The sequence below is a fragment of the Atractosteus spatula genome, chromosome 6 (assembly GCF_055471065.1).
Source record: "Atractosteus spatula isolate fAtrSpa1 chromosome 6, fAtrSpa1.hap1, whole genome shotgun sequence".
In the NCBI taxonomy this organism is placed as follows: domain Eukaryota; kingdom Metazoa; phylum Chordata; class Actinopteri; order Semionotiformes; family Lepisosteidae; genus Atractosteus; species Atractosteus spatula.
In genome coordinates, this window is record NC_142711.1 from 51,996,281 (window position 1) to 52,140,459 (window position 144,179).

A 144,179-nucleotide genomic window follows, 5' to 3' on the forward strand; every position below is an offset into this window, starting at 1 on the left:
AAAATGAAGTGGTTTCTGAAGTGGTTTGAAGGTTGTTGACAATTAGGTCTACACAAAGCCTGGTAATACCTTAGAATGACAATTTGTTAGCTATCCCACTGAGATGCAGGTGAGTAGCTGTCAACAAAGGGTCAAAAATAAAGGTGCAGGTTGAAAGAAAAAGACTGCTTCTTACAATATAAATCAAACAATTCAATCACACTTCAGGTAGAAGAGACTGAGAAGTGATTGAGGAGCGTGATTAATTTTAAAAACTTGTTAAGATGTGAACAATGACAACAAACTTTAAAATAGGGAGAAAGAATTTAAATAGCTGTAGCTACAGGTGCTGATTTCAAACTTTTCTGCCTGCTCTTATTTATTGCGTGATTCCATGATGAAAATAGAACATGTTTGAACATGTGTTTGAAATATTATAATTTTCTGAGAATTAAACTCTCACAAATTATAACATGAATAAAGAAATTTTATACTCAAAGATCTGTTGGCCAAACATACTTGATGAGTTCGTACTTAGAATATGGAGTTGGGCTGAGTTGGTCTGAGGTCTGAGGCTGGGCAGCTGTGAAAGAAAGTAGCATTAAACTGACTTCTCTCTTTAAATGTAGTCAGTGCAAAGTTGTTTTCCAGATTATCAAAAATATTTAGTGAATCTTAATTCTAAATGTAATAATAGCCTTACTGCTACACTCTGTTTCCGTAATTTGTTTGGCTCCACACCATACTCTATTCAAGGTAACCAAATAACAAGCATTTTGTCTTTAAGAAAAGTAATAGTCTATTGATATTAAATTCCAGATTTATGAGAGGTACAATAAGAAGCATAGAGAGGCAAAGTGAAAACCATTGAGCACCATGCAAAAATTATACAAATATCATAGCCATTTATCACACAGGTACTGTAGCTAGATATCACAACAACGTGCAAATTTCTCTTTCGGGCAATCCAATATATTTAACAATGTACAATATATTTAACAAAAGAGGGCTTACAGGTAAACATTCTGAAAGAAGACATAGACACTAGTTTGAACTTAGGGGTCATTTGAATGTCTTTTTTTAAACTACAGAGTGAGAACCTCATCACACGGAATTCTCGTTCTTTTCAGAAATCTCTGAAAATGTGGCAAAAATTATAGCAACAGCTGCCAGATACAGTATATACTATATGTAAATTGAGCTGTAGAATCTGTTTTGAAAACATTACTTAAAGGAGACATGTGTGACTCTCAACTAGCCTTGATTACTGATGGAAAGTGCCAGATAAATCTTTCAGTAGTTCAATTCTAAAAGCAAAAAAGTAGCTTATTTACAGTATATAAGTACATTAAATGTCTTTAAGTTATTTGAAATCTCAAAACACAGATTTCTTACATTTATTATTTTTCTAACATCCCACATATCTTTTCAAAGGGCCAGATGTGTCCCTCAAAGTCACAAATTGCCCATCACTGACCTCGGAGGATCTAAACAAACTCCAGAAGTTCAAGGCTAAACACTTTTAGTTTGTGTTCCATGTCCTGCATTTTAGCTGGACAAAATGTTTCATTTAATCCTAAACTGAGATGACAAAGAGTTGGCTGCAGATAGCTAGTGGGCACATATAGCTCTTGGAGACAATCCAAATAAAAGTTTAAGATTGTTTTACAATAATAAAACACTCAGTATAAATTGAAATGGACTAGAGTGGCAATGTCAACATTCTATCTAGATCTGTAGGTGCTGGGTGATGTAACTATGAAAATTTGTATGATGTCCATAGACTGATGTCTATTTCAAAGCAGGTCTTATATGTACTGTATCTAAAAACTGGGTCTTTGTTTTCTAACCGTAATGACACTGCTATGTTGTACCATGACAGACTGATGATAGAATAGAGGTGTTTGACTCTTTATTATTCTTCCCATTAACATATGTCCTCCTCTCTGTGCATCCACATAGCTAAAAGGCTTTTGGACTACAAAATACAGTTCTACCAGGATTTCTAGTAAGCTCATAATAAAATTGTTAAACGTTTGGTAGAATATCACAATAGGATGGTGTTTCTCTATAATGAAGGAAAAACAGCAAGCATACAGTGTGTAGAAATCTGACTCTGGCCTGGGGTCATGACTCCTGACCTAGATTAAATGAATTTTAAACAGTCACCTTCTTTTGTATTTGACATGTCTGGAATTGCTGAAAGGCAGTGATAACATTATCAGGAATAGCCACTGGGTTAAAAGCAGAATAGTCACTCATGAAACCCCCTTCATGCTAATGCCGTAGGGTGATCATGGCTGGGCTCTGACTATAAACTTGCTGGAACACTTCTTTAATTCAGACCACAGTGGGGGGAAGCACCTTGTGTGTGTCTTTGCCCAGTGTCCTTTGGAAGTGGCTGTTTTCACCACAAATTAAACTCACCTCAAACCTTCTCTGAACTGTGCTGCGACTCCTTTCATCCCTACAAGTGTACTGTATGTATACAAACAAAGTAAATACATTATAGAGAGAATAAACATTTCTCTTTAATAATGCTTTGTTAATAAGGCCCTTGAAAATGTTTCAAGACTGTCAGGGTGGTTTCAAAGCTTTCACCTCCAGAGTAAAAGTTGCTTAGTGTTTTCTGAGAGGTAAAAACTTTAAAAAATAACTTTAACTTTCAGATACAATAAGTTATGCAAAACCATATACAGGTAACTTGTATTTAAAAAATAACAATGATTTGGAAAATTAACTGGAAGCAATCAGAGGTTGGGGAAAATGCAACAAAACATTAGAAATGTTCATTTAAAAAGCCATAGAGCAAGAAAGTAAATTACAGTAAATGTGCATTCCTGTTTCCCTCAGCTTTAAACATGAGGCAAGGCTTGGACTCACATTGAGGAAAAATTAATGACTGTGGACAGACAGCAGAACAAAGGAGAGGTAGATACCCTGGGGGACAGGATAACAAGTCTCTATCTGGCAGAAAGAAAGCTGTTTCAGTCTCAATGAAGAATGTGCAGTCAAACATACTGTACACAGATGTAAGAACTGAAGTGCTTCTGTACATACTGCTCCTGTGGTGAAAGTATACAATAAGTGGAGTTCAGGACTGCACCATCTCTCATTACCTTGTTGTGTGCTTTCAGGACATTGCTGTCTAGAAAATGCTTGCATTCTCTACATGAATGTTATACAGCTACTATTCTTTCTGATATCATTAGGGATAGAGTTCCAGAGCCCTGGGACATAACAGGAGAAGTCCCTGCCACCTATAGAGTGTAGATGGGCTTGGAGGACAGATAAGAGACCAGAATTAGAAGAGTGAAGGTTGTGAGGTGGGGAGTGCGAGTAGCTCAGACAGCTAGTGAGGTGCCAAACCATGTACAGCCTTATAGGTGAGCATGAAAATTTTGAAGTCAACACAAAACCTGACAGGAAGCCAGTCTAAGGACTCCAGGGTAGGAGTAATGTGATCACGCACTAGACCTGGTCAGGATTCTGGCTGCCAAATTTAGGACATACTGAGTTTGTTCAATGTGGATTTAGAAACCCCAGTGAGTAGGGTGTTACAGTAGTCAATTCAGGAGAAGACAAATGTGTTGATCAGCTTTTCGGCAACAGTTAGCAATAAAATAGGATGTAGTTAAAAAATTAATTTTATTGTTGTAATAGTAAAATATTATAAAGCATAAAATTATTGTAAAATAATTACAATTATAAAGTATAAAAATTAAATAATATAAGCCAATGGTATGCCCCCTTGCTGATATGAAAAGGCAATCTTTTAAGTGTCCTAGATCAATACTTTTTATATATATAATGTGTGTGGTAATGCTAGATTTAAAAGCATTTTGTATATTTTGTATAGAGGTAGGCCAGTGCTTCCAAAGCATGCAGGTGTAGAACAGGACTTAATGCATTTTTATACAAAAAGTCGTATTCTATATTCAGGTCGCTTGCAGATTAGAATGGCATATGTTTAGCAATAATATTATTTATGGTACTTGAAAGTTTCAGGTTGTTGCACAAAGCGTGCGTATGCGTATACGTAATCTGACAACTGGAATCAATTTCCTGTCGTTAAACTCTGTTTATTTTTAAGTTTGATACCTGGGCATCAGAGATAACTGTAAATGAAAACCATCAGTACAATTAAAGTGCAATTCTCATATAATTAAAATGTGTTTGGCCAGGAAAAAGGTTACACACCTTGGATATTATTCATTCATTTTTTCCTCCTGCTGAGTTGATTTTTTAAAAAATTGCAAGCAACAGAGCAAAAGACAAACTGTAAACCTGTATAGGTGTCACGACCGCCAGCCAGCTGAGATCAACACACAAAAGTGCTAACCACTCCCGGCAGCGGGTTATTAATAGCAAGCACCGCCGCACGTGTTAATCCATCAGCATACGCTCTACCGTTTCTCGCTGCTCGGTATTGTTTCCTCTCATAGGGAGCTCCTACCTCGCCTTCTTTGAAACCCTCTAGCGATACTACTTTCGGCTTCTGAACTTCCCTTTGCCTTTCGACCACTGACTTGCCTTACGTTTTGGATTGGACGCCTGTTTCAGTATCTCTCGGCTTTCCAACTACCTTTCGCCTTTTGACTACGAACCCGCCTAACTTTTCGGATTGGACACCTGCTTCAGTATCTACATTCTTCTTCGTCTGCATAGGATCCACATACTGTACATCAACACCTGGATTCCTTACAATAGGCTAATAATGAGTGTAGTCTGAAGCTCTCAGCTTCAAAGTTTTAAACTCATTAGCAGAGTAGTCAGGCACCACTAGGTACAGTAGCTACTGTAGGTAACTTGCCAACTCCTTTCAACATTTATTTCATGGTCTACTGTAACTCCTCCCCAGGCTGTTTTATCTAGATTTAGCCATTTCATTTACCTTGAACACAGATTATGAGAAACATCCTTCAACATTTCCATTAATTATTCCATGTTAAACAAAGTAGTAATAATCTCTTGGTGTTGATACATACTGTATGACTTCTAAACTGCATTTGTTTTGTGATAGAAATAACATTCAGTATGAATTGCAAAAATTGTGGTTTTGTTATATGTAACAGCAACCCATTTCACAGTATATACAGGAAAACTGCTCTGTTTAGTAAATTGTAGAGTATAATGAATTGCTAGCTTTATAATTTGTATATTATGTGCAAGGAGTCCTAGTTTTCTTCAGCAGCTCATTAGCAATCTGTAAGAAAACCAGGAAGACTTTTTTATTACTTGATTAAAGGGCAAAGGACGTTACTATCCATCAGCACACTGTCTTTGAGGAAAAAAAAACTTGTTTGCCTTTCAAAAAACCTCATAAGAATCAAGCTAACAATGTTTGGCATGACTCTTTTTGGTGTTTTTATCCCTTCAAATTTTAAACACTTAGTGGTCAGTTTACATATGAATTCATCTAAATTTGGGTTTAATCAAATAATTACTTTTACCGATCATTTAATTGTAATATTCTTCAGGGCTGATAAATAAAATTCTTTACAAAATCTAATGTAACTTGTTGAGTGAATATTTTTTATTCATTTAGATGTGCAAATGGTAAATTGACAATACGATTGCAATCTGACACTTCAGTTTTTAATATAAATGAATATTGTAGAATGTAATATTAATCATCATGCTCATATTTCCACCTGGCAATTCTATAGTTCAGTCTCTTAATAAAAAAAAGATTCTTTCTATTTCTATTCTTACTTCATGTAAAGAAGGTGAGAAAACATCTACAGTACCTCGATGACAGAAGGTATTTGCCTACAACGCATATCAAGAAAACTATCTTTGCTATACAGTAAAGTGCCAGCAAACTCAGTACATTTTATAGAATTTGATAATTTAAATCACATAACGGGTTCATACATGTTTACCTGGGGAGCAAGCTGTTCTAGTTTGTACTGTTTGAAGACATTCTCCTCGTCTTTCTCTTACCCATTGCTTAAATGCTTTAAAGAAAGGAAATAAAATAATGAGGTACAGTATGGCTGGTACAAAAAATGAAATGTACTTTAAAGCAGGGGACAATGAATGGCTTAATGAGAACGTACCATTCTCCAAATATGAAGGCGCTTTGTATGAACAGCTCGGTTGGCACTACACCCAATCTGATCCATTGCCATTAAGTGCACAGCTGGCCCTGTGCCTTTTCCCACATTTATTCTGTAATCCACTCAATGTGAATCTTGCGTTCTAAAAATGTAGTAAGCTTCCACGTGTTATGATCACATACTCTGTAGAAGAATACGTCAGATCAGTCTGGCTCTTAATATGTCTAAAATTCCCCTTTAGTATCAAATGTGTTCTTCTGTTATGTAGAGACTACACAAACAAAATGTCTTCACAGTCCCTTGGGTAAACTCACTCCTAAGTGCTGTTCATAAACATATGCCTTCTCTTTTTTCTTAACAGAACAGCTTCATTGCAGAAGCGAGACCACTGCGTTCTGCAAAGGTTAAAGGCTTATTACTGTAACACATTGCAAAATAAATGCTATAATGTTTTTATTTTCCTTTTGGGTAATAAGTGTAAAAGTAACATGGAGACCAATCAAAAACATACTGTAGCAGTTTACAAGCCAAGTAGTACATTTCACTACGCACAACATCAAAAATTTCAGAAATTATATATTTTTGTTTACTGCTAGACCTCATCTTTTGCCTTTACATACAATATTAAAAAATGTATTGTATTAGCAAAAAATAATTACAGTTTTGGTCATAGTGCTTTTGACTGTATTCACATTACATTTAAAATCAAACTTTTTAGTTATGACTTCACAACTTAAAGAAGATAAAACTTGTTTAAAAGCAGTGGTGCAGTAGTAACTTAAAAGTCACCCAAATTAATATTTTTATTCTCTAAGCATGATGTTGTTTTCAACACGTTATATACCACATATGAATTGTAATATATTATATGACACATATGTCTCTGTTTTTATATATTCTTGCTTTAGTGTACAGCTGGCTCAGCTATTTTCTAAATTCAGATAAACTCTTTTTTAAGGTTTGCCTTTTCTGTAGCTACATTGTCTCTTGCTTGGCTTACGTAATTAATCTTTTAGTATAACATTTAGAGACTAGGGAAAAAGCTTTGAAAATCACCCTTTTGCAGTTCTTCAGGGGCAGGCAAATTAATTGATCTTTAGAACATCATAGAAAAACTACCAATCCTATGTAAAGTGAGATTATTGAACTTTAGATACTGTGCAAAGTAACTTTGTGGAAGACACTACAAATCACCCAGGTAAAGACAAGTTTGCCTTTAGTTCCAAGCCAAACTTTCTTGAAATATTGCCTGATGGTGCAGGCTGGCTTTTAGTGGTGAAGTTGAGATAATTCAAAATGTTGGCAAAAACAAGGACTGCAGGTGGAAATTTCTATCAATCATGTCCTTACATCAAAACCCTGGTGTTGAGTGCAAACCTTTTTTTTCTGATGAAATATGGAGGTTACTGTAGCTTGATTAAAGCCACAGAAGTTAGACACTCTGTACCAGCTGCTTATTCTCATATCACTACTAAATTTTAATTCTCTGGGAGACACTTTATGTAAGGTTTATAAATCTTTTGTGTATAAAATCGTGCTGTGTTCAATTTTACTGTGAAGTGACAAGCTACAAACCTTCAAAAAAAGTTTTATGAAGTTTGATCATACATTATACAGATGTTAAATAGAAATAACTAAATATACAGTATAATGCAATAGTTCGAATTTAGTATAAACTGAGATGCCTTTCACTCAGTCTTATTTATAAATAACAATACAAAGGTATGAATACTGTAAGTTAGAATACCATGGGTTTTATAAAAAAATAGTCAGAAACAATGTTGTAAAAGGTGTAGCCTGATAATTCCCTGTACTGATATAATTTATGTTTTAGTTGCACAGCTTTTGTTTTACTAAAACTGAATTTCTCTTTGAATGTGCTTTTGACCTTTATTCTAAACTTGTTGCATATCGAGTCCTAGTGTATCATAGTAAGGAAAGTGGTCAGGAAAATCCATCTACGTTTCAATTTCAGGTGTGGTAAGTCTGTGATAATTTAACCATTTTAATTTACCCAGTAATTAATTGAATGGTATTGTATTAAAGATAAAAGCTCCCTGCCCTCCAAGACGAACATAAATGCCATTAACAGGTGTTAGAGCCAATTTAAAAAGAGTAATGGGTGTGGTACTGTAAGTGTTTCATAGTGGTAATTTCTCTGTAAAAGTAAATGCTAAAAAGCAGCAAGACAAGATGAATCCATGTTAGACATAACCATAACCATATGCTGAAACTCATGGAAATTCTATCATGCTTTGTATTGTTTGTGAAAGGATCTCTTTTATGATTTTGTGAATAGATTATTGTAATTGAAAGTAGTCTAAAGTATGTGATTTGGTCATTTTGAAAGCAAAAGTATTTCTAATTTCAAATTTGAGCGAAGTGACGGGCAGTCAAGACATGTACTGTACCTCCAATTACCAGGTCTAATACTCTACAGCAGTGGTTCGCTACTCTAGTCCTAGAGAGCCACAGGGTATTCTGGTTTTCATTCAGCCTAAGCTCTACAGTCTTTTGTTGAAGTAATCTTGTTCTTTATTGACTTGTTTCCCGGGATCAAACCTACAACACACGTGGCAGCGGAACATTACAAATTGAGGACTTGGCTGTGACTTTTTGTTTTCCAGAGGTTGCTTTCTCCCACTGAATGAAACTCTAACCTAAGACTGGGTTTATATTTGCAGCTGGTCAGTGGATTAAATTTTCAATTTATTTGGGTGATTGTTTTACATAAAATGTTATGACTACTGTTTAATGTGGCTGGCATAGGGGTGCAGTGGTTTGCATAGTTGCCTTGGGCCCTGGGTTCGATTCCTGTACACTTAGCTCTACCTGTGTTCTCTTGGGTTTCCTCCCCAAGTTGAAACACATACTAGTAGATTAATCGCCTTTTTGGAAAATCGACCCCGGTGTGAGTGTGTGCATGCTTGTGCCTGTATTTGCCCCCAATGTACTGGCTATCCATCCAGGGTGAGCCTTGCCTTGCGCCTGTTGCTTGTCAGTATGTCAGTAAAAGCTCACCTAACTAAGGGCAAAGAGCATTGCCAACCCAGTACCCTCAATTTATCTTTTTAACAATGTGATTTATTCTTGAGGAGAGGGTGACTGACACTGAATAAAAATGCGCGTAGTACGAAACAAAGCTTATACATAGAAAATCTGAGTTTACGAGCTAAAACTCGGGAAAATGGGGGCCAATTAAACAGATTTTAAGGTTAGACAAAGCTTCTGAATAGGGTTTTTTAGGTATAAACCACATATGAATAGGTTTTTTGCACTATCACAACCAAGTGCAATCTAAGAATATTTTAGTCTCCACCGAAGCTCATAAGTTTTTTTGGGGGGACTGCTGTTACGCTTACCAGACGCTTAAGTGACGTTGCGACTGAGGATTAATAGGAATTTTTGAGTTGTCATTGAGAAAGAGCAGTCAGGGTCTCACAGTCACAGTCACCCCATTCGCTTCCAAAAGAACATTACTCACATGTCACCCGAGAGAACATCTGAACTTGATTTCTTATAATGGTGTTTAACTTTGTTATTCAAAGGCATGTAATTTACAGAGGTGATTTTTAAAACACTTTTTTTGCTTCTGTAAAACACTTTTCCTGGCTTTATTTCCTGGATTATTTCCTGGCTGTCTTCTTTCAATGAAGTTGATTTTCATTTAATCGTTACATTTGTTATCATACTTTGCTCTGTCCTTATTATTATAATGGAAAAAGCAGGATCTCCAGCTACAGGCATCAGCCATTCCTTCATGGCAAGTCCCGCTTGTGGTTTGGTTGCATCTGTGTAAAAAATTGCACTGCTTTGTGCTTAACAATACACCCTCTTATGTCTGGGAACACCAGGCATTACACAACATGTGCGTTTTTGGCTTCTTAGGTACAGCTTGGTAATACAGTAATAATCATGGGCAAAGTTAATAAGACACATATTGATTACAGTAAGTTGTACAAACAAGTATAGTGCTTCACAACTAATAAGAGGTTATTATTTTATTTCTTAAATTAATAATAAAGAAATTATTACTATTACTATAAAACAGCAGGTCACTTTCCTAAGAGTATGGTACTCTTCCTCAGTGCTCAGGTTACCTGAATAGATTCTGGTTTCTTAGCGTAAAGGCCAATCAATCAGTCTCCTCTTGTGTTCTCTCTTCTCAGAGAAGATTCATGTATTCCCTGTGTATTGGATTTCCTATTTATCTTGACTTGAGGTCTACTTTGTCCTACAGTATGTCCTGAATTCAAATTCAAATTCAAAGAGCTTTATTGGCAAGACTGATGAAGTTCAGTGTTGCCAAAGCAATAACAGCTAGCATAAACATTCACAGACATTTACAAAAAAAAAAGATTCTTTGGGGGGCCCACTCTCTGTTTTCCATAGGCTGTGAGATTACGTGCTAGTTTGCCAGTTCTATTGAGTTCTGTTGAGTTTCCTTGCCCTTCCCCTAATAGGAATGGAAAGTGGAACAGTAGTGGGAATTCTGGTGCTACTGCTATTCACTATTTTAGGGAAAAATATTTGCCTGATAATAGAGTATTTCTTGTAGTGCTGCAGAAAATGTATTTCTGTCTTTGCGTCTCCCTGCTGACAGTGGAAGTGCAACCTGTCCTGTATGGACAGCCAGGTCTGCCAGTCCTGCCCAGTTTCTGAAGCAGTCACTGAATCAGGATGTTTACTGTTTACTTTATTACAGTTTTTGACGTTCATCACTCACCGTTCATAAAATAAATTTAAGTTCTCTTTTGCAGGTACACGTTCTCAATATTGAGGATATCCAGTATCCAGAGTGGGAAAGTGCTTCATTACAGGCCCTTACTAAAACGTTACATGTGGAAACACCAACAAAAGCAGCACACATACTGTAATCATCTGCAAAACCCTTAGACATACAGTAAAAAGAAAGCTGCTAACCACATAAAATTAGTCTAAGCTATCTAGAATTATCTTAGATGTTCTATAAGTTCTCTACGACACCTCTACGGCTGTCCTTCTGCAGCCACAAGAACTCTTTGTCTCAACATTATAGTTATGAATTCTGCCAGCGCCACTCAAATTTTCCCTGCTTCTCGCTGGCAGCCTGCCAAGTGAAGGACTGCTCCAAAAAAGTCCAAGGGCAATAGTGACACACAAACCCTGCAAAACAATAAAATATATACAGTATGTCAAAAGGAAGGAAAAGGAAATCACAGACAGGTGAGGAAAGAAGAATATACTGCACCTACTTTGCAGACATATTCCAAAAGTATAAAATATAAGCTAAAATATACATTTAAGTTTCTTTTGAGAATTCATCAAGGGAAAATAATATACATTTATTATTCACTTCTTTAACAAAGACACCACTGTAATAAATAAATACTTCCTTCAAAGGGGCAATGTCCATGTCAATGAAGTATTGTGTTTATTCTGATATGTTTTTTTTATAATTAAACATTTAATGCATTTTAGTGATTTTTACTGCAACTGGTATATAGTCTACAAAGTGTTATTTGTGCACATAAATATTGTAACGCCCTCGCCTGGTGGTGAGGAGGAAGCGCCCCTAGGCGCTCGTAGTACCGCCGGGCATGCTGGGAGTGGTAGCCGGGGAGAGTATGAGGGTCAGCACGATGACCAGCGGCTGACCCTACCTGTGTAAATAATGTCCTAGTAATTCTAGTGCCCTGTGTAGTCCTGTAAAAGTGTAGTGTGTTGTTAGGTAATTACCACCCTAAATATGTGTACGTGTTCCGTCAGTCTCCTCATGTGTGTGTAGACCCTGTGTTTGGTTTTGGTGTGGTTGTCAAATAAAGTCAGTGTTTTGGCTGGTGAATCGCGTCTCCACTGTTCTTTAGTTCTGAAAAGAACCTGCAACGCTACATTGGTGTCAGAAGTGGGATGCGGATGGGCCGAGCGTCGCCGGTGTTGATCTCGTGTTGGACCAGGGCAGTGCGGGTGCAGTCCTCATCTCTCGCCGCAAAGAGGTCTTCGTTCTGGGCGAGTAGCTCCTGGAGCCGCTGCCGCTGGTCCTGATCGAGGCCCTCGCAGCTCCGCTGGAAGAGGTCCTCCACGGCGCGCCTCGCTTCCACGCAACGCTCGGCCCCCGCCGCCGCCGCCTTGTCTGGCCCCTCGGCTGACTCGGGAGCAGGATCCGGCACGCTCGCTCCCCGGCTCACAAGCCTGGTCTGCCCCGGCGACTGACGCCGCCGCCGCCGCCGCTGCCTCTTGTTCCCCCGGCTCCGGCAAGCCCGCGTCCCTCGGCCTTCGCCGGGCCTGCCCTCCACCAGGTGCAGTCTCCCCCCCTGCCACACCAACTCCTGCCGGTCCAAGTCCAAACTGGCCCCCACTCGCTGCAGCAGGTCCAGCCCCAGAATGCAGTCCTCCTGGATGGGTGCGAGGTAGCAGGGGTGGCGCACCGTCGCTGCACCCAGACGGAAGGCAAGCACCTGTTTCCCCCGGACTGCAGCGAGCTGTCCCGTCACGGTCCTTAGCCGCAGGCTGGAGGCCTCCCATCCTGGGGGGTTGGTGCCCTCGGTGTCGGGGAGTATGCCCGGCCGGAGTAGGGTCACCGAAGAACCGGTGTCGAGTAGGGCCAGGCAGGGTTGGTCCTCGATTCGGCATTGGAGGTACAGGCCTCGGCTACAGCCGACTCGCCCCACGGTGGCGTGAGGGGCGCCGGTTTTTGCAGCGCTCTCCGGAGCGGGGGTTGAGGTGTTCAAGGGCGGCCTTCCCCGCGCTGAGCCGCCCCGTTCCCGTTTCCCGACGCCGATCGGGGAGGGCGAGGCTCGGGTGCCCGGCAGAACCGGGCTCGGTGTCCTCTCTTCCCGCAGCGGTTGCAAATCAGCGTGCGGGGCTATTCCGCGGGGGTCGCTGCCCGGGCTGGCTCCTCTTCCCCCTCGCTGGATTCCTCCGTCGCCGTCTCGGTCAGCCGGCAGGGCGCACTGCGTCTGGCGGCGCTTCCAGCCACCCCGAACACCGCCTCAGCCCGTGTAGCAAGGGTCAAGGCCTGCTCCAGCGATGTTGGCGCGGCCAGCTGCACGTGGCACCGCAGCTCCTCGGGCGAGAGGGCCTTGAGAAAGGCCTGGAGAGCCATCTCCCGCTGCGCCTCCTGGGGGAAAGTTGGGTATCCTCGGCGGGCGAGGAACATGACATCTGCGGCGACCGGGCCCAGTCGCTCTCCTGGTCGGCGCCGCCGCAGGGCCAGCCTCTCCCGCATCAAGTCCGGCGCCTCCTCTACACCGAAGCGCAGCTGGAGGGCTGCCGCCAATGCCGCGTAGTCGCCTCTGTCTTCCTCCGGGACGTCCAGGAGCACCTGGCAGGCCGCTCCTTCCAGCGCCGCCGCCAGGTGGCCGGCCATCTCCGCCCGGCTCCAGCCATTCGTCCGGGCCGCGAGCTGGAACTGCGCCTCAAAGGTTTCCCACGGCGCTTCCCCATCGTAGCGACCTGGTCGCACCCGCGCCGATGGGTGTGGGAATCGCTGATCGGCTCCGGCAGGGAGGGCATCTTCTCTCCGGGGCAGCCGCCCCAGTTCTACTGGCGGGGCCACTACTGGGTAGCCCTGGTAAGGGCTGTGGCCACCTGTCGCACCCAGGAGTTGCTCAGGCTCCCTATGCGTGCCGCCGATGGGTTCTGCGTCTGTCAGCGTCAGCCGGCGCTTAACAGAGTCGGGTAATGTCTGCCACGAGTTGCTCATTCTGCCCGCTTCTGACACCAATGTAACGCAACGGGGGCTCCGGCGGGCGCCCTTGCCGCATCTGGTTGGCCCCATCCTGACTGAGGCTCGAACCCGGGACTTCAGAGATCTCTCTTTAGCTCACGGGGCTAGGTCGCTGCAGAGAGACGCGGAAGTCCCGGGTTCGAGCCTCAGTCGGGATGGGGCCAACCAGATGCGGCAAGGGCGCCCGCCGGAGCCCCCGTTGCGTTACAATATGGTTTCTGAGTTTTAAGTTTCAGTGGATCTGTAGAACTATTGGAGCTCATGTTTTCTGTGATGCATTGCTTCAGATGAACCAGTTGAACCCTTAGCTTTGTATCCAGGTTTGAGACAGGTCATTAAGGGTTTTTACATTTTTTTTTATTTTTAAATGATTCACGTGTGCAAAGCACTTGTTTTGTGCCTGATTGTGTTTGTTTTTTACTACTGACCAGCCCTCAATGGCAGGCATTCTACTATAGTATAGATATATTCATTTACTACACATGTACAGTACCTTTTTTGACAAACAGCCTTTAAATTAGTCATGTTATGAGCTGAAATATACAATATGCTGAATTCAAGGAGCTTTAACAGTTAATTTAAGGATATTTTGGGAGAATCGAGAAAGATCAAATATTAAATGCAGTTTTCATGTATTATCTTTATTGTTCATATTTAAACTATCATAAAGCTATATTTATGATGAGACGCAAAGAAGTTAAAGTATTAAAAGTAGCCAAGTATTTCCAGCTGCTGTTGCTAAATGCATCATATCTTCTCTGGAAAACCCACAATTATTTAAAACCACGTTAAGAATTTTATAGGAAAAGATGGTTGTAAACGTAAAGCCAAATGGATTAACAACTGGTGATTACAAACTGAGGACCAGAAAATAAATAATCATTGATTCCCTTTATACAAAACCAAATACAAATGTGACATTTGGCCGAAAGACAAACGTAATCTGTTAAAGACAAACTGTTGAACTGAATATCTGAAAATAGAGCTTTTTGTCTCTTCCTGCAACTCAGGTGTCAGTTGACAATCTTTTTTCAAACTTGTGACACAGTTTTTTCAATTTGAGTTGCCCAGAAAAGTAACTTGAGCATCTCCAGCTTAAATGCTTCATGTCCTCTTGAACATTAACATGAGTTTGTTGTTCTTCAAAAGAAAACAGCATAACTGCTCTACTTCTCTCAGCTGCTGCTGCTGGAGGGATGCCAGAAACATCAAAACAGAAGCAAACGTGTCTCTCAAGCACTGGAGAAGCACAAGGGGATTTGAGGATTTGAGTATTTGTGTCTAAGTTATAAATGCAAAGATGGAAATTAAAATCTTAAAAATAACAAAGTCTTTAACTGTAAACATTGTATTTCAAAGTACATTTTTAGATCCAGAAATCCATAAATAGATTTAACATGTAAACACATCGGGCAGACTTTCACACTGTGTCAGTCAGTAATACTCAGTAAGGACTGCAGCGGGAACAGAATGTTACTATAGGTTTATATCACGATTTAACTTTACAAGCTTCTTTACCAATTTTGACAGATACTGCAGAGATATAAGGGAGATATATATACTGTATACTGTATATAGTGCACAATGGTAATGCACCACTTGATATTAGAAATGGAAAAGGACGAAAATAAGAAATAGTGCCAATTTTAAAGTAAACAATGTGTTAGTGCCATGTACCGTAGTAGTAAAAGATTGAGATTAAATTCACCGTACAGTACCTTGTGATAAAAAAATCCTTAATTTATGTTTATTGCAAGTTCCATTTTCTTGTTTCTTATCAACAAAGACATTTTATACATCTAACTTATGACTGATTCTCGTCCTGGTCAGTTTGTTCAATTGACCAGGGAGGAGCCTTGGGGGTGAGTAAGTGGACAACTGCGTTTCTGCATTTCAAGATCATACACATTATTACTATGGGGGATAATAATAATAATAATAATAATAATAATAATAATAATAATAATAAGAGTCATTTTCAGCTCTCATCCTAGAGGAACCTATTGTCTTCTGTTTTTTCTTAATCAGGCTCTTCAATTTCTTCATTCACATCCTCAAATAGAAACACTTCTGATGTGATCATCAAATTTAACACACTTATTAGAAGCATCATGGAATAAAAATGTGACAATGGACAAATAGAACTCCAGGACTGTGAATTTCCATGAGCAGCCATTTGTAAACCGCTATTCAGTAAATCTGTGACGCTAAATCTGATACTAACACTATAGACATGGGCACACTGAAGTATTTTTAAAGAGTAAGGGGTTGTTGTCACACTGTGTCTTTAATTCAGATCCAGAATCTTCCTGCACTGCACCTTCTCACACCTGATGCATCACACTTGAATGTGTGGTAAGTAATTGACATGCATCTCAGCAATAAAGTGTGATTTGGTCCATTTGAAAGTTGCCAACAACCTTGCAGACATTAGTACATAAGGCTTCTTTTTTTGTGATATTCTGTGAATATTCTGTGATATTCTTTTTACTGTTAGATCCTGTGCGTTCATTCTTTTACTGTCATTGATACCAAAGATTGAAGTGTTCTGTGTACTGGGAACCAACAAAATAAGAGGACCTGCTTCTCTATAATACTAATTGCCATTTTTAAATTGTTTTATATAATAATAATGATATCATGGGTAATTATAGTACACATTTTCTGTGTTGAACTTTGATACCTTTTTTATTTGCAACTACAATATTGTTTTTATCCTTATACTGAGTTCCCGACGTTGTGCCCTGACTACTGTAAACGATCAAACAACACAAACATGACACTGATCGGAAGGCAATATTTAATACATACATATTTAAAGCCCAACAACAAGATTTATCGTGACACAAAATCTTTTGCTCCTTCTTTCGTTGATTTCTGTGAAATAAATCATATGACTTTGAGATTCTTTGTTTTGGCAAACATAAAGTATTGAATAATGGCTTTTCACGAAAATTTCTAAAAGATCACATCTGTGGGGTTTTGGGAGAGGGTAGCCAAAGAACACACAGCCTTGAAATATCCCGTGACTTCCTTTTATTTTGACAGGTTATGCAATACAGGCTGCAATAATGTGATGCACATTCTATTTTAAAAAATGGTTTTGTTGGGTGTGGATTCAAACCAATTGACAGGATCAAGAATAACACTCCATCTCCTAACACAACCTCTAGCTAGTATTTTTGTGTTTATTGATCAGGGTTTTGAATTCTATAGATGTGTGGAGAACATATTCTTGTACTTATATTCAAAATTCTTCATGCTTCAAGTTTGAGTAGATAAAATTGTGAAACTGCCTAAATGTAGCTAAACATCTTTATAAAAAGACAAACAGACTGTTCCTGTTTAACGCGTCTAATAGTTAAACATCCTTAAATACCCCTTGATTCATAGCAATATTACACCACAAAACAAAACAGAGTTTGCAGTTAAGTTTGTAAGGTACTTGAAATTGTACTTTCAGGAATAATAAATGTATTAGTAATCATCCAGACATTATTTACAATGGATGAAATAAAAATTATTGTTTTATAACATTTGTATACAGACAAATACTTGGATTCCATCTACTTTTTAGACAGTAACAGCTGTTAAGTGAGTTACTTGAGTGTTTAGAAGAAAGATCCTGTGTTTGCACCCTCAAGGACTGAGAACAGAAAAAGTAGAAACAGCTGTTTGTAAAATTGTACCTAGCCTAAAAGTAACTGTAAAATTAAATGGTGATGAGACCTTTAAAACTATTTTCTAGAGTGCAAGCAAATGAGAGGAGAAATTAAACAATGATATACAGTATTTAAGTACAGTTTTCATATATTTGAGTTTATGTTTTAATCTTACACCCACTATCAACATTTCTTTTACTTTCTTTGTGTACTTATTAAAAATATCCACAAGAAGGAAAATGCCTCTTTGACATAGACAATTTGACAGCATGGTGCACTTTTTATTTTTCCAATCTTATTTCAGGCTTAAACATTGAAAACAAAGGGTAAAAGAACAGCAAGAGATAAATTGTGGAAAATTGTACTTCTCTGTCAAAGTGATCCTAAAACCATTAGTTGCTATAGCTACCTCAAAATAGCAGAGTTAACATCTCTCTTAAGCGTAAAAATAAATGTTTCCTGTTTTGACATATATGGATAGGTAAGACAGGAGAACGAAAGTTCCCATAGAAGGTCAACCCAGGTCTTTTTGCTGTTCAGTAAGTAACATTAAAATCTTTAACACCACCTATTATTCACAGATACAATAAAAATCTTTCTAATGTGCTGCTGCTGTCTAGAGCCTTTTAACTTTCCATTACTCAAAAGTCCCGCAGACTGTAACTAACCAAGCTATATACAGTACTGTTCTTTAAATTACAGAAAATACAGTATAGCAGTAAACGATAGTACAAAAAAACTGAGAATCTGAAATCAGGTATGGATACAAGGAACTATATTACCTAGACTGAAAACATTGCTGAAAACATTCACTTTGTAATCTTTTCAATGTTTCAGATGTTAGAGATTATAACTAATGATTAATGAAAGTAATACAAGTGTATACTGTACTTGACTTGTTCTTCTGCAAAAAAAATGTAATCTTAGTTTCTTATTTCTTTATAAAATACAAGCATTTTCAAAAGGGTTACTTCAAACTGACAGAAAGCAAACAAAATAAAAAATCATTAAGAATTTTTTCTTCTAACATTACAAATTACACTGTGAAATTGTTCACATGCCAGCTGAATGTTGTGCACAAACCTGCAATACAATTTTGAATAAAAAAGTGATGGGAATTTTGGGTGGATGAGGTTTAAAAATTGGATTATTCAAGGACAGGTATTTGGTTCATAGTATCTTTGTGTGAAATTGCCCATTAATTCTAAAACACTGTAGAAATCTAAGGTAATACATACATATACAATGTAAACATATTCAAAATATTTTGTGCCAGTTGATGTTAGGAATTCTTTTTGTTTTTGTTTCAGCTGTCTGAACCATCGGAATTTACTCATCTTAATAGAATTAATTGTTGATCTTATTAGGACCTAGAAACAAATCTTGATAGTTGTATAGCTTTGTCAGCGGAAGATGTCATTGATCGAACTGGAAGATTGATTGTCTGCAAAAACAGTATTTAATTGCAATAAATCAGCTGATGTAAAATAATCTTCACAAACGTGACATTCCAATAGATCTTTTAAAACAAATCATGTTTTCTGTCTGAGGTAGTCACTTCCTAAAAATATATAGTGAATATTCTTAAAACCAATATGTAATTATTGAATAAAGAAGAAAAAAAGTTCGAATTTATCTTAAAGTAGTACTTTAAATGAATACATTCATAAAACAACTTGTCTCTGAAATGCCTGTTACTTTTTCAAAAACAATATTAGGTTGACCTTGTTAAATACTTTTGAATCTTTATGACTGGGTGGCTTAGTGGCACAGTGTTCAGTATTCCTGTCTAGCACAATTGGGGCCCTGGGTTCATTCCTGGGGTGCTATTAATTTAAAGTTGTTTGTTCTCCCCATGTTCATGTGAGTTTCCTCCTGGTGTCGTGGTTTCCTCCCACAATCCAGAGTCATACTCTAGGTTAATTGGCTTATGGAAAATTGGCCCTAGTGTAAGTCTGTGCTTGTATCTGTGTGGACAATGGACTGGCATCACATCATTGTCTTGGGCTTCCCCGCCAACCTGAGCTGGATACTGGATACTGGATACAGTTTTAGAAAAAGCATGGATGATTGTTTAAGAATTACGTACAATTTTGAAGTTCCCAAGAGAAACAACTTATTCTGTAAGTTTAGAACATTGAGGGTTGTCTTGAATGCTTATGCAGCTATGTGCAGTGTCCTTGAGGCGTAATTTTTCTTAACTGAGGCTAAATTAATTGTCAGTTAAATCATTACATTAGGTCTCTAATGTACATAAATATGGAACATAAATATTTAACAGTGATTGGTCATGAGCTAGTTTTCACGTGGATGGGTCATAGGACATAGTAGTAGGTCTCAAGGATGGATAAATACACAAAGTAAGCACAAAAGACTGAGGAGAAGTGGAGAGAAAAATCACCATCATAATCAGATGAAGAGGAGAAGATTATCCTCTTTCAACCAGACTCTGAAACCAAACCAAAATCAGGTAATCTGAAGACAGGTTAAGCCCCCTGAAAAGAATTATACTCTTCCTAAATATATTTATCATTTTACTTATTTGGGGACATATTGATTTCCTATGTCGTAGAATCTGCAGGCTAAAATACATTTCTCTTTATTGAAGCATTGTTTGAAATACAGAAATGTATTCCCATTTATTTGAGCAAAATCCTTTTGTTTACTAGGATGCAGGTTTCTTATTGGACCTTTATAGTGTTTTGTGTCTAGATGTGACTCTATATTTTCTAGGTATGTTGAAGGGAGCTGGTGGTCATAGAATTGTAAATACTGTATCTGTGAAATAGACATGAAACATTAAGCTTTCACCTGGTCAAAGAAATCATGTTCTTCAATGCGACTGGTTATTTCCTGTCCTCATTTTCATAACATGATTGAATTTGTCACAGTTCTTTAGTTTGACAACAATTTTTGTTTTTGTTGTCATCTGTATATATGCAAAAGTTATATATATATATTATTATATATATTAAAGGTACACAAACTAAAATAATTAAATTACGGAAATGAGCTATTTCGGATTTTAATTTAATGCATCTCAGAACAGATACTGTACTTCAAAAAGAACACAAAGCGTATGAACTCTTTTTTTGGTATTATACAGTATATCATAAAATCTATGTACTTTCAAGAACATCTGAAAATCTACTTAAAAAAAATACTTTAGGATTTAGGCATCATTAATAAGAACAGAAAGCATGCTTCATTTTAACAGCGAGGATATATATCTGCCATGAATTAATCCTTAGTCTTTGTTTCTTAGCTCATCTCTTTCCAGATGGTTTACATATGACAGAGGAATTTCCTTGGTTTTTCTTAACCTGTTTGCCTACCTTCTTGTTTTATGCTACCGTTTTCTATTCCGTTTTACTGGTCTTGCTACTGCTAACATATCTGAGGTATTGCCATGATAGAAATGCTGTTTATCAGAAAAAATATATAATAACATTATTAATACTGGTAGTAGCCAGTTCCTTGCATTTTCATCCATCAATCCTTTTTCTCTCTGCTTCATTCAATATCAGGGTGGCAGTGAAGCCAAGAAATATGTTTAAATGAGAACTTAAAATTCACTTTACATACTACCGTAGTGTGTATTGGACAGTAATCGAATGTGTTTAATTCTAACAGAACGTATTTTTTTGCATTGATTTCCACAATGATCCTTTAAAAACTACAGTCACCGGAAAGCTTTCTTGTGACCACAGAACCATTTTAAAATAACATGCAGCACAAACAGTGATATAGTATCCAGAGCTTGAACTTGAATCGATATAATACTGAAAATGAACAACAATGAATAAGTGCCAGTGAACGTCTTTCCTCAGTTTCAGGAGATAACCGTAATGTACACAGGGCTGAACTTCCAGAGAGTGGCACTACTCCCAGGGATACATTCTGTTACTGCACAAGCTGATATGATGTATTGTTTATTTTTACAAGTTACAAATGTAAAAGGTAAAAAAAATAAAACAAAATTTAAAATCAATTTAGATTATGACCTGCTTCTATATTTACAAAAAAATGTAAAGTACAATACTTTCAGACTGTAATTAATAATAACAAATTGCATAAGAAGTAGATGAAAATGTTTAATAAGCTTTATCAATTAACTTAAAGCATTTCTGTTATTTTTCAACATATGTTTTTTCTTTTATATACTGTACGATGAATGTATAAGGACCATAAAAATAAAAATTAAAATAGAAATTAAATGACTCATCCTTTGATGATATATCATTACGAGTTGAGCATGGCACTATATCCTATGAAAATCATGATGCTCTTTTTGTTGTTTAAGCAGGACTGATCCTGATTAATACTCACATTGGAGACCAACGTGAAATTGCTATAAGAGTAGTAAGAGTTAGTTTTTGCAGTTGAGATTTTAAGTACTTTAAAATAGCTCCCAGCAGCATGTTCAGTGATCAGTGATTTTTTTTTATTTATGGTCTACATTATTAAAATTGTTAAGGTGTACTATTTAAAAATGCATATTTTATTTAGCAACAAAACAGAAAATGCTTTCTCATTGTATTGTTTGTATTTTATTTAAAAATTAATGCTGTTTATGTGGAGACTGCAGATGGAGTGGGATTTGAATTCTTCTCAAAATCCTAATTTCAGGATTATCCCTTATTTTAATCAAAGACCTTAATATTGCAGTTAGAATAGCTTTATCCTGAACCTAGAATGCACATGCTAACCTTGTGCTCTGAATATACTGAGCTTTCATCATTATAAGAAATATGAAATTGTGACCTTTTGGCCCATTTGATACTTTAATCAGCTTGATATACTACCTTTTCATGTTCCAATTTTCTACAACAGCAACAAAAACAAGATATTGTATTTGGTGACTATGTGTGTGTGCAGTGAAAAACAATCATAAAATCAAAGCACTGCACACACATGAATGAACAACAAGTGCAAGTGTGGGTGGAAAAAGCATAGACAATTACTGGTAATTTGAAACTGAAGTTTCTGAAAACTGGAAACTTGGAATAAAATTAAATATTACAATATGCATGCTGCATCTATAAATTATTTTTGAAAATATTGACAGTTTCAGAGTGTCCAATCATGGTATTGTACCTACTGTGTACAGCCACCGTGTACAGCCTGGTCTTCAGTGGTCTTCAGAGTAAGAGTAAGAGTAAGAAGGCTTGAATCTGGAAATAGAGACTAAAATCATGCAATTTATCCTGAACATCTGGACCTAAACCATTTAGAGTCAGATACATGAACATAAGAACCCTAAAGTCCATTCTAAATTTCATTGGCAGCTGGGGCAATTTACAGAATATTAGAGTGAGGCTATGTGCTGATTCAGATTAGTCACACAAACTGCAGAATGCATGTTAGACTGAAGCTTGTTTAGTACTTAAGAAGATATTCCAGTAAGTCAGTTCTTAAGTAAATAAACAGACTGTTTCTCTAAATGCTCCACATAGCTTATTATAGCTGCCCTTCTTTGGAATGCTCTGGAAGTTCGGTTGGGCAAGTGATCTAGTAATTTGACTCTTCCCTTAGATTGTGTTGTAAATTAGTTAAATATTTATCTTAATACCCCCTATGTCTTGTGTCTTCTGACACACTAGAGCCTGGGACTTGATTGGAGAGATTTTGTAGGGGACAGGGGCACTTATCAATATAAATATTCTCTTAAAACCTCCTGACTCACAATCATATTACACATTCATATTATTAGCTGGTTAATGCATATTATTAATTATGGAGATGAGTACTGGGAAATTGTTGTGAACATATAAGAATGCAATATAAGTAAGATCTAACTGCATTAAAGACATCTCTATAGGCCTAGTGATATTGTTCATAAGGTAGTAGTTGGTGTCTTCCTCCACAACTGAAGAGATAATATCGGATGGTAAGAATGACCTGTTTATTAGCAGGACACGCTTTCAACAGCTCCGTGCCACGTCTTCCTCAAAGGTAGCTCATAGCTAACATATAGCACTGTATGCTCTACACCTGGATCAATTCTGTCCCTATCTGATACATCAACAGTGTTTGCAGGAGGAAGGTCAGGAAAAACATAAGGGCAGTGATTAAGAGTCCTCTGCACACACACTCCTTAATTTGTAGAGAAGTGACCTGACACTGCTCGTCTGTAAGATTGGTTTCAGCACAGCCTTTTGGGTGAGATCTGCCAAGGGATGCTCAAGACCGTGAAAGTTAGGAATCAAGTGACGAGAGCAACCCGCAAGGCCCAAAGCATCTTAAGAAAGCTGTAACAAGGCGATCCACAATTATTTCAATTTTGAGACACAGGCCATCCATCAAACTAGTTAATTTACTTTTCATTAATCTACACAAAACTGTGTGGTCCCATTCGTTGTGCGATTCTCGTATCAACCCCTATTCCAACATTTTTAATACTCAATGTGTCCAAATTATGATTCCTAGGGCTTTCTGTACACGATGGATAATAAGGTTCATACATCCTGCAGCAAACAAACCACATCTTCAACTTTAGCTTGTAATTGCTGAACTGCCTTTGGCTATTTAGGAACATATTGCTGGGATTGGTGATGACTGAAACAAAAGGAGGACCCCTTGTCCATTTTGTAAGTTAGAGATATGGATCTAAGTTTGTGGGGTTGGAGATGAAGTATGTCACTGACCATATTAAAGAAAACTGTTTACAACAGTGACTAGAAGAGTTAATTGAATTCCACAGATTTTCCCTTATACCAAGAGCGCGTACTTGCAGGGATATGCAAGAGTCAGGCCTCACTTCTGGCTTAATTTGGGAGCTTGCAACCAGTGCAAGAATAGTTTTATATCTTATGATTTGCTTTTATATTTCGGATAATTTTAAAATAGGATGATTAAAACTAGGCAGGCCAGAGTCTTAACTACTCTTGCAAAACCCCCTTAGGTCTAGAATAAACCAAAACTTTGCAAACCCGGTATATAATGGTAGATTAATAATTTTACAATTAATACACAGAAAATCTTTATGCTTTAATATCTATGAGTTTTTTATTATTCTTTTGCATTCAACAATGCCTTTTTGTCAATAAGAACATTTCAAGATGCTCACAAATGGGACAAAGCTAGAAGATGAAAGGCTTTAGTATAAAAAATTAGCAAGTCGTTTTCTAAGATGCAGTTTACAGTCCGTTAAAACTTTCATTACATATTTTGAAGACATTTTCAATTGAATATTTTCAGATGGGAGGTTTATTGATCTAGAGCTTCCTCTTTAAAATTCTGCTTTGCAACTGTGAAATGCATTGCAAAGTCTAACATTATGAGGCAAGTCCAACATTTTTCTTCCAGGAATGTGTTCAGTTTTTCCAATACTATATTATTTTTTATTCTTCTTTTAGCTTTGATAAGTTAATTCTTTGACACATTCTATCCTTTGGAATCTTGTACAGCAAGATGTATTGAAAATAAAAAAAAAGTCACAGTAACAAAATTATTCAAAATTGAAAGAAAATGGAGCAAATTACTGTATATAATAATTGAACAGGAAGAAATATGTTTTTTAGTACTGTTCCAAATCTTCATTGTAGAGCAATTGCAGGGTCAGTCCTCCTGAAGTCCTACTTTTACTTGTGGGTAAGATTTAGTTCAGAACATCCCTGAAAGCCATTTATAAGGCAGAAAATAGCCTTATAAATAAAGACATCAAACCTGTTCTGTTCTTTGGTTTTAAAGATTATAGACCAGTTCAAATATTTAAACTTTTTTATCTTATCTTAAAGGTCTTCCTGAATCGATAACGTATTTTTTCTTTTGAACTTGGTTCATGAATTCAGAAGTCTTGGAGCAATTTTCTTTTTCCTTCTAAATTTTGGTGTGGCTAATTCCTTTTTTCGTATATTCCTCTTATTCCTATCTGACCTCCCTTCTGTGTCTGCTTAACCCTCATGAGATCCAGTGCCCTGTAAAAGAATTCACCTCCTTCCATGATATCCCATTACGTTGAATTCCAAATGATACAGTACTGTATATACAGTATAGTCCTTTTTTAAATTGAATATTTTTATCATAACTTGAAGGCTGAAACTGACACTTACAACGTGCATACAAGACATTAAATGTAAGCAAAAACTGTAAATAAAAAAAACTAAAAAAGTATATTTATTACAAAGTTATTTACCCTCTTTTCTATGGTAAACAAATTAATTTAGAGTAGGTGCACATAATTAACTTAATGTTTAATTATCCTTAATTAACCACCCAGTTAGTTGAGTGACTTATGTCTCTGTGCAATAATAGTGGTTCACGTGATTTTAGAATTAATACAACTGTTCCTGTATGTACCCTCAGTCATGTTATGCATTTCAAACAAATATTCAATCGTGAAGACCAAATATAAAAAAAAAACATAACTTGTATAAAAAATTGTACCACTCAGACACTGGAACAAGTAAAAGTTTAATCCTTGCTGAAATGAGAAGAAAAAAACCACTATGTTTTGGCTGTGGAGCCTTCTTCGGGTGTGTGATGTCCCCAATGCCAAATTAAGACCTCCAGGTGTGCAAAATCATTTATCCAGAAAGAATTGTAGATGTAGTTGCAGCTTAAAATTTTAAAGATTCTTCCAAACAGCATTGAGTTAGGATTAATCAACATACTGTATTTTATTTTTTTATTTTTTTCTGAATATCGTTTTCTATCATTTAACTTCTTTCACCTACAGTATGTCCAGTATGGGCATTCAGGTTTTAAGAATATTCACTTAAAAATGTGAAAGTATCATTTAATAATTAAATAATAGAAGATTGCAATTTTATGGGACATCATTTGAAGGGAAAGTACTTTGTCATAACGTCCTGATCCATTGCAGCAGAAAAGAAATGGGAGATGTTTTTAACAATGTTAAAAGAGGAAGGTCACCAAAATAAAAAAAAGCTTCAATTTATTTAGTTACACAGGCAGAATCCTTTTCTGTATTTAGATATTCAAAAATTAACTATAAGTACACTGTAACGGGAGCCGGTCCGGGCTCTCGCGAAGCTTAGTTCTGGACCCTATGCAGACGGTATAATCCATAAGTAAGTGGAGAAGGACAACAGGGAGGAGACGACGAGGATCGGGACGGGTTGACAGACAGGGGGGCGTGACGGCGGTGATCTGGTGCTCGGGGGGCTGTGGCCAAGGCAAAAGAGTACAAAGAGACCAGGGGGGAAATCTGGGGCACAGTCCAAAGTCCAAAACCAGGTGATCCATCTAAGACGAATCAAAACATGGTTAAAATCCGGAATTGGATCCAGAACAGGGACAGGAAACAGGTTAATGAGGCCGGGTGCTCCGAGCCCCGGACTTAGATGGTCAAGACTCCGTGATGAAGCCTATGTCGTCGGGTCTCTCTTGGACCTGCCGGTACGCGGGCTTACGGGTGTCCATCTCCCAGTGCTGAGCCCAGAGTAGCGAGAGCGCCAGGCTTAAATAATAGGACACAAAACAGGTGGCAGGTGCACATAATTAACTAAAATACGAAAGGGCCAGAGCGCCCTTAAGAGGAGGGATTCTGATCTCGACATACACACATACAGTATGCCGTATCAAGAGTATATTCCAGAGCAGAACCTGGAGCAAAACAGACTGAAAGCTGTCTCTGCTTTTGAAGAAAAAAAAACGTCAATTTAATTTACTTTTGCAAATCGTTCTTGATTGAATTTACTTGTAGTTGTGTGTGCTTATGCATTGAAAAGTTGACATCCTACATGTATTCAATCAGTTTTATTCTGTTCCCCTGTCAGAATGCTATCCAAGTACACTCTTCACTGTTAAATTAATGATATAGCTCCTGTTTTGCTGGACTAGCCCCAAGACAGAAAGAAGCAGATGGTAAATTGGACCAGCTGGTGTGACAACACATCTTTTTATGTATATGCAGCAGATACAGGGTAAATGAAATGCGCTTTTACATGACTCTACCAAGGACAACTCCTTTTACCTTCCTCTGTTGTTTAAAATACAAATAAAAAAATAGTATGATTTAGGAAAGACCTAAAATCCTAAAAGACCTAAAAATTTAATTATATTGAATTTAGCTATCCCTTACAGGTGATGGTACAATATTTATAAATTCTGTAATATGGTAACACAATGCTGAAATTCTGACATTCAGACCTAATACGATTTATTCCAAGATACCATCCTTGAAAGGTCTATATACCCTGCAGAACCTTAAAGATAGACATTATCTTAGATTGAAATAAAGATTTGTACAGTCTGTGCCTGTGAAGGAAACTTTGAAAAAATCAGACCTGGGGTAGGAGTTCATATTGTCTAGCTAGCTCAGAGATTGCAGAGCTGTGTTGCATGATATAATGGGTAATTAAATTAAGTGTGACCATTTTTTTAGTCAGCTCTGTCAAGTTTTAAGAAAATATTATATCAACATGCTTTTGAAATTGTTAATCCTTTGGGTATACAAGAAAAAAAATTTAATGTGATGGTTGGTCGACATCTTCCTAGCTAATTTTACAAATTAGAATGTTTTGCTTTGTAGTAAGATTTGACCAAGAAAATGAAATGTATTGTCTACCTTGCTGATCTGAAAGAGGAGTGAGGAGAATGAAAATAATTTTTGAAACAGCTAAAATAAAGAATCTCTATGCTGAATTGCAGGTGATGACAGCTGGAGATGAAAGCTATGTGTGCGTGTTCTTTTACATGTACTGTCCATGTCTGAAACAAGTCACAAGCTACCCTGCCATTCTGTCAAAGTCAACAGCCTGGCTATATTCAAGAAAAAGCCAGATAAGATCCTTGACTCAATTAAGTCCTACCAACCAAACAAGCAAGATGAGTCAAATGGTCTCCTCATATTTCTAACTTTTTTTTAAATCTATAAAAAATGATCTGTGTTTGATTGTCCTTCTGCTATCCCAGAAAAACCTTTTAAAGTCTGTCCTTCTATATATTACTTTATTTATTCTTCTTGATTGCCGTGAGAATATTTGCCCTGTCTTAACACTCTAATGTGGTTTTAAAGTCCATCTTCTTAAACGTTCTAGGACTTTGTCCTAGGTGGTCTCCCTACATTAGCACCCTGCCCTCTCCAACTCATCCTAGTGTCACAAATCACATGCAAGCACTAACCATCACCACATACCCACGCGCACTCCACACCGCACATACTCGTGCACTAATTGATACCATGCTCCTTCCTATTTAAACCCTCTCTCCTCAATCCGCCCTCGCTCACCACTGAGACTTTTTCCTCAGCTAGAGCTATTCAACCCTTCGATCCTGATATTCTTTCGACCTTTTGATAACGACCTTTTGCTTTACGTCTCCTTTGTCTAATGATTTGGATCCCGTCGCTTCATTTTCGGATTTTCGGCCAACTACCTCTCCTGCTACGCACATGGTCCAGCTATCAACCTAAGTTTGGGCATTACTGACACCTACAGTGAGGAACATTGACTCTGCACTTCTTTCCCATGCAACTGCACTTCTACAATTCCCACCCTCTTGTCCATTACAAGTCTAGAACTGTTGCTAATCACAGTCTGTGATTTTTTTTCCTTCTGAAAATGTGTTCCTTAAAATGTTAAGCACACTGTATTTTCAAGGAAGAAGTCAAGATGCTTGCAGAAGCAAGCTGTTTAAAAGAAGTTGACAAAAACATGTGGAAGGATTGTAGAGATGCTAGTGAATAGAAAAAGAATAATGATAATGATTTATATGGACATGTACAGTACATTTGATATGTACAGAATTTACCTATAAAGTACATACAGTATGTTATTGTATATCGCAAGTGGGTATGAATAAACATGTTTTTAATATGTTTTTTTTTTCCATGGACAAGCAGTTCCATATTCACATGCATAATTTAAATATGGATGACATTGTTAATGGAAGTAATCAAAATCACAACCACAGCAACATAAATCTTTTACTTTTATTATTATTTGTATTTATCAATTATTTATACCATATCTTAAAACATGCGAACAAGACCTGTTCCATTTCATTGCGGTGCTATACTCAGTAAAACATTATTATTTTTTGAGATTCATTTAAATGTAAAGATGAAATGCCCAAGAGGATACAATGTTCCTTTAACCTCATGCATTGCAATATTCTGCACATCCAAACCATACATATTAATATCAGATGCCAGATCACTAGCAATTTGGAGTTCTGTTTTAGCTATAGACCAATGGAACACGTTTGGTGTATGTTGATACATACCCTTTGGCAGTAGCAGAAACCCTTCTCAGATCAGGTCAGTTCATTTCATTCCGACTCTCCATAGTGTGTTACTTATTAAAAATAGAGAGCAAGACTAAAACAAAGTATGCAAAGAGGGACTACAAAACCATTAGCACAACTCATATTTAAAGCTTTTACTATGATACAACCATGAACAGATGTTTACTCCATCTAATGATAAAAAAACACAGAAGCCTAGATAACCAGATTATTTCTTATTGATTGACTAAATCCTTAAATCCAAAAAAGCAGTCTTTCACTGTATTCAGGATTTCTGTTTCTAGTTATGCTACAAAATTAATAAGTCTCTAACACCTGGATCTTTTTAAGCTACTGTCTGACCTGTTGTACTCTGATTGACTTGAAACTTGGCAATTTTTTCTACAGTAAAGTATTTGAATTAAACATGTTGCAGTGTCACATTTTTTACTCATAACGGGTCATCACTAGTTATAGCTTGTTGAAACATACGTCATACAGCTTATAGTTGATTCAGTGCATTCAATGAACACCTTCATAGTATAAACACTCAGGAAAGCACATCAACTACAGTACATCACACCAACCATTAGCACTGCTTGCAGCTTTCTACTGTACTTCTAGACATTGTAATTTTGTTGTTATTTTGTAACTTTTGTGATTTGCAAAAAAAACGTGTTTTTATTGAAATCTTAGTTCCGTGTTTTGAGCTGAATTTCAAAGTAAGTAAATTTAAAAAGTAAGCAAAAATGGTAAAGAATCTGTGTCTGTGAGGGAGAGGAACAGAGCAAGGTTGTGGTGATGAAGATAAAAAGTCCCGATCTAAGATACAGTATATTATTACTATTAACAAAACGACTGTTGTGGTTACAGGTCGGCCTGTCTTTTAAGTGATCCATCCTAAAGTGACAATTACTGTACACATGCAAGTCTTGTCTTTTGATGAATGACAATCTGTCAAGTAATATTCGACATGAATTGAACAGAGATATCCCTTTTACATAATTGCAACAAAAAATTGAAACCCCTTCATTGATAATATTATTTATGACATTCATAGATTTCTGTATATTCTAACTAGTTCTAACATTAATTATACCTAGGAAAGTACTGTACAGCAAATAATGGAGAACGTTCCTGATATATAGGAATTCCAGCCTTGGCAGCTAACTGTATTTCCTGGAAACACACCATAGATTTCTGTCTGAAAACAATATCATATTCCAGTTAGTTCTGAGGAATATCTAGTTGTAGATAAGGACATTGGAAGCTGCTCTGCACTGTGCCTAATTGCCTAGACAAATTTTGTGAACTACTGGATTTCCTGTACCTTGGAAAGTTTTTTGCCTTGCTCACTAAAAGTGTTTTCTTTTCTCTACACAAACATTGTATATTATTGTGTGAACAGAGGGCAGTGCTCAGAGAGGAAATCCCATTCTGGTCACAAGAAAAACTGGGAAGGATATCAGGTCGTGATGAAATTCCACTTGTGAATTGTTGTCTGCAACTTCATTTTGAGTTAATTTTGTAGATGGTAGCAGCTATTGTAAAACTGGGGTCTTTTTCCACCCTGATGCTCCATGCCATTCTGAATTTGCCTTTTGTGTTCAATTTGTACATGCTTACCTACTGACACTACCTCCCATATTAGGCATCTAATTGTGATTCTGAAAGAGTTATAATCAGATGAGTTTTGCTAAAAAAGTGATTGCTCCCTGACTGTGATTTCCCTGCAGAGTTCTTGCTAGGAAACACTAACCTGGTCTTGGAAATATGCATGCTGTACTAATTTGCAATGAAGGGATGTGTATTTCTCTTTTGGATCCCCCAAAATCTGTATTTAAAGGTACTGTAATATATTTTACTATATTGCTTATTGCTCTTTCTACGGCACTGTAACTAGTACCTTTACCTCAGTACTACCTCTACTAAAAATCTTCTGACTCTCATACACAGCGTAGAGGAGAGAGAGGATCTTGTCTGCTTGGGTGTTCAAGTGGTGTCAGCAATATCTTTAGAATGATTTCTTTTGCACCCAAAAAAAGTAAGGATTCAAATTTAACCAGAGCCCATGAATTGGCACAGGATGATAAGAGTAGTAAGTAAATGGAGTGTTAAGAGTTAGAATTTATTTTAAAATACTCAGAAGACTTTTAGTATGTCTGTTTAAGGTCTGGGTTCTCTCTCCTGTTTTTAATTTTGATTTCTGAAGAGCAGACACCCATCTTGTAAAACAAGGTGGGATTTGAAACCTGTGAAATTAGGTGGGACTTGAAGTAAGAAACAGAAGTGAATATGGGTCAACACTTTATATTTAAAATGTATTTTTATATCTTAAGTGCTTTTTTCTGTTTTCACTTCTAAGCTTCTCCTAAACTCAGACTTTAATACTGCTTTCAGTTGTATTGTAGTGCACTTTGAGATTCACTTATGATAAGTGCACTATTATTATTATTATTATTATTATGGAAGCAGATATCTCTACTAAAAAGACAGTATTAGTGCACATTTTGCACCTTTTAGACAATATTTCTTATACCTTTTAAGTGCATATTCAGGCAGTTCAGACCTGCTTTATGTTCCTCTCTGCTGAATTCTTTTTTATGATAATTATATTGAAAGCTTTTGAGTAATCCTTTACACACATCCTTTACAATCCATTGAAACTCCAGCATTTAAGGATTATTCTCCTCATGGTTTGTGGACTCTCCTCATGTATTGAAGTGATATGTATTCATGGGCATGTACTACTTTGCATTTCCATTAACTTCAGAGGGAGAACTGACCTTTTCGTGTAGCATAAACAGTTGACACCTCCCATCTCTCTGTGCTATAATGGCTTATTCAAAAATGTTAAGTAAATTCATTTGAAGTTTTTGTAGGTTGCCTCTTAGAATATTGCTGCCACCTTTTATAATGTTTAATTCCATAATAGTTACAGCATGATATGTTATAGAGATCAGGCTTAAGTCCAAACTATTCTGGCTTGTAATGGAAGTTAATAAGTTTAACATTAAGTACTCAAAGATGCTAAGATATTTTATTGAAAATGTGGTTGTCATAGACATAATAAATAAGCAGGTCCAGCCTTTTTTCATAAGCTATATTCGTTTTCTGTCTACAAAGAAACAAACATTTAGAAAGACTATAGGTGTGCAGTCAGTGTAAATGCACAAAAGCTACACGTATCGTTCTTGGTATTTCAATTTTTTGAGAGTTAACAATCTACGAAAAATAATTTCCGTTAGTGAAGAAGACAACATCTAAAGCTATTGACTTTCTTAGCTCTCAGTCAGTAAAGTTTAACTTAGTAAAAGGTCATTAGAAAGCATCTTTGCCTAACATTAGACCACTCATTATATCTATTTCAAATTGTGTGTTAGGCTTTTTTACAACCAAATATTATTTTTTATTTTTTAAAATGTTATTTTAAAAGAAATGTGAATTTTATTTTAATGTTTTAAAATGTCTGTTCAATTGCTTTTGTGTTGTTTTACAACATAAAGTATTACCTGCTATTTCTAGTCTATATGTTACTGTTCTAAAAGAAGAAAAAAATATTGAGGACTAACTACATGCAAAAATAACCCAAATTTGATAGCAGGAATGAATCAATGTAAAGGTCTGCCTGTTTGGACTACACATGCTGTATCTCCCAGTACAAACAGTAAACCAACACATAAGTATTGTTCATAGGCTCAACAGAGAAACTATGGCACCCGTTACATTCACAGTCAACTACTGCTTAACTGGTTAGTAAGTTGAAAATGATCCTGTCACTTCACTGATTTTATAACCCTGTAATTAATCACTTACACTTCATTAATGTTCCATTAATCTATCATATTATATGTTACAAAGAATTAAAAAAATGGATTAAGAAAGTTTCTAAATTGTATTTTGCAGCTCCTTCAGATAATAACATTATATTAATAAAGTACTAAAACAATAGTATTAATGTGATATATCTTTGGGTACCAGTATGTAGCATGTTTATAACTGTTTATAACACCATCAATATTATGTTAATAGATTATTAATGGTCAGTAAAATAAAGGCTTACACTATAGTGTCATTGTTTTTTCACATGCATACCTCTCTAAAAAAACGTACTTCAAATTCAAATTCTTCAAGTCTTCAAATTATTTCCACTTAAATCCTCTGGTGTGGGTATCTGTGGTTTACATTGAGGATTTTGAAGACCTCAGTTAAATATACCCAAAGCCTTCTTTGCTCCTGGCTAAAGTGAATGGTTTCCTCTGATGTACAGTATGCTTAAAAGTCAAATCCTCTGGTGCAAAGACTGGTCTTCTCCAGCAGGCAGACATGATAATATGCAGAACCCCATCAGCATGTTCAATTCATTCTGTCAGTTGTGACATTTCTCCAGGTTTTAGAAGTTTGTCACATGAGCATTGGCCATGAAATGGTTGATCTAATGAATTTGGGGCCTTTAGGATCTCGGTACTATTTACGCAGCCTGGTATAGAATTATTATCCATTGGTTATATTTGTTGTGCTCTACCTGTCCAACTTGCACTTGATTTTTACAGTGATAGTCTGATTTTTCATAAATAAAGTTTCTGAAATATTCTACTTGGTTAAATTGTGTGACAGTATTTAAAACTGTCTTATACCATGATTATAACTAATTTTTCATTAGCTTGTGTTTTACCAGTCTTTTTACTGGTTGGGACAGACACTATTTAGTTTTAATCTGAGTTTTACCTAAAGTGGTCTCTGATATACTCCAGAACCAATCAAAACAAATGACAGTACTTAAAATACATGTATTAAATATCTAAATGTGTAAATTATGTGTAATTTATGTAATGTTATTAATGCATTATTTTGTAATTAAATGTTAGGAAACGACTGAAAAAATGCCCATGTTTATTTTTAAGTAAGGATTTTTTCAGGAAGCTGGTAACACACAACAGGAAAGGTAGACTTCGTACAGAATCCTAACAATAGTAATTTAAATTATATTCCTCTGTCAATCTTTACAGTGCTCTTTTTCCACCAGGTTCTGTCTTCAACAGCTTGCTGCAATTTATTCATCTGTTTGATGTTTTTGTTTGATTGCAATCACAGCTGGACATGTTTTCAACTCAACTGTACTTTCTCAAATGACATGTGCTGGGCCTCTTCTTTTTCTTACGCAACCCAATTTTTTCCACTTCTTTTATTCTATCTTAAATCTAAGTTAAGATTACTGCTGTGATCAGTATTTTGCAGCACTGTACTGCAAAATTGTCTTTTGTTTTGCATATTGCTTTAATTGTATTTATATGTTTGAATGTATTCCGGCCTCTCGTTTTGTTCATCACTAAGTTTGCAATGGCTTGTCTTGACCTCCGGTTCTATTCATCATTGTTTAGCTTGTGATCTGACTTATTTAAATTAATGAAGGCACTGATGGTGACAAGTGATGACAGATGAGCTGATAAGCCAGAAGACCCCTGATTCCATTGCTGTAAAAAGTGAAGTTCAAGAAACTAACTCCAGAAAAATAAACTGAACAGAGAACACCATTGCTGATCACTGTTGCTGATCCCTGTTGTCTGCTTATAAGGTGTTGTTTGATTTTAGAATAGTTGATTGCCATTTTACAAATGTGTCTTATGAGTGATTGCACAATTGCAGTGGGTGACAATGTAGTTAAACACAGTGAAAAAGAGTACTGTAAGTTACTGTAGTAAGTTGCGGATTGAAAAAAAGCTTGGTTATGATTTCTAATAAATCGTTTAGATGCATTTTTTCAGGTCTTTTATATGCTTCTGCTCCCCCTATTTCTGTGCCTTATTTAAACAAACCTATCCCTGGGGGCAATAAATGTCTTTTAACAATTTCTGAAAGTAAACATACCAGTAGTATAGTAAGGTTTTATATACTGTATGTAGCTGTCATAGTGTTTCAGTACCAAGGGCTCACTGTAATAAAAAAACATTCATTTAGTTACAGTAAGACAAATGTCATTTAAATTAATAAAGCAATTGCACAGCTTGCTTAGAATGACACATAAAACTACATTTAGCCAAAGAAATGTGGAGCTTTTTTTTTCTTTTTATAGAATTTGTTTTTTGCTTGGAATAGCTTGATTGATTTCGCTGGCTCATTGCTATGTTCCACATTGTGCGTGTTTATGTCCCCCTGTGTGAATGCATTAGTCTCAGTTGTGAGCTGCCCTTTCTGCTCCTCAAAATTTCAGTCTAATCTGAGCACCACACATGCCAATAGATGTCTTATACCAGATGGTGTTCTGAACATAATTCAAGTAATAAAGTGGTATGTTCTTTATTTACACAAAACAAAGTAAAACTTTTTTTTAATGTCTGCATTTTTAAATGAATGTGAGCTGAATGAAATGCCCAGAATAACATCCACATCTATTGTTAAAAAAATGAACTGATCTGAACTTAAAATTAAGAAATCCTTTAGTATTGTTGGTTTCTTGTATTTAAAAGTTTAAAATACTTCCACTAATGAGTGGAAAACCGGCATTTTGATTTGTTTAAGCATATGCAATGTCTTGCACATTAATCATTTTTACTGTCTTAATAGTTTCTGTTTTTTAACATTTATGCAGGAATTATTTCTCATTCTTGAATCCATCCCCTTTATTTATCAATAACTCTGAATCAAGTCTAAGATCTATAGTCTTAAAATGTAAATCTTATGTAGTAAATGATGCATCCCAAAATATTTATAATATCCTGTTTAGGGTGTATCCTGCTTTGCGGTTGTACTGTAGCTTGCTAGGATAGGCTCCGGCATCCTGTGCGATTCTGTATTGGATAATGTGGTCAGAAAATGGAAGGAGAGATAAGTACATAGTTTAAAAAAATGCAAAAAGAATTAAAAATGAAATATGCTGTGACACCAAGTGGTTGTAGGGCTTTACTGCATGACATAATGTTGAATGAGGGAAATTATCTTGACTGGTGCTACAGGACTGACAAGAACTGTTTGAGTTCGGTGTTCATGTTTTCCCCTCTTACCCCAGTCATGTTTAACCATTCTGTACATTACCTGCACTCCTGTTGCAATTTGCTATCCTGCCGTTAGTGTTTTTGAATCCTGCTATAAACCCCCCCTAGACTGGGCACTATGGCTTACAAATGGGACTGGTGGTGAGCAACTGTGTGAGTTTGCATTGTCACTGGAGTTACTTATAAACAGTTCTTTCCTTTGTGATCATTCTACTTGACGATGCTTTTATTCAAAACTACAATTTCTCCTTGACCGTCCTACTTATAATACTATATTGGTATGATGTCAGAAACAGGAGGACACAATGGAAGATATTTACAGGGCCACCATATCCATACAGCAGTAACACAGAGAAGGAGCGTGAGTCAGCATGCATCTCTTCAGGGATCCTTAGTACCTATTACTCTGTATCAGGGCTGAGGCTAGAAGTACACTGTCACAGGCATCAGGCTAAACCAGAGGAGATCAACCATCTCACTCTAGGGCTGTAATACCTACCAAGCTAAACTGACATCCCAATCAACACAGGATGGCCACGGTCTCAGAGAGAACACCACCCTATTTGAGTGGTGAACACTCCCAATCTTTTTGACCCCCCGTGCACAGATGCATACTACTGTACAGTACATATGATGCTAAAAGGCAGTATTTAAGAAAGACCAAATATTAAGTATAGTATTAGCAGTATTAGTATATTAGTATTACTATAGTATTAAATACCAAAATGGGAGACAAATCAATTAATAAATTATACAAGTGGAGAGAATAATCATTTAAATAAAATGTTACAATTAAACCCTTCAGTTTAGTAAAAAAACAGTACTGTATCTGTTTTTGTGTATTCCTTTCTCCTCGTGAAGCAGCTCGACTTACTTGACTGGGATTTCTATTGGCACAGTTTAAGTAGTGCTGTCATCCCCCACCACTTATAATCATTTTTCAGTGACTGCCAGACATTTTGTGTGCCTGATGAGCAGCTTCTTTGGCAGGAAACGCTTTGACAAATAGCATTCTTGGCCTCCATTTTAATTTGCGCCACAGTTTTGTTCAATGGAAACACCGATTTTGGTGACCACATGGATGGCGCGCTCACATGATGAACATCCAAATCAAGATTAGATTTTCTTTAAAGGCTGTATTCTGCTCCCTCAATTGGAAGGCAGCTGTAACCCTGGGAATTCTGTATGAAAATACAGACCTGAAGTGCGGGGGTGTATATCTTGAAACACTTTTAGAATAATTTGAGCAGGGACTTACAGTATGTCAATGTGTGAGCTGCAAAGGAATGAGTAGAGTTCACCTCACCTCATACCTGAAAAGGGCTCCACAGATGAAATGCTGTGCATTTCTCAAATAATGAAGAATAATAATCAAGAATAATACATTTATTTTTGTATAAAAAAGGTATGTCATTACCCTCCCATGAGTAATACCAGGCATCTGTTGTAAGGTAGGCAAAATATTTGTTCTAACTTTTAGTGATGGCACAGGCTTCCTGCGTATTGCAAACCCAATGTTGTATGTAATGGAGATCATGGTCATATTCATAAAACATGGACAAAAACCTTGCTCGTAGTCAACCCCGATCTTCAGACTACCTTATTATTATTTTATTTTTTTAAATCTTTCTTATTGTTAATAAGTATACATTATTATACAATATATGGGGCACCAAAGGCACAGAAAGTGTGTAAAGCTTAACATATGAGAGTTTTTTTCTTTATTTCACAATCTTAATTTCTAGACAATTTACGGTGATACAGATATGCGTTTATTAAGCTTGCGTGTTTTTAATAATTAGAAGCAACATTAATTAATATCCAACATTATGCATGCTATTTCGGGGACGCCAATGCCCTCTTTCACACTGATTTACACACATTGCCCTAAAGCATTTGCCATTTTACAGTATGTGACCTTCATACTCCGCAGACCCATTCAGTTACTTTCACAATTTACTACGAGTCCTGTTTATCTCCTGGCGCACCAACAGGCAAGTGCAGGTTTCGACAACGTAGTGTGTTGTGGATTTTATTTCCATTTATCCTCTTTTGGGTTCCGTACATGTTTTCCCATATATTTAGATAAAGTGCTTTTTAAACGTGGTTTGAAAATATCTTAACTGGAGGGAAGGGGTTAACTTAAAAATATCCGTGCCAAAATAAATCTAACACTGGTTTGTACAGTATATAGTTAATATATTCATTTTAAAGAAAATAAAAATCATTATATTATCTTGAAAGCACATTGTCAGACTGTCTGTTCGTTTTGAATTCTTTCGGACTGGTTTTTATCATTTTTTCGTTAATTAAAAACCATTTGACATTCCCCTTGCTGAGTTTATGCGCTTCCTATACTAAACTTATCGAGTAATACGCTTTCCTCTGCGGGGGGTGTTAGTTGTGTGAGGGTAACCTCTGACAGTGAAGGGACGGTTAAAGTGCTAAGGGGAAGTTGTGATTTGCTGCTTATAAAAGTCATAGCTCAGTGCTTTTCCCTTTTCTGACTAAAGTAACATACTTGATCACTGTCAGGGCTGTGGATAGCCTGTCTTCTCCAGAAGGGACAGAAGAAGTGACGAGCGAATCAAAGCAGGGAATCGCGTACTGTTTGATCGTCTTTTTTTTTTGACAGCTTCAGACTACGCTGCTGAAATAACACATGTTTTGCAACTGGGACAGTGAGCGGAGTTTGGTTGCTTTCTCTCATTGGGAGTTATAAAAAAATATGTGTATATTTTTATATATATAAATCGATGTGCTTGACCACTGAAGAGGAAACAGCTACTCATTGTAACACTTCCCGATTCAATGAAAGCGAACCCGATGAGTTCTGAACGGAGTACTCGCATTTTGGAAAGCTGACAGAGCAATTAAGATGAGAAATACCCTTATTATAATTTTCTTAACATTTAGGTGCCTGTCTTTTGTAAGTAATCTTTATTTTTGTTGTTCTTTTATATGTTATGCATGAACTTTATTTTTTATTGACATGCAACGATAAACGTTATCATTATTACTATGCACGAAAGTACTGTACAGTATATACCTACAGTAAAATAGCAATTCGCTGACAGAATTGTGATTTTTAAGTAGAAGTAGAAAACTGAAGTCTGTCTAATTCTTCATCTTTCAGTTTCTTGGAAAGCCATAGTGGTTTGTAGAAGGATGTATTATATATTATGTGGGCATATTACAGAGGGCTTAATAAATATTAAAGAAAACTTTTTAGAAGTGTAAGTATAGATTTATACTGTTAAGTAGACATACTGTAATTCTGTGGTGATACTCTACCGAAATATTAGCTATTTCGGATTAAGTTAAGCGGGAAGTGCTGTTAAATATTTACTTCTACGACGAAAAGTAGCAGTCTTTTAGGTTTATGGATGCGTAGAGAGAAACATTATGATAATGACAAGGAAGACCTGACAATGAGTCCATTCGATTTCAATGGAAACGTAATGGATGAACTTCTACAGCATTTCATATTGGCTTCTCATGGTTACCCTTGAAGATTACCATCAATATGAATTAGAGATGTCTAAATAACAAACTTGGTTTCTTTTCATCCAGACTAATCTTATTATCAATAACAGTCAATAATTGCTATAGTAGTAACAAACACTAGCTTAGCCTTTGAGTAAATCTGAATGCCTATAAAGTAACTTTCAATCTCAATCTTTCAGTAATACTTTCAATCTCCTGATTTTGTTCAAGATGTCTAAGGCTTCTGTGCAATACTGTAGCGTACTGTATACTGTGCAGAATATATTCACTTATTTGGTTTGGACAGAAAAAGTGCCTTCTACACAATGGAAAATTTACGACACATACTGTGTGCATGCATGTATTGTGATATGTAACCACTTGATTTATCTTGCTACTGAAGCATTTGAAAGTTTGATACTGTAGATCTGCCTCTTTTCGTAGATTTCCCAGTCTTTCATTTGGTTTAGTTTTGTTTCAAAGTGTTGTAGCTACATGTACAAGGGTTTGTATCACTGCTTGTTACTAAAAAGGAAAATGTACTAGGTGACTATCCATAGACACTACATAATAAGATCATGTCTAAATTGCAATTAAAAAATAAGTACTTGTATAACAATAAAGACATGTTTTGCTGTTAATGGCTGCTTATCATCAATGAGATATGCTAAGTATGGTTGCAAAATGTCAATGGTTCAGACAAAAACAATACAGTTCAGATCTAATGTTTGGAATTTTTAGTCCTTTTTATTTTCTTAAATACTCCATGAACCTTTTCAGGAAACTTTTTCTGTGGCGGTATTAGTCACAGAAGCTGTGAGCATATGCAGGCACGATATCATCTACTGTACTGTAGATACAGACAAGACTTGTAAGCAAAATACAGAACTGTATATGTAACAGATATATGATACAGTTGTTTGCATATTCGTTATTGAGCTACATAAATACAAATTGTACATCACTAATGCCATAAAACATTACCTAAATCCGTAACAAATGGAACTTTGTTTGTCTTTAAATGCAATAATAAAGAAATGGATATGTTTGGAGGCACTGCAAGAGTGTAGGGATTAACCCATAAAAGGCAACAATATTTTGCACATCTGTAGCAACATTACTTTGCATATTTTTAGTTGTATCCAATAATACTTTGAAAGCTGCAGTGTTCATTGGTGTTTACATATGCTGATAAAGGTTCTTCAGGTTTGAAAATAGTTGAATCAACTGAGATGTACCAATAATAATCTTGTTTCCAGTAACTGTCACTACGATCACAAACAACTGTAAGTTCATGCCTTCAGGCCTCCTACCCTGTCACACTGAGAAATAAATACAGGGTATTTTTAAATGAACTCAAAGTAACTGTTAGTTTCTTTACTAAGAATGTTTTTTTCTAGTATTTTTTCTTATTATCTCTTGACCCAGGAATTGGTCACATTCTGGTTAATTTGGCTGGATTTCTGGTCAAGGAGCATACAAACCCAATAACACCAAGGACAGTTATACACTACTTGCCTGGGCTGATTCTTGACAGGCTGAAATACTGTATATATTATGTCCAGTCTTTTCAGTAATCCTAATGGGTTTTCTAAGATTAATTTCCCCAATGAGTAGAATGAAGAGTGTGAGGAAATCTTTGAACTGAGTTTTATTTCGAGCATGTAGCCTTTTGTTCCCATTGTTTTTTAGAAAATCTAGTAAAAGCTGTGTGGGCTGAGGTTTAGACTAGCAGCCTGCTGCAGTCTCTCCTGAATAAGGATTTTTTAAACATACCTTCCTTACTTCTAGAAGCAGGACTTATTATGCAAATATCTGAGCTGATTGGGACATATGATAATCTCTACCAGATTTATCAGCATTGTGCTCAGATCAGAGCAATCTTCCTCTGCTAAAAATAAACATAGAAGAATTAGTCAAATATAAACATAGCAAGATGACAGTTGTATTTACAGGAGTGGTATTCTTCACATTGCATTGTATTCCTCATTGGTTTTACAAACAACAAGTATTACAAATACACACATCTTTTCTTATGTATGAAAATATTGAGAGATCTTAGTTCAGTTTAGCTTCCTCGAGTTACTTTAAATACAACTGCACTGCTAATAAATTGGGATTTTTAAGTAACTTGCATGAATGGACATTCTGTTAAACTCTTTTACTTGTAATCAAAATAAGTACATGATTACTTTTACAAATGATTACTTTTCAAAGAAATCAAAATGCTGTATGGAAAAAAAATAATGCGGTTTAATTTCTTTATTCTTTATTCATCTTTCCCTTGTTGATTCATAATTTAACTGGATGGTACCATTTTTTCCCTGATTATAAAGAGCTGAATTTGATAACCACGCTTAATTAATTCTAAAACAGTTTGTTGCTTATAGGCTCACAAGGTTTAGATAATGGATTGCCTCTAAGCTTTGCTGAAAATGGAGTATGCAGTAACCAAAATGAATTTCTTTATCCCTTGCTCAGGAGTAGGATGCATGATACACATCCAATAACAAAGAAAACAAGCCATAGTTGCAAACGCTTTTTTATTTCTTAAAATTTGAGAAACTGAATTGATAACGAAGTGCAAACTCTCTCTTTAAGTACTTTTCAAAGGACTGTCTCAAACTTTCCATCCCATACCTTATTAATGTGCTTAGGAGAGAGTTTGTCGTAATGCAATTAAATTTGTTAAATTTGTTTTTTCCATCTTTTGCCAAGAGCTGGCATTCGTTTTATATATTAAGATAAATGATTTGGGTGGTGCTTGAAGATGGGAGGTGGCACATACTGTAAAACAAGTACCCAGCCAAAAATATTGGAGTTTCAAGTTAATCACCAGAGGACCTAGCAGGTCACCACTTGAATGTCCAGAAGACTGTGCCTCTGTACCCCTGACCTAATACAGAAATAAGCCACAATTATTGGTAATGTACTTTGGAGACCCATGTGGACCACTGGATCATTGTGATTAATCCAGACCCAATACCATTTGTTTAGATGATCCATCCTGGGCATATGAGGACACAGGTAGAGGCAGTTACTGTACATCAAGTCAAGTTTACCTAGGCTACCTGGTGAATGGACTTAAAAAAACTCCTGTATGTGGCCAAGTGACAAAAAGAACCATGAAGCAGACACTTTACACAGTATGTAGTGCTTTTTTTGACCATAGTTACCTGCCTTTGTAAGGTGTAATTACTGTACCAAACAACAAATTTTTTTAACAAGTCCATACAGCTCTTATGATTATATAAATTGCGTGTTATGTGAAAATGCCTATATTTAAACTTTGTGAGCAATAATAATGCAGATATCACAATGTGTCATCCAGCTGGGTGGTGCACTTCAGTGATGAATGAAGTGGGTCCCCTCCTACCACAGCACAGTTTAAATCATTTGGGAATTAAAGCACTATATAACCGTAATTAATAATTATATATTGTTATATAACATACTAATTATTATATGGTATATGGATAAGCATTTTGTTTAAAACTTAACCAACTTCAATTACATCAAAGGGGTGGGGTAATTGGGGTGTTGGTTTTGTCAAGCATTAGGAAGAAAGAGAAGTCCAAGGAAATTAATCATTCTTATTTAAAGTCAAGTGCTGTGGTAGGAATAAACACTGAATATCAGTTTCTATCAAAATAGGAAATGGAATGATATGCATTTAATGTAAAAATCAAATAAGTCTGCTAAATTACCCAAGCATTTTATTTTTTAAGTCATTAATCAATATGAATTCTCTAGAGAATTACAGTGCATTTTTCTGACATACCGCAAGCCCCAGAACATTGCACTATTCAAAGGTGAAAGCTCCATTTGCTAGATAGAAACAGTGAATCTAAATGGTTTGCAGTCTCTTTGCTTGTTGTTAAAATGCACTTAGCAGGAGATCACTGTATATAGGGTAAAATCTATTCATGTCTAAAACCACATTATGGAATTGAGGTTTGACTGTTTTTTTATTGAGCTCCATCCATAAAAAGTGGAAAAAATAGAAACTAGGCTCAGTGAAAAGTGATGGGCTGGTACCACTGGCTACAGTCTATACAGAGATCTGAAACAGTTTGTAGAGACCACCCAAACTGAACAAACATGCACAAATAAATTGGACAATATGTCTGTAAATGGTCTTACTTCGCTGATTGCCTGATGCATTATGAGATACATTGATTTCTTGGGTTGAGTCCCTGCCAAGCTGAGTTGATGATTTTGGATAAGGACCACTAAGAAGCTGCTTTTCTTCTTGTTATAATGAATTGGCTTCGGTGAGATGATCTGAACTGAGCACTATTCACACGGATTTCTCAGTTTGCAAGTGTCCCTTGATGGGATTAACAGTATAAAAAGAGTATCTGCCTCAGCACTAAGTTTGAAATAGAGTTCTGTGAGGCTGTAAAAGTGACTCGAGGGACATATTGTAACTGTAGCATTTAAGCTGAAGTACTACTATTCAGCATGTTTAAAAAGGAACAGCAAACAAATACTATAAAATGGAAATGTTTTGCTTACTATAATTTTAACATACATTTGTATTTATGGGTAACTTTAGGATTGTAATTGAGTACACAAAAAACAAAATAATTAGATAAATCTAATTATAATTCAAGGAAAACTGACTTTTTAAATTTGTAACACTGACATTCCGCTGTACTGACATACTGACATACCATTGTACAAGCACAAATATAGTAATACTTTATATTCTGAGAGGTATTAAAATGCAACAATTGCGATTAGTTCCATTACTCGTTTGTTGCATTATTAATGCATTTCAATTTATAAACATGCTAGTTATGAATATTTCATAAATATTAATCAGATTGTTAGGAAAACACAATAACATATTAATAAAGCATGTGAGATAGGTGTCTTAAATGAAGTAATAATACTTTCCAGCAATTCTCAATTAGGTGCATAAAAAGCTCCCTTTCTAACACATACATAGATACATACAGTACAAACAAGCACACATTCTTTCTTTTGTTCCGAAGAAGCTATTAATTTTGCTTGTGACAAATACATAAGCCACAGCCACTCATGTGACCTGTTCATTTGTTTTGAATGCTTTGGAATAAAAGCATCAAACACTTTGCAAAGCCTACTTGACCTCTTATAATAGTAGCAATGCTTTGATGGTTGTTATCTACATTGCGCTGTGTCCTTGGAGGCGTGTGGGTTCTGCTGTGAATCCCAGTGGAATGAAAATGGATGTTTCTAGCAATGATACCATAAGGCTATAGGTGTGTCAACATCAAGAGGCCTTATCAACTACAACTTGGTTTGGCCAGTTGCTTCATTCACAGGCCAGTGTCTCCTATATGCATGGGAATCCCCCATATGCTTTCTGTTTACTTATTATTACTTATTATATCACATGTACAGTACTGTATGCTTACCAGTGCCAGCATGTTAAATTGCAGCATAAGCCACATTACAAGGGATTCCCAATTACCACCCACTCTCTGAAAAGGAAATAACAAATTTCACCTCAAGTAAAAAGGAGGGTTTAGAAAACATTAATTGTTTTCCCAGCAGTTTCAGTATTTTTCCAAAGTGGCATAGTTTCTGTACTTGTCTTTCGTAATTGGGAATTGTGTTTTCGTCTCAGCGTATTTTATACTTAAATTTCTTTGTGGATTATTTACATGTGTGCATGTAACCAACAGTACATATGTAATATGAGCCCCTATTACTGTATATAAAATCCTCTACAGTATATAATAAATATGGAGATTAAATTGATTCAGAATAACTCATGTTCACAAATGTGTTGGGTAGTAAATCACGTTTTCTATATGCTGATAAGACTAATATGTAGTCTGGGAGCCCATGTTTGCATTTAAAGTGACAACGTCTATTTCTTTGGGAGCAAAGGTGGACTATTTGCCTTCCATCTTTCTGTTTCAGTGTAGGGAATGGCATTGGGATATGCTGGAGGAAAGCATTGAACAATCATCAGTATAAGTGAGATTCTCCATTTGAAGTGAAGCTTCCTTGAAATAATTAACAGTTCAAGCAGGATGACCTTCTACCGTGAAGTAAAGGGAAATGCCTCTTGTTACAAGGGGAAAATGTTTTCCCTCTACTGGAGCACTGCCCCAAATCTACTTGGCATTGTTAGATAAAGGTTTCTTTTCTCCCTACCAATATGGTATTATCATACCATGATATTATCACTTAATGTTTTTGAATTATGGATTGTAGTGTTAGGCTATATTGCCCTTTCTTTGACAGTAGTTGACAAGGATAACTTAAAAAAAACATGCATGAATTTAGTTTAACTCTTGTCACCTGTCCGATTACATGGGGAAAAATGTATGCAGTTTTAGAACAGGTCCTGAATCTTTCTAAAAAAATAACTGGAATAAAAAAAATGGAAAAGATGCACAGTACAAGATTTTTTTTAAGATCACTTTGTTGGCCATATACAATTTCTTGTATTAGGAATTTGTCTTTTCAAATACCTCAACTTGCTCTCCATGAAACACACAGACAGGGAGAGAAGCTTAGGGTCAGAGCACAGGGTCAGCCAATTATACGGCCCCCCTGGAGCAGTTGGGGTTAAGGGCCTTGCTCAGGAGCCCAATAGAGTAGGATTCCTCTCCCAGCCACAGGATACGAACCGGCAACCTTCCAGCCACAGGCGCAGATCCTTAGCCACAGAGCCACTGCACCAATCCGTTAGGTGGTACCTTGTAAACTCAGAATACGGTACCAAAGATTTCTCTGATAGCATGAAAACAATGCGTCAAATGTGTAGCACCAACTTTTCTAGAGACTCTTTTCTGATTCTTTTTGGTTCAAAAGTAATAAGATCTGATTATACATAAAAAGTTGATGTTTTAGGAGCAACTGTGTAGAGCAGCTGAGTAGGTCGCCTCTGTACTAGTTTTGAACATGGTGGCTATACTTTTGTATGCGAATAAAGTAGGTACAGTAAACTAATAATGGTGGCCAAGGATAGAGAAGTGGCAGTAAAGGTCTCCCTTTAACCAGACAATTCACATTGTCAGGTCAGGGCAGGGGAAGTGGATCACCAAATTGGGAATAAGATGAGGTGAATTTCTTTACAACTCATCATGATAGATTGCCCTCAGGTAATCTGGTCAGCCAGAACTGCCAGGATGATGCACTGGACATGGTGTTACTGCCCTTGCTTTCTTCATTAATATATTCCCTAACCAACATCACTTCCTCTTTTGCTTTTAGCCAGGCTTAGATCAGATGTAATTTTTCCATCTTGGAAGAACAGTTCTCTGTTATTCCTGTAACTGTGTGCATGCCCTCTACGCTTCATTCATTCCTACTAGAACAAGGGCAAGCCGAGCAAGCCAAGTCAAGCACGCAAGGGCAAGTTCTGCAGAGACAGAATCTAGTCATCTCAGCAGGGGGTGCCCAGTGACACCTGGACCTCAACCAGTTTAAACTATAGGTTTGGCCCCTGAACGGGTGTGTCAATTGGCAAGAGGTCTATCACAGTCTGTCACCTCCTCTATGGAGAGCAGTAGGGATTCTTTGACAAGGTCTCCAAGTGGAAAGTGTTTCAAAAGTTGATTCTGGCCAGCAAACATGACCCTGCCTTATACCCCACACTGGTTATTCTGCAACTGTTTTTCGTGATCTCCCAGAGCAAGGCAAGTGTTCGTCCATGATAAAAGTACATACTGCAACTTGAGCACAACAGTTGCCTGCCAGTGCTTTACTTTGCCCTTTCTTTGCTTCCCAAATGTCTATGACGTATGGCAGCATCCATCAGTATATAAGGATTTCACCCTCCATTGCCAGGGTTCTTGAAGTCTCTCTGACATCTGACAAGGTGGCCCTTGTCTTAAAAGTAGTGCTGTCTTATGCTTCAAGTTATTCTCTCATGGCTCAGTGGTTGTCTTTTACCCGAGAGAAACAAGGTTTTGCATGCATAACCTTGGACTTTTGAAGGAGAAGACAATTGATTAAATGCTTGATTGCAGTAGGTCCCTCACTAAGAGATCATGATTTTGATTCAATAGTTATCATCAGTCAGAAAGGAAAGAAAGATATGTCTTGCCAATACAAATCTGAAGTGTTTTGCAATCCAGCATTTCAGTTTTACTGTATGTCTCATTCATTTATAGTGTAATGTCTGATAAAAAAATAAAATTTGAATCATAATGATGTTGATCAGTCAACCAGCAACTGACAGATTATTCTGGTTTACTTTTTGTAAGGTCAATGGAATCCACCCAGAATGTCGCTTTTTTGTGGAAATACAGAGAGAAGAGGTAGAATGCTATGACATTCTGAAGAAACTAGGAGGGTCAGACTCCAAAGGTAAGAGGGATCTAATTTATATATGGATTTGATTTCTCTGTGCAGAAGTTCAGAAAGTCAATTTACGACTTGTGGTGGTCCAGTACCCACATATTGGTCCCATTATGATACTCCTGTCATAATCCTTTACACTCACCACACCTGATAGTGACAGTTAGTAACCTAATGATAACAACAGATGAACTAAAGGTCTAAAACTAATAGAACAGTTAATCTTCTGCATTATAGTTCATAGTTTCTTTTTCTGTTTTTTCTTCTTTTCCTCCTTTTCCTGCAACTTCAGCTTGGATTTTTATACTTTAATATTGATTCTCCCAGCACTGAAAATCAGTACTGCACAAGTTCCCGTAAGAGCATAGAAGTCTTACTGGATTGTGAGCATGTTAGTTTTCCAGGGAATCACATAAAACAGCATGACTGCACAGTTCATTCCACACACATAAGACACTTTGCCTTATGTGGTGGGTGCATAGCTGCCCAGTTGTAGTCACAGTCACCTGAGGATATAAAACCACATTCAGTACTGTCATTCACTAAACAGTGAATCCACTCTGCAAAAGTAGTCTCAGTTACTGGGGGATTATGTCACTGTAACAGGTTCAAAATAAAGTACATCCACTTATTTTACAGGTCCTTCTATTTAAACTAATCTTAAAGTAGTCATTGGGGCTGTGTCAGTAAATTTGTAGAGTATGAATTTCTGAATCTTGTCATATTCTTATTATTTATATTCTCCTCAAATAAAAATAAAATGGGTCAGTTAATCTAACTGACGAAGCTTTCTCAACCAAATTCCTCCAATCTATAATTTTCTTCATCTTTTGAACATACCAAAACTGAACATTGAATTCTACTCTTTTATTAGAAGATTGTACTGTGTAATTTGAAAAGTACTTAACATGCTTTATATTATGTAAATATCATGAAACATCATGTCCTTTCCTTGCTTAGATGAATCAACGCATTCAGCTACAGTAAATCCCTTTTGTATCTTAAAAGAGGTGTTTATGTAAAAAAGAAATGTACACAATAATATCTGGTTAACAGATTGTGCTAAAAATCCTGAAAATTGTATTTTAAAACCGTCCAGTACCTTTGCATAGAATGGCATAGTAAGGTCATGCTTTATATGTAACATGTATGATAAGAAGAATATTATCTTAATTTGCTTTTATTCTGACAGAAAATGCATGAGTTGATGTTTTTAATTTCTTTTAATTACTTAAATATCCTTTAGCATTTACAGTTACTGCAGTGTCTTTAAGAAAGGATTGATCATTTACTTCACGTAGTATCGTTATGGAAGAACTTCTGGTTGCTGAACAAATATGGCACAAGTTCTCAAAATAGAGGATGCATCTATCAATATATTCACAATGCAAAAACACCTGCTGCTTAATTTGATATTTGAAAGGTTCACTGATATTACCAGTAAAAAATAAAAATTATATATAAAATAAAATGGTGTCTCTTCTTAAGTCCAGCCATGAGTTACTATTTTATGCGTAAAAATATCAGTGTTCAGAGATATATGGTATATTCTAAAACATTTAAAATAAAAAATATGTAGTTTAGAAATGTAAATATTCTAGCTTCCACTTTTTGTATTTAACAATTTCACAATATTTTTTTGTATTTCTGTTCAATATGGGCTTTTAAAGCTGTAGTAATCTCTACCTTTTCTCTTCATGTTCCGGCTCATACTGATTCAGTTAACGTAAAGAAGCTCCAAAAAGGAGGATTAGGGGAGATTTAGGTACAATGAACTCTTAAGGAGCTTTGGGGCATTAGGCATCTGCTTAAATGTAAAGTTCATTTATTTTGAAACCTTACTCTGAAATACATCTCTTCAACAGATAGCTTCAAATATCAATGTACTGCTCTTAAGGGACAAGGCAATAGAATTAAAACAATTGAAGAGTGAAATTTTACTTTACTGCTGGCTCACCAAGGATTGTAATATTAAGCAACTCCTAGAAATAAATAATGTATTTCATCTGACTGCCTGTCCACATATTGTATGAAACACTATGCCTTTCTAGAGTTTAAGATGCACAATGAAAATGCAGCGGGTTGGATTTAGTGGTTCAAATGGAGATGCACAGACGTTCGTCCCAAACTCTGCATTATATTGTAGTAGAAGGTGCATATACAGTAGCACTAAGGAAATATTTCATAGTTTTCACTCCCTGGAGAAGAAGGGAAGTAATGATAATATATTGTTTTAGCAGCAATGATAGATGTTTGTGACCATGAGTGAATGTGACAGTGGCTGAATCAAGCTGTCATAGAATGAGTAGCCCTGCTGTAGCAATCTGTGTAAGATACAAAGGGACGGGCAGCATTGTGGTGCAGTGGTTAGCATTGCACTGGGTTTTAGGATTCAATTCCAGATACTGATACATTACTGTTTTCTTCCTCACAAATTTTTTCTTGCTCATAAAAATAATAATTAAATATGCAATAATATACTAAACAGCTGCATAACCTTTGTTCATATGCAGCTATTTTCTATTATTTATGCTAAAAGAAATTAAATGGTATTTGTGTAATAGGCATCTGAAGATGGCCTATGGAAGATGGCCATCGTTTTTTTGGCCGATGGACTAAATATTTTTTTGGACATTGGTCGAGAAACCATGAATGTATTTGGCTCAAGTAATGAAGTTAAAGGAGTGAGTTAGCGAATACATTTTGTCAAAAAACAGAATTTCTATGTTAAAAAGCCAAACAAGCACAACACTATTTTGAAGTACACAAGTGTAAAACCCAATTGTTAAATGGAAAGAAGATTTACTTTCTGAAATAGTTACCGCAATGGTTGAAGAAGAGATTCCTGCTATTTTAAAGAGGTTTCCTAATGTTTTTAACAGCATCATTATACTCCTTCCATGTGCACCGATCACTTGAACTTGGTTCGCTAGAAAATTTGTATTTCTAACTGAAGGCAAATTCACAAAAGAAAATCATTCAGACTAGAAGACCCTGAGGGCTTCTCCAAAGTGAAGAGTGTTCAAAAAAGGACAGTATACACAAGTCACAAAATGGCCAATCTTGAGTAAACTGAAACCCCGTAATCTGTTCTATCGCATTTTACTGTAGTATGGCTTCATGGCAGCTCAAAGCGACTAACAAAGAATGATCAAAAGTGAAGCAGATGAATACATTTGGAAGCCAAGGTTGTGTATACACAAGGGCCAGGTACTACACAAGAGGTATTTTTGGCCACTCTTACTCACAGCTTACTTTCATTAGTAACATTCAGTAGTTTTAATTTAAATGAGATATAGTTAGTGGGTAGCATTGTAACTATCTAGTATCACATGTAGCAGTACACTGCTGTCTGTTGTATTTAGAACAGTTGAAAGATTTAGAGAGATATACAGTAGGGCTTTTATTGACTTATTCATTGACATGCTCATAAAACAGAGCTGAATGAGTGTGCCTGTACAGTACCTGAGATTTCTGAGACTGCAGCTGAAAATGAGAGCTTAGTTTTGTTAAGTATGTTATTGTTCTTTAGATGATTCTTCTATTCCTTCTTTTCCAGTCACTGCATTGTCTGCAACGGGGCATTAATCATTTGACCTCTTTAGTTTCTGGTGCAGTGGTAGCAAGCACAGTGTAAAAAATACAAGCAGACAGATGGAAAATAACACATTAGCAGCATTTTACTTACTGTCTAGTATTTCACAAAGGTCCATTTCAGCCCTGCTTTTTTAAAAAAGTCAATAAATCTGAAGACAACTGGTTGCTTTTCTACAACGTTAAAAATAATGACCTATTTATGTAATACTCTCTTAAAATAAACAATAAGTTAAAATAAACAAAAATAAGTTATTTATATATATATATTAAGTTAATTTTAGATATCAGAAATAAGTTTCATTTGTCAAATCTTTTTCTTATTTTTATGTAGTTTTGGAATATTGATGGATACATTTTATTTCATTATGCTGTCAGATGTACACTATTGCATTACATTTTGTGGAGTCACACAAAGATTTATAAATACATGTGTCTGAAAAATGTATTTATTTAGTTGGGGTGCTATTGATAATGTTGAATATTTCCGTATTTGCTTATAATGCAGATGAACAGACTAAACAAATAATCTTCACGTGGTCTGCACACTCCAACACTGTTATATCATGTGATTAAACGGATTTTCTGGGACAAGTAATTTCAGTACAGAAGCATAAAGATCATTGTCTCTCTGCCTGAACTTATTAGTCTGTCCAATATCAGTATCAACTGGATCACATGCCACATTTACTATTTTATTTTTTTTCATCTGTTAAATTCAGCAAATAAATTGTAATTTTGTATTAAAATGTGTAGAAATATATCATGCTTAAATTTGTATCCTGCAGAGGTTGTGTTAACTTATTTTTACTTAGAGATTCTGTGAAACATGCAATTTGATCAGGGGTGCCCAAACTGCATACAACTGTAATCTTAAATTTTTGCCATGCTTTTACTTTGAAGGTTTTCCCAGGATTTGGGAGCTCAGAGTTTTAAATGCCTTCATCAGGGTAGAATATTTAATTTGATTTGATTAAATTAATATACTGCCTTAATATGTGTTATGTGTGTTTTCGTGTAGATACAGTTATGGGGAAAGTAATGATAGTGAATAAGTCAAATATGTTCCAAAGTGTGGTTTCCCCTACTGTATGTGGAGTAAATGAAATCTGACATGTTTCATTTCAGTCAATGCAGAAGTTCTCAGGGCAGAGGTAGTCTGAGTTTTGAGAACAATGGAGGTCCTGTGGTTATCTTAGTATGAATGACGGTATGAATGACACTATCAGATGATAGTGGTGTGGTTGCAAAAATAATATGCATCAAGGTTGGAAACAACAAAAAATAGAAATAGTGATCAGGCGGCCATGGCCAAACAGTATCAGCCATGAAAATTAGTGATTGTAAAAGTTATTCAGTAATTTTTGAAGAGAAGGCTGAGAACAGGTTGTTAAGGGTCAAGCCGAGAAAAATGCTCTAGTGTCATATTGTGTAAAAGTGAAGTGAGGAGTGAGACTTTGATGACATGGTGTTAATTGAGTTGAATTAATCAGTACTTGCTGATTAAGTAAAAAGTGAAGAGTATGGGAATAAATGTGAATGCTCTAGTACATGGTGCTCATTGAAGAGTTAAACTGAAGAGTATAAGAAACTGGGTGTAAGTGGGTGCATACGAAATGTGTGCAACACATAAGGATATATCTAAAATGTAATTTTTTTGTAAAAACAAAAGTGACCTCCTGACAGTGTCAGAGCTCTGGTGCCAAGTATGCCAATGTCATCACAAGGGGCAAATTTGATCAACTTTTTGTTGATGAAATCTGAACAATTTTAATTCAACCAGTGCTGCAGGTCATAAGAATTCTATTGGCTCTGACCATCATCTTTGTTAACACAGGAACCCAATTATTTTACCCAAATGCAAGTTTTTCTGTCTAGAATAACGTTTCTAGGCTGTGTTTGAACATGAGCAACACTTTCAATATTGGATGGAAAAAAAACTTTATGAATCCTATAGGCTTCTGGTATTGTAAGCAGTTATTTAATTATTGCCTACAAATACATGTACGTATATCATTTTGCCTTACTACAATAATGTCTTAAACAACCCAGATATTAAAGTCTTTGAAATGTTTTTTTGTTAATTAAAATTTGGAATGCTTTAGTGCAGCCTATGGTAGATTTGAACCCTTTGGACCAGAATAATGCTACAGTAGAATGGTCCTTTAGTAAAGGCTGTAGATTCATAGGACCTTAATCCAAGAATGGTAATTACACTTATGTTTTACTCAGATAAACAAAACCCAAAAACCAATTAAACTAGAATCAACTCCCAATAACAAATGGAATGTACAGGATGTTTGAAAATGTCATGGCAGTTTGTATCAGAAGAATCCAGGTGCAATAACATAGCAAGTTAATTTTTAAAAATGAGTTTTAGTAAAACCTTATTTGCAGGGTTGTACAGGGTTCTGTTTTTAAGAACACAATGAACAGAACTGACCCTTAACATTAGTTGAAATAAATATTTGTATTGCCATATTTTTACAGTTTCAGATCAAGACATTTATAAAAAAAACTTTCCTCGCTTCTTCAACAATAATATATTCTGTGTTCTAGCAGACCATAAATGTTGTGATAATCTGTAAACAAAATATATTTGTCTTTTGTAACATTAAGCCAATACATTTTAGTTCATGTAATTATATATATGCAAATATATACCCAGTTGTCACTATAAAATCTGTCAACTGACATTTAGTGAGAGCTTGACATTTTCTGAAAACAGTTCCCCTCTCTTACTCTCATTCTAAACATTTGCAAAATAGGTCAATTATAATGCGGTTAATTCATTGATTTTGCTTTACTGAATTGAATGGAGTTCTGGAACATCAAAGTGATTAAGTAAGTTAATGGATGAAAGAATGACCAGTCATTAAGTGAAACATGTCGACCAGTTAAAGTCAATATATTTAAACATATACAGTACATATTCATTTTTAAGCAAGACTTAGAAAGGAAATGGCTAAAAACTTTGGATCTCATTCCTTCTCCCCTGCTCTCAAAAGATACATAAAATAACTCATACACAAAATATATTTTGTCTGGCAATTATGTTATTTTAAAACACCTCAAGATAGAACTTTGATTTTGCCTCCTTCTTCTCAGCCTCTACTTACTTTTTAAGCTTTGTCTGTCAAGGAGAGTAGCAAAATACTGACTCTCTGCTGAGGGTTTGCTACTGGTCAGACAAGTGAATCCTCAGTGATTATCTAAAGGACTGGGAATACCTTTAAAGGTGAAACCAAAGTCAATAATCCAATTTGGGCTTCTTTTCTAGAAATAACATATCATATGAGTTCTTGTCTGATTTATAACTATGAGTTTTTGGGCAAACTACTGTAGTAACAAATGTAATATCCATCCATGTTTTGTTTTTTTAAACTTTAAACAATTCAGGGTCACAGGGGAGCAGGAGCCTATCCTGGCAAGCAGTGGGCACAGGGCAGGATACACACTGGATGGAATGCCACTCCATTACAGGGCAGACAAATACATACACTCACACAAATGCCAGTTTTCCCAGAAGCCAATTAACCTGCCAAAATGTCTTTGGACTTTGGGAGGAAACTGGAGCACCTGGAGGAAACCCACACAAACATAGTGGAAAGCATACTCACCTCATTCAGATAGCACCCCAGAAACCAGGCAGATAGCACCCCAGAAACAAGGAAACAAAAACAATTGTCCAATTGCATCAGAATTATTTTTCAAGAGATCCGTAAATCCACAGGCAACCACAACAGTTATGGCTTCAGCATTAATAAAGTACCAATGAAGGCAAATTTTTCATTTTTTCCCCAAAACCGTGTGACTGATTTCAGAAGAAATGCCAGTCATATATGGCTGACAAAAACAACAAGATCAAAACAACAACTTACATGCAATAGTATAATTTCAGAAACGTAGAATGCTGAAAAAGTGAAATGTTCACTAGGTCATGCATATCTTACATACCTTGTAGCAAATTACTGTTTCCTGTACATAACCCCGGTCTTTTCGGAGCTGCTGCAAGATACAGAGAACTGAAAACAGTAGTCAGTGATATAATCTGGATAATGCTGAAAGCAGAAACACCCCCAGAAGATGATCATATTCATATTTTTAATTCACCTGAATCTGATGTTGTGAGAAATTATACAAGAATATAAGATGTAATTCTTATCAATGGAAGTAGCAGGTATTTGTAATGATATTCAGTCCCTTGCAAGGTCTTTGCAAGACCATTAGCATTATATCTCAAGCATATATCTGATGAAGGACGTTCATGTAAGCCGTGAGACTTTTAATATTCAGTGGGGTGAAAATGACAGATCAGTACTTCTGTAGTCATGCACCCTCCGGCTTATATTGTAGATGTAGAAGAAGTTTAATTTACATCACTATAAAATCATAGAAAATTGAGGAGGATCAATAATGGGGTGTGCTTATGTAAAAATAATAAAAAACTACATATTTGCATTTATATGTAGAAACAGGCATTTCAGATCTGAGCTGCTATTTAAACCAATTTTCAGACCAAATGTGTTCTTTAACTATGGTTTACATTGTTTACCTTTATTTCTTTAGATATGTGTGTTATATACGGTATCTATATCTTATTTGTCCTTTTGTTCAAGATAAAATCCATTTTACAAGAAGTCATGGACAGCATTGAAAGCATAAAGAAAGTTGAAGGACAAAAGTAACTGATGAAATTGTTGCTTTTTATGATTGCATTATAATAATCCACTGCAACTAGGTCACCCACAAAGGAGAAAAGTCATAATTTATAGCAAAAAAATAAAGGCAGGGGGATTTGCTGGTATATGATAATGGATCTGGATGTGAGGTTTTGTGTGGTACTGTACATCGATGGAGTCCTAGTAATGTGCCTGATTCATATAATCTGCATGATATAAAAACCAGCCTTTAACTTGTGTAAAAAGAAAATCCCTTTGTACTGCAATACTCATCACTACTCACCATATTTAGTAAAGAATGACTTACAAAATGCGAGTAATGTACCATAATGAATTTAGTATTCTCAGTATTTTTGTTACAAATAATGCTAGGGATAAGTATCTTAAATACCTCTAGACATTAAGTAATTGTTAATTGTTGCTTGAAGCAAAACTGGCTTTCATTATTCTGGCTTTGAGAATCTTAAAAAAAAATTAAAAACATTTTTGCACCACTAATAAGTCCATCAATAGAAAAGGTCAAGAATGATGTGTCCCCGATATTAAATTTGCTCCCTATCTAATGTGGAACTGGCCTTTTTATGTTTCAAATAACTTGTTAGTCTATTTAATTCACTGCAGCATCTTCTGAACAGTGAAGATGGACACACACACACATACAGCTCCTCTAAAATGTGGGACTGACACTTTCAATAAGGTTGTGTTTTTGTTTTTCCATTCCAAATGCCTGTGACAAACAATAGCAAAGCTAAGATATCAGACAAAGACACAACCCTTGCTGTTAACATTATATACTCATGGATGCTCACACAGATAGCGAATGCACGGCGAACTGAGGAAACCAAAAAAACTTCATACCCGTCAATAGTACTCATCTAGTTGCGAACTGTGAGAGTTCTATGCACAGCTGGCTAATGGCCCACCTTAAAATCAAACACCAAATCCCTAATCTACAGTCCTATCGTGTACTAAGCCTTTATCAGCTGAGATATGTATGAGATCTGACTAAATCTTTCCTATTACATATCAGAAATGAACTGCAACTCCCCAATACGATTTTTGAATGGATAATTACATTACATACTTAAGTATACAGTATGTATGGCTACGGTACTGTACTGTATGTCTTTATTTTTTTTCTTCAATCCAGTTCACTTCCAAGTCACTTCATAGTGATTGCATAAAACATCCCCTGAGCAAACAATATGAATAATTTCAGTTCTGATATTTAATTATTATTTAAATATATATTTTAAACAATTTGAGTAGTGTATCTAGTGTAGCAAAGAGCTTGATTCTTTAGAGAATCTCTCTTTCGTCTACTCAAGCATAATTAGTTTAAATGCAGGTCTTGCACAAGCTTCAGAATTATATAAAAACTGGCATATTCAGGCTGACTATGTGCATATTTGACTCATATTTGACCTCTCTTATATATTAATGTAGGATACAAATTCACCCTGACATTTAAGGAGACAAATTTTTGCTTTCTAGTTTTTAATGGCATTTCGCTCCATTCTCAGGATTTGTGTTTTTGAGAATGCAAAGGTTTTTTTGTTTTCTGTTAATAAGGTTGGCCTGATTGATTGGAAGGATTCAACTGCTAACATATTTAACTGTAGCAGTTTTACCATATGATTTTCACACTTTTCCTAGTGGGTAGGACATCCATGGCATATCTGTCGTGTTCTCATTTCACCATGAAGCAATTAATACACAAGCAGCATGAGGATAGCATCATTCTGTCGTTGGTGTCACGAATGTCCGAAAGGACGAACCGTGGAATGGCAGGAGAGCGATAAAGACCCTATGAGTAGCGGCGAGACGGGGGTTAGCCCTGGCTCAGCTGTTCAGGAAAAGCTGTATAGAAACCTATGCCCTCAGGCCAAGAACAGGAGTGACCTGGTGCTAGGCGGGTCTCAGGGCAACTGAACAACAATGCTGAGCGAGTGGCAGAGCAGAAGCAGGAAATAAATAGGCTATACAACAAGACACACCAGAAAGACATGAATAATCACAGGGAACTAGGAACTGAAGGAAAGTAGAGCACCCTCTAGGTGTAATGAGCATGACAGTACCCCCCCCCCCCCCCTTCAAGGGCGGCTCCTGACGCCCAAAAAAGAGCTGGACAGCACTGGGGGGAGGAAAAACCTCATTTAACTGAAAGGAAACCTCCGGGAGTCCACGGCTGAGAGCTACCCCCTCCTCCGGGGTAAAAACCTTTATTGAGTAGAGGAAGAGGGGGTCGAACTGGGCTCCAGAGGAGCAAAACAAAAAAAACCAGACCGAACAAACAAACAAAAATCACGAACAACAAAAATAAACCCTGACGGAACAGGGGAACAATAAACACATAAGGGCATGGAAGCCCAGACCAGAGGGCATGGGAGCCCAGAGCCAGGGAGACCAGAAGGCATGGGAGCCCGGAGCCAGGGAGACCAGAAGGCATGGGAGCCTGGAGCCAAGGAGACCAGAGGGCATGGGAGCCTGGAACACGGAAGCAGCAGGGGGCGTGGGAGCCCGGGACAGTGACAGTAGGAGAGGGTGTGGGAGCCCGGGACAAAGGCAAAATACGCAACGAGTATAAACCCTGATGGAACAGGGAAACAAACAACACGTAAAAGAAATAACCCACAACAGATAGAGAAGAGCAGGGAGCATGGAAGCCTAGAACCAGGTGTAAAGAAAAAAAATATTCCAAAAGCCAGGAAACAAAAAGAAAAAAAAAAACGCTCACGGGGTCTAAAGTAGGCTCAGCATTCTGTCACGAATGTCCGAAAGGACGAACCGTGGAATGGCAGGAGAGCGATAAAGACCCTATGTGTAGCGACGAGACGGGGGATTAGCCCGGGCTCAGCTGTTCAGGAAAAGCCGTATAGAAACCTATGCCCTCAGGCCAAGGACAGGAGTGACCTGGTGCTAGGGGGGGTCTCAGGGCAACTGAACAACAATGCTGAGCGAGTGGCAGAGCAGAAGCAGGAAATAAATAGGCTACACAACAAGACACACCAGAAAGACATGAATAATCACAGGGAACTAGGAACAGAAGGAACATAGAGCGCCCTCTAGGTGTAATGAGCGTGACAGTTGGGATATGCTTGCAGGAAGTAAGGACTTCATCAGCTTTGTACTGTGTAATCAGGTTGCCATCAAACACTACAAGTTCTGTAGTACAAAGTCACACCTGGCCAGGCCATAACACTTAGAAGAGGACATGTTGATTGTGGAGAAGTGTTCTGACTCAGGATCTCCCAGATTGTGGTTTATCCTTGACAGACTATTCGGTTATAAATTCTTATGGCGTTAGGGATTGCTGGCGAGTGACAGTGCACTGAATTAATCCAGCCTCCAACATACCGATGACATACAGGCATTGATCTCTTGACAAGCAGGGAATGTTGGTTTTGAATTGCCACAACCATAACCAGAACAAGTGACTTATAGCTAACAGGATGCACCAGCAACAGCTGGATAAAGTGGACCTGAACTTGCAGTAAAACAAATCGTTTAGTATTAAGTTAGAGGATGCAAATAATACTTTACAAATGCTTAACAATCTATTAACATTTAACTAAACATCAATGGAGTTTTACAGTATATGTAAGAAGAATCTGATATTTGTTAGCAAAAACAACAAGATACCATTATTCACTGACACAACTGATGTTTTTATATTTTTACAGATCACAAATAATTTTGAAATAGAATTTGCAGACCACAATATAAAGTATTACAGAACATTTGGAGGGGCTCATAATTAAAGTAAATGTGTTTTTAGCATTGTTGTTAATATACTATGCATGTCTACTTTAATAAAAACAGATAGTTGTATTTATTCTTTTCCTGAGATACAACCAGCTTCTCAGATATCCTTACATTAAAGCTACAGTACTATACAGTATATGCAAAAAAGACTGTACATCAATAGCAGCATCAGAATAGTTTTAAATGCCCAGTAATATTTTTTTAAATTGGATTTCCATGACTACAATGCATTCATAAAGTAAGCAGATTTAAATGTTCTCTAGCTCGATCTTTGTAATCAGGATGTCAATCTTTGAACATACTGTATAAATACCAAATTAAAAATGTTTGTCTTTCATTCATTCCAACCAATAATATTGGTGACAGAAAACACCTGAAATCTCATTTGTTTAACAACGCTAACACATGTAAAAGAAACAAAGCACCCTCTATTATTCATGGTAATAGAATGAGTTACTTGGTTAATGTTCACCAGTTTGTTTTTTTTATTGTCCTGTTTTTGTTATGGATGGATGATCAATTAGAATTCATTTTGGAAATAGACTATTAACTATTACCGAAACAGTGAATTGAAGTGTGCATTTATTCATATTTTCTATATTTTAAACATGTACTTTATTCAGCCTAGCTTACTTCAATATTCTGTTTTTTTAAATGATTAGCATTGGTAATACGTGTTTGAGCAAATGTCCAAAATCTCTGTAAAAACACTGCACTTATTAATTTTTTTTTTCTGGTAGTGAGAAATGTTGTAGAAGGGAAAAGTGAAAAATGTTGTTTTTTTACTCTACTGTTTTTTTTTTCCATTTGTATATTGGTTGGTGTATTATGTGTTGTTAGGAAAGTGCATTATGCCAACAATATTTGTTTTCAACTGTTTCCTGTGAGTGATGAGAGATAATCCATGACAACTGAGTGGGACGGCAGGATATTTGAAAAAAGTCTTGGCACACACTTTCCTCAGCAAGACATTATATGGAGAACTTTGGTTAAACAAACACAAACATTCTAGGTTTGATTGAATATGTTTCTTATTGTGTTATTATTATGTTGACAGGATGCAGGGGAATGTGGGATAACATCACCTGCTGGAATCCTGCTGACATTGGGGAGACAGTCACTGTTCCTTGTCCAAAATCGATCAGCTCCTTATACAATACAAACGGTATTTCTGTTTTTATTATTTCTTTTTTCTTGTGGTCAGATGTGCAGTGGTTTACAAGCAGCACTACAAACATGAAATGTGGTTTGAACTTGTAATGCTTCGGCTTTGTTACTACAGTATATTTATTTAAATGTTTATTTCAAGTACCAAATAATGGAAGGTTTACACATTCTTCTCGACACAATTTTGAAGTCACTTCACTTAGTCCTGGATTATATTTTAAAAGGGGAATCACAACAGTATTTAATTCACAATAAACAGCAATACAGTATATGTACTCGTGAAATGGGATATATTTTGCTGGCAGACTTCAAGATCCCTTCCCTTATTTGCTAATAAGTATATCTGTTCACCTCAGACTTGTAATTTTCAAAAGTATCACTGTCTATTCCTTCTTATTTAGTCCTAATTACCTCACAGAACATTTTTAGTTTTCTTTTCTTAATAGGACTCCACAATTATTTACAGGTAACTTTCACAGAAATGTTATTATCATAGATGTTAAACTGTATTTAATCACATTAATGTGATCATTTATGCTCTGTTGGTTACACTGCTTCATTTAGTTTTTATCCTGTAGTGCAATGCAATGTCATCCCAGGATGTTTAACAACCTGAAACATCGGATATGCCCAGATATTAAAATCATTTTGTGTTCAGTGTTGTCATATCTATAATATCTGTGTACCAAAACTGCTTATTAGGATGTGACGTGGACTTGCTCTTGGCTGGTTTTTGCCTTTGATTGTGTGTCTCTTTTAACTATCCTACAATCTTTGTTTTGATGGGTTTTTTTTTAATCCAAGGTTTAAGTGCTAAAATCCAGAAAGAATTTTATTTGAAAAAAAAGTGTTCACATTAAAAATTTCAATAATGCGACATTATTTTTTTTTTCAAAAATCGAAGTATTTTATTGGACATTAAGGCTATAAGGAGCTACAGTGAATATGCAGTCTAACACTATTACCAAGGTATAACTTTTACTAGTCTTTGGCATACTGTACATGTTGAATAGTTGATAGGGCTCTGTTGTTGTATCCTCAAGAACGCTCCTTCACTTAGATTGCTTTAGTAAAATGCCCAGCTGTATAGATGGGTGAAAATGTAAGTAACTTTGAATAAAAGTGTCAGCCAAATACATTAATGGCAAAGACTTCAACAATAATGATGTGTCTGACTTTGAGAAATTTATTTTTTTAAATTTGTCATTTTCAATACTGCCTCAGAGGACTCTGTGTGAAAAATGATAGTGTCCATAGTTTAATTGTCCATTTACACAGTTCACAGGAATCCATGTAATGTTCCTCTAAAAAGGCATTAATTATTGTTAGACAGTAAATAATGGTGAATTTTCACATACATTAAATAAAGCTATTTAATGACACACTGTGATGCACCTTTGTTTAGATTTGTCTATGGAATATCTTTGGTTTATGACAGGTTAGATGCGTGTGTAAGTACCATACAAATAGGAGGCATATTTACTTTTATTTTCACAAATTATCACTGTCAGCATTTCTTCAGAAGATGCCAAGAAATCAGAGGACCAGGTGAAGTCCCACATGAACTTTGCGAAAAGGTGCAAAAAACGTGACGTGAAATGCCAGTCACCTTATAAAATCAAAAGCTTTTTCATAAATTGCTAAATAAATATCACATCTCATGAGTTACTAAATTGTTATATCTCTGAGTGAAATAAAAATGCCAAGCAGGTTTCTCCATACATTAGATTTCTATGTTTTATGTTTCCTATTGTTTTCCTAATTTTTAGATTCCAAGAAAATGTTTTCTCTTTCTTTCTTACCTGGAGTTGACAAAACAGCAAATATGTAATATACACAGCCTCTCAGCCTTGAAATATGGATGGTATTTTACTTTCCTGCTGTGCAGATGGTATATTAAAATATTGCTGCTTTGCTCTGAGAAGGATTTCTTTTTTAACATAAAGTTAAGTCTTGTAGTATCTTGCAGAGACAAAAAGCTATTTTTAAGTTGCTGCTACAGTATGTAAAATCTGTACTTTTTTTAATTCCACAGACAGTTGACTACTAAGCTTATTAATATGTATTTTGAAATAAGCCGGATTTAAAAACAGCCCACATGGCAATAGAATCTGCATCATAGTATTGCAGTAATGTCTGTATAATGCTCAATATTGTGTCTTTGTACTTGGTTTTCCTACTCAGCTATACAGTTGCTGTAGGCATATTGAATGACAAAATAATTCCAGGTTGGTCTCATTCGTCAAAGTATTATATTTTCTTAATATTATATTTCTTAATCCTGTTTAACACCATTTGAAAGGAGTTTGGTTTAGATTTTGAAGGCTCTGCTAGTACTCGTTTCCTAAAAAAATCCTGTATTTTCTACAGGTTTTTCTTGTTTTAAGTTAAAAATGCTTTTGTATCTGACAGTATCATGGTGCAATGAACACATGGGTGTAGCAACCCAGCAAAACAAGTTTTTTTTTCCCCCCAGTTTTGTCTTTAAACACCTTAAATGAAGGATCGGTCTCCATATGAATAAATGGGTATTAAATTATGTGTGTTAAGAAATTGAAATAATTAAGGAAGAAATTGCAGTCATTTTACGAAACCTTACAAAAAAAGACAAAAATATCTATTGAGACATTGTTACGAGGGCAGAGAAATGGGGGGTGGACTGTTGTGTCAGCTGTAGGGTAATTGCTGCAGAAAGGGCCGTAGTATGATGAGATGTGGAAAGACATTAAGAGAGTATTGACCAATTTCAGTGGAAAGAATCATTTCTTTCACGTTTTGGTTTTAAAAAGCATATTTAATACCCTTCTTTTATGTTTGGTTGTCAATTGTATTAATGACAAACAACTGCTACAGAATTAAACATTAATCTACACTACATACTGTATGAGTTTTAAATCGTATTTTAACTAAAGATACTACTACTGTATGCGTATTTCATTGTCTAACCTCAGCTGGTTACCTCATTACAACATAATGCCAGGAGAGCTAATGAAGCAATGATTATGAAGAACCAATGATCCGGTTGACATACGGACCTTCAGTGACCTCTTCGATATACATTGCTGTGTATGCTACTGTATGATCTTACTTAAATTAGTTAAGGTAGCAAACAGGTTTCAGTATGTCCAGAATCCTGCAGTTTTCGTGCTGTCTAAGACCACTGTACATCAGAATGTAGCATGCAGTGCATTCTCAGTAAATTATGTTGGCTTCCAGTGAGATTTAGGTTCTCCCATTCACCTACAGTATAAAGTATTGGACGGCCCAGCTCCAGGTTATTTTAAGGGTTTACTGCATGAGTATAGACTAACTGATTCAGCTTTTATTATTCTATTGAAGACCAGAGTTCATAAAATGGAGCTTTTCATTTGCAGCATCAACTGGAACTGTGGAACTGTATTGCTGACTTATTTTTTCTTTAATCCTTAAACTGTCCAAATCCAGAACTAGTTCACGTAGGTACTGTAGCTGTGTCAGCGTGCATAGGCTGCAAAAAAAACAAGTAATCCCGGGGCTGGCAGAGGAATCCTACTCTGTTGGGCCCCTGAGCAAGGCCCCTAACTCCAACTGCTCCAGGGGTGCTGTATAAATGGCTGACCCTGCGCTCTGACCCCAAGCTTCTCTCTCCCCGTCTGTGTGCCTGTGTGTCTCATGGAGAGCAAGCTGAGTTATGCAAAAAGACAAATTCCTAATGCAAGAAATTGTATATGGCCAATAAAGTAATCTTCTGTTCTCTAATAGGTTTATTCCATGCTAAAAAGAGAAGAAAAGGAAACTCCACATTTCTGCTGTGGAGCCTTCTTCGGGTGTGAGAAAGATAGAGAAGTCAGCAGCTGATATACAGTAGCATAGGAGAACAAAAGCCAGGAGTGTAGAGGAGGCGGGAGCAGGGGGGGAGGCAGAGTGGGCGCTCAGGTGGTGCGAAGTCAAGAGTGGTGAAGAGAGGTGTGAAGTCGAAACCTGCAAATGAATAGTGAGGATTAGAAGGAAATTCCTTTGCAGGTTTCCACTTCACACCTCTTTCCCGGCTTTTGTTCTCCTATGCTATATCATTTCTGCTGACTTCCCTGTCCTTCTCACACCCGAAGAAGGCTCCACAGCCGAAACGTTGCTTTTCCTTTCTTCTCTTTTCAGCATGGAATGAACCTTTACTTGTTCTTCAAATACAAAATTGTTGATTTTAGAATGTGACAATTGCCTAAAGATCTTTTTACAATAAGGGAGGTTTTAATGTAAATGTAAAGTAATTAAGCTTAACTCTTGTTTTTACTGGATCAGTGTACAGTACTGTGTTTGTTTCCCCTCTCTTTTAATTCTTTTATTTGTATTATTCATAAGCTATTGTACAGCATGTGTACATTTTTTTCAAAAAGCACTTTGAAACAAATTATTATTATAACATCCAGAATTGTACCTTTCCTTGTGCTACCTGTTTTCTTAGTGTGCCGGAGTGAGAGAAATATGGGTATTTAAAAAAATGTTTTTTTTCTTTCTCGTGTGAGCTGAACCAGATCATATTGATCCCAGTTTTTTTTCTTTAATCCTTAAACTATGTAAATCAAATTGAGATCAAATTATCATTTGCAAAGATGACCTGCAAAGCACGGAAGGCATGGTGGTGCAGTGGTTAGCATTGCTGTCTCACAACACTGGGGCCCTGGGTTCAATTCCTTGGGTGCTATCTGCATGGAGTTTATATCTTCTCCTTGTGCTTGTGTGGGTTTTTTCTGGGTGTTTCAGTTTCCTCCCACGGTCCAAAGACATACCAGTACAGTAGGTTAATGAGTTTCTGGGAAAATTGGTCCTAGATGGTGAGTGTGTGAGTGTGTGTTTTTGTATCTGTGTCCCTTGGGATGCCCTGGTGTCCCATCCAGGGTGTACCCTGCCTTGTGTCTGTTGCTTGCTGGGATAGGCTCTGACTTCCTGTGACCCTTAATTGACAAAAGTGGTTAGAAAATGGATGGATGGATCTGTGGAGTACTACTTTATTCATCAGGGTGTTTATTTGAGTAATATGAGTGAACAAGGGTACAACAACAGTGCCTTATTTAGGATTTGAACTCATGACTTTCCTCAGCACTTCCACATAGTCCAGAACTCTAACTTTAATGCTCACTGCCCGATATTAAAATGGTTCTAATGGAGGAAAAAAGCTGCTGAGTTGAATTATATGGTAAATATATATTTGTTTCTGTTTTCCAGGGTATATAAGTAAAAACTGTACAGCTAATGGATGGTCAGGTATCTTCCCAAACATAACCATTGCGTGTGGACTCCACACCCTTGCAGGGTCTGAACAAAAACAGGTAGGCAAGTTCAAAAACATATTTAGCTGTAACATAGCTAGAAGATAGACTGTTACATGTGCACCTAAATATCATGTAATACTACCGGGACTACCCAAAAACTGCTAGCTCATCAGGTACAAGCACTCATTCAGAATGGACGATTAGCTTTATTCACTGGTAAAAAATAAGAGGGGGATGCTCTTTATTGTGCCCAGTTGGCCTTGATTATGTTTTGGGTGACCAGAAAAACACACTACAATTATAGTTCTGATATAAAAATCCCACTATCTAGTATATTACTGTAGTCTAAATGCACTCTTGCATATATAGTAAGGCCATTTTAGTAATACCATTGTAGTTTAGTCCAAAATGAGGGGGTCATCAGTTCCCAGAATTCAGTCAAGAAGAGAGTCTGACTTAGATGTCTGAATCAAATACACAAAGAATAATATTATGAGAAATTAAACTAATGCCATTTTTTGATTACCTTACCTAAGAAATTCTTCTAAATACATAGAGTAAGTAATTCAGCAGGATGCAAAATAGAAGATACAATTTCCTACAAGCTACAAAGTTTGATTTCCACTTTTATTATTTTAAATGTATTTTTATTATTCTTTTTAAAAGCAATGCCTCTTTGGGGAAATATGCCTTAATTTGGTTATGATCCTTTTAGAAATCTTAAATAAACAAGCAATCTCTCCTTACTATAAAGGCTGAGTCAGTTTGATGATGTTTCATCAGCCAAAAATGGCAGACAAAGTCAGTATCTGTGCTTAAAAATTAGACCTGTTTACTATCAGAAACATCTATCCAAGTTAGGTTTATTTTGCAACTTTATGTTTTAGCTTCAACTTAATGTTCTGTGAGGCAATACTTAGATATCTGCGTATCTACAATTAAATCATTCCCATAAGAGATTTAAATAGAAACCTTTTTAAATAAGCACAAATGTCTACTGGTTCTCCATTTTGGGATGAAGTATACTTTTACTGTTTCATCCAATATTTTAGTTTAGAAAGGAAAGTGAAAAAACATAATGTCTCAGCCTAGTTTTATTGCGGCTGCCAATGTGGGCACTTCATACAAAAAGCCATACTGTACATGTATGCCTCATCAGATTAATTATCAGCCTTCCATTGCTTTTTTTTATAGAACTTGGGTTTATTTTCTTAATTTCCTGTAATGCAAGGTTTCTGTTCTGAATTCTCATAAACCAAATATGAGGTATTTGCGTGGACTTTCAATATCTGCTGTTTTTTGTATTCTGCTTAGCTTTAGAAGCTGTCTGGCTTGATGGTGCAACGCATAGATATTTGAATTAATTTCAAGCCCTTTGAAGGGGATTTTCTTTGGGTGCTTGAAGTCTATCACACATTTGGACAACATGGCCAACCCAACAGAGTTAATAGCATCTTATCACAGCATCAGTGCTTGTAGTGCTAGCTTTGGAGCGAACACAGATGTTGGTGCATCTGTCCTTTGTAAAAAAACATATTATCAAAAACATATTGCTGAAGCTGACAACAGGAGAGTGTTGATATTTTCTGTTTGTGGTTTTAGTTTTGCATGGCAGGAAGGAAACTGAGGAATATTTCTGATCAGGAAATCACATTCATACTTTATTTATAGTTTAGTTTTTCACTATCATCTCTGACTTTCATCCACCCATGCCCCAGTTATTTGAAGACCCTGTGAAGACTGCCTTTAGATGACATTTTGATGGAAAGACTTGAGAAAGCCCTTTTAAAATACTTTTTATTACATTCACGATATTGCCGAGCGTGGACTTTGTACTCCCTCATGACTGAGGCAATTTCAATGGGACCAAGTGAACTGTAGCTATAATGTGCTTTAAAGGGAGGCCAAATGGACTTTGACAATGAAGGCTTTTTGTTCAAAAAGTGCTTTCAATCAAGCTGTGAAGATCCCTTGTGTAGATGCAGGGCTTTAAAATAGAGATTTACAAAATAGAAGAAGACTGGGCTTTTTCTTCACACAAACATGTCTAATGTGAAATAAATATTAGCCATATTATGTATTGCTACTGTATAAACGTCATAGAAAATGTTATTTCAGAGTCTTTGGAGGATCAGGTTCTTTCCAACCATCTCTTCCCTGGTATCCTTTTAAAACGCCTCTTTCCATTAGTTTGTATTTGCATCCCTTAAGACATCAAACATCTGAGAAACAGATCTCTGTTGTGTTGGCTTCTTGTTTTCTCCCTTCAGCCAATCTCCAAATAGCAGAATGAAATTTTGCCACATAAAAATAGCACATTCAGCTGGTTCCCTTCAGCTGCATGATACATAAATAGTCAAGGAGTTCCTTCCCACTCCTTAAATCAGCTTTCAGAGACTGTTAGTGTGTCATGCAATTACCACTTTCACTCCACAGACTGGTATCCAGAACCACTCTATTATGAATCATTCATAGAACCTGATGCAGAAGCAACTTTAGTGGCAACTTTGGGGTTTAAACTTAACCTCCTGGGTGCTAGTCAGTTTATTGAGGTCAAGATCACTGTAAAGCTCTATGGAACCATTTGTGTTGAGTTAATAAAACACCAGTAGACCGGCCTTCTCAATTTAGATGGTTAATTTGAGGTCAAATGTGTTGTAAACTGGGCATCAGATTTCTACTGATTACAACTTCCTATTCTTTTAAAATTAATCTGAAGTTTTGTCTTAAAGAATTTGCTTTGTGGTTTACTTTTGTATCAGTTATTCTGGTATCAGTTATTCTCTGTAAAATGTCTTAGTGGTGTTGGTAGATGTCTGCTGCAATTCTAAATGTTTTAAGAGATTGTGTAACTCTTATCCTCTCAGGCTTTCCATATTTGAAGACTAGGGCTTTATGTTACACATACATTTTCATAATTATTGATTTTATCAGTTTTCGGGTTTTATTACCTTTTGTTTTGTGTTGTTTAAATGGTTATTTATTTACTATTTTACATTGTCAACATGTAATCATCTCAGAATTAGGATTCTCACAAAATGTCCGAAAGCTCTAAGAAAAGTAGTTTAAATGGAACGTGTTGTGTGACTAACTGTTAGAGCATAGACTTTGTAAATTACAGGATTACAAGTCACTCTGTGCCATTGCATTGTTACTCTACATTGTATTTAGCCATTTGAGTTGACCCAAATTTCAAAATAATTCATTAATGTTTAGTATGCTTGACCAACTTCAAGCTCTGGATAGGGAGAATAGTGCTGTAGTGTGCATTTCCCCTATTTGGCAATGAGGCCAAAATGCATGTGGAGGTTGGGGAGTTCATTTTAAGTACTTAACAAGATAGTTTAAGGGAGCTTTAGAAATATATTGTTTGCCATTCCCTGGATATTAAGTACTAAATGGACTGCTAGATGCCAAAATTAATTACTTATGCTGTAGAAATCGGAACGTAAATGTCTAATGTGCTTTGGATTAATTCTAAATTTTATTTAATGGTTTTCAAGTTTTTTTCTTATTTGAACAATTGCTTTTTTCACGTGCTGTATGTAGTTTGAAAGCATGCGCATGGGTCTCTCCCTTAACAGTGTGATGTTCTGCTGCTGGGTTTTGCATGTGTGTGCAAATTTAATTCTTGTGCATTTCTTCTCAATAATCTTTGCAGAGCCATTTCAAAAGCCATTTACTCTGGAAAATCAGTTGCCATGCCACAAATCATGCCACAATAATTTTTAAGGGTGAAAACAATAGAAACTCTTACTGAATACACATAAAATTCAGAAGCATAAGAAGCATAAATTAAGAAATCAATTATACAAACTACTTCTTTAATTTACAATACTCATACAAACACAAAGAAAAACACAACACTATGGTGATAACTGACCACTTAGCCAATCAGTGCATCTTCACAATCTCTGAGTGATTATATGGAGCATGGCTTTGCGAAATCCCCCAATCTCAGTCTCATCAATGTGAAGCAGATATTTCACAAGTACTGTATTAAGTTCTATCCTTCTACTCTCTTATTGAATCTGAAATAATAACTAGCTTCAGTCTTTATTTATCCCTTATTGTTTTGACTTTTTAACAGCCTCATTCAAATCAACTCTCTGACTTTTACTGAAACTGGAAATATTATGTTCTTTCATTCTAGCTCCAGAACATACAAAATTAAGGTGTAAAATTAGTCTCCTTTGAGCCTCCTCTAATATTTCCTTTGTCATGTAGAGACTTAACTGGAGGGTACTATTTCATATATGGTTTGATGAAGGATGTGTGCAGTTTCTGTTTCTCCATATCCTCAGCTAATTTACAGTATTCTATTCTATGTACAGTATCCAAGCACTGCATTTACCTTTCCTGTTGCTCGTCATGTTGTTTAGGTAGAGGGAATATGAATTTTGTGTACTACCTAGCTTTTCTCCAGCACATGCTTCATAACCTTTTACAATCTACGATACATGCAGATGCTTACGTTTTAAAATTTGTATCTACTATGTTTCCATTTCCAAAAGGTTTCTAGAAATTCTTGTGTTGCCACCATCTGAATCCCTAATTTTGTCTAACTTCATATTATCAGCAGATTTGACTAATTTGCCATTCTGTAGTTCAGTCAAACCCTAATTAAAACACAGTATAGACTAATTTGAATTAGATTAATATAACTTCCCCAAATGAGAGAGTGAAAACCTGAGTGCAAGATGAGGCTGTCAGAGCAACCCACTCCCTCTTTTTATAAAGGGTGTGTCAGCAGACATTGTAAGTGCAATATTGTGGGTGTGCTACAATCTTGATATACAAAAGTGTGCAAAACGGACAAGGATACATTTTGACCTCCTCCTGAAGTTCAAAACTCTGTTGGTTACATTACCTAAGCCAGTTGCTGCTTCTTGCTGTTCTGCTTTGTGTCCTGTGCTGACTCTAGCTTTGACACCTTTGCTTATAAGAACCTTTAAGTTTAACGTTTAGTTAAACATTTTCCAAAATTTGAATTATTCAACATCGTTAGTTCCAGATGTATCAAAAATCTAGGGTACAAATGCACTCATACCCTGGTACCCGAACCTAATTCATTGCTGAAAATGTGTTCGGATTTGAAAATAAAAATTCCATTATTTCTTACGGGGGAAATTCCACCCTGTTCCAAACTGAAGACAAGTTCACTCAAAAACCACCCAAAACAGATAATACCATACAGACCATTATAGCAACCTTAGTGAATGATGCAGTTCTGCTCAAATAAGGGAACTATAGCTGTAAAATAATTAATTATATCATATTTAAGTTTTTAATTCTTTTGTAATAGATCACTATCCAAGCGATTGGCTAGAACAATGTGCATACTGTACTGTTGTTGACTATTATGCTAAAGAATCCTTTTCTCTTCCTTAAGAACCCATAATAAACAGCAACTACAAAAAAACACAAAAAAACACTTTGAAAACGAGAGCACATGCTTTCGCTGTAATGGTAAAGAAAGCACTGTTGCCTCATGGCATCCTTAACCACAATACCTTACGCATGTGCAGAAACAAACAGCTGTTCGGTGGCGCTGAATTCAAACATTTGCAGAAGGTTCTCGGCCAAAATCGGTCACTTTTGAACTTCAAAGTTCGGATTAGTGAAATTTCATTCTTATAACGAATTACAAGGTACAAATTCTTCATGTTTGGATTAGCGAAAATTCGTATACCGTGCGTTCTTTTACCAGGGTATGAGTGTATTTCAACTACAATATATTTCACATGCATAATCTTCCAGCACAGCATTCATTCTATCTCCAGTGTGCCCTAAGTGTAACTACCATGGATATCATTTTATCTGGACAGTGACCTATCCACTCCAGCGGGATTAATCCATCCCACTGGAGCTTGTCAAAAAGATGAGCATCCAGCTCTTGATGATTGTGACCATGCACAATCGGTCTTCTGTCAGGCTACCTTTCCTTTTGTCTCACATCCCATGTCCTCTCAAAGGGGTCAATGTACGAATCCCTCTTTCCTCCCTCCATTAGGGCCTGGTCACTCCTTTCCTTTCAGGTAGTGCTTCCCTCATAAGCTCGTCAAGGCCCCAACCACCCTCTCTTTTCCAGTAGCCCCTTCCTCTGTTAGCATTATTTCAGCTCTGATAGCATTGCATATGCTCTGAGTCCCTTCCCATGCTGAAGCTTGGAGCAGACTCTCTTCTTTTCTGATTGCTCCTCATTAGTGGCTCTGCACCTTTAGCTAATTCTATGTTGTTTAATTAATGAACTTCATATGAAATGCCATAATGCAGCCTGAGCAACCTTGGGAGGGTGTTGTGACCCCTTTTTGTTCCTTCCTGAAACTTCATGGAGACATTCGGACACGATATATACAGTATCACTCAGCTGGCAACTATCTCATTATTGTTCCATGCTGTTGTTCTTTTTTTTATGGTCAAACTTTTGGCTCTTTTAAATTGGTGAGGCTGGAGCTGATGAGAGGTTAGCTGATGACACAACTAGAGGAATGACGTGGGCACTTGTCTGTGGAAGATGTTTTTCAGCGTGATGATGTCTGTGAAAGGAACAAATGATGTCTTTTGAGTGGAGATGTAGAATTTAGAGTTGTTTTAGTGGCTAAGGTAACACGTAGTGGTCTGTCTTGTGCTTAAACGTCTAGGGATGTTGTGTTTGTACTTTTATGACTACGTTGCTATGGTTAGTGTTTAAATTGTGTCCCATTCACAATTCATATTATAACAGATCTTAGCTTTGTTGCATCATAAAGTGGCTGATATTGTGCAGAAGAGCTTTGACAAGAACAAACCACACAGAGCCACTTTAAAATATTTAATTAGATGATTAATAGCAAGTATAAAACATAAAGGAACAATAGATATCACATCCATCTTCTTATTGCGTAATTTAATATTTCTTGCATATGCTACAATATGCACCATGGGCAAAACTTTTCTACATTTTTGTCATAATAAGACCTACATCATTAAATTAATGCAGTACAATTATAAAAATAATCATTACTAAAGTCTAAAGGAATGTTTGTAAAATACTTTCTGGAAAATATCAAATGTTTTGTAATGCAGAATCTTAGCCAAGCATAGAGACAGGCTAGTAAACTAGGCACATTCAGTGAAGTTATTCTGTCTTTAAATTTAAGTTGAGAGTAATCAATTTTGTAAATACTAAGCTGGATGTTGCTCTATGAAATCAAGCAGAAAAATACAAAGATATAGGGGTTCATGTTTTGTGGGAGCAATAAGGAAGCACAACTGAGGGCGTGCTATATCAGCCAAAAGGTTAATGCTACTTTCGAGCAAGAAAGACACAGTAAATGGTCCATTTTATTTCCCCCAAGTGAGGAAAAACTTCATCAGCATTTACTTACAATTATGAACATTTCCATAACGCCCTCACTGTTGATAGCACACTGCTTATCATTGATGTCCACTGCACAGTATGAGCACCTACAGTAAAATGTCAAGACAATTCCCATTGTTTTGAAATTTTATTTCCTATGTATATTGGGTTATAAATCTAGATCTAGCAGACGTGATGAAATAAAATCTATAATCTCAGGATCTTTATTATTAAACTCAAGGATAACTTGTGTGTGATTGTGTGTAAGGGCAGCAGTGGTACTGTGGTTAGCATTGCTGCCTCATTGCGCTGGAGTCCTGGACTCGATAACTGGGGTGTTAATTGGATACTGTAAAACATGACTGTCTGTGTGTGCCCTGCGATGGACTGGCATACCGTCCAGGCCGTATCCTGCCATTGCTTGCCGAGATCGGCTCAGGTTCCTCTGCGACACCTGTTTTAGATAAAGGGGTTGGGAAATGAATGGTTGGATGGATGGACTGTGTGTCATAAACATGTCTTCTCACTACAACACTCCTCTCCAAACACCTTGATGTCTCAGAGTGGGAAAAGAAACCCTGCAGCTGCATTGTAGTAAATGATAAATGAGATGAATGTGTTTTTTGCAAAGGAATAAATAAAGGTTTTGCTGAAAACAGAAAGAAGAAACACAGTATTTTGGCTATTGAGCCTTCTTCAGGTATTTTGTGTACAGTATGTACAAATATTACAGCAGACATATAAATGGTAAGGTCAAGATTTTACAGACTTTAATATTCCTATGGCTTTGATTTTGTTGATTTTTGTTAATATTTTTTTGGGGTGAGTAAAATATTTATTTTAGTTCTTCTGGGAGGTTTTATTACCAAGAATAACATCAGTGAAGGAGCCGTAGTCATGAAAGGATTGCGTACAGTGCAAACTATAAAGGTGATATATTTCATTTTTTAAAATATTTTTTCTCTCATGGAAAAGGCTTTTCATGAAAGTGCCATGGTTGTAAAAGTCAGTATTGATTTGGAAACAAATAGAACACTATGTTTTCCTGGCCACATACTGTTTACTGCTCTATAACTTGTGTGTCCAAATGCCACTTGACATTGTCATTCTGGTGTTGCTCATGCTGTTCACCTTTTTGCAAAATGAAAGGGAACTCATTTTTTTTTTAAAAGTAGCTTGTTTTTTTCTCTGTGAATTCCAGAGGGCTACTTTAAATAGACATTTCTTTTGATGCCGTTTCAGAATGTTTCATTCCTGTGATGTGCCAGCTTTAATTTTTCAAAGTGCAATCATGCAGAATCCCACCAGAGTGAAAAGTGACTTCCAATCATAAGAGACAAGTGTGTCAGCTTGTCTGTTGTAATCGTGCATGTCTTTGTAAATGGGGCTGATTTACAATCAAGCAAATCGGTAGTAGCTGAATCTTGGGTTTGTAGGTGTTCTCCTTCTTTACTACAGATGAAAGCTATTCATCACATTTTACATGAAAGCACTTCAGGCAGAAAATTGCTGCCTGAACATAATCTACCTTTTACTCTGTTGTAAAGTGAGTTCTTGTTTTATTGTGTAAGATATCTAAAAGCAGTGCTGTTCATTTTCTTTATTCAGTCCAGTGGAACTAGGCAGGCTTATAGGAAATTCCGAGGAACCAACATGCTCCTTGTCACATTTTTAGTTTTTCTCTGGCTTCCACTCAAGTTTTTGATGACTTTGAAGTGCTGACGAGAGCAACTGTAAAAATAAAAGGATGTACACCTGACCTCCTACAAAGCACGAATGCTCTGATAATAAGTGGCAGGGTCATGAGGGAGCTTGTGTGACATTTATTTTGCAGGGGATTTTCTTTGACCTGTTATTTATCATACTTCAGCCGTGGGGGGAGGAGGAATTTTGCCAATGCACTCATCATCTGCAAAGGGGAAATAAACTCTAAACCTCTTTCATCACGGGATGGAAAATTGATCTGCTCTTTTTAAGATATCTCACAGCATTGTCTTCTTTTAGTGACTTTCTCAAAACAGAGGTCTCTTTTGTACAAGAATATTTTTTTTATTATTTTAATTGTTCAGATTTTTTGTGATTCATTGCAGGGTAGAGACCATCATCTGCTGACTAAGTTGTAAAAATGGGTCATTAGGCCATCAGTGTTCATTTAATAACAATTGGTGGCACTTTTGTGTCAAATATTGGTCCATTAGTTTTTACTGTAGCTCTCTGCAGGAGGGATTAATTGCCATTAGCAGGCAGCTGAAAACACTAATACTGGTATTAGAAATTAGAAGTATTATGTATTTTCCTGTCTAGGTTTTGTTAAATGTCAGCACATTAAAATCTACTCTTTGTCACATATCCATTAATTAGAAATAGATGAAATTCTGAATACCAATTTTGGTTCAGTTAACCATATAACAAGTTCAATTCTTGACTGATATATAGGACATTCCCTCAGCAGTTTAATATGACTTTATTATGGAATGCCTCAAAAATTCATATGTCTTCAACATTTTTCTTTGCTCTGCACACAATGTTGAATACTGTGTTGTCCATTTGTGTTATGACATTTTAGTTCTTTTGTTTCTCAGTGGCCTAATTCTGATACACGTTGACATGTGACGTGATGGGAGCTGATTCCATTTAACTGTGAGACCCATTTAAATAAATTATTTTAAAGAAAATCTAAACAGTTTGCTTTTTTGGGCAGGAGATTGAAACAATTGAATAGATTTTTCTAATGGTGCAAAATGTTAAATAAACACTGTCACAACTGAACAATCAGAAAACAAAACAGAAAAGACAATCAAAAACAGAAAGAAGTATTCTTAATTAAGGTCCTTAAAGGTTAGTGGTATTCAGAGGCATTATTTTATAATCGCTTTTGCTCATTTGCTAGGAGACAACATTTCTTTACATAAAACTGCAAACTAGTCGAGTGTTTTTATAAAGAAAAGTTGACAGGTGAAACATATTTCACATATTTAGACAGTTTAAAGACAGTGATGATATTGCAATGTGAAATATTCAAAAGATATGCTTACTTTAAACGCAAGCTACTGTAATTATTTGTATTAGAAGAGAAGCTGGCAACATTTTATTTTTGGAAACTGTCTTGAATTGGATTTAATGTAGTGACTACAGCTCCTTGAAACAGCTTGTTCCATTTTGTTTTCTTTCTATACATTCTCTTTGCCAGTTTTAGTACATACTGTACATACTGATCTTTAAACTGTGTTCATGTGAGGTACTTCAGTATGTAAGTAGTTTAGTTCAAAATGCATTAAACATTGGGTATATTTAAATGGAATGATCTTTATCTGCAGACTTTGTTACATAAAAAAACTCCACAGATTAAAATGGTGGGCACTAGATATTCATAATCTTTAAAATATATTAAATATTTAGCAAATATATGAGGATTCTTTATGAAGTTATAATATCCCTGACTGTTTGTAAAGCCCATGGTGATCATTATTTCTCTGTAAATACTGTACCTAGTTTGTGTTTATACCCACTATTGGTGCAATATTTAGTGATTACGGTTTATGGACACTCTTAGCCAATCTTAAAATACAGCATTGCATGAGAATGTTGTTTATGAATAAAATTCCACATAATTTAATCACACTGCTACTCAGATGTTGAACATTTTTATGTGACATAATGTTATTATGCTACTCAGACTTTATTAAAAAAATAAGCTCCGATTGTTTTATGTAGAATAAAGTAATTTTTTAACCCAGTTATCACATTCTGTCCTGAGATCTATGATTAGCTAGTACATTTCTCTCAGAAAGACTGAATATCATACCATAGCTTCTCCTTTAATAATTTGTTTATCATGCTATTTTTACTTCTACTGCATGAGAAAAGAATAGATTATACATAAACTTTCTCCCTTCAACTTGCTGCTCACCATATGTAGTTTTTTTTCGTCTTATGTTTGGCCAAAATGTCACTGAAAAACAAGTGCAATGGCAAATATTCATCAGTGCAGCCTATTGCTCGCATTAGTTCCAAGACAAATTCAAGTATATTTCAATGTTACATTTTTGCAGGGCTCCTTTGGCAAATTGATGAAAAGTCTTCTACACTGTAAGGTCAATTGTCTTTACTGTTCGGGTAAAACAGTGAAAAATGGCAGATGGGCCCAAAATCCCCGTTTGTCAAATAAGATTTAAAAATACTAATTTGTTTTCTTCTTATGGTGCTATGTCTCCCATTGTCACACAATGCTAACCTGCCATGTTTAGATTTCCCAATTGGAAAAAAGTCACAGACTAAATATACAGACTCCATACTAGAGTATACTACTTCACTCCATAGTAGAGGCCAAAGTATGCAAATATGAAAAAAAACAACTATGTTTTGTTCAGAAACTGAATGCATAATGCCTTCAATAAAAATTTTGGGTTTTTCCACAACTTTTATAAAAGATTTCATTTTTTTTTGCAATGCTCATACATACAGTAAGATCGACCGCCCTAGACTTGTAGAGCCAAAACCTAGGCTTTATTTGTCATAAGCACATGAGAAATGTTAGAAATGAGAGGAGGCTATTTGGCACACTTAGCTCTTTTGGTCATTAGTAGATAATTAATCTGAAGATCCCATCTAGCCATTTCTTGAAAGAAGCCAGGGTATCATTTTTAAAGCAAGGCTAGGTAGCTTGTAATATACTCCTACAGCCCTTTAAAAAGTTGTCTTTAATCATCGTTTTAAAGGCTTGGTACTGTATATTGTTTTTTAATTTGTTAAATAGATAGTTTGTTCAAAAGCTATCCTCGGGGACCAGAATTAACCAGTTGTGATATAACAAGCCATAGAATTTCATACTTAAAGTTTCATAATTTGTTTTCTGAAAATTGTGACTTTTCAGTTCCATCCCTGGCTTGCTATGATGAAGAAGGATTTGAGCACAAAAGGCCAACTTAAAATGAAAATGTTGGATTGGATGTGCAACCTCTGAAATTTGACAAGTAACAAAGCAACAGGAGATATAATGAGGTCAACCAAATTATTTTACTTGCCACTGTTGCTGGACATTAAAAATTTGTAAACACAGTAGTAAAACATGTTTTTCCATCAATATAACACATCTTTGCTTAGTAATCCTAAATGAAACTGCTTTATAAACATTTTTTTTTAGTTTTCCTTTGTCAGAGAAGCTTAGCACTCAAAATTTATTATATGTCCACATCCTTAAAGTCCTTCTGTATGTCATCTGGATATAAACTTAATAAAAAAAACATTTTGAATTATGTTACATTATTTTCATCAAAAGTCACTGTGTGACTGCTTTTTTATAGGAATCAGTTCTGCTCTCTTTGCTGTGTGGTAAACTATATTCAGTCACTTTGTCTAACTTCACAACACAACTTCAATTGCCTCCCTGTAAGAATACATTTACCCCAGATTCCAAGCCATTACTGACAACCACATTATAATTTAACCATTATTTTACTTTCACTAAACATATCAGTGAAAATTGTATAGTAAAGTGAACATGAAAATGGGGGGGTTTATATATAGTGTAGGGGTTTTGTGCATTTACTGGGACAATTATAAATTGTAGCAGTAAATCACAAAATGATTCTTCGATGGCTTTTAGAAAACCGACCTTGCGAAACAACTCAGCAACGCACACACATGGATACTAATACACGAGAATACATTTATTAATACAGTACATAAAATGTGCATATAAACATAACAGATCTTATAGTGAGGGTTAGCAGAATACAAAAGGTATATATTCAAACACGAAGAGTTACAAATACCAAGAGATACATACTGTACATTCATTTATACCGTTTCGTTAATGAGCTTTTTGATTGCAACGTCTACACTAGATACTCAAAAGCTAGTACATCACTCATATGAATTAAATTGACATCAACTAGGGTTGAGGTAACAATTGAATTCTCGAGCTGCAGTGTACAGTAGAATGTTGGAAACTCATTCAATGTATGTGGATTCAGATCTCCACAGGCTGTTGCTGCGTCCAATTTTGTCCCCTGGCTCAGAGCCAGGCAGTCCTGGTGCAGCTGGAGGTGTGGGAGAAGTAGAGAGAGATTCCTGCTGCGGCACGCTGGCAATGCCTCTCTGAGGACATGGCTAGTTAGTTCTGGCTGAACTAGCAGAGTTTGTACACATGAAAAGTGACTGCGGGTCCGAGCGAGTCACGCTCTTTAGACGGGAATAAGACCGGTTCGTTCCCGATGTAGTGCTAGTCCTGAATACTTAGATTTAGCTGTCGACAGTTCCAACCGTAGTTCACTCGTTGATTAGGCGAGCACTCACAGTGGGTTACCGGCGTTTCACGGGGCTTGCTGCTGGGCTAACCTCGGGCAGATCCTTTGGTTACGCACGGGTGACCTCCAGTCTCGACTCTTAGATCCTGATTGGCTGATTAAGGTAGAGGATGAGTAACAATGTACTCTGACCTTAGGGTTAGATTTGTAGGGTTAGGGTTAAAGTTGTAATCAACTTGGGAAGAGACTCTCCCTTTGAATCTCTTAGACAAAAAGGCGTCAGAGATGACCATTCATTGAGGTGGCTGGAGAATCTCAGCCCTGGGAGCTGTACCTTATCAGAAAACTCTATCAGACAGAAAAACATCTTAAATCTGAACCACATGGAATGGCCTCTTTGTGTCCAGCACCACAGAGATGAGGGAGAAAGAGACTGACGGGGGGTGGGGAGGCAGCAAACTTAATTCCTGTATTATTTATAAGCATTGCCGCCACAACAGTATGTTGCCTTTTCCTTTTTTTGTGCTTGTAAAAAAAAACATTTACAGCACAGACGTACATTGTGTTCTGTACATGTTCTTCAAACCCTTGTGCACACAGTATATAACATTTAAGCAGTCTGTCATGAATATTTTACTAACTTAAGGTCAATTGTTCTCAAGTAATATTTAATGTAAGAAAGTTACTTGCTAATTTAAAAAGTTGTTCCTTTTTAACTTCATCTTCTTACACCAATGTTTCTCTTTTGCAGTTGATTTTTTACCTGGTGGTGAAAACTCTCTACACTCTAGGATACAGTGCCTCTTTCATAGCACTGACCACAGGGAGTGCAATTCTCTGTCTTTTCAGGTGAGGATTCTCTTTTTTTTCTTCAAAAGTACTGACGGTCAATCCTTACGAATCTCTGTTCTGCTCTTCAAGCGTTCCTTTTTAGTTTCATGGGTGCAGATAGGTGAAAATAATGTTAATGATGAGGACATTTGGACATTTGATTGGTAAATCTAAAGGATTAGCTACTGTGAGACATCTTACTGGCTACTCATGTATAGCTGACCTTAGCTGATGCAGTCTGTGTTTTTAAATTCTGATCAATGGGAATTAAAGATTGCTAAATGACAAACTTAGTGAATTCTCACCCAAACAAAGCTTTAATAATCTGTTAAATTATACATTTGATATGGCCCTTGTGAGATTGTTTACTGGGTGATAGAGAAGGGGTGAAGAATTATTTTGAACAGATAAGCAAACTGGAAGCAAGCTTCATGCTAATGTTGATAAAATGAAAAAATCTGGCTACTAGTGATAGTAATACGTTAGATTTTTTACCTCTGTCCATTATTAACCACCATTGAGGTTGCTCACAGTTTCAAATATTTAGGAATAGTAGTAGATGAACATTTAAACTTTGTAGAAAATACCAATTGCATTTTACGAAGGCCAGCCAGCATCTATTTTTCATCAAGAAGCTGAAAGGGTTTGGGTTGATTTAAAACGATTTAGAGAGGCATTGTAGAATGTTGATGGAAACATTTCCTTTGGTTTTGGTTTTTAGTTTTTACGGTGTGGTATCCTAAGTATAAAAAATAAAGGGGAAATTGGCCAGAATTGTTAGTTAATTTTGCTAGTAAAATAATAATAATAAGTGGTCAACCAGAGAAACAGCTTAAAGATCTTATTACAGTATATTGCAGTTTAAAGGAAAGCTCAGCTTATCATTGATAACCCCTCCTACCATCTTCATTCCCAGTTTCAACTGCTACAGTACCTTCAGGGTGACTTTTTAGAATGCCTACAGCCAAGAAAAATGACTACGAGAAATATTTTGTTCCCTGTGCAATTGGTCTGTAAAACACAGATCTAAGACGTTTCCTGTCAGCTATCAGATTAGTGTAACGATAATGTAATATGGGCTGAGCGAGATGATTATACAGTATGTATTGTTGAACGGCTAGAACTACTGTATTATTTTTTACTTGAGTTAATTTGATTGAATGAATTTAATGTTGAGTGTTATTTGTTTTTGTTGCTTTTTATGGTGATGCCATAGAATAATTTCCACTCATGTGGATGGACAATAAAGTTCTACAACAATAATGTTTTTTACAGTGCTTACGGGTTTATTACCACATTTATAACAAAGGTAAACAAACATGTTGAAAATCTACATAATTGCCACTGTATTATTTGGAAAGAACATGTGCTTTCAGTGTAACATTGTTTTTCATAGGACCTTAGACTGATTTTTAGTTAGGTAATTTCATTCAAACCAAACACAATAGCCCATCAGTACCAGAACTTACCCTGGTTTCTCGGAATGAATCATTCAGAGAGTACATGACTCTGCCCCTGGGTAGACCACTAGTCAATCATAAGACTACCCCAGCAATGTTGGATCCCATTAATACAGCTGAGTGAAGTACCTCACTCAAGGGGGCAACAGCAGGGTCTGCAGCAAGGGCTTGAACCCACAAACCAACAGGTATGAGTTCAGAGAACTACCCACTACGTTAGACTAATCAAATGGGAGACTGCATTGTGTGTATAAAATTTTAAAGCATGTAAATTAAATTACTGGATATGATGTCATTTTGACACAAAGGCACTAAAAGAGAGGAAAAAAAGTAATGATTGAGTGGCAGTTTGTATTCCTACTGTTGATTTTTCTAAGCGCTGGTGTTTATCTAACCTTAGGGACTTTTCCATCAAATGCTAATCTAGTTGTCTGCTCACCAGAAAGCTGAATGGCCTTAGCTAGTCTGAGTTGGTGAGATTGATTATCAGACAATGACTACTTTAAACAAAGAAAATGTGCCTGAAGACCGAGGACCATTTAGATTAAGAAATGTGCCACAGCACTAACTTTGCAATTGGAGGAAAAAATATTAAGGATGGAAAATATCCTTTTAGGCTTCCACAATACTGATATAAGTTTCACCACATACTGTATAATAAGACTCAAATAGGTATGATTTTGTTCAGTGTCAGCATTGCCTGGGGTTTTTGAAAAGGTCACAAATTTCACTTCAATCGGGAAAATAACATTTTTGTTTAGTGGGTTTGAAGCTCTGAGACATACTGTACCCATGACTGCAGTTTATATCCAGGTTCATATAGCATATGCTATATCTATGCAGTAGTAAACTTACAGTGGCAGAACATGTCTTATGAGTACTTCCATTATCTTTTAGAAAACAAGCTTTATTCTTTAAGGGCTCAAATGATATTCAAGAACAGTATTTCAAGAATGAGGATGACTAATAATTTATTATCATTTTAGATTTTTATGTGAAATATTTCTTTGTACAGTACTTTGCACTCTGCATGTGCACCAGATTTAAGTAGGATAAAGAAAGACCAGTCAGGAGTCATGACTGATACTTTTCTATGAAGTGTGTAAACAATGAAGAGTGTTTGGGGAATTTTCCAATTATAGTCACAGTCTCTAAACATTCATCTGAAATAGATGTGAAGTATTCAGCAATGTTTCATTCTTTGTTTCTTGAATAGCGTCTCAGCATTATATATGGACATTTCGGCTTATTATGTATTATGTTTAAATGAAATGCATGGCAACTATCTCATAAATAAAAGAAGAACATATTAGCAGATCCTTCCAACTTCTTATTCATACAATACAGTAGAGAAGACTGGCCAGTTTAAGTATCATAGATTTGAGAGGAATGCCAAAAACTGAGTTGCACTTTTTTTAAAGGACAAAAGTAGTAGCAATGTGTAGCAATGTGTAGTAAGTGGAAACACTTTGCAGTGTTAAATTATCAAAACTTTATTTGTATCAAACTGTATGTATCATGTATTTGTATCATATGCGAAAAACCACAAAGTGTGAAGTATAAAGACTTAGGACTTTACTGGGAAGGCTGTTTGGATATCATGGATAATTCAAAATACAGCATGCTTATCCTGGAGTTAAGCAATTCTGTGGGTCGCGTGAGGAACCCAGCTATAGGACAGAACATGCAAGCAGATACGACCAAATTAATATTGCTCTCAATTTCCAAACAGTTCTGCCGACAAATACTAGGTACTTATTAACTCTGCAAGCAAATCACATTGGAACATTCCTGAGGTAAAATGTCTGCTGCACAATCTGTACTTATTCACTCGTACATTGCATTATATTAGTCTTTACAGTAACTAATGAGCAGGAAGGGCCGCATCATGTCACAGTCTGTGGGAACTTGAGTGCGAATTTGCGACAACATGGTGACTTACAGTACTTTCACAAAGGTCACGGTTCGAAATTTGTCAATTTTTTCTGTATGATCAGTTAATTTATTTTGTTACTGAGATTTAATAACCAGTCTCGGGAGTTGGGACTGCAGTTCTTCTTTAAATAGTCTGTTATTGATGAGACAGGCATGCTCGTAAATTTAGCACAAGTGGAACAGATAACTGGTTGACTGTCGGGTTTTTAGAGGCTTTTCCGGTTACTGTAGTAGTGCTGGTTCTCTCCGCAGTGTACCTGTAGAAGCAAACATGACCAATACAGTATACACTTTAAGAAAAGAGGTTGATGAAAAAATTGGGAATTTATTTCACTTGTCTAAACATATTGGTGTACCTTGCCACATTCAATTTTTTCTAATGCAGCCCTAAACAGGCTCAGGGACATCAGACATTTGATTCACTTACTAGCGATGGAGTAGTTACCAGTATTTAATGTCACTTTTTTGCTGGAGAGAGGATTATTTCATTTCTCTTCCAGAACAAATAAATTATTTTTTTTTCAGTGGTGGGTGTAAGGTTAAAGGAAAGAAAGCAAAGTATCTTAAAGTGAAATTCCACTATTTATTTTTTATTCACAGGAAACTTCACTGTACCCGAAATTACATCCACTTGAACCTGTTCTTCTCTTTCATTGTGAAAACAGTCTCTGTCTTTGTCAAGGATGAGATTCTATATTCATCTTCCAGTCTTACACAGTGTACAGAGGATCTTTCGCTGGTGAGGATTCGCTTCCTGTTGTATTTCAGGATGTGCTTCTCCATTTTATCTGCCTTGTCATAGAAGATATCAATCACCAAAGTTCCTTAAAGTCCCAAATGGTTCACCATTTTTGACCAGATGCTTCTTTTTGCCAACTACTGTACTTTAATTGCATGGGTGGTACATGAAACTCCCCAGCAAAAGTAAATAGTTGATATCTTACCTTTTTAATTTTTTTTTTTGTAAACGTAGGTTAGACATGCAACAAATCAAAATGGTCATGCTGAGTTGTGATACACTTGAACAATCCTAAAGTGTGCTCCCCATCAGTAAGAAAGATTCATAGGAAGAAAAAAAGGGTTGCTGCAACATTTACAATATTTCTGATACAAGTTTACAAAGAGTGGTAGATACTGTATGTTCCATTATCTACCAAGAAGCCTGTAACAGTAAGACTCATGTCCAGCTTCCCTTTCACCTTTGTAAGTGGTGACAGAATGATACAATATGATACAATAATGAAAAAGATGCACTGCATTATCTTCTGAAGTCGGAATTCATGAATGTATCATTTAGTTTTTTTGCTTAATGCTAATTATATTTTAAAATATTATTTCAGATTGGCTGCAAGGCAAGTTTGGTTATTTTCCAGTACTGCGCTATGGCAAACTATTTCTGGCTATTGGTGGAAGGCCTATATCTTCATACTCTGCTAGTGGCAATTTTCTCAGAAAACAGACACTTTAAAGTTTATCTCCTCATTGGCTGGGGTAAGTAGTGATTTTCACTTTATTGTTCATAATATGAGGTGTGAAGTCCAATGTTTCAGTGTGATATATAATGTAAAATGGTAAAAACAAAACTGAGGAAATAAAGAGAAGTGTGACATGTTGCCAGTGTCACTGAATCTCAGATTTACACTCCCTGCTATTTACAGTATATTAAAATAAAAAGCTCTTTGCTACATAAAGAGAAGTAAAATTTACATAGAACTAATATGTGTGATCAAAACTAGAGGAAACAAAAACAACATTTTGAATAAACAAGTACTGTAATTGAAGTAAAAAGTATAAAAGTATGGCAGTTATCATACAGTCTCCTATTCATAGTATTAATTTCCTATCAATTCCTATTCAATGGAACTCTATTTGCATTTTCTGTTTTTCATACTGGTAAAGCTCTTGATTACTTGCATGTATTACCTCTTTTGTTAATTAGGCATTTTAACTGTTTTCTGCATTCAGCCATTGATTTCCTGCTTTTGGTTTGTTGTTACCACGTATTGTCAAAAATAGAAATCCATTCAGGCTGTTCTCAACCTGTTTTAATCAATCGTTGCTCCTTTACAGATATCTAAGCAGCTCTTAGGTTACTATTTTTGGAGTTCCTGTTGAAGGGCTGTCTATTTGCCACATTGACTGAAGTATAAATACAGATGTTGAACATGTTCTCATCATCTTGACCAGGATGTAGTTCCCCTCATTCAAACAGACAAAACCATTTAATACTAAGATTAGTTGAAAGCTTTTAAAATTATGTTCACATTTTGGTGGGAATCACAGTAAGGGTAAGGGCTTGGGTTAATCCTATTCTTATTTATGCATAGGGGTAATTGCTTAAATTTCAATTAATGAAATGAATTTACAGTAGTCTTTACTGGAATTAATTGTTTCTCAGCCCAAATTATTTTGAATTCCTTTCTTTTTTGTTGGCTACTAATGGGAAATATAGACCTCCTCGGTTTTTTCTTCTGTAGCTTCAGCATGTCCGAAGACCTCAAACTCTCTGAATGTCTTGGTCTGCCCAGAGTCCTGGCAGAGCAAAGTGTTTACTGTTTTATACTTACTTGCTGTCTTTTGCTTCTGTTCTATTAGCAAGAGGTGAGAAGGGAGGACAAGGTCTCTCTCCTCTAAAGTATCTCTGTGCCTTAAAGTGTTACAAAACCTCACCTCCATTGTGAAACATGGCTGACCAGACCCAGCCACCATACTGTACATACGGAGGGAGGTCCAGTTATCAGGCCCATTGATCAGTAGTGCAATGTACAATTTCTGTTTTGTGGGAAATCTTATTCATATGCATTAAACCTGGAAGGATGTATAAGTGAGTTATATCTTTATATGAAAATGAAACTAGTACTTTACATATAATTAACTTTTTTATCCCTTCACTTTCACATAACCCATACTTTGAAAGTTTTTCTGCTGAATTTTAAAGATAATTGTGCCAACAAACTAAGTAGGACAGTTAGCATATTTAAGGTTTATCTATTTGGATCCACTTAAAATCATATCTGCTTCTTGATACATTTCTTCATCATTCACCTAACATTTTCTTGTCTTTTGTATCAAGTCTCTTTTTAATGTGCAACCTTTAAAAGCACGCTGAGCAATTTCCTGGACAGGAAATGGTACAAGCTGATTAGCTCTGAACCTGTGGATGCAAAAGGATATAGAATCACCAAAGTAAAGCATTTCATTTGAATGTGCATGTACTTCAGCCTTCATTTGTGGTCTGCCTAAATCCTGTTGCTTACCTGAAACTCTGTAGTTTAAGATGTAACCCTAATCGGTGGTTTCCTGTTCTTGTGTTTCCCTTATACAGCATGTGTTGCGCACAGTTTGCTGCACATGCCTAAAACCAAGATAGTAGAGATCTTAACTATGATGAACTCAAGCTAATAAATGATATGTTAAAGCATTTTCAAAAGATATGCTTTCAGATCTTCCTTTTCATAAAAAAGTCTTGCCATTTTGAATGGAAACTCTGACGCCTAACCTTTCAAGCCTCAGTTGAGAAACAACTCTTTTCTGCATGACAGTAAATTAAAAATAAAAAAACTAATAAAGAAGAGAAACTGCTGCCTGTTATTATTACATACAAACAGTATTTAATATTTACAGCAGCAACCTACTGTATGCAGTGGCCTATGTATTAAAACTGACAACAGGAAGTCCGTCTTGGAGTGGAAATATGAGATGCAACATGACAATACACCCTGGGAGTGTTACTGGCAAAACTAGGACTTGGACAAGGAACCTCCTTGTCACAAGGCTCTCCTTAACCACTGGATTATCAGATTTGAAATGGATGTTTAAAAATGGTTAAAAAAATCTGATATATATTGTATGGCAGGAAGAGCGTGAATAAATAAAATACTGTAAATTAGTTGGAATTAAGGTAAGAAAACACCAAAATCCATAGCAAGTAAATTTATAAACAATACTAGGACTCTTCTTTATGGTCAAGAAAAATCAAGCTACCTGTAGATCACTTCTCTTCTTTGTTCCTGGCACATTGTGGTTTCAGAGTAAACAATAAACAGGCAAAGAATCTGAAGACACAAGCATCCATTTATTTACAATAATTAAAAACTATATACAAGAGACACAAACAATTATCTTAAAATTATTTACAGAGACACAGAATATTGTTTTCCAGCACCAGATGGAAAAAAATCAACAACCAATTGGTTTCCGGTGCCGGCAAGATGGCGACAGTTTACAGAAAGCTCTCATTGTGTGACTGTTTTAATGTTTATATATATGTAAATGCTCTTGTTTTGTCTTGGACAAAGAAGTGACAAACACTTTTAAAACTGAGGATAGACTCCTTAGGGTCATCAAACAACTTTTTTCACATACTGAACCCCATCTGCCGGACCGGACAGAGATGCAACAACAGCAGGTGGGCAGACGCCTTGGGGAGACGAGGTGGCGTATTAGCACATCTACGGAGGCATCCGCACAGACCACCGCTGCCGTCTAGTCTATTTTGTTAGCTAATGTTCAGCCACTGGACAATAAGATTGACGAGCTACACTGTCGGATCAACGCGGGAAAGGGACCTGAGGGAATGCTGCGTGTACGCCTTCACTGAAACCTGGCTGAATGCGTGCGTCCCGGACACCGCCGTCCAGCCAAAGGGGTTCACCGTTTACCGCATGGACAGAAACCACCAAGCAACCGGCAAACACAAAGGAGGAGGCGTCTGCTTCCTGGTCAACAGCAAAAGGTGCACCGACATGGAGGTAATCTCTAAATCCTGCTCACCGAATCTAGAACATCTGACCATAAAATGTCGACCCTTTTTTTTGCAGAGGGAGTTTTCCGCCACCATTATCATGGCCGTTTACATTCAACCTCAAGCCGGCGTGGAAGCAGCTCACAGCGAACTCCATGGCATTATCAGCAAGCATGAAAACTCCCACCCAGAAGCCATCTCAATTCTAGTTGGGGACGTCAATCACTGCAATCTGAGGAAAGTACTGCAAAAATACATTCAGGACATCACTGTACCGAAAAGAGAAGGCAATATTTTGAACCACTGCTACAAAACAATAAAAGGAGCAAGTCCTTTTCGGCAAGTCGGACCACGTAGCTTTCCTTTTGCTTCCGGACTACAAACAGAGACTGAAGACCTCCCCCATTGCAAAGAGGTCAGTGCGCTGTTGGTCTGAGAGGGGACCAATCCGTAAGGCTGCAGGGCTTGATAGGATACCACCCAACGTCCTCAGGATATGTGCAGTCCAGCTGACCACAGTATTTACGGGCATCTTTACCTCCTCCCTGTCACAGTCCACTGTCCCCACCTGCTTAAAAAACACCATTGTTCCACTCCCCAAAAAGGCAAAAGTGACATGCCTTAATTATTACCGTCCAGTAGCATTAACATCTGTGGTGTTGAAATGCCTGGAGAAGCTGGTATTGTCACACATCAACTCTTCCATCAATGAGTCCCTGGACCCCTTGCGGTTTACCTACCAGAACAACAGATCAGTAGATGATGCTGTCTCCCTAGCTCTACATACGGCCTTGGAACACCTGGACACTAAGGCCTCATATGTGAGAATGCTGTTTGTGGACTACAGTTCAGCATTCAATTCAATCATACCCAACCAACTGGTGACAAAGCTCAGGGGACGGACTGCAAGGTTGTACTCCCTATTCACTCACAACTGCACAGCAAGACACAGCAACAACTGCATCATTAAATTTGCAGATGATACCATTATAATAGGCCTTACAGGGATGAAGTCGTACAGCTGCTGAGATGGTGACCTTCAAATAACCTGGACTTGAACAAGAGTAAAAAAAAAGAACTAATACTATACTTTTCGGAGACACAGGCAGCACACTCACAGCCCACTCAGTATTGATGGAATGGAAGTGGAAACAGTCACCAGCTTTAGGTTTTTGGGTATTCACATTTCTAATGACCTGACCTGTACTGTGAACATTGACATTATGTTGAAGAAGGCTCAGCAGTGCCTCTATTTCCTGAGGTGCTTCAAGCAATCGGGGATGCCAGTACTTGTGATGGTGAACTTCTACCGCTGCACCATTGAGAGCGTCCTCACCAACGGGGTCACCGTGTGGTACAGCAACACCTCTTCTCGAGAAAAAAAGGCACTGCAGAGAATGGTGAATGTGGCCCAGAAGATCATCAGCTGTTGTCTCACCGAGATTAAACAGCTCTATTAAACCGCTGCCGTGGTAGAATTCTGGCCACCACAGAGGACAGTCACCACCCCGGGCATGAGCTCTTCACCACACTGCCCTCAGGAAAGAGATACAAGAGCACAGGGACACATACCACTAGACTCTTCAATAGCTACTACCCACAAGCAATGTAACTGGCGAACACATTTGGCTATGCTCCTTGGACCACACCTACACCATCTGCCTCATTATAATTTTATTTATTGCACATCTGCAGTCATTGTTTACATGTCTGCATTGTTTTCATTCAAACTGTTTACTTGTACATTATCTACTGTTTGTTGTATATTGTCTTGATGCACTGTCTGCACTTTGTGTTTTAACACTTTTTTTTAACAATCGAGAGACTTTCTGTAAGAATTCATTGTATCAGTATGTCTACCAGTTACATGTGGCAATAAAGTTCCAGTTCAAGTTCACTGCTTCAGACCTTATAGAGGTCAAAGCTAACCTCGCTCATCTCCTCAAAGATCGACCAATCTGTTTGAAATGATTCAAGACACAGCTGTCAAAAAAACCCTTCACAGAACAGTCTGCTTTCTAAAATCATTTTTCCTAAACCAAAAAAAATATTATGTCAGAGAGTCCTGCCAGGCAGGTATTAAAAAGCAAATAAATATTCCTCCAGTCATAAAAAAACACAGTCCCTACAGGCTGTAGGAAAGCAGCGCTTACTCACAGCACTCTAGCTTCTTCAGTTCAGAAGGATGAGAATGAGAATTATGATGGTGGCACATTTGATACACTGACATACAACCTTCTAAACTTGTCATTCACCTCTTAGTTTGCTATTTTGTAACTAAATTTGGGCATCTTCCACATACATCTCTGTCTGTTCTTACCTATCACTCAAAGGGAGAATATTCAGTATACAGATGGAGCCATTCACATATGCGGTAGCAGTTTTTCCTGCGGCAAGCTTGCCACAGCTTAATGCGGTATCATTCAGGACACCGAACTTCACTTTTCACTGGCTGAAGAAGATCAATAGGTGGAAGTTGTGGTGTGTTATTTTTTTTCTGTTACAGTAATGTTTACTACTGTACTTCTTTAAATCCACTTAATATGGAATCATGTAACTAAAGGGACATTTTTGCAGCTAAAAATAAAAATAACGTCTCTGAACTTCATTCACATTATTGATTTATTAATGATAAATAATTAAAAAATAATATACACACAGTATATAGCAAGTATAGGCTGTGAAAAATAAAAAAATAAAAACATTTTTTCTTCATAAACATTTTATAAATCAACATCTTTAATTTGGTCACTCGCTGTGGTTATTTTGGGAAACTGGACTATCAAGTCTAATTTTCTTTTCCAAGACCAAAGTAAAGACTGAGTGGTAGAACTGAGTGGTGGTGAGGAGAAAGGGAAGTAGCTACAGTATTAAGATATATATCTTAATATACCTCTGACACACAACATTATACTGTATATAAAAGAATAATTAAAAATGCAAGTTTGTTTACAAAATAATACAAAACAAACATAATTCCTGGTTAAAGTCATACAGTTGATTTTGTTTATCTTGCACACTGCATTGTGTAATTAAATCTTGTTTTAATTATTTTTATAGGAATTCCAGCTGTGTTTGTAATTGCATGGATTGTGGCAAGGATATATTTGGAAGATACTGGGTAAGTAGAGAAGTCAGTGTCAGCAATGTTGTTAGAAAATATTAGATGGGTTACAGGAAAATGCTGTGAACTTCATTTAGATCTTATTCCATTTGCATTATAGAAGCAAGCCACATTGAATATGTTAATTCATCAATAATTCATTGATAATTATAAACACAGTAATAAAGCTAAATAATATTTTTTCAACATAGTCCTTAAATTTGAAAACTGTTTCTTTGTCCAAATCTAGCTTCCACTAATTAGTTGATGGGCATATTAAAATGAGTGATTTGACTAAACATATTTTTTAAACATGCCATTTTTCCTTTTGTTTTTCGCCCTATTTAAATTCTTTATTGCCTTTTTGCTACACACATTGAAAGAGTCTGATGAATATCTCTACAAAGGTAGTAAAAAACCAAGACAGCGATTATTCTAATTCTTAAAAAAATACAATTACTGTACAAGGCAAAACCTTGAGCGAACAAAACAGTTCCTCTGGAGCAGTGTAGTATGGGATATGTACTGTATCAGCAAGAGAACAAAATGTACAGAACTCCTATTTTGTCATAATGTAACTTTTGTCACCAAATGATAGCTACCAAGTTTAAAGTTAATTGGCCAAACATTTTTGAAAAAGAACAAGTAGAATTATGGGACATGTTTCAGCAAGCATGTAATCACCCAGTGTGGGCGTACAAAATATTGCCACCTCTAAGATGCAATTTTATTCCTTTCTTTCCAAAAAAATTAAAGATTATGAAATGACATGCAGTGGGTAAGAAAGGTATAAATTGTGTTGGCAGTTAGTTTCCCTTTATAGGTTTTGGGTTATATGCAATTCATTTAAACATATCGAAACTGAAAACAATATGTAGTTAAAAAAATCATGGCACTAAACTATATTTAATAAATGTGAACTGAAATTCACATTTAATTTCAGTAATTTTAACTAGATTTCTATGATCCACACTATGCAATCCAAGGTTCAAGTTTGTGTTTGCAATAAAAATGGTTAACCTGAGTTACAGTTTCTCTTTATGGTCTCCATCATTGGTTAATCATGTACTGTAATTGTGCAAAATGCGTTTCAAAGGCCTGTCTGACAGATTTATTCCACTTCAAGTACTGTGTTAGAAAAGGGCTAGTTATGGTACAGTACACTAAAATTTTATCAGTATATTAGGACAAATACTGCCAGTGTATTTTGGTTTTTGAAGTAAACAGCTACAGTATGTCCTTCAGCCTTAGAGTTTCAATGCCCCACCAATGTGTTTCTGGGATCATCTAAGTATGCATACCTGAAGACGATTACCAGTTACTCAGTGTAGTGTTTGTAATATAAATGCTCTTGTATTGTCCTTTGTAGATGGCCAGGAGAGCTAAAATAAAAACAAGTTTACTATTTTTTTCGTTACTCGACTGTTTTGAGTAGACTTAAACTGTGCAGGTCGATGTGACCCACAACACAATGGATGTATCTATTTATCAACATAATACGAGGGTTAAACTGGATGGATGATAGAAGTACACAACATTTTCATAATACACAGGCTGAAGAATATAAACTCAAAATGTGTTGTTTTCTTAGATTACCCTGGCTAATTTTTTTTTTCAGTTGTTGGGATATGACTGATAAAGATACTCCAAAATGGATTATCAACAGCCCAATTATAATTTCCATTGTAGTAAGTACAGCATAATCTTTTTTTTTTACATACTTTGTGCTCGTGAGTGATAATGAAAAAATATATATTTTTTAATCCTGTGGTGAAATTGAAAAGTGTGAAGCCACAGCATTATACAAGAGAAAACACGCAGAAGAAAAATGTATCACAGCTGAGGTTCACCTCTCCAGAGATTCATGTGCATATTTCATTGTACCTCATTACGAGAGTCTGCAGGCAGTGAAATAGAAAGCAATGCTTGAATATGTATAAGCTGATGTATTATTGCAGTGTTCATCTACATCCCTTGACACTGAAGGAATGTTGAATTAGTGACATTCTGAGATGCAAAATGAGACAGAAATCTAAATTGAGCTTTGATAGGAATTTCTATGCATCTCCTTTTTTTTTAGAAGCAGTAAAAAAATCTTTCATTAAATTGTTTTTGTTTCCTATCCTTTTGACTCATGCTGTAATTAAGCCTTTCAAAAAAACAAGTCAGAGTCACCCTATAAAGCTCTGCAAGCGTGTTTCTTTACCTGATCTGCTCTGTAGTGGGGCTGCAGGCACAGAAAGACTGCAGGTGTTTGTTGAACTGGTAGATGACATGGGTCCCCAATTATCTGTAAATCGCATCGGGATCCTTTAGTATACAGTAATTTGTTGGTGGGTTTGTTGTTGTCTTAAGACTTTGTGAACACATCGGGTAAAACATGAAGCTGACACTCCACTGGTAGCCAAGACTGTTGAAGATATCAAATACTTACTACTGTCTTACTTTGGGTTTTTTCCAATCAGGGAATGTGTTTGAGTCTTAAATGACTCTGATGAAATTATTCTGACGTACACAAATGTAATTAAAAACATAATAATAAAAAACACTTACCATTTTAACTATAAAAATGTGCTAACGACAGCATTCAGAATGTTTACACTGCACAGTCAGAGCTGGGACATGCAGATCAGACAGACATTTAACAGAGGTTTTCTTGCTTGCATACACAAATACTGTATAGTTCTGTACAAAACAGCATATTTAGTGTAGTGCAGTCATTGATTTCATTAAGTCTGACTTTTAAGTGAATGGAGAATAAATGCCCATTAGGGTATTAGACCTGCTAATTTAGAGTACCCAGATGACAGGGGCGTTTTTGGCCTTGTGCAAGGGAGAAAATGTTCTGTTCTTATATGATCTGTGAATAAAGATTACACAGAAATTAACCCTAACAGATAGTAAAGGGTTTTTACCATTATCCAAGAAAGCATGAGATGACTGCATGTCGTTATTTCACATACTGTACCATTTTTGGACTATGTAGCACTGCAGCTGATACAGTACTGTACGTGCCTGGTCAGTCATACCAAACAAATGCAGAAGTAAAATACATCATAAGCTGAACAATGCACAGACATTACACTGTAGATTTTAAGATTAAAAAGAGAGCTTTATTAAAGACATGTAACTACTGTGTTACTGTAAACTAATAATTCAACATTGCAAGGTTCTGAGAAGTAAAAAAGACAGTAGCTGAGGCACACTAAAGTATTTCAGGGACCCTGCCTGACGATATATATTCAACCAAATAAAAATAATAAAGAAGGTGATCCTTTTGGATTGAATGGTTTATTGTTTTTGCTTTTTGTGGTGTTCATTTTTTTTAAGAAAATATTTTTTCTTTGCCTTTCTTTCAGCTAAATTTTCTTCTTTTTATAAGCATAATAAGAATCTTGGTACAGAAGCTGATGTGCCCTGATGTTGGAGGAAATGATCAGTCCCAATACAAGTAAGTTTCCATTCAAGACATAAACTAAACAGTTTGCTTGTTTGGGTTGCTTGGATTCATTTGGGCTTTAGCAAGACATTTCAGGCAACATTTTCTGGCGTTTAACATACAGTACATGTGTCGACACGTGTCACAGGATTTTGCACCTCCCTTTTTCCCAGCTGCAGATGACATGTTAACAATTAAAAATGAAAAAGTGTTCATTAAAAACAGCAGCTATTTGATTCTGTGTCATGTGGTAGGTCTACAAGTGTCAAATGAGTTTTAAAAATGCAAAATAAAGGATAACATCTTCATTAAACAGAGCTTTATTTTCTTTTTTTTTTGGTAGTGGTTTCTGTACCTTCACTACAGTTTCCAGAAACTGCTTGTGAAGAGGAGAGTGTACAAGCTTCATTTTATACTTGAAGATTATTTAAATATACCTTTGCTTTATGCAAATATTGCCTATAGTGACTTTAACAAAACAGCACGTGCTAGACACTGTGAACTCTTTTATCTAAGGGGACTTTCAGTGATATCTTTTGTGACCTCAACTGAAAGCTTTTTTAAGTGAGCAGAATACATAAATGTCAGAGGAATTATTACATTTCACTCAATGTTTTTTTTTTGCCAAAATTAATAGTATAGTGTAACATAGTCTATAAAGTCCTGACAGAGTCTATCAAATTACTGTGTGCACTGGGTTAATATGAGATGTGTTTTTCCTCCTTCATTATATTAACAGGCAATCTGATATTGAGCTTTAGATTTTCGCTTCTCCTATGATTCCTTGATTCTGGTCTGTAAAGTGCATTAGGAAAATTACCTATCCATTAAATCACTGATGTTACATTAAGATCTAATTGCCAGTTTGTTGTACCGTGGAGTACTGTAAGTTTGAAACCAATTACTTTCATACTTTTTGTGCATTTTAGCAATAGACTAGAATTTAATTCTTATATGGATTAAATGAGTACATACTGTACTATACAGTACATGTGCAAAACGTATCAAATATAGCAAATGACATAAAGAAATTTACCAGGAATTATATAAAAACAAAACATACAAACACACTATATTTTTCAAATTTGATGGCATCATAAAATACCACATTGTTCTGGTCAAATCATATCAATCACTGGCCTTATAAAATATGTACAATATAAAATGTCATATTTTGCCTGCATGTAAAGTATTTAGACAGTTAAACAGAAAAATCATGAATTGCTTCTGTCTTGTATAATTCTACTGAAAATAATTATAGAAAGTATAGAATAATAGCTTAGAGAGGAAGTATTCAATTATGGTGTAAAAAGCACAAAATGAAAAATGAACTAAACTAATTTCATACATTGGCAGTCATAGACAATTCCTTTGATCGGAAATCATCACTTAATGATTATTAGTGTTATGAACAAAATAGAGAAAATCCAGGCTGCTGTCTCAACATGTGACATGATATAATTCGAGTCGTACAGGCTATACAGTATACTGTATGGCTACAAAAATGGATTACAAAGAGTATGCACATGCATACATATTTCCCACAGTGTAATGGGAAAAGTAAATAAGACTGTAAAGAATGATGGATGCCACTCATCTTCTCTGAGTGGTTAGTCCACTGCTGCCCTTTTATTAATCACGTCTGCAGTATTCAGAAACGTGCTGACGAAACCTAGAAATCATCTACTGGCATGATGTACAAAAATTGGTGGATAATCGTCTTAGATCCCACTGGTTACATGGAGACAGAAGGTCATTCGCTGTTGAGGGAATAAGATCCAAGAATTTGCATTTACAAAGAGAAAAAAGGCTAACGAAAAAAAAAAAACAGGTCCAAATGTGATAACATCTGTATTTCACTAACAGATTGCTTTTTAAGACCCTTTGGGAAAACAGAAGTCTGCCAAATCTTTCATTTTCCCACATGGCATTGCCTAAACTGAGCTATCTTCATTCAATATCGCCTGTTCATATTTGTTTGTGCCAATCTATGACCCTCTTTCCATGTGGTTAAGAGTAGTAGTCAAAATGAAACTGTCCAAATGCAAGTATAAAACCTGCTATACAGTAAATCAGGTGGTGAGAGTGAAGATGTGGTCCTCTGAAAGAAAAGTAAGGGACAGACACTCACTCACTCAGCAAGCACACTGTTCTTATTAATGTAGAACTGGGCTTCGTAATGAGTGTTTAAAATAGACTTGGTGTAACCACTTTATAAAAATAATTTATTATAGAATACATGAGTTACTACAGTACCTTAGATGTAATGACACAGTGTAATGACTAATTAATAGTCCATTCAACAGCCTGTGTTGGAGGTTATGTCCTTTGACTAGCACCAGATATAATATGTGGGAAGTGGTTTGAGTATAAAGCCCAGAATATAAAATATTTCACTGGTTATTACTGTATGTGACAGGTAGTATCCCTAAATGCTCCATCAATAACCATCCACCCATCCCAGAGGGAAACATTTAGAAACTGCTTTTATAACATTTTGAGTTCATATAACGAAATCAAGTCTTTTAAATAAAAGCATCTGTTTCTGGATCTTGTTGACGGAGTTTTACTTAGTCTTAGTTTTATCCAAAAAGCCAGGTTGACATTGTGTTTCCTGCAGCCCTTGATCTGACTTTGGGAAGTGACTGATCAAACCCTTTTAATTTCATGTAAGATCTACAGCTGAAAAAATAGTGACAGTCCCTTGTTGTTTAGATGAGACTTCTCAATCTCATTCTGAGACTTGATAGTAGCGCACACACAGTGTGTTGGCACTTCTCTCACAGAGATGGATAGGCATAATGAGGAACAGTTCAGCAAATATGCCCAAATCGTTTAGTTTCTATGTACCCAAGTGGGAACACAGAGAATTTTATGTGGTTCATTTATTATACATAAACATTGTATAATGTTTATTGTACAGTGATTTGGTTGATGCTTTTATATGAGGCTGTTAAACAGCGTAAAATTATTAAAGCAAATCCATTAGATACCCACATAAGAATACAGTAGCTCAGGTAGAGCAGTAGGACTTTACATAGTGCAGAATACAAGATATATAATTCATAAAGCAGAGAGAGATATACAAAGCAAATATGTATAATGTATTACAACTAATGCAAAGCACTAGGTATAATACAAAATAGTAAGATTTTCTTTTATAATAGGTCAGGAGTGGTAAGTACGGCTTTGATACTGTATATGTTCATGGGAAATTCCCTGTCACTTGTGTGGAGGAAATACTTAAGTATATGTGACGTTTTCTTTGCAGAATTTGGTGTCAATTGAAACTACCATTGTTAAACTTTGTTACCATTTTAAACTCCCTTGCTGTTAATGATTAATACTTGGCTGTCCTTCAGTGTTTTAAAATTTGTACAAAATGATTATTTTCTGCGGCTTTTATTTCAGTGTAGAGGTAACCTGGGAAACATCTCCTTATGTCTACTGTAGAAATAAAATTGGGTTCTTTACAAATTCAAGAGTCTATTAGTTTACTGTCACAGATGCAAAAGGCAACGTACATATGATACTATTTATGATACTGTTTACTGGAAAATAAATATCATGCAATTATCTTGTTTTGCTTTTCAGAAAATAGTGACTAGAGGAAAATACTGTGTTGTTATCAAAATGAAAGTGTTACATGATTTTATAGGATTTTTTCAGTGTTTCCTAAAATTATTACAAATTAAAAGTATGTTTTACCCACCTATAGTTTACTTAGATTTGTAGTACTCTAAATCTGTACTCAACCAGAAAAGAAAGTGATATAATCAAAAAGAGTAAAGACTTTCTGTGCTCAGGTAAGGCACAGAATTGTTTTGTGTTGCTACCATATTTACTGTATTTAGCAAGATGAGACACTAAACCTTATAAACATGACTTAATTCATGAATTCATGGTTACTTTGTAAACACTTCACATATTTAACAGTGCATATTGATAATAATGGTTTTAACTTGCTGCCAGTGAAAACAGACTATTTTTTATTTCCATGGTTTCGGTTCAGTATTCTTGGAGTTGCATGAGAAAACGGGTCCAAAACCATGGAAATAAAAAAGTGTGATTAGCACAAGGATTGTTTTCCCACACAGAAGGCATTGCATGTGGGTTTGACCTAAGGTTTTGCCCTTTCCTTGATTTCCTTTGGGCTCTCTTTTCTTTGGCTTGCTGGATATAATTTGTTTCAAACTTTTGCTGTAACATCATCCTTCACTGCATGTTCCAGTCACAAGGATCCATTTCCCATTTCGTTTGAGATATTTCAAGATACAAATCAGTTGGTAGCAGCCATGATGCATTTGCGTTCTTTACAATTAATGCTTTGTAGATTTGTAGACTCTGTAAATGTACTATACTCTACTGATAAAATGTGACTGTTTTCAGGAGACTGGCCAAATCCACTCTGCTGCTGATCCCATTGTTTGGAGTGCATTACATCGTGTTTGTTTCACAGACTTTGTCACCAGAATATCAAGTATCTTTTGAACTCGCCATCGGTTCCTTCCAGGTAAAGCCTCCATTTGACTTATTACCGTGTCAACAAAGGAACTGTCTACAAAAAAGCATCTAATGTTTTTATTTGAAAAATGTGATTGCAGGGTCTTGTGGTTGCCATCCTCTACTGCTTTTTAAACAGTGAGGTAAGTTCTTTTGAGTTGCACTCCATGTATGAAATGAGATATTGGATTTCAGACAGAATAACATAATTGGGATAACCATCCCTTTATAAAAAGGCAAAGATGAAGGTAGCAGTAATCACACAGCAAGAGAAATGTAGCTGACATGATCAAATGTAGCCATAAGCTGTATCAGCACTCATACCATGGATATCAAATTTTACATTTTGCTAACATATATGTGCATGATAAAGAAACCATTGACTTGTTATTGACTTATTAAGTTAATACTCTCTGTCTTCAAGATTACACCTTTAAATGTCACGAAGCGTCTTTCAGGACCCTATGCAGACAGCACAATCCGGAAGGGAGTGAGAAAACACGGGGAAAAAGACTAGGATAGGGGCTGGAAGAAGAACAGGGGGCGTGTCCAAGGTGCGCTGGTGTTTGGGGGGGGGTGTCTAGGGCCAAGGGAGTCCAAGTCCAAGGGAGTCCGCAAGATAATCCAGGGAAAGCCAATGTCCAAATCCGGGTGATCCATCCTGACACAGATAAACGGAATTAAAAGCAAGAGCTGGATCCGGCAAAGGGTCGGGGGAATAAAAGGGGGGTAACGGGACCAGATGCTCCCTGATCCCGGACCCAGATGGTCAGGACGCCGTTGTGAAGCCGATGCCGTCGAGTCGCTCCTGGACTCATGGGTAGGCAGGCTTCCGGGCGTCCATCTTCCAAAGCTGAGCCCAGATTGGCAGGAATGTCTGGCTTTTATAGCACAGGGGCAGGAACCAAAGGCAGGTGCAGGAGATTACGAATAAAACAAGGAAGGGCTGGAGCGTCCTTAAGAGGAATGGTTTATGAACATGACATTAAAATGTGATAAAATTGACTTAGAATCATAAAGTCACTTTATAACAACACCCTGCCCTAATGCTGTTTAATAGGCACTGTAAGAGATTTGATTCTTAAATTATATCATTTTAATGTTGTTGGATACACAAATGCTGTCCATTACTTGTATTTGTATTGACCAAATACCTCTGTTGAGGGTTTGAAGCTAAATCACAAGTAACTTTATCAGGTTTTTTGTTATACAAAAATATTAATTTAACCAAGTAATACATTTTTGACCTAATGCTTTAAAAGCAATTTATTCCTGCCTCAGTTATTTTATTATACATTACAGTAACTTTATATTGTGCCGTGATGAATTATGTAATTCATCATTTACACTAAGTATTCAATTACTCAGTAAGTACTGTGTCTTATTAAGGTGTTTTATATAAATTTTTATAATACTGAAACAATACAAAATCACAGATGCACGAAAACATCGAGCCCCAATTCATCAATAGTACAGTACTTAACTTAATGTTACTCATGTTGCTATCACTTCCCAAAAATTTCATTTCTGACTGTTTTTTGGAAAACTCTTTTCAGGTACAAGGAGAACTGAAAAGGAAATGGAGGAGTATGTGTTTGAACTGGCATGTGAGCCGAGACTATGGATTACACAGATCTGTTTCCAGAAATGGATCTGAGAATACAACCCATTTTCATCGCAATTCAAGGGCACAGTCTTTCCTACAGACGGAAACCACTGTCGTATAAAAGAGCTGTTTTGATTTGGATGTAAAGACCATCTATAATTTGGATGATACCGTATGTGAACATCAGACTATGTATAGTACATCTCTGAAGAAAAATAAGATGTTCACATACTGCTGTGATATTCTGTTCTTATGTACATGTTTTATAGAAAAATCAATTCCAGGGGCCTTTTTGTTTTCATTGTTTTAATTATTGATTCAGAAAATTCCCACATTATACATCACTTATTGTGAAAACTAACTCCTGTCATACTCCTGATTTGTTGCAAAAATTATTCCAGTCTCAGTAAAGACTGACAGATTGAATATTTTTAAGAAATAAGATCAAACAGAAAAGGAATCGTGGAATAACTATTTTCAGTTTCTTTCAGAATTATTTCTGAAAATTTGATTATAATGTTTTGCAAAAACCGTACACCAATCTTAAGTTTGTGTAATACACTAGATTACACATTATGTTTGAGTAGGTAGCTGTGACAGCATGAGTAGGCTGCAAAGGAACAAGTGAAGGTTCGCTCCAATGTCAAAGGTAAAAAAAGAAGAAACAACTGCTCAGCTATAGAGCCTTCTTCAGGTATGAGGGAGAGAGTCAAAGCAGGAGATAAATAAGGTGGAGGAGAACAAAAGATGGAGTAGTTAATAAGGCGCAGGGAGGAAGTGAGAATGAGTGTCCAAACCCGGGAGGAAACAGAGGAAAGTGGTGAAAATTCTAAATCTGCAAACGAATAGAAAGGATTTAGAAGGAGCTGAGTCTGTTGTTGAGAGAAAGGGGAAGGAGTGATCCAAGTTTCAGGATAATTGTGGTTTCGGACTTCTTTCTGCAGTAGGAGTTCCGAGACCCCTCCGTGAGGATACAGATTGAGAGATCAGAAAGATTCTGGCCGTTAGAGGTGAAAAGGGAAACTATTGGTATGGATCCTTACAGCTCTCACATTTCCTTCTCTTCTTCCTGTCTCATCAATGTAAACAGCCATTTATATTTAGTGTAAAAGTTACCACTTCAAATGATAGCATTTTTTTACTTATTGACAATATCTTTGCCACTGTTGAAAGCTTCAAAAACCGTGTCATTTCTCTAATTTAAATGAACAGCAGAGAGTAGGAATCCTTATAGTTTGTAGTGAGCAGTAGACCAAAAAGGTGGAATTATAAAGCATAATTATAGTAATCACATTAAACTTCCAAATCAGAAATTATTTATATTATTGTATTTTGCATTGTTGTTCAAGGGGCTAGTGACTTTTGATTGGTGAGCAGTCGCTTGGTAGATTTGTGCCTGTAATTTATATTCAGCATAAATGTTACTGTATACGCAGTAATAGTCTATAGTAGAGTTGCCACCTATCCATTTTGTTCAGGTTAGATAACTCAGATTTCTCCATTAGTTGAAATTTGAGAGATGGGACCCTCAATGATGTACTGTATTACAATCCAAGGATAATAGGTGCACAATACCACTAAGAAAAAAATATGTGCAATTTTTGTTTGGGTTTTCCTTTCTAAATTCTCAGTTCTTGCACATTTCTACAGTAACTCACCAAACACTAAGCTTCAGAATGTCAAAAAGTGCACAAAGACAAATTAATTTTAAATCACGGGAGATAATTGTCACTAGTGTTATAAATGCTTCCTAACTATCCTTTAAGTTGTCCTAAATGGTCGATAGAAAGACACACTAACAACCATGTAATTGTAAAATTTAACAGCATAAGCCTTGTCCGGCGTGTTGGACAAGAAAACGTATTATTGAAAACAACCTGATTTTGCACAGTACAACCTGATATACAGTATTATGAACGACATTCAAGATTTAATGGAGAAGTAACAATAGTATCTTTAAAGGTCAAATAGCTACCCAAATAGAAGTAGCTTAAATACTTAAGCAACATGTCAGTTTTCATGTGCGTTATATGTGAGTGCCAGTAAGGAGCCCTTAAATAACTCTCAGTGAGACAGTGCAGCGAAGCATCACATTTTACAAGTGATTCTCGATTTGCAAATCGTTAAAAATTGCGTTGCATCTCCTAAGACACATTATTTTTCAAAATCAACATATTCATAATCAACATAAATCAACAAATGGCTGCAGTGCTTGTTTAACGCTTTGTTTTGTTACCTGATTTTTTTCATATTTGTGTGATATATCCTACTACTGTAAGTCATGCAGCCCTCGCTAATGAATTGACTTTTCATTAAGTTGTACAACTTATTACTTCTTCTTATTAAGATCTTTGCACTTAAAGATGTCTTAATATGCTATTTCATCTAATAAAGGTAGCTTAATATTTTCTGTAGTAATGCTAAAACTGAATCCAACCATACTGAATGGATATACTGTATGAGAAGATACAGTAGAGTAAGAGAGGCTGCAAATGAGACAAGGTCATTTTGACTCCTCTTGCTTATTTGGTTGCCTGTAGTTGATCAAAGAACCTAATCAATCCATTATTTGAACAATCCCAATGAAACAGCTTCTACAAGAGGCTTAGAGCATTTTCCAAAACAGCCCTATAACTCTGTGTGAAAAAAGCACCCCTCTCTTATTCAGTGATTCACAGCAGAAAAATCTTTTTCAATGGCACATAAAAGTGGCAAGCCATGTAGGTACAGAGTCACAGTCACAGTCACAGTCAGTCATCACAGCTTTGATAAGAATCTTTGTAGAGTCAAGCCCGAAACTGAGGCTAGTTTTGACCATTAAAAACCAACAACTGAGTCAGTCAGTTTATTGAAGTTTTGGATAAAATAATAAGAGACAGATGCCCTTTGGCTCCTTTGAGGCCATGGCTGGCTGGCCCATTACTGTGTGATCTGTCTGCAAAACCACAGTTAATTAATATCTGGGGCCTTCTTTAAGATTTCATGAGCACTTTAAAGATCACCACCTTCCCACCAAATATAAATATAGCTACGTACTGTATGTCTCAGTTTTCCCATTTGTTTCAATATCCCATTACGTAACAAAACACCAAGAAATAAAGTCCTAAAATGTTTTCTCCGGTCACACGCTGAATGTGTCAGTGAACAGCTGAAACTAAACTTTTTCGATCTCGGATGATCGCTCTGAGCGCCTGCTGTCAAGCCAACAAACTTCTGGTAATTTTCCATCCCACAGGATTTTCAATAGACAAGTTTCTGATTTCAGTATGTCCCGAGTCAAAAAAAGATTATTGTGCTGCCCTATGAAGACATGTAAGGAAAACTTACTATTTTGTTTTGCCATTCACTTCAGACTTCGTTAAGTTTCTGCCACTTAAATGACAAAATCACCATTTCCAAGCCACAGCTTTCCATTGTTAACATAAAGAAAAATTATACATTTCTTATAATTATAAAAAAAATTAAAATTGTATTTCTATAAAATTATAAATAATATAGTGCATATATTTATAAAGTGAATACAATTATATGTTTATACTATAAAAACGTTTTAATTATGCTCCAATCTACGAGTTGGACAAACTAATTTTTAATCAGTATTCCATGCTATGATAACAGTATAACTAGTTATAGCAGAGCAAAATTAAGTTAGTTTTGGATTTTCTTTACCCCATACATTCAACTGGGAATAACACATTCTTATATATATCTGTACCATGTTGTGTTTTTCTTAAGGTCAGGTAGAAAGGGGTAGTTTTACAGCTATTGAGTAATCCACAATAAGTGACAATCAAAGAGTGTTGGAGCCTATGTAACTTCCTAAATACAGAACACATTTGGCTTTTTTAGTTACTCTATAGTGTTAGTTGAAGCTTTTTTAAATTAGTGTTATACTGTATATACATAACTTGTTTTGGCAAAATGCACAGTTCTTGGTTTGAAACTGAATTACATGTGAAAAAAAGATATTTCTGTTCAAGGCATTGTGTTTTCTTATGTTTTCAGCAGAATTAATCAATAATTGTAAAGAAATATACAGAATCCTCTTTTTAAAAAATCAGTCACAGCAGTTTGAGCTGGCACCTAGAAAATATACATAGTTCAATTTTGTGACCCCTTTATGACCTCAGTGTGTTTAATAATAGCTAATAACATGATTACTCTGCACTATGTGAAGAATAGACCTACAGTATATACGATTACTAGTTTTTTTATACATTCATTGATTCATTTTAATTCCAAATCAAAAATGGTTTGTGTACTAAACAGATGCAAGACAGATATCTTAACAACATCCTCTTTTCACTCATGTAAAAAGTTCCATCATTCTGTAATCTGGCTGTTTTCTAACTTTGTATATTCATTATACGGTCTTGTTGGAATAAATTGTTTTAGCATACAGTATACACACTTACAGAAGTGCATGGCTGCCACCAAGAAAAAAAAATCCTCGCCCTTATCTCGTAATTCCGACAAAGTTATCTCGCATTTACGAGATAGTAATTCTCGCATACTTTATATGATCACGCGGTAGCACAATTGTCATATCTACAGTATATCGCTACGTGCGGACTTACAGTTTTAAGCAGTGGAACTGATTGCACGTATTGTACTGTATAACTGTTCATAACGGAACCAACATTGCTTTGTTCTCTAAATCCCACAGAACTGGTCCTCATGCTTGTAATGATTCTGTTCATATTTGCTAAAAACTGCAAGATTTCATTATGACTAAACCCCAGTCGAAAGTAAATCCGTACAAATTGTGCAGCACTGGACATTGACACGATCATTAAACCGAAGGTGCCAGCCAAGCTCACAGTAGCTTCTAGATGCATTCACTGCACAACGTAACAGGTTGTACATACACTTAAGTAATCATTGCTATCTCGTAATTATGAGATAATTTGTTATCTCTTAATTACGAGATACTTTTCTTGTAATTACAAGATGGGGGGGGACGATTGTTTTCCCTTGGTGGTAGCGATGTGCTTCCATACACACGAGTAAAAAAAACAAGAAAAGAGGTTTACAAAAAAATCCATCTTTATTACATTTACTTGTAGACAGAATGCCACTTGCGATACATACAGTACTGTTTTAGTTTCCAGACAAAAATGGTCAGAACTGCCAGACTAAAGAACCATGGCACATTCAAAAGACTGTTTCTCACTGGCAGGACTCCACATCATTTAGAAGTCAGACTTGGCAAATACTCTACCAGTTTAGATTTATATATTGGTTTTAGTACTGTAATATTTTAAAACTAACAGCAGACTCTGTGCCTGAATTAAATTCTTCCAGTTTTTTTTCATGGTAAATTTTGTTTATGCATTGAAAGCATAAGTGAATGTTTTATAGTCCTTGCAGCAAGGTGATTCAGATCCTTTCAAAGCCTTCTAGTGTAGACAAAAGACAAATATCACATATTAAACTGAATTGAACAATACGATACCGTAATACAAACAGCGTTCGACAACATTGCTCAGTCCGAACTCTTCCAATACAATAAGATCAAATAAATCCCTACCTGCAAACATCTTTTTTCATTATTTCAAAACTGAGTACTTTTAGGTATAAAGGAATTAAATGCTCTCTTAGTCTCATTAACAGTTTCATTAACAGTTACAGGGATAATAGGAACAGAAACTTTTTTTTCTAAAATCATTTAATGTATATTACATAGTATTTTATCCTAATGTAAAAATAGGAAAAAAGATGCAAAATAAAAGACACCATTAAATGATCCACCATCCCGGGATGCAAGATACCTTCTTTGAGAGTGCTTAATTTCTCCATTTTTTTATTTGCTCAGCCTGGTGGTTACTGCCCCAACAATGACTGCAGAAAACATTATCTCGGAGTAAATTATGTACCCCACTGAGTATCAGGTAAAATTTTCTCTGTCTTAAGTACTTTGTTATGTACCACATTATGATGATGAAGTTATCCGGTCAGTCGGATCCGACTCTCGGCGATTCTATAGGCCATCTCTCGCCACGCTTTCCGGTCTTGGACTTTCCCTTTCAGCTGTTCTATACCTAAGCCAGTGTCCATTTTGATGGCGTCGAGCCACCGCGTTCTTTGGTGGCCTCATCTTCTTGTTCCACTGACCATTCCAAGCATCATTGCTTTCTCCAATGAATCTGATCGCATCACGTGACCAAAATAAGTGAGCCAGAGTCTGGTGATCTTTCCCTCAAGCGAAATTTCTGGCTTGAAGCGCTCCAGAACCTCTTTATTGGTGACCCTTGCTGTCCATGGTATCCGTAACAGTCTTCTCCAGCACCATAGCTCTTCCATCCTCTCCATCCTCTTTCGGTCAGCTTTTTTCCGGGTCCAGGTTTCACACCCATACATTGATAAGGGGGACACAATAGCATGGACCATTTTGCATTTGGTGTACCACATTATACAGGTAATGTATCTTGTACAGAACATACTATTAGTACAAGTACCATACACAAATACATTAATGTGCATTAGTACAGTACTGTATGTTAATATTACAGTATACTGTATGCTGTACAAACCTGAAAGCAAAATGCTCCTTTTTGAACTATGTATGACTGTGAGATGTGAAATTAAAAGACAGAAACCTACACCTCACCTCCCAAAATGCACACACATCTACAGCACAGATGCAGTTTGTTGTAAAATGACATTTATATACTGGTAATATGAGCAGTTAGCATGTAAGGCTTCCAAATTAAAAGCAGCTTCAAAGCAAATGGCTTTACCATCCTAAGACTTACAGAAACAAATATCGATATAATACTGTATATATTAATATATATAATTAAAATATGGATCAATAAATCCCACCAAAGCTTATTAAGTTTTTCAAATGACAAAGAATTGCAGAAAATATCCCTTGAATGTAAACTATAAAACATAAAAGCTCATTTTGTGTTACTAATTATTTCAGTATTTGAATGTAGTACCATAGATTAATCTGATTTTCCGTTTGCTCTCAGTGCATGATAATTCTAATAATTTTTGTTCCTACAGTATATTATGTGTACAAATATATCCAAAAAATGGAAAGATCCTTACATTTAAACATAGAAAGACATTATACTAATCTTAAAAGGTTTCTTACTCTATGACCTTAACGTTTCTCCCTATCTGAATAATACAATATATGCCATCTTACATAACTTACAGTATTGTTTATGATATATTATTATTTCAAAGTAAATTATATGTCATACTTTAAGCACAGTAGACCATCTCTTCAAAATTCTCTATCTGGCATTTGAACCATTATTGACCATCTATCCATGGAAATTTAAAAAATATATTTATACGTTGAGTAACCATGACTACAAATCTAAATAAAAAGCTTGGAAGGTGGCCTGTAGAGTTTCAAAATCCAGATTTGATTTTCTTTGATGTCTATGTGCAGAGTAGCATTCACTGTGATATTTGGTTAGTGCAATACTGTAGTTCAGAATACCTACACATAATAAATCCCAGTAAGAGGCAATATGCATGGAGATCAATTCAGATGATTTGAAATCTCAAACAGAACTCACACACTGTTAAACTGTAAACTTATTTGGCACAAAGAGAAAAAAGCAATTAGTTCAAGTTATATTAATCCATTAAAATTAATTGCAAAACAAAATAGCTACCTGTAAGCGGACTGAGATGCTTTCTCTAGTTTACAGCCTTATTTATCTCCTCAATGCCTGAGATTTAAAAGTTACTTTGGCATTACTTATGCATATTTTATTTTAAAACGTTGGAACAAACACGTTTTCTGCAGTTGGACATTTTGCCACGGATTGTCAGAAATTTGATCAAAATATTTAAGGTCATATTGTATATCCACCCCTGGTTGTCACAGTCCAACAGAAATCTGTCACACTGTGTCTGAGGCAAAATAATAATTAGAAATACAAAAAATTTGGAAATTAGGAAGTACTTGAAGTAGCTGTGGTTTATTTCATTATTGAATTCAACATTTAAAAGCAGTGATGAGAATGAAGAATGGATAAAGCAGGGCATTTTACTGCAGCAATCTGATTGAGTACAGTACCTTGCTCGAGGGTACAATTGCAGAATCCCAGTTGGGATTGAATCCATGAATTTGATCCCATGACCATCCAGTACACTACTCTAATTAGATGTTACAAGATCTTAAACATAATTATAGACTTGTCTGAACAATTGTTATTATAACATTGGTAGTGTTTATCTATTTCCTTTGTTTTAGGAAGGATTATCTCATCCGCAGTGTTTTTCATGGCAATGTGCTCAGTTCATATGTAAGCACCCATATTGTTACTCTTGTTTGAATATTTCATTGTCCTTGATACTGTCCAGTCAGCTTTAATGGAAATATTCAAATACTTCATTCAATAGCTACTCAATATTCAAGGTGTTGTAACTTTTAAGAGTGGCAAATTAATGCTGTCTTGTCGCTCCAGGCTCTCCCACTTATTACTTTTGACATGAGTAAGTATGCTTTTTGGCATTTGTGGGCTTTGTATTAGGTTGTCAAGTATAATCAATAAATTGTGCAATAAAATGTATTGTGGTGATGCTAGCACATGATAAAGATATTCTCTTTTTAGGGTTTTTTTCTTTTGAATGATGCTTTGGACTGTCATTCAGTGAAACCCTCATATTACAGGGTAAAATAAATTATTAATTTCATCATTTGTATTCATACTTTAATATTTTAAAGGAAAATATTATAGAAATCTAAAAAGGAACACATATTAAATATTATATAAATATGCCAGGTAAGTGTTTAATTTTGTGTATTCCATATTTAAGGAAGCAAACAATGTGGTAATAAATAATATAATGAAGGCTGGGGCTTTTCCCAAGTACATTTAGATATTGAGAACATTGATTAATTTTAAAACTATTTACTGATATAGTCAAGCACTTAGCAGTAATATACTGTATGTAAGTGTTGGAATCTTTTTACCATATATCTCTATAACTGCTAGTTTCACATTTAGTTTAATTCTGCTTACAGAGAGCACAACATTGAGCAGTTATAATTAAAACTGGTATAGAAGCACCTAAAAACATAACCACTTGTTGCACAACTATGTAAAGCTTACCTTTTCAAACAAATATAGAATTTCAAGTTTGTGTTTGAAAGGATACCAATAAAAATCATTAGTCAAAAATATACTGTAGTGGCATCACTATATCTCTGACATCTTCTCTACAATGTCTGAAAGATCATGACCAAGTCTTAATTAGAATCCAATCCCTTAATCCAAGGGAAACTGTTACTTTTTTTTTACAAAATGCAAAATGCATAAATATTATTTTAGTGTGACCCATAATCACATAGTTTTGAATGTACAATGTATTTTACATATAGTGTAATGAAATATTATAAACAAGACTGAAAATATATGAAGTTACAATCGATCATTGATGGGTTTAGAAAAAAAGGTAAACTAGTTTAACTCCATTCTACGTTTTTCAGCTTTCCAATATGATATTAAAAATATTGCTTTGGATTAAACTGAATGAGAGAACAACTATCAAAACAACAGCACCTTGTGACACTGATATATTTCATTTGTCTCAGTAAAAATGTGCTTTCCAGTTGTCTATTTAAATAAATTTATTTAAAAAAATCTATCTCTGTAGGCTATTTGTAACATAATACATTCAGCTGCAGTGTCTATTGTAATACTGTTTTGTGCAAAATTATTAGTTCAGCTAATTCTTTCATTCAATGCTATATATATAACCTATTTTGCTTTAGCTGAATTGTGTGCTTGGAATTATTATCTTCACTGCTTATACTTTTCATTATTGCTGGTATTTTATAAAGTACAGTATAATGCACTTGTTTGTTGGATGGATTTAATTGTTTTATATTCTATATTGTGTATTAAAAATGCTATATATAATAAATGTTTCTCTATGGTGTAAAGACAATTGTTAATAAAAAATACTTTTCTACATTCTGTCTCATTTTCATGGTTTTTATTGGTATAAACTCTGGGTAAAATATCCATACAGTGTACTGTACCTTTCATTTTAAAATTTTGAATCTCTTAAATATTTATGTTGCTCAACATTCAATAATGCTAAAATACGTTTTATAAATTTGTTAAAACGCCAAATACAATAAGTTTCTATTTGCAGCTACTCAGCAAATGAAGCTTTGAAATGATCTGACAGTTTTCTCAGTTATTCACTTTATTTCGCCAACATAATAAAAAGCTAGGAATGCTGAGGAACACTGATCAGCTAATCAGTGACATTTATTCCATTATTTGACATTGTACTGAATTAATAGTTTCATTAATTTCATTACCCAGATTGCTTCATTAAGACAAGTTAAAATTTTATGGTTGTCAAAATTACACCTAAAAATACCCATAATGGATTTTGTTTTTAAAATTAATGTGTTTTGTGTTTTAAATCTGTTGTTAACTTTCTTGCCGTTAGTATGTGCCATTTCTACAGGGAATATAGAGCATTATAACTACTGTGTTCAACCATCCCTGAATGATGTCATAATTATTTCAATGTTGTAAAGTGGAGTAAGTCCAAATTATAATGTTTCAATTAAATAATGAGTGTCCATTGAGTTAAACAGCCACACTCAAGGTGTGGAATGTTAATTACCTCCAGGTGCATGGCTTAGGGCTATCTGTGGTTCCTTACTACTTAAGGCATGGCTGGTATCTTCAGAATGTTTTAAAGGAGAGACGGAGTTAGTAATGTAGACAAGAGGGGACAAGAGTTTCTTTGGAAGAGGAAGTTAGGAATTTTTATTTGTTTTTTGCTTGGAGTGATAGGATTTTAAGAGTTTGGTTCAGCACATTCCTTTTTCTGATTACACTCTTTGCTTTTTGAGTGCTTTTTGAATGTACTTAAGTAAAGGCTTTATAATAAAGGCTACTGTATATTTATTGCATCACTAGTGTGACGTCAACTCTGCTGGTATTGTATGTTACACCAGAACCCTTGTCTTATACAGGGGCTGTAAGGATGAAGAAAATTACACTGGTGGTATTAAATGCTTTCTCTTAATCTGTGGAAGAGCTGCCATGTTGTAAAGATTGACACAAGAAGAGCATACCTTTCTTATTAATCAAAGAAAGTCGATGGTGCTTTGGAATTTGGGTGCTACTGAAGAACATACAATATAACTTCAAGCTGGAACTCCGACCGACCAGCCTGGTTCTCTTTTGCTAGAACACAATGCATCAGCCCAGATTCTGGAAGGGATAGTGATCACCTGCTTTGTTTATTGCCCCTTTTAGCTTGTATAAATGGCCTGTAGCAAGGTATAGATTATTGCTCAGAAAACTTTAAATCCAGTCTGATATCCACTTAGTCCTACCTGGGAAGGGAAAAGAATACTTAGCTACAACCCTGTAAGAAATTCTCATCTTTAGTTGATGTCACCTCCCGGAAACATCATACTACCTGCGAATGCAATATATTTTCTCACAGCAACAAATGCAGTCTACTATCAATCAATTAAGTTTTATTGTTACAAAGTGTTCTGAAAATTGAAGAACCAACAGAAACAGTGTTTGCTGGCACTGAAACTTGTTTTTATATTCTGTCCTAAACGGTTTGTTGCATAAATTATAGTTTAAAGTACAGTATAAAGAGAAACAATCTCCAGAAAAAAGAAACATGCAGTAAATGTGAAGATGCAGTCATGTAGGTACGAAAACCTGTCCAGCTGGGTCGGACAATTTGTCCTCCACAGAAGGCTGGGGATAAATAAGGAAAGTGATCCGCAGATCGAGTCTTCATGAGGCTAGTGTAGCAGCAAAGACGAAGGCGAGCATCTGATGAAACAGTGCCCTGAAGATATTGAGAAGAAAACAGGCAGTCTTTAGCTAGCTCAATGTCAGAGCACTAATCAGCAGAGAAACAAATTATTCAATGCCTATGTCTCTGAAATGTTGATACTTGCACTATAGTCTAGCAGTTGCAAATGCTGCTGACTCAGTTCTTCAGCATTTGTTTCACTTCCAGACTGTGCACAGTTTGCATATACCCTCTGTGTTTGTATTTGGGTTTCTCCTGGTGCTCCTTCCAGATACAGTGGCTAGATTAAAACGTTTATGTACAATATATTGTCCCTGTGATTGTCCTGGGATGTAGTTCTGCTTTGAACCCTTTTCTTCCTGGAAAAGTTCTGGAGAGTTGCTACAAGAGTTCAGATGAATAAGCAGCTTTCTTATAATGGATGGATTGCTATACATTTTTAATTTCCAGCAATAGAAAATATTGCTCAATAAGCTTTTTCACAGCTCATTTCAGTAGAAGTATAATGAAGTAAAACACTAGGGTATTTATGTGGATCCATGATTTAATATGCTTTTCTTTTTCAGAAGATGACCATGACTTATTGATTTTATACAGTAGATATATCTTTTAGCAACTAATTTCTTTGCATGGAGGACACGAAAGGTGTTCTGATATATTTGCATGCAGCCGTATATGAATTCTTAGAGTCAGCATCTTATCCTGCATCCTACAGTAAATTTCACTTTGAAGGAAATATAAGTTGCTTTCTGTGATAGAAGCACATCAGTAGCTGGAGGACACTCAGCTGTCTTATTTTTTTTATTTGATTAGACAGACTGTAATGGATTAGCATCTCATCCCGGATAGGCTCCAATGTGGAATCCTGTGCTTCCAAGATAGGCTTTGTATTGCTGTGGTCCTTACGAGGAGTGAATGATGTTCTAAAATTGGATGGCTGAATGATTATACAAAATGGGCACATCCAAAATTATTAATTGAATGAGATCCAGACTTTGAAGGCCGAATGGAACTGTTTGAAGTGAATGAAAATTCAGAACAATACTAGCGAGCTCACTGTAAAAGAGTCTGTGGAATAGGAAATCCATTACATTGTTGAATCTAATCTGAGGTCCCCCACAAAAAACTGGGTGGATGAGATTTAGTACTATGATCAAACAGTCTCCCTGATGTCTAAGGTTGTAAAAGCTACATGAAAATCCTGTTGTACAAGTTTGTTATACAGACTAAATAGTGTAATCAAAAGTAAAATCCAGTACCATCTGTGAACAGGTAGTGTCAGTTTTAGATAGGAAGACAAAACTTCCAAAAGCTTGAGTTTGTCAAGAATTCTCATGTGTTTTAACAACATCGTGTGACCTAACATCTGACTTCAGCAGCAGTCATGCAACAAAACCTAAGTGTGCTTCCAAACATATTTTAAAAGCTTTAAACACATTCTGCAAAGACTTTCTGCTTCCATTCAATTTAGACTCAAATCCCCGCATCCAATTGACAGGTTGTGGATATATGACTTCCAAGGAGCTCTAGTGGAAATAACTTTCAATTAGGCTAAAATCCTTTTTTCAATTCCTTGGTGCTGTCTTAAGAGCATTATCGGACAATGCAGGTAAGGATTTAAGACAGAAATTGTTTTTATTCCTGCCAATCACATTTTTTTCTTTAAAGTAGAAAATTAAAAACTAAAATATACAAAGACAACAGAAGAAACTTGTTTCTTGCACACTGCACATTTCCTCCAACTTGCTTTATCAACTTGATCAAAGACTGATCCAGTCAATTCTTTATACAGTATATTAAAAAAAAGGTGTGTGAATGTGGAGTCATCAGAAATGAGGTATACTAGCCAGGAGAGGAGAGTGGACCCAGCTATTTAATTCTCTATTTAATTTCCAGGACATCGAAGACAATTGGAAACACATTTGCCTGTGCCGTCCACTAGGTTATTTAGGAAATAATCAATTATGTTTCCCCCTTAAAGACAAGAGCTACCTTTGGCTAGTAACTGAAATGAAACCTACAGCATGTCTAGCGGGATATTTTAAGACATAGGTCTTACTCTCCTGAATGGAAGGTCCTCACCAAAAAAAAAAAGATCAAGTTGAAGATCTGGAGTACAAGATGCTCAGTTTCTAAACTAAAAAATAAATAGATTTGAGAATCTATTTGAGAATCATGTCCATGGTAGAGTATTTCTCATATATTTCTGTGTAGGAGACGAAAAGAAACAATGTTTCGGCTGTGAAGCCTTCTTCCGATGTGCAGCCCACACATGCTGACACACTAACCTATTTGAAATATTTCTGTGTAGTCTTGCTCAGTGAATCAGTGAATCCATACAGGATAGTTTTGTGTAGGACATTATGTAGGATATTATCAGTACATGAACAGTGATTCCCATTTCAGACACCGTATGCCCATTTCAGGATGTCTTTGTAGGTTTCACAGAGACATCCCTAACCAGTTACCTGCTTGCACAGCTGCTCACTTTGGAAAGGCAGCCTGATCTAGGTAGAGACTGGGTGATATAATGCACATTCCACTTCCGCTATGATGGTCTGCATAGTACTCTAAGGTACTGTATACTGTATGCAACTCTCTCCTTCACCTCCTTCTCTACCACATACTCCCTGACTTGCTTCGAAAGTCTCTTCTTCTTTAAGGTCAATTTTTCACTTTAATGTGTGAATTGTGGCTGGAAAATTACATTATATCTAAGTGACCCTACTGAGGCAGATGCCTATACTGTTAAGTGAAATAAAACTACTTAACACACAAATGGAGGCCATTACACTAATTTTGTTACCTTTTAAATTATTTTTTGCACATGAACCAGTATTATTTTGTTGTAACAAAGGGGTTAAGTTCTTGGACAATCGAGATTCTTTATGAATCTAATTTATGTATACACTATTGGCATTTATATGCTGTCAGCATTTTGCAGCTTTATCAGTTTCCATTGTGAACATTCTAAATAAAATAGTATTTGAAAGTTTCATGGCTGAAAGATCAGACAGCCAGAAATGTGGAAACGTGGCTGGGACTGAATACTTCTACAAAGTAGAAGATATGGCAGTATAAATATTTTAATATACCCGAAGAAGGATCTACAGCTGAAACATTTTTCTTTTCTTCTCTTTTCAGCATGGAATAAACCTTTACATGTTCCTTTGCAGCCTATGCATGCTGACACAGCTACCTACTTGAATATATTTTAATATATATAGTGTTAAAATATATTTAAAATAATTTATAGCTAGAACTTAAAAGAAACATATTTTTTGTAGATGTAATGGCATTTTACTAAGCACAAATGTCAAGTAAATTCATTATTCTGATTAACATCTGTAATCAAAAGGGTTAATCACCTGTGAGTGTAATGTAAAATTCATAGGCTAGTAGTGTCCTCTTCATTCATTAAGAATACTTCAGCATCAGAATTATTAAGTCATGTGAGTTTTTCTTTTGTGAATATTCACATTCCATTCAGAGAATGCATATAACCTGTCATACAATATGTGTGTGTCCTGATCCATACTACAGTACCTTGAATTCCCTAAAGCAGGAACCCTATCATAAAAAGTTTGTTTTTTAAATGCTTAAAAGCACATGATGCTTCACAATTTCCAAAAAAGAACAGAAAGTGAAAAAAACAATCTGGCCACTTTCATGTGATAAATAAAAAACATCACCAATTTGGTTATATTAATCTGAGCTTATTTTTAGCAGCTGAGACTCATAATCATTTCAAAGAGAATAATTTGTTTACAAGTCCATGTTGCAGTCACAGGACGTAGGAAGGCAGGTTTGCACAGGAGAAACTTTCGGGCAGCTAATCTTTGTGATGCTTGTTTGGAGACATTAATAAACAATGTCTCCTTTCAAATAATTGAGATGGCTTGCACATTCAACCACATTGCTTGTCACCGAAGTGGTTTTCCTAAGATGGTATTGGTGTACCTTTGTAATGTCAAACAATCATTCAAGACAAAGTGCTCACCTACTGGATTGTTCCTTCATTCATATCACTATGCTATGTGACCTTGTCAAATACAAACATTTACAGTATATATAACTTTTGTAGATGTCTGCATCTGACAAGGTCAAAAATATATACAAATGGGGGATTTTTTTCAGTTTGTAAAATCTTTCTTAAAACTGAAAAACATACGCAGATAAAAGTAACATCATAATTCTGCTGGATCTTTGTCATTTTTATGTACAATTTTCTCATGTGTTGCTCTTTTCATGAGGGACATATATTGCTCTTGGAATTGCATAGACTGGTTCTAGCCCTTGTTGTGTCTTTCAAATATAAATTATAAAATGTATATTACACTACATATAGTACATCTTATAAAACACGCTGTCCTTATTGTTAACATAAAAACTATACAAGGAAAATTAATAAAATAATTAAACATTAGAAATTAGATTACACAGTCATTCAATATCTGTTCTATGCCACCCCTTAACCAGAGCAGGCTGCAGGAGACCTCAAAGCCACTCCAGTGATGTGTTAGTAATGAGCTGTGGCTACAGTCCTGGAAGAACTCACCCTGGGAGGGTTGGTTAGATTTGGATTAGCCAGTCAAACTGAATGTGCATGTTTGCAGGGGTGAGAGAAAATGAGAACCCCAAGAGAAAACGATTGCAAAGATATACACCCAAGAAAGGCATTGATTCCAAAACCCTAGAGTTTGTGAGGTAGCAGTGCTTGCTATTCAACCAAGTCATGGTTGACATGGTCATCTTGCGTGCTTTCTTTAATTAACAGGATTTTTACCATGCTTCCACTCATTATACCATATGTGTCTTGCTACCTGAATATGACACTCCACAAGCAAAAATCTTAGGAACTTCCCAAAAATATATTATTCAATAATATCCTGTTGACATGACTGACAGTGAGTCAGCAGTGTCAGTTTAAGAAGTCAGATTCTGTATTAAAATACTGGTACTTGTACTGTCTGTACAAAAACCTGACTTCTACCATGAGGTGACTATTATCAAGGCCACTCAGTTTAAGAACAGGAATCTCTTTAGGTTTGAGTAGAGGGGTATACAAACTTTGGCAGAATTTATTAGAAGTGTTTAAATCCTGAAACTGTACAGTAAAATGTTAATCCAAATGACTGCATCAGGACCAAAAGTGAAAGTAAGCACTAATAATGAGACCTGAGAGTGAATTTAGGTCAGTAATCAGGAAGCACTTCTCTACACAAATGGTTGTTGGGGGGGGGGTGGAGCTCAATAATTTAAATGACTAACACAAGAAACAGAAATGGTGGACTTTCAGCTCATATGTCTTGATTAGAAGCTAAATAAACCAAGGATCTCATCAAGGTAAACCTAATCCAAACTAAATATTAATTTAGTCTTTTTCATGTTCAGAAATATATTTTCAGAAGTATTTTATGAAAACCCCAATGAAACACCCCACACAGGTGCTGTGATACACAATTCATATTGGAGATGTTTTAAAACATCTCATAGATATTGTACTAGATTTTAGTTTCCTCTCACATTAATTATGTCCAAACAAAATAGCTTCATCTTTGAAAAACGATTTCTCCTTTGTTATCTTTCAAATATTCTAGCTAAACACCAGAAGTAAAGAGCATTAAAAGAAGCAAAGTAGGTCAAAATCTGTATGTTTAGCTCCTATCAACATTTTAGGATCCCATTGGGCTTTGATAAATGCAACCAACAATACCATCCATCATACCGCTTATACTGTAGGTTTCAGCACTTTAACATTACAAACTGAATGCATAAAATATACCACCCAAACTTTCATGCAATCTCTTATAAAGAATGTTTTATGTTTTATTGTGGATTGCACCAAGTGTAGTCTGTTATTTCAAACACAAAGTAACGCAAATGATCCTTTCTTCACTAGGGAGTGCTCGTCTTACTGCAGGCGTTGAGCTTTTACAGGCTTTTTTTGCATATTTGTTTATTGCTTGTTTACACAAGATATAGACTTTAATAGAGATTCAAAGTAATGCAGTTTTGAAAGCTTTGTTATAAGAATGTGTGATGAACTAAGACAACTGCTACTTCAGTAATATCCAGGGTTTAATACATACTGCATTCCCATCACTGCAGTCAGTGATAAGCCCCTGGGATATTTTTTATGGAAACGTGTTCATGGATAATAATGTGGAACTGCAAATGGGTTTATATACAGTACAGTATGTACTTTATCCTGTGGCTATGCTCTTCATTTATGCATAACTTGATTACTAGGATAGCATGGGAAGCACAGAGGCAAAATGGACAGCAAGCTCTTGGGCTGAGTAGCCTTCAGGTTGAACTTGTGGTTGAACTTTATACCGTCTCTGTGCTCTCATGGGTGTACCTGGGTGCTCTTGTTTCCTACCAGCAATGAGAGAGTTACAGTAGGTTGACTGGCTGCTCTTAATAGTTTCATCCTTCTGACTATTACAGTGTCTTGCAAAAATATTCAGACCCTTGTGCAGTTTTCCCAATTTGTTGCTTTAAAAAGATTGCAGACAAAGTGTATAAAACACTTCAAAGAGAGATATTAGCATCCTTAAGCTGGTGAAGATGATCATTAAGAAGCTGAAGTCACAGAGACACTTCCTAGATCAAGATCTTCATTTACATTTATTTACATTTATTTTTGTGAACAAACATTTACTGATTTCAAAGTATAACAAACCAAATGTAAAACACCACACAAAGTCCTTTTCATCCACATCAGTGATATTCTAGTCCAGTGTAATGAGTTTCATCAGGAGGAGAAAGTGCAATATAGATCTGACTGCCACCAGGAGCTTCATTTCACAGTCACACCAACCCTAATAAAAAACAAGAAAGCTCAAGATCCAATGATCCCAGGAAAGCGAAGGCAGAGATCCAGCCATGCACTAACAATTTATTTTTTACCATGGTAAGGCCAAGCAAAGATTGAAATCGCCATTCAACAAGAGAACAAGTAAGTGCAAACAAGGAATATTCTGGTCAAAAATAATGAATGTTACAACAACAAAAAAAAACAATTATAATTATTAAAAATAGGAGAACAGATATATTTTCTGGGATTTTGTAATCTATTAAACGCTAAATACCAGTTATGTGATCTTAAAACACAATATTTAATGTGTAAAGGAAAATCTAAGTCTATAAGGAGAGACCTCCATTCAAGACACATTAATAGCAGTTCAATTTCAAATTTGAACAAAGCTCGCTGCAGATCATTCAGATTTCAGCTTTGCAGCATGAAAGAACAGTCACTTCCCTTCCTATATGAATTTGCAAGTCCTGTTTCAACAACTGTCTGTTTCAACAAAGAGTAATCACTGAACTAAAAAAACAAATCAAGTAAAAAAGCATATTAATGATTATTTAGGAAATGTGAGTTTGAAGACAAATGTGAATGTGTGTCTGTCTGCTTAAATCTCTACCACCTTTTTGATAATGCTATTAAAATTGTTCCCTGTGACAGCATGTAAAAAGGAATGAATATCAAGGTAAATTTAAAGTAATTTAGCAGAAACTCAATCTAAGGTAGACCGTCTTTTTGCATTGCATAATTTTAGGCCAGTAATCCATACTTGGAAAAATTGATGGCATACCCCAAAAGTGTACTGAAATTATCAAAAAGAATTAACATCTGAAGTAAGGATGGGTATTTACTGTCGGCATACAATAGTTTGTCTTCATCATACAGTGCTGTTCCATACTGAGTACTGTTAACATACAGTAAATAGGTGTGGAGGAGTAGGCGACTGACATCTTGAGTTAGTGGCTCTAGAGAAAAGGTAAACGGGGGTGAGAATGGAAATGCTTTGTCAAGACGCATCAGAAATTTAGTCAGGAACAGTCAGGAATGTTGACTGATGCAGTCTAATGCAGAACCATTCTAATACCGACGTCACACTACACGACTTTTCCTAGCATTTTCAGTCATAGCCTTCATGTACATAATCATGAGAAAATCACAGCAAGTTGTAGAGAGTCGCAGCGCGTGCCCCTTACCATTAGTTGTGTAGTGTGACACCCCCAGCGACTCAATCATAGCGCTCTTAACAGCCCCTACGGCTCTCTGCTGTTCGCTATGACAAAATCAAACAGGTTTTCTCGTAGCGAGACGCAAGTCGTAGGGGTGGGCTCTTGCGTCTGCGACAGTCAACAGCCAATGAGCGCTCAACCAGAAGTACAATGCATACAATGCCCACAAACAGTGAAGAACAATTGCGGTCAAACCAAATTGTCCACGACTAAACTAATGTGGTCTACTCATTTACACCCTTTATATCCTCTTCTTTTTTTTCTCGTCACAAAGGAGAGCACAGGGTACAGCAACGGCAGCAACGAACTGATTGTCCTCCATGTTGTTTGTTGACTTTCGTGTGGTGCTCCTCTTCATATTCTGGTGTGCTCCACTTTGATTGGCTGACAAAATGAGGCGACCTTGCCATACTTTCATGGCGCAATACGAGATTTGGAACCGTGATGAAAAGTCATGAGGGAATCATGTAACTAGTCACCCCACTTCTTAAATGTGAATGGAGCAGGTGAAAAGTCCAGTTTTGTTTTGAATCCTTGACATCGCAGGTGAATCACTGGTGTAAAAACAAAAAAAGAAGGGAGGTAAAACCACAAGTAGGGAGGTAGAACTCTTGTCTGCCATTGGCTTATAGCTATCACTTCGCAAAAAATATTGAAAAGGGAAACTTTCTTAAAAACTGGCTCCCAGTAAAGTAACATGTTGACCACACAATTAAATGGCTAGTTTTTTCAATCACATGTGTGGCTTTGCTCCAGCTTATCTCGTCATTCCTTCAATGCCAGAGGACACTCTGCACTGTGCAGCCGCAATAGCGCTAGAGGCCTATTTCAATTCTTTGGCTTTTATGTCCTTAAAAACTAGAGGACATTTCAGGAAAAAAAATATGCACAACTGGCATGCACATTCCAGTTCTTTAGCATTTTTTAAATGCCTGGTGCTTGTTTACATGTCATACTGTAAATTGGTTCTGAAAGTCCATTATTCTAGTTTTGTAATCTAAAAGACCTTTATCAGACAGTATTTCAGCTGGTTATTCATTGTAACAGTGAAATGAACAATAGGCAACCCTTTTTTCAAGTATGCAACATGCTATGTGTTTGCCCCATCTTTGGATTGTCCCTGTGTGAAACATTTTCATAAAGGAAGAAGTGATATAACAAATGCACTTCCCCTCATAGTGTCCTCATGTCCTTGTTTCAAAGCTACATATTAAAGTATAGTTTGTGATCACCTTGTTCACTTAGGAATTCTAAATATTTGAATCAAGTCTTTTAATAACCTCTGTTATACTTTGGCCTGTCTGTGCATGTGATTTTTGTAATGAGGTAACCAGAGTCTACACAGTATTCTAAAGAGATCTAACCAGAACATTGCATTGCTTGAAAATGATATCCTATATAACCATATTACCTGCAGGAACCTACAGGAAGACAAAGAAGAGCACCTCCCATCTGATATTCATAATGTCCTTTCTTACTGCAGTATCTGCATGTGCTCCTCTGCACTTGCCAGTATTAAATTTCATTTCCATTTGTCTTATAAGTTCTGATTAATGGCTAATATGTTTCACATGCAATTGGGGAGAAAAGAATGGACAGACAACCCTGACAAAGGTGAATCTTCTACTAGAAGGATAAACATTTCTTTTAGAATTTTTCGAACTATCCATTATCAGTAAGCTGCTTATTAAGAAAAGGGTTGTGATAACTAAGAGTCTGTCCTGCAAGCAGAGGGAGAAAGGCAGAATGACACAGTGGATGGGACACCTGTCTATCTGTGAGCACACACACATCAATAAGCTTAGTGAGCATGTCTTTGGAAGTAGGGAGAAAACTATAACATGAAGTGAAAACCTATACAATTATGGAGAAACCATGCACACTTCACACAGAAGACTCTCCAGGCCACGGTCAAAGCCAGGACCCATGAAATGTGAGTCAGCAGTGCTTTGGGATTTGTTTGTTTTTTTTTAATTGACAGACTGGTTGTGCTTCACCTTAGCTTTCACCAGTGCGGCCGCTGTTCATCTGCCACTCATTTTAGAGCAAACCTTCTAACATGGTATGTAAGGATATACTGTAGCTCTCCACAAACAAAAAAACAGGACTTATTAAATGTAAAAAATGTTAGATCAATCCAGCTTGATTGGAAATTTTCTTTGGGCCAAGGTTTCAAAATCAATCTGTAGCCATCAACCTTGAGCAGCAAGTTTTTAAACTGTTTTAACATACTGTATAGAAGCTATAAATATACTGATGGAAAAAAGAAATGCAACACCTCTTCCTCCATACCCTGGCCCTCCTGTCTGCATGGAACAGGCTGAAGAGGACCTGATACCACTGCTGACAAGTCCATCGCAGCCTCTGTCTGGCCCAAGCCAGTTGGGTGTGACGTCTAGGAGGTGTGAGCAGAAGGAATCTGACAGGTCACCTTGCTCTAAGGCCAGCTGCATGGAGCCTCACTGTCCTGTCCCTGATCGCTGATGCGGGTGTCTGCCGACATGTTCAGCAGCAGTACGGGTGGCAGATCTGAAACGATCTCTTAGATGGATCAGTCTGATGTGTTGGTTCTGCTCTGGTGTGGTCATTCGAGAGTGACTGGATCTTGAACGGTCATCTGTTCTGCTGGTCTGCTGAAACCTTCCCTGCAGTCAGGACACAGTGGAGCGGCTTACTCCATAGTGTTTGGCACCGCTGGCACATGACGTGCCTGCCTGCAGCATGCCAGTGGCCCTCTCCCTTGCTTCTGGTGACATTCGAGGCATTACAGAATGCACAGAAACCTGACTAAGAATAGCCTTTTTCTTGCAGTGACCTAAGCTTTGAATTAAGTCATTTTTAAAGATGACCCAATCAGACATTGTTCCACCTGGACCTCGTTGGGTAAAAGTGCACCTCACGAGCTTTCGTGTGATTGACAAGTTGCAATGCCTCACTGCACGAGCTGTATTGCTGGTCAGAGGGCTTAAAACAAATTGACAACTTTTTGTGAAAGTACAACTATAACTATAGTATACTCATTCCAGAAAATGTTGCGTTTCTTTTTTCCATCAGTAAATAAAAATATAAATATTATAGGACTGGTATTTTTGCAGCTCAATAACCTTCATTGCTCTGTTTTTATTCACTGCACATCTGTACACAGTATACTGTAAATTATTTTTTAAAGATATACTGTATGACGCACTGCATCATTAATTTGGATGAGACATTAAGTGTGGGAAATGGGTAGAAAGATAGGATGCCATGTACCATAGGACATGCACCAGGTCAGAATCTAAAGACTCTTCAGGGACCAGTTGCCTGAATAGTTGTCAGTCGGCTTTATTAAGACTGATGACAAGAGTGGACTGTAATCCTAGCAAACTTCTCCAGTCACCTACTTTCTATTGTCAGAGGTCTTTTTTCCCAATGAAATATCCTTTTTGTGATCATAATCCCTGTCTGTCAAGGTTTGCCAAATTATATAAAAGTCTGTCCTGGGAAAGCAGAGTACTTGGTTCAAAATCCCAGTGTCTGACTAAATGAAGCGATCGACTTAATTTTCAAAGGAAGTGCATTCAATTTTACATTTTCTACAGAGTGATATATTAGGGCATTGCTGAGAGAAATATTTAACTGCCTTTTCTAGATTGTGTTTTAAACCAGTATTTCATTACTGTTGTTTGAATAAGGTTTTAGAGAATTGCAGCACAAGTTCAAGTGAAGGGTAAAAGACAAGACCTAATGCCAGACAAGATACCACTAGATATCAGAAACATTGCTGTACAGTATATCTGAGAATGACTCAATGTTAAAAGATCTCAGATAAAGGAGATACATCTTTATCTGAGATCCTAAAACACTGGGTATTTCTGAATTCACATATCAATTTGTCGATATGATGAAATATCAACACTTTGTACGCCTACATTAAAAGTCCCTGCTCATCCAATTTTGCAGGAAGACATGTTACTAAACAAGTATTCTACACAGTGAATATTTGACTCATTTGGAATTTACTTCAAAGTAATCTCAGCTGGCAATATGTAATCTAAATTCCGCAAAAAGATGTTCCACATACCACACGCACATTCCTTTGCTAGCCCACAGCACATACTAAGCTATAGCCATATTTTACAAAAAACATCTTCAAGGTGCACTCATAAAATTTAAGATAAATCTGTTTTTGTGCAAGATGTTTATTGAAATTGTATTCATTAGTTTGTAATGAAGCTAATTGTGATAATGGAAGATGTGGTAAAGAATGTTAGATTTTTTTTATTTATTAAGTTTATCTAGTGAACTAAATAAATTGTCTACTGTTTAAAAAGATGTGAGATACAGTATTTAATCTCAATGGAATCCTGCTCTCTTACACTCCATGAAAGGGCAAAAAGGGACATTACTTAATGTATCCTTTTTGTAAATCAAGAACAGCAATTACCATCTGAGGTCATAGAGTCCAGTCTCAAGACATTGGTTATTAAAATAAACCTGAGCTCTAGTTCATGTGTTGAGAGCTAGGAACAAAATTATTTACCAGTATTGATAGTTCTATTTCGAGTATATAAGTGACAAAGCATCCAGACAAATTAATTATGTACTAATTAATCTAAGAAAAGCTTGCTGGCGAAAATGTCGTATTGACTTCATGGCAACATCAACAAAGTACAAAATAGTTACATTAAAGAGGAACAGCATTTCCTGAGATTGCATAAGAAAATTAAATGCTTATTATTTCTTATTTAAAAGGTTAAAACCAGAAACATTTCAGTAAAAAGAATATGGTTTAAAAAACACACATGAGAAACAACTCTTCCTAAATGTTACGGGTTTACTGCTTCCACACTGGTATTCTGATGCTATGTAAGTTTGTTTTGTTAAAACTGAAACTTGTTGAAAGCTAAGTGAAATGTTGTTACAGATTTGTTTTTCCTTCTCCATATTAAACCTTAATTTCTTATAAGAAAACATAAATCTGTACTATAGGAAAAGAAAACCCATCAAGTATCAACTATTTGGGTAGCTTCTTCAGAATTGTAGATGACATTTAAACTATACTGTGTGTCACTTGTGACCAGATGCAGTCCTTGCACATTATGATTATTGTTTTGGTAGATTTATTGCAGTTGTGATGATGAGAAGATATTTTGTGAAAATGGCAGACTTCTCAAGTGTTAATGATCTGAAATGCCAGATTTAACCATCGCAATAATAGTTTTGTATCTTTTGAGTTCTGAGAAATAGCTTTGCCAAAAGATCGTGATGCTGTCTACATCTTGGAAAAGACAGAAAAATGCTCTATTGGAAAGAATTATAGTATGTTGCCTTTAAAATTGCTTTCTCCATGGAGACCACAGAGGTAATGATCAAGGAGTCGTCAGGGGAAAATAATGTTCTCAGATCCTATTTACTGTTTAGGCTGAATTGCCATTATTAAATAAGATATGATAAACTATCTGAGTCCTGGTTCTCTCTCGTTTTCCACTTCCAGGACTGTCTGGCTAAACAGAAGGGAAAACAACATAAGATAAGTAATGATTAGTACATTTTTAAGCACACAAATAAAATAAAATAATTTGTGTGAATTTGTAAAACAAGATCAATTTTTATATGTTGTATTCTTTACCATCAAAATATGTATGAATTTTATTAATTAATAAGCCTTATTAATAAGAGTTTAAAACTTGTAACAAAACAATTTAAAAATGTTCAAAGCAGGTACTGTATGAGGCTGTGAAGAAAACAATGGTGACTGATACCAGCCTTGGTGAGAACATTTAACGTTCTTCAAAAACATGGTGATAATAAACAACTACTTTCACAACATTTGGAGGCCAGTTTAAGGAGGAAAAGAAAATGAAACTATGGCAATTCCATACAGAACCTGAAATGGTAATTCCAAAATCAGACTTGAAATCAAGACTGGAGGTCTATCAGAAGGGATACATGAAGGAAAATGTGTTTAGTTAATCCAAATTTACAACATCAGGCAGTCCTGGTAGCCCCCTGTTATTTTGGACATCCCATCTGAGAGAGAAATCTAACAAGATCTACAGTAAAATACTCTGGAACAGCCACCTCTTAATACATGGTACAGTACATGGGACAGCAGCTTCAGTCTTAGCTGAAGCAGAAACAGCTCTCTTTGGATGCTGCTAATATACATTAATATACAGTATACACAACCATCGCGGTGAGAGAATTTCCAAAGCACAAACCAAAATCTCAACCAGGGTCAGAGTTGTCTTTATTTTACTGGGATCCGGCTTGTCATCTTCCACTAAAGTGAAATATTGTAGATTACAGTAACTTCCAAGAAGCTGCCTTAAACTAGCAATAAGATAGCAGTCTATGCTGCCATCACTCTGCATCCAAAGGACGCCTCGTTTTTTAGATCTCTTAAAGAAGGACTTAAATGACGTAAACACAATTAAATCACTTTGTCAGAAGTAGTGTCTAAGAGCATATCCAAGCATGGAAAAAAATTGAAACCCACCCAAGATATACTTGGCCTAAAACGTAATACGAAAGAAAAAGCTCAATTAATCTCACTTACAGGAAAGGGTTCTGATACTTTTTGATACATTCCGATACGTCATTTTTGGGTAGTGAGGCAGTAATCCTGTTTTAGTGTTTTCAGATGTCAGTTGTGAAATTCCTGACAACAGTATCAGAACTATGCCAGGTGTGTGGCCATGAGTAAAGACAGTAAAAACTTGGTCTCAGAAGGACACACAGTAGTGCTATAGCCTGGGAAAGCACATATGGAAGTTTTTAACACTTTGAATTATTTATGCCTCAGTGAAATGCAAACAAACAAACCTGGAAAAAATGTTCAAGGCACTGCCTCAAGAGGGATTTCAGAAGAATCTAGGCTAATATCATTTTATGTCCATTTATGTGCATTTGGAAGTTATTTATAGTAAGCTCTCCTCCTGGTTATTTCAACACATCAGAAAGGGCAGATTATACATTTTGTGCTTGCTTACATATTATTAAGACAAGCAGCCTACCACAAGCTAACTAAATGAATATCACAGTAAAACCTTAGGAATGTATTCAAATTAGATTAATACAATCATCCAATTCCATTCTCTTAATAATTAGAAGGTATACTCCCTGCCATGGCATCTGCCATATTTACCTGTTTTGTTCAAGTCCTTGTCACCCTTTTTTCTTTATCTAAACATACAATGTGATAAAATTATGGAAGTCTATTTTTTTTCATTTTTAAATCAAAAGCTATTCATTATCACACTTTTCTTTCTATCTGTGATTTTACAGAGGGTGTACAGCTGGAACATTCACCATTTTCATTACTACACAGCTGCAGTAAAGCAGTTCCACGTATTTCTTAGAACTACCCAGTGCTTCTCTAGTATGTAGAAAATCAGGATTAGGAACTAACAATCCCTTAAAACCGTTTTCAAAGGACCTGTAATCCTTTGGAGGTTTACTTCCATTTTTGACTTCTTTATGTGCCACATGACATTTATTATAACGCTAAGAGAAAAGAAACACATACCCATTAAAATGGGTAAACCTTTTGATTTGTATCGGCCATCTCCTCCAGTTAGGAGAAATATCAGCAAAACTAAAATGGTATTTTAGAATGTATTATTCCAGGACTGGTGTGCTATTCTGGGTGCATCCTGCTTTGTGCCTGTTGTTTGCCAGGATAGGCTCTGGCTTCCCTGCAACCCTACTGTATAGTACACAGTATATTTAGAGCAATGGTGTCTTAGGATACTTAATTCTTCTTCTTGTATGTACCTTCATATTCGTATGTATAAGGCATTTTATGTGATATTATGTCTGGTTGATCAAGGAGTCACCTTGCCTTATTGTTCCAATACTAATTAAGAGCGGTTTGCTTTTTTTTTCAACACAGATGAGACAGAAAGTAAAGCAATAACAGAAAAGTGTCTCTCTCACTGGGTCTTTTTTACTGCGCAATATATAGAAAGGAAAATAAGGCAAAAAAAATAGATTCCCTTCACCTTGCACAGAACGTGGCATAGTAAAATTGTTCATTTATAATAAAAACTGAGACTGAAAATTTATTACAGCTACAGTATAGCCAATCATTGAAGTAGTCTGGTGGAAGCTTTAGTTTCTCAAGGTCATGACGTTCACTTGCTGAGCACAAGAAAATCAAGTGTTACTAAGAGACTGGTCTTGGGAATTTCTATAATTTCCTTAACTTGGCTGCATCTTTTTTTAAGATTTTAACCAAAACATGTTTACGGTCCCCCCTCCCCCCCAAAAAATATATTTGCGACATTCTGCCTATAATTAAGATAGATTAATTATATTATATGCAAAACTAACTTAATAACTGCAATATCTCATTTCCTTTGGGAATCATTTTCATTCAGATGATTTTATAGCATTTTTGAAAGGAAATCCAGCTTTAATTTTCTCAGACTAATGCCTCAATTTTAAGACAAGCACCACATCTTAAAGAATTTACAATGACTAGGATTTTATTTCCACGAGTGTTAAACAGAATTATTTAAAATGCTTTTAACAAGGAACACCTTTCAGGTTTATAGTGTCTTTAACAAGCAAGCAGTAACCATGAATTGCGGGACGTGAATATTATCTCATTATGCCATTTCACACTGCTTGACGGTACAACCCTGCAAACTGACTTAAATTAGAATCTGTTTAAATAATTCTTTTTTTTCTTAAGGTTGTGAAAACATCTATAGCTAATCAATGTTCACCTTCCCATGAACTATTCACAAATTAATGCATTTATATAAACTAGGTGTATGAATTGTTAGAAAGAAGGAACAACTTCAGGTATCTTGATGTGATTCGTATCATACAGTATACAATAAACATGAATACATATGGAATTTAAAATACTAGTATAATAAGTTCAGGTGTATTACTTTAAGATGTGCCAGCATTATTTCAAGCTTTCTGTAATGTAAATCTGTTTTTATTGCTGTGGCTTTTAAAGACAGTAATAAAAATAGTAAACCAAACATAATACCTTTCCATTCTTTCTCACAGCTATCTCTGGGTTTTTTTAGATAGGAAATGAGAACAAAGAGTTGATATCATCTTCAGAAAGCCCCAGAATAAGCTAGATGTGTCTCCCACTCCAGGGCACAGATTGCTCTTCACTGTTCCTAGCAGGGGCACAATGCTCCAGATTCACTTATCCTTCAAAGGGTCCACGAAAGAATTAATTTAAAGTGACTTTCGTAACCTAGCTGAACCCAACTAGCTCATACATAAATAAAGATAATGGTTTAAAAGGCCCTCATTTTCGTCTTCTGATCCCTCAGGCCTGTCTGTGTCCTGTTGTATTCTGTTTATTTGTTTTATATCTAGCGTTTATGGTCCCTATACCACCCGCTTTGAAATTTCATAAGGTATGCGGTCAAAATTTTAAACTTATCCTTATATTCTAAAATAGAAAAAAGGGAACAATAGAGTATCTGACTTTGTCCACCTATATTCTCATCACTGATATAAACCACAGTTACACAGAATTCAAATATCAGCCTTTGAGTCAATGCATAAGTATTAATGGACGTTGGCACAGCAACACTTCATTCATTTATTTGGTGTCTGTGAAATAAAATATTGGACTGTAGTAGATAAATGTTTCTGTTTTAAAACATGTAGATGTAGATTAACCGTATCTATCCTTCAGGAAATGTTTTATAACACCGAAGTAGGACATGATTTGATTAAAACTACTGGAGCAGCTTTTTTGGGTGGGGGGTATCATTGAGGTTTAAGATATTTTTCAACCCTTCATAAATAATAGAGAAACTTCAGAGAAAACTAATTTTATATAAAAAAAATATCATATATAACAAAATACTGTCAAGAAGAAGGTGTGGATGCATCTCATTCATCACCAGTTCATCTAATATCATTTGAATTCGCAAAGGTAAAGTACTGTACATGCCGTTCGATCAACTTAAGGCCATTTAACTGTTATTAACAACCATTTATCATCAGTCCTTCCTTCATTATGACTTGTAGAATATTTTTATAGTTCGTGTTCTCTTATTTGGTATTTCTCAAGTAAAAAGTACTGCATGTGCAAAGGTTCCACAATGAAAACTGACCCCTGATTTAATACTAATTCAAGCTAAGCAGGTATAGGCACACTTTTGAGCAGAGAAGAAGGGTCTTTGACACATTTTATGCCAAACACCCGCTTTTAAAGTTTTAAGAAATGTTGAAAGCAAAATTGTCCTGATGAGGCAACATCTGCTTTATAAAGCATAATGGTGTTTGTAGATCCTAACATTAGGCAATTAAGTCAGCAACAGAAACATGTTTTCACAAAGTAAAACTTACTGAACCTATCCTAAAACAGTTCTTTTTTTCAGCACTGTATACTTTATTTAATGTGAGAACTCACATCAATGAGAAATATATCAGAGGTTGTCTAATTGAAAAATAATAAATGTGGATTCCAGATTACTAACAACAGGCAGAAAATGTTATAAAGCTGTGTGGGAAAATGGATTGCAAATGCCCACAATATAACATTTTGATTCTATTGCAAAAAGTAAAAACAAGAAACTTTAGATATGTAGCCATGGGTTACAAAGTAAATACCACACAAGCACAATGTGATTACTGTGTATGTTGGCTCTTTTTAAAATTAATTTGATACCCAAAATACAGATGGGAATTTTGTCCTTTGGAAATCTTTTTAAAAAGCGCTGAAAGGAAATAATTATCACTGTCCTAATAGCACACGTGGGAGAATCATACCCAAAAAGAACTTGAGATCAGTTAAACACCAAGGGAAACCATCTCAGCTCAGAAAGACATATTATTTTATTATTTGCTTCACATAATACAGATGTCTTAACTCTTTCGCTGGAAAAACTATATGTTTTTTAAAAATATAATCAGTTTGGAGATACACTTGTGATAGTCTAAAAGAGCCACTGAATTAATTTTTGAAGGACCACATTAACATGATTTTCCTCCCAAGATACATTAACAATGACCTGTCCTTAGTACAGTTTCTTCGGGGTTCTTAGCGATCTAAAGACTCTACACCAATGTTATGCAAACCCTGTCCTCAAAGTCACTCCCCAATCTTCTCTCCCTGTCTGTGTGTCTGTGTGTCTCATGGAGAGCAAGTTGGGGTATGTGAAAAGACAAATTCCTAATACAAGAAATTGTATATGGCTAATAAAGTTATCTTATCTAATTTCACTTCATTGCAAGTCTATCTTAAGAATTATCTTAAATCTTAAAAGATTAAAAACATACACCAGAGACACATTTACAAAACTCTGACCTACTGCTACTGCAACTTCTGAAGTTTATGAAAACATAAATTTCCAGTAAATTACAGAAATGTGTCCTAAATGTTAATAACAAGATCAAATTCAACCATTGTTATCAATGTGGTACTTTTCATTTCACTTAAATATACAGTAAGGTGCAGATTGTTGACAGGTAAAAATATTCCTGTGGAACATCAGTTTAGTCAGGTAGTACTGGATATTTGTGATATTGTGAGAATAACCCAATTTGCAGTAATTCTCATTTTAATTTTCCTTCCAAATGATTTTATTAACTGTTTTCATTGGTCTTGAAATCTGTTTGACTAAACTAATCATGTCTTCAGCACACCACAACTAATGTTTTGGTAACTTGGATGAGCCATGATATATAATGGAAATCATTTTTGGTATTTTCTGGTGTACACTTGGGATGTTTAATTTAATTTATATTTGTGTCATATTCATCACCAAGGCTCACGGTATGTGCTCCCCTATGGATTAATACTTAAAAATATATTTAAATAGTAAGGCCATAGCATAGCTATTTATTATATCAGCAATAATGATATAATAGCCATAAATAGCAACCTCTCTTCTTCCATTCATCTTGACCACCCAAAGCGGTGTTTAAAAGAAGTTCTTAGACAGACATTTAAGATGCACATATTTTACTGCTACAGTATATACACAGAGAGATATGTGACCTGTGTATCCAACATGTAAAATGTATACATTCCAGACATGCAACTAGACCATTCTAGTCATATAATTGATATCTGCTATAACAGGCTGAGGGGTGAAGAATGAGAGAGCCCTGCCTTTTGTAGAACCTTCATCACAATGGACACACATTAAAGAAATGGAAATTCAGATGTCTAAAACACAGGACCCTGATACCAGTTGTTTCCTATCCGGCTGTGTTTTTTCTTTTCCGTATAATGTGTATATGCTATATACTGTACCATTCAAGTTTATTCATTTTTAAGGCAGTTTCTTGAGATACTAGGTTATTCTATGTGCACAGATTCAGTAGTACTGCTTCATCAAACATAATGAGACATCAGTAGTATCCAATACAGAAAATATTTTGATTTGATGTCCAAAAACAGAGACCACCAAAAGACAACCATTGACGTTTCTGTCAGAGCAGTAAGACAACAAACATTCTATATGTGAAGCAAAGTAAGGAAAATCAAGTCCAATTGGTTATTTACTACTTAAGAGCACTTTCAATAGACTTTTACATGGGCCATCAGTCTTTATCTGTAGTGCCCAGGAAAAAATGAAAGAATTAGATTTTTCATTAATCCCAGATTTTCATATTTTTCATGTTCTTTTTATTAAATGACTGATAACTACGTATGAAGTAGATAACTTCCATACCTAAACCACATTGCCTCATTTAGCCTGAGTTTAGCCTGAAAGATAAGAAAATCTTGATCGCAATGTGTGCATGCCAAATTCAACAATTTGGCATATACTGAAGAAGAAAGAAATCAATCCGCCGAGACTGGGCAGAAACACGTCTGACTGTTTGATGACTGCTACAATATCAGAACTGTCAAGTTAAGTCATAATCTCCAGAGTGCTGGGGTGAAGTTATTAAAATCCACAGACAGCAGAATGATCAAGGCTGCACAACAAGATGTAAACCCCTCATCAGCACCAAAAACAGAAGAGACAGATTAAAAATGAGGTAAAACGTAGAAAATTGAGCAAGGAGAGTTTTAGAAAAAAATGTTTTGTGGACAAAAGAGACCAGGAAAAAACAAAGTGATGGAAAAGTTCATTTCTGGAGAAAGAAAGGAGCTGTGGATACTCCAAACATCCAGTGGGGGTAATGCCATAACCGTGTCCTGCATGGCCGCCTCTGGAACTGGCTCGTATTTAATGTTGACATAACTAATGATGGCAGCAGTAGAATTAATTATGAAGTTTACAGAAACATGTGGTCTGCTTGTGTAAAAGAAAACACTTCCATACATATTGGACTCTGCTTCACCGTGCAACATGACAAAGATCCAAAAAACACACAGCCAGTACAACCAAGGAGATCATCAGGAGAAAAACTGCTTGAAAATCTGACTGGATTTTCAGTCTGTAGCAGATTCTCTTTCACAGCTTTACAAGCTGAGGCTCGGCCTTACAAGCCTAGTGACCCCCAGGGAATAAGCAAGAGTAAGTTGTCAAAACTTAATATAATATTGTAAAACCAGTTTGTCTTACCAGTTACAGTACTGTATATGTACAGTACTGTGTTTTACTTTACTGTTAAAAAATCATTTTTGGACTGTTTTAAAAATATTTTTGTTTATTTTTACTGTAAATAAAAAATACTGTAAAAATTACCAGTCCAAAGTTCCTCTTTAATAAAAAGTGAGTTGGGGAGAAAGCCACTGCTTGAATCAGCATCTTTAATTCTTTTATAAAAGAAAAGCATATACTACATATGGTCCTTTAATACTGTTTTCACATTGTTTAATTAGCATTGTTAATACAAACAATACTAATAAGTAAGTAATGTTAATATTAACAAAATTTCTGATTGAGCCCAGCTGTAATAATCAAGTACAGTATATCATGCTTACATGAATTTTTATTTCAGATATTATCTGTCAGTTCTTTCTTTCCTTTGTGTAAACAATAGTACAATGTTCTTTTAAAGCATGATTGAGACCCACTCTTTCCATACATGAATCATCACACTCCGCTCACAAATTCAAGTTAATAATTATGACAAATCCTTCCTAGACAACGTATTGATGCTACAATGTGATATCTCCAAAAATAGTTGATGATGGCTCTTTTCTTTTAGAGTGTCAGAAGCACATGTGGACAAACTCACACTGCTGCCTCAGGCATGCCTCTGAGTATTTAAGCTCCATAGCCTGAATCAGTGTCAAAATGATTCCTCCAAAAGATTTAAAAGTCCATGACAGTGACATCTCTAGCAAGATGCACTAAGAGCCCTGCTACAGTATGCCCTTCCTCTTTTAACTCCATTAAGACCTTAATGTACATTGGAATTGTGGTCCCACTGAGTGAGACCCATTGTGCAGAAAGACTGGTCCTAGAGTGCAACTTATGTCACATTCATGTCAGCTTTGTAGATTACTTTAACTAAAAATAATGTTAAAGTAGGTTGAAATCTATAACATTTCCCAGAACGCCTTTATGTAACAAGGAAAGATGGATTCTGTACTGTAGGTAATTCCAGAAATATGAGGCCTAGAACATTATTTCTTGTTCAAGGCTTCATTGTGTGCTCTGGTTTCTTGACACTTGTCAAGCTCTCAAAGGAAACAAAAAAAAATATTGTTTCTTCAAATTACATGGTATTTGTACCCACGGTGATTTCTGTCCATAACACTTTTTTTCCGATGAGGGGTTTTGGTGGGTTTTCTCAGAAATTGCAGTTTATTCTGTGCCTTGCATCTCAGAGCAACATGCTTTTTCAAAGTCAAGGAAATAGATTAAAAAAAAACTGAAAGCCAGCTTAGGATGTACAACCATATAAAAGAAAAGATCAAAGGGAAAGCATCCTTCTCCCAACTGCTAAAGAGTTCCTTTTCTTCTGTTCATGCCAAGCAGCTCATCACTAAGACATGAGCTCTCTCACAGGAGGCACCATCAATCGTTATGAATCCCATTAAGCCCATGCCTGTAATTGTACTACAGAAGTTATAAACCATGACAGCATTCTACCTAAATTGATAAACTTTTATGTGTTTATAAAATTTTCTTGGCTGTAATGTTAGAAAAGAAATCAAGGACATCATTTGCATGAATCGATTTAGAAATGTTCTTTCTCACCTATGGAATCATTCATCTGCCCTACGCCTGTTGCTTGCTGGGATAGGCTTCCCCACGACCCTGAAATGGAAGAAGTGGTTAGAATAAGGATGGATGGATTGAATCATCCTGAAATACTCCAAATGCCATGCAGGCCTGTAGACGAAATAAAAGAATATAAGACAGGGTCTCTACATGGCTTAGAATGCTTGGTAAAAAAGTTAATCATAAATCAAGAGTAATACAGATAAAATGCCATTTGTGCTTCAATTAATGAAATCAATGAAAATCAATATAGGGTTTTATTGTACATGACTTGAAGCCAAATGGGAGTAGATCTTAGTTCATTCTTTTTTAACTGTACTTGAGCGCCCATTAGTAGTACCGATTCCAACAGCACCCTTTTTTGAAAAAAAACAAGGCACGCTTCTGCATTTGCAGATTTCTATAAGGGGCACAAAAAATAGAAACTAATCTGAATCCTCCATAAATTTAGCAACAAACGTTCCTATTTGCATTTCTGCTTATTCTTTTTAATACTACAAAACGTGTAGTGATAAAACTGGGATGATTATGTAAAAGAAAGCTGTAGAGACTGATTACATAGTGTCCTGTTCTGTACAGAACATTACTTTTCCAATTTAAATATTGAAAAATTGGTGCTTTCTGAAGGGTGACATGATGGTGAGTTGGTTAGAATTGGTGCCTTGCAGCACTGGAGCCTTGGGTTCAATTCTGGACCTGTGGTGCTATTTGTCTGAATAGCCATCAGATGGCTATAAGAATCTAACACATTACATTATTTAAAACACACATTATTTTTTGGTGGAGGCTACAGCACAGCAACACAATGCATATTGAAATTATATGTTACAGTATGTATTTTATTTTAACCCATTGCTTTGCTCCACATCTCATGATATAACTATAAAAATGTATTTTCAATTGAAGCAATAACAACTATGGTGTTGATACAGTAGGAGCAAATAATCACTTGTTCTAAAGCCAACTTGAACCCCCAAATCAGTGCTGAGCTAAAAAAAAATGTGCTAGTAGTGCTATCCCTAACCCTAACTGGAGTTTCAACTGAGCAGTTACAGAATCTGTCATTTAAGCCCTCCAGTCCAAGCTACTGTAGGACTTGGGTTAGCAGAAACATTAAATGTTGACTGCTGTTATCCCTGTAGTTGGAATTTACAGTAAATGACACAATTTAAAGTTTTTATTATTACTCATTAGAAGTGGTTTTTAACAACTTCAGATCTGACTAGTTTTGGGAAACAATTATTGAATGGTGCCATATATAATACAAGCCGCCAAAAGTCTCTGAAAAAAAGGTTGAGATAGGATCAAATTAGCACTCATCCTAAAGTTAATTTAGGACATAACACATTTAACACATACTAGGGCTGAATGTAAAAATTAGTGCAGGAATGCTAAGCCTAACCGTAGCTGGAGTAACAATTGAGCCTTTGAAGATTCTCCAAAATTTGGAGAGTCCTCCAGTCATCAGATTTTGAAATGTTCCCCAAACCAAGAAATATGAATCTTAAACAATCAAAGCCATTGATAAAAGCTTTTGGAAATGTATTAATTATACATGTATTATAATATTAACTTCAATAATCTATCGTCTTTAGATACATTTCAGTCATGTGAATAATACTGGTAAAATGCTATTTAATGAGCATGCCACATGCATTGCACATAGAATACTATCATTCCTTCAATTTTCTATGCCAACATTTCTCAGATATTCATGACTTTAACAGTACACATCAAGCCTGCTCTTGAGTCTACTGTCTTATCTAATTTCTCTCCTCTATTGCAGCTACCTTCCAAGATTCTTCTTACGATGTCTGACTGATAATATCAGTCCTTCTCATCTGGGTTTTGGAACTTCTAACAAACACTGTGCAAAGAATTTTCATAGTTCATTCCCCACCCAAATTTAAATCAACCTTCAATACAATTATCTCTTAAAAAGTTATGCTTCAAACTAGAGGACCACAAAGACATATGTACCGTTTTCTAAGCATTTTCTCTGTAATTGACAAAAAACTAGTGACATTATTTTTGTTAGCTTTGGTCTGCTCGTTTCTGTTCCCTTTTATATTTTTCTTGGCTTCAGTTTTGATGAATGACCTCAAACTATAGGACCTGTTTAGTAGTAATAAGTTCAAAATTAAAGGACCTTTGACATTTCAGATTTTCCATATTCTCTGAAGAATTTGCTGTTCTTTACAGTATGTCTTGTAACCACAGTAACACTGAAATACTTCTCATCTTTAAAAGGTAGATACAGTATTAGAGCTTGTCCAGTAGATAAATGCACCCCACAATTAAATTAACCACTTGAAAACAACAACAACGCATTGATTCAGTAACCAATTTAACCAATCTAGTGACCATTATACTGGACGATGATAAGGATTGCCCAGACAGTGAGCATCACTGATGGGCTTGAATCTTCAGTTACAGTATATTACAACATCAGTCCCTTTGACTTGCCATGGACTTGTGAGCTTTCCATGTTGTAAGTGAGAGCGATATCATACCTCCAGCTGAACTCTCTTGTGGGACTCCTAGTGTGGTCAATGGCAGATGGCTTTGACAAGAGCTGGTTTTGAAAGTATATGTTCACAAATTCCTTCTCCCTCCTTGTACTGGTTTGAGAATCCTAACGGGAGAGATGTTTGGATCAATAGCTGTTGAATGCAAATTAGGAATACAGAAGAGCAGTTACCAAATCAACAATAAAAAATAGAAACGAGGTACAGTATACAAAATTCGATGATATTTAACAAAACTGAACAGTTTACAGAATGTGGTTACATGTTTCAGCCATTAACAGTGGTGCAGCTTTCATCTTCCATCAGTCTCTTTCTGTTTTTACCTCTAATAAAGATTTCTTGCTAAACTGAAACTTTGACTTTGATTTGTAGTCATTTTCTTGGCTGTAATAGTTAACCGTCTTTTCACTTACAAAATGTGTCATTTCTTCATTGTTAAAGTTTAGCTCAATCCTTCATTTTACTCTTTTAACATGATAAGTCGAAGCAAATTCTTATTTAAAATAATGACCTGGACAGTATCCATTTATACAGTATTTCATTAACTGCAGTCATTTAAGAAAATAACATTACTCAAGTCACAACAGTCATGTCCAACCTGGAATTTCTGGCTCTATCTGGTAGTCAGTCCAGAGCCCTACCTTCTGCTCCACACTGCTGTCCCTAAAAGCACTATACTTTAACTTTCATGTGCTCACTGAAGTTAACAAAGTCAAAACTATTGTGGGAGAAATTTAATTTCAGACAAGATAATAGCTCAGATTCTTCATTTGGAATTGACATTGTATAACTTGGTTTTTCAATTGGTTTTCCTATAATTCTGAGTGTCTTCACTAAGTGCACATATACACTATTGATTGCTCTCATATTCTGTGAAAATCTTGTTATTTTTGCCATAAATGTGTAAAATTGCTTTTATGACATATTGTCCACACATTCCGGTTTATTGAAATACATGATTTATTTGTAATTGAAGCCTTCTGCTTTCATCTTTTACCACTGAAATGCACTTTAATTATCAACGTGTGATAGATCTACAACTCCACCTGAAATCCTCAGGATATTTTCCATTGGGGTTTGTCATTCATTTTCTCATGAACTGTAGGGCTTATTCTAATATTCTTCTTTTAAGATCATAGATGAATAATTTAAATTTAATGTGGAATGGGCACAAAACCTACTCTGTGATTGTTTTTTTTCCTTTGACATAATCTTTCTTTCTGCAATCTAGGAGCTTTTAGATAGAATTAAAACAATTTAAAATAAATTTCTGGATCCTTAAAGCAACTTCAGGACAAAACAACAAATGGCATCCTCAAGATGTTTAGGTTCATTTTTTTGGTTGTCTTCCTTCACATAAGGCTTTCAGTATTAAGAAAGAAAAGAGGTAAAGAAATTAGTTTACTTTTTGTTGGGTTTTTTTGTATAAGTTGCCAATTAAAGGCATTTTACTTTTAAACAAAATGCCTAGTACTGTACCTTAACTCCCTGCATTAACAAGAAACTGTTTTGAAAGACTGGAGGCATGGCGATTACAATATACTGTACAGTATGGATTTCATTAATGAGAACAGGGTAATTAAGACTATGCTGATAGCATTTTCATTTTCCTTTTAATGGCCTTAGCACCTGGTTTATTAGATGCTCTGTTTTAAAGTGGGGTCTACTGTATGTACTGTACTTCAGACACTGAGGTCTAACCCTTTTGTCCTAACTCCTGCAGAGGACAAAATTAATCAGAGCTTGGTGTGATATTCTTCATTCTATGTTCTAGTTTTTAATCCTATGTTGTGTGAATTGATTCAGCGCAGGACAGAGATCCAAAGCTTACATTGTGGTTCTTTCACTTCTTTACATCACTGCAGGCTGAAAACATTTTTAAATTTTGTGAGCGAATTAATATTTTAATTCATTTTTACCTGCACTAATGTTGAGACAATTTCAAGCTGAAATATTTATTTTCTAGCCTTTAAAAAATACTATCAGATATAAGAAGAAAGAGATCAAGCTTGCAAACAGCTACCTATGATTCATATATACAGTACCTGTACTGTAGCTACTTATATTCACTTAGGTTCGATGTTAATTGCCTCTAGATAATACCTCATTTTAAATACTGTTTATAGTTTTAGTGGTAGCGTTACAAAAGGACATTAAAGAAAAGTTGCCAAGAACATTCCCAGGCTTGAAGCCTGGAATGACAAGATAAAAAAAATTTGATGGTTTAGTGTTTAACAAAGACAAATGTAAGAGATTTGATTCAAATAGATTAAATCCTGCATGGAACTAAAAATACTTATTTGAGGTCAACAGTGAACCTGTATGGAGGAGATGTGATTATTGAGAGGAAGTTTCTTACAGGAATAAGAATATCTAAAGAGGTATAGGATGAATTAGCTACCTATCCACATTGTTGAAGCTAATATCGTGTGATCCTTCAAGAAATGTCTGAATAATACTCTCAGATCAATTAATTACAACAGCCCAAGGAGCCACAGCAGATTAGCAGAAAAATATCTTGCTTATAGTTTTTCTTCAGAACTTCAGAAACCTTTATTCGCCAAGCACAAGATATACAAGGTATTCCTCTTGGTGCAGGTGTTGCCATAAATTCCAATAAGATAGAAGTAACAAAAAAGAAATCTACAGATAAAAACTAATTTCGGTGATATGTACAATTTAAGAGTATATACAGTTGAGCAATAAAATGGACAGTGAATACTGCGTATATTTAGAGAGAATATGGGTAGCATATGCTGTTAAATGAGAATGTACTGTACAACTGATCACAGAGGAGGGATGAGAGCAGTGTCCTTGTTTATAAGAGTTATGGCCTGGGGGAAGAAGCTGGGCAGGTGTCGGTTAGTCCTGGTATTTAGGGGTCTCACTCTTAGTCTCAGCTGAGAGGGAAAACACTGGAAGAGAGAGTGGTCAGGGTGTAAGAGGTCAGCCATGAATGTCCCCGCCCTCCTTGTCATTCTAGACAGATATAGATCTGTGAAGGGGGAGCTGGCCGCCGATGCTTTTCTCTGCACATCGCACAATGCGCTGTAATTTCTGCTTTGAGTGTGATGATGCAGAGCCTAACCAAACAGAAATAGAGGATGTAATGACTGATTCTGTTTTGGCTGTGTAGAATTGGACCAGCAGCGCTTGTGACAGCCCAAATCTCTTAAGCTATCTCAAAAAATGCATGCGTTGTTGGGCCTTCTTGGTAATTGTGGTGATGTTCCTGTCCCATTTAAGGTCCTGTTGGATGACAGTTCCTAAAAATGTGTAAGATTCTGAACGTGCTAAACGTGAAACCATGTATTTACAAAAGGAAGGAGGGGGTGGGATTCTTCCTCAAATCAATGGCCATCTCCACAGCTTTTTGTATATTCAACTCCAAGTTGTTGACTCCACACCATGACACTAAGCAGTTTACTTCCTCCCGGTATGTGGGTTTGTCATTGTTTGAGATGAGACTAACCAGAGTGGTGTCTTCCGCAAACTTGAGAAGCTTGACAGATTTGCTGTTAGATGAACAGTGGAAATCCTTTGACTCTCAAATCTTGAATAGACAATGTTAAGCTGGTTTGCAAGTGAGGAGTCTGCTGCAGTATTAGAAGGTTTTGATTTATAGTTTGTAAAGATCTGGAGATCCTTCCATATGAATGCACAGTTTAAGTAGAACTGCTGTTCCAGTTGTTCCCTGTGTTGTTGTTTAGCAGTCCTGACTGCCTTATCAAGTGCATACTGTACTTGTCCTTTTTACAGTATATGCATCTCGGTCACCACTTTTATTGGCCTCTTCCTTGGCAAAGCATAGTTTTCCAAGCTCAACGGTAAGGTTTTTTTATTGAACCTGCAAACAGTCTTTGTTGGTATGCAGGTTTCCTCACAAAAAATGTAACAAGTGACTGCATCCGCATAGTCATCCAAATTGTCATTGGTGGTTTTGAAAATGTCCAAATTGGTGGAATCCAAGCAGTCCCTTAACTCCTCAATAGCCTCAGTTGACCATATTCTCACTAATTTTACCTCAGTCTTAATAACTTAATAACTTTACTTATGTCCATTTGAGTGTTAATATACTGTAGATATTTATCTGCATGTTTATTTTTGTTTTCATGTATTTAAATATAAACATTTTAATATTTTGACAGCTCTGGGGACACATTTTACAGGAATAAACTAAACAAAATATGTAATACTGACAGATGAATATATATATATTAAGATAGCTTTATTTTAATTAATTTTAGATGCAACTGTCATTCTCTTTTTCTTTTTCTTTCCTTTTCTTTAAAAAATCAAAAGCTGTTATTGAGTGGGGAGACTCTCGCCAGAAGGTTCCGTGGGTATTTTTTGCAAATTACCGAATTTTTTCTTTTAAAAATGGTCACTTGCTTTTCAAAACTCATGTCTGCATTCCCTATAAACTCCCTCTAACCTTGGACCTGAATGGAACAGAAAATGGCAAAATAGCCCTGAAGTCAATAGATAAAGCACAAAGTCATTCACATATTAAACATGGAAACACTACACAAAGCCCAAAAATCAACTGCATTTACTTAATTTAACTGCTGTACCTCAGGGAAAAATGTTCAAACCTATAGCTTTAATTAAGAACTTGCAAGTGAAATCAAATTATACTTGTTAAAAGTAAGCCATAAAGTAATTTCTAA

At 36.0% G+C, this 144,179-nt stretch overlaps 1 protein-coding gene and 1 pseudogene across 1 annotated transcript; one reads left to right on the plus strand and one right to left on the minus strand.

The window, feature by feature from the left end:
• Positions 1 to 12,747: 12,747 nt before the first annotated feature.
• LOC148833030 (uncharacterized) lies at positions 12,748 to 13,800 on the minus strand (annotated as a pseudogene).
• A 25,434-nt stretch (positions 13,801 to 39,234) lies between these two features.
• vipr2 (vasoactive intestinal peptide receptor 2) lies at positions 39,235 to 102,721 on the plus strand. The gene is made up of 13 exons (XM_088918535.1): positions 39,235 to 39,524; positions 48,295 to 48,397; positions 61,487 to 61,594; positions 66,799 to 66,902; positions 81,187 to 81,284; positions 85,262 to 85,400; positions 86,002 to 86,152; positions 92,466 to 92,526; positions 94,127 to 94,196; positions 95,868 to 95,959; positions 100,337 to 100,460; positions 100,552 to 100,593; positions 102,007 to 102,721. The coding sequence occupies exons 1-13, from the start codon at positions 39,474 to 39,476 to the stop codon at positions 102,175 to 102,177; spliced, it is 1,314 nt and encodes a 437-aa protein (XP_088774661.1). The 5' UTR covers positions 39,235 to 39,473; the 3' UTR covers positions 102,178 to 102,721.
• Positions 102,722 to 144,179: the final 41,458 nt, after the last annotated feature.

Coding starts and splice junctions, on each gene's coding strand:
- vipr2 (XM_088918535.1), top strand. CDS start 39,474: ATGAGAAATACCCTTATTATAATTTTCTTAACATTTAGGTGCCTGTCT. Junction 92,527..94,126: donor ATATATTTGGAAGATACTGG/GTAAGTAGAGAA, acceptor TTTTTTTTTCAG/TTGTTGGGATATGACTGATA. Junction 100,461..100,551: donor TCGCCATCGGTTCCTTCCAG/GTAAAGCCTCCA, acceptor ATGTGATTGCAG/GGTCTTGTGGTTGCCATCCT.